Consider the following 130,219-nt stretch of genomic DNA (forward strand, 5'->3'; position numbering starts at 1 on the left):
CAGGGCACAGAGCACAGCCCGGCAGCAGCCTGCGGTTCCTCTCCACTCCTGCCCCTCAAAACAAGAACGCTCAGGCCTTTTGCTCTGCACTACGATTGGTTTCTGTCTTTGCTTTTCTCCCCAGCATCACCCTTCACTCCAGGCTGAGTCACCCACCCCGGCAGGGGCTGCGGCAGTTCTTCTCCTGGGCACCTTTAAGCACAAACCCCATTTTGGTGCTGAGGTCCCCAAGCAGCAGCGTTGCGACTTGGGGCCAGAGCTGGGGATGCCGTGCTCGGCATGCAGGCAAGTGTGCGATCACCACTGGTGGCGAGGTGCAAGTCTCATGTGGCGTGTGACATTTGGCAAGCCTGCGATGCAAGGCCACCATGTCCTGCAGAGATTAGCAGCTAAAAATCTATTGGAGCTCATCTCCAAATTGAGCTACCCTGGCTAAGGGTGCCTCGGAGGCTGGACAACAGCTGTTGAGTAGCCATTAACATGGATGAAGGATGTGCTGTGTGACCTGATGCTTTGTGTTCAAGAAAGCTCACATCATCAGCAACGTATTTCTTTTAATACTATGCTTCCCTCCCCCCCCTCCTTTTTCTGTTAATAGAGGTAATGGATGCATTTGCACATGCGTCAGACAGATGTTCCTGTGTGTATAACCTTAACATCCAGGAGTGGCTACCTGCCATTTTCTAATCGGGTCTCACAGCTTCGAGCCTCAACAACTTTTGGTAAGCTTACTAGAGTCAGTGGAACTGATGTTCAGTGGATATGGAGGTTATGTACTGTTTGATGTTTAATTCAACTTTGAATTCAAACAGTACGTTATAGGTAGGTGGTTGTATTAACTCCAGAGAATCGGCACGAAGCAAATACAGGTAGAAGCAAATATGACATTAATCGAGTCAGAGAGTCCCCCTGCTCAGCAAGACCTGAGCTCTTGATGAAAAAGCTTTGTACACTTGCTCACTGGTCTGAGATCAATCAGGTTTACATCTACAAGCAGGATATAGTATTTCTGCATGTTGCCCATAGGGATACAAATAAGAATTTAATAGTCTCACCTGGAATGCAAATTTTGATTTTGGACTGTCAGACCTAGTCATATATATCTATAAATGTAAAAGTATATATATATATACACACACATATACATATATATGTAAAACTACAACAATTAGTAGCAGACCCAAACTGCTTTCTAACACGAAGTAAGGAGACACTCACCCTGTGCTGTATCTTGCTGTCATCCTCTGCTTAAACTTCACTTGTACGTGGAAGAGAATGATACTGCTTGTGGCCCTCACCTCTCTTGACCACTGTGGGAGGAGAAGGGGACAACTTAAATCCTGCACAATGGCCAGGGGTCAGTACATGCTGGCACTTGAGTTTTCTATGCCTTGTGTTACAGAAAAGAGAGTACAGTGTAAGCAAGTAGCTGCTGCTGTTAATCCTTTCTGAAGTGACTACCAGGGGAAGGCAGTTATGAAATGCAGTATTCAATGTGAAAAACAGCAATTAAAACATCCATTTCAGCATTCCATCTGTGCAGGTTTTAAGGCGTGTAGCTTGATTTAACTGCCTTTACAGCTGTGTTGCAACCCACCAGGGTTTTGTGCTTTTAAATAAGAACTGTGTTACTATATTTTCTCATCAGCATGTTGTCAAGATGGCAGCATCCAGTATAAATTCTAGTTAGTTTTCTGCAGTGCTGGGTGCCTTGGACTTCTCTGTTGACTTTTCTCCTTTATAATTGCAGTATTTCACATTGCAGTGCTTCCTTTGCTTTCTAATGTTCCAAAGCTCAAGAAGAGTAGGATGAGACACACCAACTATTTTAAATTAAAAGCAATATTGATCTGATTTTTTTCCTATTTCCTGGTCTGTGGAAGAACTAATAATATTATCTATGTACCATTTAGATTTACCTGAAATAATAATTCGTCATTTTATCTAAGGCCAACAGTATTCAGAAAATAAACCAGTCATTAGAAAGTGAAGGCTTCTTATCTTTAAGGAAATAATAATGGTAATAATTAGTCACTGACTTAAGATTTGCAGGTACTGCATTTCCGGAATACTTTACCAAGAAATTCTGTTTTGCAAACAAGGCAGAACTGTTTTATGTCAGGCAACTTCTAGTAAAAACAATAAAAACCAACCAGTACTTCTTAGTTTTCCTGAAATTTCTTAAGAGAGTTTCTTTAGAAAGAAGAGTAGTTTCTACCTGCTTGTTTTAATACAAAGGCATAGGAACTTTTGTCATTATGTCGTAAGACTGAGTTTTCAGCCTTTTCCCACTCTTGCCACTGCCATCATTAAAAATCAAAAAAGCTCTCCAAAAACTAAAACCGACCAAACAAAAACCCCACAGCCAAATTAGGACAAAAGACCACAGTGGTCCCTCTGCTCAGTGTAAAGCTGGCTATATAGGATTTCAAATTTCTTGTCAAAAACGGCCATATCAATTCTGGCTCTGTTCCTTCTTTGCTCTTCAAGATACAGCCAGGAGGAAGTTTCAGTCGCTCTTTGTTTTGTTTTTGTTTTTTAACCCAGCACAGGTACTATGTAGGGTAAAAAAGGAATAAAAAGAGAAAAGTCCTCTTGACTGTTTCACCTTTGCAGCTACTCTGCACAAAAGGTTAACGGCTTAAAACTCAAAGTACTTGGTCAGATGCAGCAGCTTGGGCAATAGTTGGGTACAGCAGCTCCACTTGGACGTGTCAGGTATCAGCACGGAAAAGCTGCTGCTGCATTTTTGTTTCCTGTTAATAAGCAATAGGTACATTTAGGAATGCACTGAAAATGGGTTGAATAAATCAAAAAGCAAGAGGTTTTATTCACCCTATCTGCATTTTTTTTCTGCTTGCTGGAAAGCCCAACAGCATTACCCAGATAGCACAGAGGAAATCCATGCATGAATTAGTCACAACTGCTGTAATTCTTAGGAGGTTCCCGGTTCCCTTGCTGCCCCGTGGCCCTCACATGGGGTTTTGCTGGCACCACGTAGGCAATGCCCTGTCTCGTCCCTTGCCTGCCTTGTGCCACCCTGCCCTGGTACCCGTACAGAGGTGGCAAGGTTGGGGGACCCAGTCTGTGGCTGGGCCTCTTGCTACGTCCCCTTCCTGGGAACGCGCTGCCCGGCAAGAGTGGCTCCCCTCGCCTGCTGGGCACGGGGAGGTGGCTCGTGTGCCTGCTGGGGGGTGCACGACTGCGTGAGCCATCAGAGCCCTGTTTCCAGCTCCTCCTCTGGCCTGAGGTGCCTTCTCCTCTGCTTGATTCCCCTTCCTGCATGCTGCTTGTGCTTTGGCACAGTGCTTGGTGCGCCTGCTCCGGTCTGGGTTCTGACATTTTGTGTCATGGTGAGGGAAGCGACCGGCGTCAGGCTCTCCCCGCAGATGTCACTGGTGTAATATGTCTTGCTGAGCGAGGTATGGAGTCCCACCAAATAGTTCAGTAATGAGAAACAGAGAAGTTGCTCTCCTGTTAGGGCTCTCTGGGAAGTATTGTCACCTTCCCATTCTCACACTCGCCCTTCCTTGCTTGGGGAGAGATGCCACATCTTTCTTTCACAGGCATAGTTGGGCCTGCATATCTTGTGTGCACCTCGGCTCTTTCTGTAATTGTCACTGAGAATCCGGTTGATCTTACATGCCTGAGAACAATTAACGAGCACAAAGCCTCTTGGTCAGCCTATTTAAATATTGCGATTTTTTTTTTTTTAATAAAATAAACAATTTTTAAAAATAGATCACATCAAAGTTGCTGGAGATGAAGAATGCGTTAGGAAATGGTGCTCCCTGGTAAGCAATGAGCGACAGTGCAAGTGCGGCTGCCGCTTTAGTCCCGAGTGAGAGAATTTGGGGCTGGGAAGGTATTTCACCACTCCACCCGCTGCCCTGTTCGTAACAGCAGCCCTGCGGGAGCGAGCCCGGCGAAGGCGAACACACCGAGACACGCCGGCAAGCTGAGGGAGCTGGCTGTGGCTGGCTGTCAGGAGGACGCAGAAGTGCTGTGGCTGTGTTTCTAGCTTACTTTTGCCATCTTTTCCAGCTCCTGGGCTGCGGGCAGGGGAGGTAGGCGGGCAGGTAGTGTCGCTGAGGCTGGGAGCTGTTCTCACGCTGGCCACCTCTGGGGCGCGGAGGATTTCTGCGGAGGCAGATGCTAGAAAAGCCAAGCTGCACTCAGGCTTTACCAGCAGCCTGATCCCAAGCTGGTCCCCCCAGCTGGCAGTACGGTGCTGTCTAAAGTGGCACAGCCGCTACCCGCACCCAGCTGATACCGGGTGGGCTCCCTGGTGGGACAGAGCAAGCTCCTACCTGCCTGCAATGTATTGCGTAGATTCTGGCTGAATTAGGCCCCTCAGGGCCTCAAACCAAAGGGAGTTTGCTCCTATCGAGCACTGGTCACTTGTTCTTAGCCCTGGCAGGAGGAAACGTCTCGCCTTTTGGAAGAGACAGAGCTGCACCGCCCCTGCAACGGGTGGTACTTAAATGAGCCCTTACTCACCCAGGAGGTGGCAAAGTGTGTGAGCATGACCCTGCGATGACACTTCTGCCCTGCTCTCAGGGCAGTAGTAGTCACTGATTTCCAGCTCACGTGCCAGTGGTTAGTCAAGCACACCCCCATTTACAGGAAAAGTCCTTCCTGGGGAGGGTAAAGGCAGCCTGGTTTTTTTTTGCACCAGTGTGCTTTGCTTTGTCCCTGTGAGTTTAATGGACTCTTTGCACTTAGCTGAGCTGAGCAGAGTGTTCCCAACTCAGCTCATCCACTCTACAATAAAATTATATAATTCAGGAGGAAAGCATATCTAAATTATCCTGATTTAAAATCAACAGATAAGCTGAACATGCAGGAGTAATACGAGGCTCAGCAAGATCTAGGGGAGGAAGGGAAGGTCTTTCTGGATCCGAGCTTTCAGCCAAGCTTCTCTGAGAAGCAAACAGATCACCTCTGCACAGAATTATCTAGCAGGCTTCTGTCCAGGTATAAATGAGCTGGTTCAGCCCCTGCATGTGCTGCCATGGGTTGGATTGGTGCAATCTGCAAGTCTTTCCTGACCTACATCAGAAGAAACATGCTGTGACCGTCACTGCCACAAGCCAAGCAAGAAACTTCAGCTGAAAAAAAGCAAATGGGTTTGTTCTGGCAACTTCATTTTTGAGAAATGTAATTAGTGTTTTTTACTTATCGGGTTCTGCATCCCTATTACTTTTCCGACTTCTCTCTCAGATCTCTGGGTGACCAAAGGTGGCACCAGCACTGTGTTCACACAGAGGTTAATGAGTAGGACCTACATGAGGCATGAGGGTGGGAGAAGTCTGCTGTCCCTGCAGAACATTGAGCATCATCAGAGCGCTGCCATCATCTGCTCACTCACCCTAGGGCGTGTGTTGCACCATTTTGATTTATTTAAGTCCCATTTTGAATTATGCTGTCCTCGAGGTAGAAACCACGCTCCTCTCTACTTTTGCAGACTACCCAGCAGTTCAGGGCTACCACAGTATGAAGTCTTCCAGCAGAAAGTAATGTTGGGATTAGAATTGAAAAGACAACTAATGACATCTAGTCCACCCTCACCTGGGAAGGGGAGACACCCCCTTCCATTTTATCCTTACAGATGTCTGTTTCCTGGTGGGACATGTTTGTCCTTGGAGAAAGACGGATGAATTTTAAACTGAGAGGCTCCTAGTGAAATGTTACTGTTTTACTTGCCCATGTGGATAACCTCTGTAGAATTGTCTTTATTAGAGCTAGAGTGAAGAAACCGTGTTTAGATTTGTTAGATATAGTCTAAGGTTTGAGGTTGGGGTTGCAACTGAGCCAAACCCATTTGAGATGATTTGCATTGGATACCCTCAGTAGGATCTCTGATTGCTGTAAAATTGCCAACTGGTTAATCTCAACTTGATCTAGAGGAAGAAAATACTGGAAAAAAATCATAGTAGTCTCAGTGTTGAGAGATTAAGCATTGGCTCCATCTTTAACTGTTGTGGTTTTAGCGGGCATGCAGCTTGTTTGTCTTTCTGGGGAGCTGCATCTGTGGGACCACTCAGAGCTGGTGCCTACGGGTGGCTGATGCTCATTACTTATGGAATCAAATTCCTGGCAGAGTCTTCTGAAGTGATCAGGGGCTTTTACAGACATATGATGGTTACAAAAGTTATTGTCAGCACCATGTAACCACTGAGAATATTGGCTATTATCCTCCCCACCCTGTTAACTCCTTAAGAATCAGAAAATGTAAAGAGTTTGCCTAATTTTCTTTGCTGATCCTCCCCTGGCAGTTCTCTGACACAGCGGTTGTGCAGTTGGGAGTGAGGAGGCTGATGTGGGTGTCACCCAAGGGATTTCAATGTGTTTTTCAAAAGGATAATGAAACGGCCTGTTTGGTGCAGCACGCTTCCAAAGATGGAGAGTCCTTTAAAATTAGTCCACTTCACCCGTGAAAAGACAGACATCATTAATATTCTTCTAGGACATTTTGAACAGTAAGTACCAGCATGAAAAGAAATGTCAGGCTCCTATATGTTTCGTTGTTATTATGCTGCTTTTACGTACAAGGGAATACATTTAGATGGGCTAAAAAGGGGTTCTTAACATAGTAGAGTAGGTAATAGTATAATTCTCAAAAAATGAGAAACTGGAGAAGATAAAAGGATTCAGATTTAGACAATGTGGGAAATGGATGAAACTGATACAAGCTAATGAATCCATATTTGGTCAGAAGAGGGTATAATCATGTCTGATGTAAACACCACAGTCATCACGTAGCATAAAATGGTACACTTGTTAGGCCTGCGCATCTGCCATTTTTGCATGCACTGAATGCTCAGTTGGAATTTTGTCTAATCAGGCCAGTATGCAAATCTAACTGCCAAACCTTCTTTGTTAAATGCTGTATTGCAACTTGAAAAACACACCAACAGCATGAAGACATTTAACTCTTGTGTCCAGGTGACCAGGGGTTCTTATTTTCTGAGTTGGTTACTTGGTATTAGTGTCCAGCACATTGTTCCTTAGTTAGGGCCAGAACAGTCTTCAGTTTTATTATTTAAATGCAAAGCCCAGGTAAGGGGTGCCAATGTCCTATCCATCCCTGATTTTGTAGTGCCAGCTCTTACCCCCACTGCTATGAGAGGTACATGTTGCATGGACCACATGCAACAGGAGGTCCTCATCATGGACCCCACTGCCCTTCCTAAGCCTGATAGCCCCCAGTCTTAGCAGCGCTGGCAGAGCATATTTGTGCAGCCTCAAATCTGGGACCCCTTCCCCCTCTAGGAAGGCTGGGGGTGAAGCTAGGACCATAAGATGGGGATTTTGGAGGTGCCAGGTTTGCTCTTCTGTTTGCTACAGCTGCTAACCTGCTGCAGGAGCTAACCCTGCCCTGGCACCTGCCAGCTTCCTTACGTGTTAGTGTTGACATCAAGGGCATGGCCACACTGCCATCCCTAGTGGTATCGTGCCTTGGTCATTGCCATGCCTGCCACCCAAAAAAAAGGTGAGCTGTGCAACTGTGTCACTTCGAGGGGGCTGGCTTTGCTGGGAGTGCAGGTTGGAGCATGAGCTCCCCTTCTTGCAGACCAAAATGCTCCTGCTGTGCACTCAGGGAAATGGTAGAAGGGTTTGGCTGCAGATCACCCTCTAATGCCTACTATGATACCTCCTCCTCTGGGCAAAAAAGAACCGGGAGCAGCACAGCACAGAGCATCCATGGCTATGCTGCCAGTCACCTGGCAGTAAAAATACAGCAACAGTTGAGATAGTAAAGGCAACATGTGCATACATACACAGGGCTAATCCAGGCACTTTTATCTGCTATTGTTTATCTGGCTTGTTTACAGAGAAGCTGGTTTTCCAGGCAACTAGTTGGAGGCACCTGCCTGCAGCTTCAGGAAGACTGTGTTGTGTAAATGCACATTTAGAGGGTGAATTCTGATATAACTTATAGTGGTGAAACTAACTTTTTACTGAACTCTAAAGAAGATAGGGGTCAAAAAAGAAATTTAAATAAATCAGGCAAACCCTATCTGGCAAACAGGCTTTGATTTTGACCCCACTCTATGGAGAGCAGATCCTCCTGTGCAGCAAGCACAGTGCAGGATTCACCTCTTTTTTGAAAGAATGTCCCAGGGGTTGTTACTCTCTTCTACAGTCTTTTACAGTCTGCAAACACCATTCTTACTCTGCAAACTTTGAGTTCCCCTTGTAAGTCACGCCACTGAACACCCCTCCATATGCAATGTGTCTTTCAAGATGATTATTGTCTCCCTAGTTAAATTTTAACAACTGGGATGAGAAAAGACCTTTGTCCTAGAGATAAATTCAGAGGTGTTATAAGGTTATTACACTGGAAATAATGGATTTAATCTCAGTTTTTAAAAGAGTAAGCCTCCTGAGTTAGCCTGCATAGTTGACGTTTGAAAGAGCAAGCTCTACCATGCTAATAGCTGCAAAAGTCTTATATTAATCCACTTGCAACCTTTTCACTTTAATTTTATGTATTTTCATGCAAAAGGCACATGTTGAGCCTAAATTCTGTACAACACCCAAAGGAAGCTATATGAATGCCTAGAATTCAATGCAGTTCAAAACTGTGGGTGCCACTATCTGCATGTTCACAGTTTTCTCCTTAGTCAAAACTGTTACATAAATGCATAAATAAAATAAGATGTACACAAAGGAATGCATTTTGGTGCTCTTTAAATGTACTGGCCAGCAGATGAAGCAAGATGACCTGTCATAGCCCAGTCTCTCATGAAAGTGCTTAGCACTGTGCAGAGATCAGGCAGCAGCTGATGCTTTCTGCATGGGTGGAGATGGCAATGTGAAGCACACATCAATGAATAAATCACCATACAGGATGAATAAAGGAAACAGCTGGTAGGATAAAATGAAACACTATAAATAAAGGGGAGATTCCTGTACTTATTGTCCACCAAAGCCCTACAAACCAGGATCTCCCTGGATGTAGGCTGCCTTCCAGATGGAGATGAAACTCGCTGCCCTTCTCTGGCAGAATGTGGCCAGCCTCCGGCGGCTATGGATGCTGCAGCCTTGGCTCACCTTCTCTAAAATGAGTGGTGTGTCCTCTGCAAGCAGAGGAGTCACTGTAGCTGGAGATCTGCCCTTGGCAACACGCATGGTAGCCAGCATGATGAGGAGGATCAAAGTCTTGAGTGAGGGGGAAAAAAAAATGCAGCCTGGAAAAAATGAAATTGTCATTTATGACACGCACATCGCCCTGGTGAACTTTCTGAAGTACACAGTGGTTTAGACTTGTTATCCTATAACCTTTAGGAACATATTTATTCAGCTCTTCCCAAGATAAGCAGCTATCTCCCTGCAGCTGAACCCCGCCAGCCAGCCCCAGCAGCACCGTGCAAGTCCCGGTGCCCTGGACGGTGCTGGGGGGTGGTGGGGGGATGGCTGCCAGTGGGGAAGGAGGCACCAGACTCTCGGTGCAGGTGGGGTTTGGGCCCACCAGTGCCCGTCCTGGACTCTTCCTCAGTTTCTGGGGTGTGCCAGCTTCCTCTTGGGGACCAGGCGCTTACCTGCTGCCCACGCATCTCCCATGGCCTGACCCCCGTCCTCTGCCCCCCACCATCCTCCACAGGGCCCGAGGGCAGCGGAGGAGGGATCCCAGCCACGGCCTTGGCGTCACCTGTGGGCTGAAATGGAATTGGGCGGGTTGTTTCAAAGCAGGACAAGGAAATGTGACGGAGAACACTTCTAATGGAGATGTTATGGGTTTGTTTGTTTCAAGGATGATTTCGCCTAAAATTAATAACTTTTTTTTTGGAAGGGAAATAATAGCTCAAAAGTGAAGCAATACATAAGCATTGCTCTGAATGTTCATTTAATTTAGCTGAGGATTTTTTAGTAAAGAAAATTAGATTTCAAGCTTTCAAGTTAATGCAGAAATGGGGGGGGGGGGGAGGGAGGAATTTGCTCATCAAACTGGAAAATCTGTCATTCCTGTAACTTTTATTCCCGAAGCTGTGAGGCTTTTCCCTGCTGCTCCCCTCCTTCCCTTCATTCACGAACAAGGGGGGGCCGTGGGGACAGACATGGCTGAGGGGGAAGACTGGGGCCAGCAGCTGAGAGGCCCCCCTGCTCCCTCTTTCCCTCCCAGCTTTGTCCCGTGGGGGCTGCTGGGGTGCGCTGATGCCGGTGGCCTGTTGTCCCCCAGGGCTTCGGCGCCCATGGCGAGAGCTGGGCTGCCGCTGTCCCCCCGCCGCCTGGGCTGCTGCTGAGCCGCCCTGCACGGCGTGAGCATCGGCTCTGCTGCCCCACACGCTTTCCAGAGCCACGGGCACGCTTGCTGGCTGCATTTATAATTAAACTACAAGAGGGGATTTCAGCCTCCGGTGCCATTTTGCGTGGGCCCAAATGTGAAGGCCTGACGAGGCGGCTTTTGTGTGACAGAAAGAACTGGCCGATCCCAGGCACTGACTGCAGCGGGACACAAACATGGCCGCTATGTTTCCAGCAGGTTGATTTTAAAAGCAGACCAAGCACTGCAGGGCCAGATAGAAAAGTGCGTGAAAAAAAACCCCATCCAGCCCAAAAAAGAAGCTCCCTTTCAAAAAGCAACCTCAACCAGCTTCCCTGATATGAAGCTGAAAGAGAGCAGAATGGCCTCAGAGGCAGCGTCCCATTTGTGTGTCCTTCATTTTGCCAGTCATTTGCATTTACGCTGAAGCCCTTGCCATGCTGGGTGCTGAGGGCTGCCGTGGCGGGGCACAAGAGCCACGGTGCTCAGAGCCCTACAGTCCTTTGCGGGTGGACAGTTTTATTTCTCAGATGTGGTGAACAGGGGAGGTCAGGCAGCAGATGAACAGCGGGAGGCAGCTGGAGACACCATGCCAGGAGCAAGCTGTGCATACACAAACACTCAACCTGTCTGGGAAAGCCTGAAAAAAGCCCACAATATCTGAGGCTGAAAAATTATAAGGCAATGTGATCTGCCTATACCGTGTGGTGGCCTGGCTGCCTCTCCCTCTCCCCATGACTTGACATGTTCTCCTGTTTTAGGCCAGGCCAGGGACAGGTCTGGATCTGTCTTTCCACCGAGATGCATGAGTATCTAATGGTTTATAGTTTAGTTGGCCCTACACAAGCCCATTACCTGTGGGTGCTTTAGAGCATCCTTGTGTGCTATGGGGTGGCTGCAAATCCTGGCAGCTTTCTGGTAGCATGAACGCTGTGGGACAAGCTGGCTTCCATGAGTTAACCAGGGGAGCTATTAACTGGGCATGCTAAAAGGCATGGCTTGGGCACACAGATCTGAGGAGGGTTTATACGTTTTTGTGTTGATTTCTTTGTTCTGTTTTTCAGCCTGGAGCACATCCCAGCTGTCCTGAGCCCAGAACACCATCAGTGGGCTGAGAGTAAGCTCTTCTCATCCAGAAAGAAATAGAGCTGTTCCAAGTCTCTGTCACCTTGGAGCTTCCTTTAGGGCAGAGGATCTGCCGGCTCTGACAGCCCGGCAGTAAGTATGCTTTCACGCATTTTGGAAAAGAGATATTTTTCCTCAGAGACATTATAGCAAAGTTGGCTGTGACAAGACTAGTTTACACTTTTCCAACTCTCCTGGTTCTAAGTTTGTCTTGCAACAGAGCCAAGAGCAGTATTACAAAAATGTCTACAAATAGGCATTTTGTGTGTGTGCATGTGCTGGAGTACACCTGTAATTCCTGATTACATGCCAAAACAGTCAGAAAGCTTTTTTTGTGTGTGTGTGTCAGATAGTGAGAAGTATGACTTCTCACCAGCAAAGATCCATATCTACAATAACATGATCACGAAGAAAGAGATGTTTGACTTGTTGGCTGCAGCTTCTTCATTTATGAGGACAACTAATAAGATTTTTGGCCAGAAGTTTCTATGAAGTCATATTCTCTGAAAATGGTAACTGTTGATTCTTGCAGTGAGGAGCATTTTACATCTGGATACCACAAAACGCTTTACAGAGGCGGATCTTTCTGTTTGAAAGGAGAAGGAAGCCCTAGCTTGGTTACTTGATCTAGAGGGAATTTGAAGCCAGTAGCAGATACAGGTTTATTATTAAGACTCACTGGTTTCTTGCTCTGTCATAGCACCCACACACAGACCAGGACTCCAATGCACCAGTTTTCCAGAGTACAAACTTTACCTCTGCCTAGGCATGCCCCTGGAGAGCTGAGAGAAAGGAAAGATCGCCCACTGCACTGCCACGTGGTCTAGAAAAGCAGCATCCAAGCTGTTTTAGATACACTTCAGAAAGTCTGCTTCACTTTGCTGGCGCTGAACAACCTTAGTCACAAGGGTGCTGCATGGCAGAGGGTTATGCATACAGAAGGGTCGCTCAGGAGTGCAGGACCTGCCTGGTGTCCTCTGGACACAGCCTGGAGCTGGAATGTGCCTGATTCCAGAGCAACCTTTTGGAAAGTTTTTTTTTTTTTTTTTCACACTGGGAGTCAGAGCAGCAGATGGATGGCCCTACATTTCACATACATCCTTCCTGCAGGCTAGGGCTTGAGTGCTCCTTGTCAATAATAGGCATGTTGTTTGGTTTTATACCCTGCCTTGCCACATGGAAATCAAGGAGATGGTAGTGTGAGACAAGGGTAAATATGTGGAGATTTTTTATTACTGGGGTAGGTGATTTGCCCCACTGTGTCTTCCCTTTCACAGAAACCTTCACAACAAAGCAGAACAATATGACAGAAGAATAACAAGAAGTAAGAATGCTCCTAATGCCACAAGCCAGGCGCAAAGGTAAGACTTGTTATTCAGATGTTTCCAGAGAGAAGGGGCAGTCTGCAGTAAAAGCCCACTGTTTAAACAGGAAAATGGAATACTGCTTGACAGTGCTTGTCCTGATGGGCTCGTACTCCACACCAGCACTCTGCTTCACTCCCATATGGAACAGATGCTGTTGTTATTGCTGCTCAGAGGCAGCACCGAAGATTAACAATTCCCATGTACAGATACTTCTTTGGAATTGCATAACCTCTGTATTTAACACACACTAAATTTTCATTGCAAATTGGCTGCTGTGGGGGTATTCACATTTTTAAAAAGCTGTTTCCTTGACATGCAGTTATGTTATAGCCCTAGTTTGATCTGATTATGAAAGCCAAACTAAAAAATGTAGTCAATATGGGGCTGTGGGTTCTCATAGTTTTTAAAAAAGTAAGAAGTAAAATCCCAGGGCTCATCATTAGTTTCAGCATGGAATAGTTATAAACTTTGATCAAAAGTATAGGAGTAGCAATGTAAGACTGGGATGCATGTGGCACTGTCATGATGCTGAAAAGACGCATGGAACAGATCATATAAAGTTCTTTGCAAGGCACCTACCATAAGCTGAAACAACAACATTGAGGTATAATATTCACTCTTATTTGTTGGATTAGGAAGAGAAAAGATTAAATTTCACTTGAGACATCTGTCTGGCTGTCTCAGAAAACTTCATTTTTCACGTTAAGTGTAGTTTCAAAATGTCATCCTGAAAATGTGTGACATTTTAATGGGTTGATTGCCAAGATTCTCAAATCCATTAATTTGCATATGAATCACAGCATCAAATATTATGGAAAAAGTATAAGAAACTAGAATTATGAGAGAATGCCTTGCATTCTCCTTGGTTAAACATGTTGGGAGGATTGTCTCTTATAATATTACAAAGGCAAATGACATTAAAAAAATGCTGTCGTATTCCCATTTGTACCAATAGTTGGTTGTGATTGTATGTTGTCTTTTTTACAGCTGTCTATGTATAGCAACCTGGATGTTGCCTGCTCTTTCAATAAGCTGCACAGCTCGTTACAGCATCATGATAGTCACTAGTGCAGCCCTGAGGATGGGTTGCATTCCCTCCTCCACGTTTCTGATGCAGCTCCAATAAAGCAGCTCCAATAAAGTCAGTGGGATTTCACTAACATCTTCTCATCATCTCTCTCCAGTAAACAGTTTTCATGTTGATTTAAAAATGATGGAGCCAAACCAAGGGCCAAGAGCCATCAGTTCTCAAACTCCTATGAACTTCAATTAGACAAAGCTAAGGAGCCTGCACTAAGCAATTAGCTACCGAGTGCCAGGGCCCATGACTATGTTTGTGGGAGGTAAGCACATGTATAAATACTCGTTGGATTAGGGGTTATGATTAGAGAAAATCCTTCCAACTGAAACAAAACTTCCTATCAGGATTTACCTCTTACACAGTTTTAGTGGGAGGAGGGTGCAGTCAAGTTCCTACAGCAGGTTTTCTCATCTAATGTAACTAGCTCAATGCAGGACTTGGTGTATCCTAAGCAATTGTTTATAGCTCCTGCGCAGAACATCTGCTTTGGGAGCTGATTTGTGACAGTAATCCGCTTGAATGGAGATGGTAAATTTGATTTACTTGTGAAAAAGGAGTGAAGAATTCCACAGCAGACCAATCTGGGTCACAATGTACTTTGGATTATAAGATTTAGTACAGAAAAGAGGCCCAAACCACATAACTGAAATCCAACTTTCAAGCATCGAAAGTTTGAGGTTAATGAAAACTAGGGTTTTGTTCATCCATTCATGAAAATGCCTGTGTAGCTAGGAGCTGACCCTGTGCTTGGATCTTCCCATCTCCCTTGGGGTCCCCCAGGACTGTTCAAATCCAGGAATCAGACCCTTTTTCAGTTAGCAGTGGAAAGCCCAAAACCACATACACAAAAGGCTGTTTAAAGGAGAAGGCAGCTTAGGCAGAAAGAAGCATCAGCAGAGAACTAGCTGTGGGTCTGCCCTGGGTCTCTGGAAATGTTCAAGCAAGAACAGTGCAGAGGGATGGATGTTTCAAGGTAAAATTGATCTCCCTGAGAGATTGGAGAATGGCTGAAGTATTACAGTTTCATGCAAAAGAAAGAGACTGACTGTGGGAAATGGCACTAGGGGAGAAACAAGAGTTAAACTCAGAATTAATGTGCAGAAACATCGGGAGGATAAATCTGAATTCCCAGAGCAGGAGGCACGGTTTGTTGTTCAGTGGTGAGCTTGGTACTAGACACCTATCAGAGAGGCTGAGATTCCTGAGGTGTTTCCTGGGTCATGGAGGGAAAGATTGGCCCCCACCTGCTCACCTCTTTTTGAAAAACAAGGTAAGGCAATGCATGCGGCTTTGGACTTTTCAGAGGCATAGCATTAGTGTTACTGCTAACACACGTAGCAAAGCTGATGGGGCAGTTGATGAGAACTGACCCAAAGAGGACCCGAGCAACACGCGTGATGCTTCGCTGGCTGCATGCCTGCAGCTGTGGGGGGATGCTGGCAAGCCAGGCTGCATGCCAATCACTGGTCTCAGCAGCCATGTCATGATAGGGACTGATCCTGTTCACTGAAACCCCCAGGGAGGGTGACCTTTCCCCAGTGGGAGAAACCACGAGTACGTGAGCTGCATGGCCATAGCTCACCTTTCATGGGCACAAGGAAAGGGGATTTCTTCTGGCCTCCCCTTTGGCAAGGTGGTGCACAGGAGCTGATCGCAGTATTGTCTGCTGTTCGTTTGCATGACTGCAACTCCAGGCAGAGCTTGGCTCCTAACCTTTACAAAGTTATCAAGGGAACTGAAGCTTCTTCAGTTTTGCAATTATGATGCAAGTATACTATAAAAAATGTTTTTAAAGCTCCTCCTCTTAAGGAGAACCAACCCTCTCCTCTCATCTACAGTCACTTACCTTGTATTCATTATGAAAGCATTTCCCTTCAGGAACAGAAACAGTTCTCATGTGAACGCATATGCAAAAGAAAACAACACCCATTTCTATAGAAGAATATATTATTTAGCAGATCAGTTTAAAAGTAAAAAAAAAAAAAATCTGTACATCTTTGAAGGTTTTTCTTGTTGTTGCTTTTTGCATCCATGAGGATAAAAATAGGCTTGCACAGTGGTTTCAGCTTTGTGCTCCCTTCTTTGCTCGTGCTGAAGGATCCCGTGATGTCTAGCTGTACCAGGCCACAAAGTAAACCTGCAAAGTCACTAAGGTTTCTTCTGATTTCTTCTAGTGTATAAAACAAAAAAATTGCATCCACTATGCTGGGCTTCTGAATGTACTGTGAACACTATAAAATACAAAGAATAATACAGAGAAATGTGTCATTAGGGCCTCCTAGGCAAACAAAAATACATGCCAGGACCCCTCTCAGAATGTAAGCTTCTGTTAAGCTATGCTGTAATTAGCATCCTGCTGTACACATGTATATCGTATCTTGACTAAAACAACTTTTTCTTTTGTTTTTGGGTGCCAGTGGGTCATTCTCCAGGAAAGGTTCCTTAGCTAAATTCCACTTTGTCTCTGCAGACTGTGGTCAGTGTGGTCACCAAAAAGGCAAATCTGCAGAAGATTTGAGCTGTGCTGCAACCCGTGCAATGTCCACAGGGGAAGGGTGGCCGGGGGGGCTGCGATGGCTGTGCCGGGGCGGGGGGAGCCCTTGGTGGCAGCGCCTGTGCAAGCAGGCTGCAGGCTGTAGGGAAGGTGTCCAAGCAGTCAGGGCATCCGTGCCTGCCACCTCTCTGCATACATGGTCCCAGCTGGATTTTGACGTAGCCACCACGTCTGTTTGTCAAATACTGCATTTCTCAAAACCAGAATAAGCTTAGGACTTATGTTTTGCTCAAAGAGTTTTTCGTCTCACTTTTCGGTACTGCCAGTGGTCAAACTTTCACTTTTCTTTTTCTGCAACTGAAATGAAGAGCAAAGCAGGATTAATACCCCTGACTCACACAGTGCTGCTTTCCACCACTGCTGTGAGTTGAATGCTCATCTCTGCACAAGGCTTGCGCAACATTTCTCGGGAAATAACAGGCAGCAGCTTGGTATAGCACAAGCACCTTTTCATCCAAGCAGCTCTGGATGTATGTCCTGAGTAAACAGGACTCAGTCTTTCTCATCATCTGCCATGATTGGCTCTCGGATTATTAACTAACTTCTCTTGTTTCAGGATATTTCTGAATTCATGCATCTCCTATTTTCCTAAGACCTCTTGTGCCAATAGACCATAATTAAACCTCCAGCAGTTTGTTCAAAACTTCTGTTTTGACACTTCATGTAAACCAGAAGTAAAATCTGGGCTCAACTTGGAAGACAAACAGGATTCAGGAAGTCTGGCAGTCATATTTGAGTACTTCTTCCCTTCTTTGAAAAATGTTCCACTCTAAACTGAAGGATGCCTAAAGGACTTTCTTCTCCTTTATAACTTAGCATCCTCAAAGCATGTGCTCTTTGATTAACCAGCCTTAGTGTTTGTGCTGCTGAGGGGTTTTTCCTCCAAAGTGCTTGGGAAGGGGTGGGATTTACACCAGAAAGCTACTATTCCCCTCATCCAGTCAGGGATGATCAAGTGAATGAACCTTAATTCCCCACATATCAAACAATATCAGCACAACTAGTGCTCCAGGGCACTTCCCAATTTATTTTAACGACAGAGTGACCGATCGTATCCTGTCTACATGATCAATTTGTTCATGTCAGAAACCCCCCACACTGTGATGCCATTTGGGCAGGTTTCGCTGCCTGCCTTGGCAGGGAAAAGCAGCACTTGAAGAGACGTGCAAGGCGGGCATGCAGGCCCAGTGTCGCAGGCTGCCGGGCGCTGCGGGAGCCAGGCCGGGACACCGGGCCGCCGCACGGCGGGTGCAGGGTACCTGCTCCCCGGGCCTGGCCTCGGCCTCTGCCCTGTCAGGCAATGCAGACGTGCCCGGAGAGAGCAGACGGGGTTACATGTATATCCTACTTGCCCTGTCAGCCCATCATGTATATCCTACCTTCCTACTCAGCCCGGGCCTTAAAAAGGCTGCATTGATTGTGTGCTTAATCTTACTGAATGCTGTGCGTATGAGAAGAATTCCTCATAAAATTTCAGGCACATGCTTGGCGAATGTAGCTCCTCCCTGGGAGGGGTGTTTGCTAATATACTCCTCTCAGGTGGTTATCTCTGGGTTTTGTCTCCAGGTCCCCCTTTTGCAAGCAACTCCCTTCCCACGGCCATGCTTGTGTGGTGCCTGGTGAACTCTGCAAGGACACTTTCTTGCACACACTTGCTGCTTGTGGTACACGCCTTTCTCCAGTCAGGTGTAATGAATGTGTTTCTCATGATAATGACTATGCCATAAGCATTCCTACTGTTTTGGAATTAAACTGCTATTAAATTACAGTATCTGACTTTTGCTTTATCAATAAGATATTTAAAGCTTACCTCTTTCATAGCATCATCTATCTGTTTTAATTCCTCATAGCGGTCCCTTGACTCCCAAAGGGGCTGGAGCATTACCTCCTCCACTTCTGGAAATAGCTAGGTAAAAACAAGAGAGAGAATATCTATGTTTGCTTTTGTATTCGTTAACCTGTACATGTTAGAAATGGGCTGAAAGGCAGGATGTGAATTGTACATCCCCATTTCCCTGGCTGACTAAACACCTGTTGGAGCAAACACTGAAACTCTGCAGGCCCCCACTTCAGCTTCTGGCTTTGGGTGGCTTACCTTTGTTACTGTTTCAAACATGGGGATGAGAACGAACTTCAGGAAGCCAATCTGTGCTGTTGGCTTGGTCACTTTATCGCGGTCCATGAATGGTGCCACTGGAAGCCCCTCAGATTTTTCTCGGTCGCTCTGGAACAAATTCAGAGTAAACAAATATTAATCTTGGCTAGAAATCTGTGAGCAGAGTAATGTACCAAGTAGATCGCTAGCTAAGGAGCAGTAGCCTTCAGGTACAGCTCTCAGTGGTGTCTGAAGACAGCACAGAATAGCAGTATGCTTCTCTCAGCACAGTGATTCCTGCTTTGCTGAGATCGACCATCTGAATAACAAGAACTCTGTTCAGATATATCTGCACAGTACTGGCATGAAAGTGTTCACCTCCAGGCTCACAGGACAATGAGGCCACCTTGTTTCCTTTGCAAACTCATGGGACTTGTGAGGTAAAACATTTCTGAGCATTCAGAAAGGTGGTAATGTTTTTTGCCGCTCTGGTAGAGAAGGAATGTCTTTGATTTCCTCATCATTCTCCACAGAGTGAGTATTTTTGGGTATTCAACCAGATATTACATGTCCTTCTTTACTAATGATTAAAACTAGTTCTGGCTACCTGGGTCCATTGACTGCAATTAATTTATCAAGCTACCTACTTGACCACATAGCTCATTGTTTCTATGTGGGTGCATGTGCAAGGCGGTCACAGACTGTGCCTGCAAAAAAAATGACCTGTAACAGATGTTATCTCTCAGTTATTGGGTCTTTTGGCACATAGTGCTTTTGCTGAGTGGCCAAAACATTAAGGCACAAAGATACTGTAATTTTGAGTAAAAAGATGCAGATGCAGTGTGCGAGGAGTGTTTCTGACACATCATCGGAGGTGTCTGTCTCTTGTGAGAAGCCCTCCTCAGCATGCACCCTATCAAGGTTTAGACAAAATACACAAGAAAGCTCTGGCACCTCCTCTTCAGAGCATTGCAGCTGTGTGTTTCTTAAGATTCCACTGCTGCAGCATGTACACGCTGCTCGGGAGCTTGTGTGCCAGAGGCAGCTGAGGGCTGCTCTTCCAGGGATTCTTTTTTAAGCAAACAGAAGCTGTGTCCAGCTGGGAATCCAGTGAGGAGCAACGGTCTGGGAAGCATAAAGTCTGACTTTGCACACCTCAGCAAGTCCTCTTCTTTCTCTTTAGGCAAATATTCACACACAGTGAAATTTATCTAAACTGGTTCCTGTGTAATATTTGATATCACTTACTTGACAGCTTTCTCTTGGCATTGCTCTTGCTCTTTTGGCTCAAAAATCATTTATATGTCAAATGAACTTGCAAGGCAGCCACTTTACAGAGAACCGGCTTCAGTCTGCTAGTATTAGGATTTCTAGGTTGCTATTGTCTTTCATCTGCAAATTACAGTCAGTTACATTCACTTGCTTTCTGACCTGCTTTTCTTGCTGACATCTTTCTCCCACTTTCTGTAAAAGAAGCCTTTCCATCCTAGAGCTAGATTGGGCTGTCAGACAGCAGAGCACCTGTAGCTGAGGTGGGATTCAGGAAGAGCAGCAATTTGTGCAATTGCATGTCTCCCTCATTCTTACCTGCATAAAATATTCCTCTAGTAAGCAATCTACCCAGGGCTCCGCTACTTCCATCGGGCGGACTTCATTGGAGATATCGCAGCATTTTATCAGTACCATCTTCAGCTGAAAGAGGATAATACTTTGATACTGCAGTCTTATTGCCAGCCCTTTTTCCCCTATCCAGAAACTGTGCCTTTACAATGCAATGGAAGGCAATGTTTTCAAAAAAAAAAAAAAAAAGCACAGTTTTAAGATTAAGTCAGAGGTCTTAAATGATCTGGATTCTTTTCCACTCTCTCAGTTACTCTGTGTAAATCACTTATCTCCTCCCTGCCTCAGTTTCCCTGACTGTAGCACTGGAATGTGCCACAGCGGGACATGTGCTTATCTGCTGCATGAAGAGATTCAGCCACAAATGACCATGAAGTTGTTTGTAGAGCACTCAGAGGCAGCTGGGGAGAGGCTCCCCTGGATATCAAAGACAACTGGATTAGGAAGTGGAGGAGACTAGAGTTTGTACTTTTGTGGATACTTTTTGCCCCATAGTAATGGACAATAAGAATTTGTATCCTGAAAGAGTAAATATTATTTTACTTGATGGGACTCCAGGATTTCTAAAGCTGGAATAATCTATTTTATATAGAGCACTTCTGAATTTTATTTCTTTTTGGTGGGGCAGAGGATGTAGGAAGGATTAGTTTTTGATAATGTATATTGAATCTTGTTTTTTAAACAAATGAATGTTAACCTACAAGCTTTCACACTGTGCACAGAAAAATAATAATCTACAAAACATCCTTACACAGGTCATGTGTTCTTCATTTGAGTAATCAAAATTTTCCATTTTTTCCTTGAAAGAGTCCAGTATTTCTGCATGTCTCGCCATGTCTGTAGCCAGGATTAATGTAATTATCCCCTAGCAAAGAAAATATGTTCACATATTAACTTGACATTCTTTACAAAGTCTACTATTGAAGAGCAAAGTAGGGTCCCTCTTACACACAAAAATCCTCAGATGCATTACATTGCTAACACTGAAGGGGAAGTTTCTGTCTTGAAACTGCCAGGTAAACTGGAAGAGGGTTATAAAGAGTTCATGGTAGATGAAGATCATGGTTGGATTGATCTGAAGCACTGGTGTGATATTCCAGAGGCACTGAGGTTTTTTCTTTCTGATTAACTAATTGTGGAAAAACAAACTGTACAACAGGATGTTAAAAGCCACACTTTGTTTGCCAAGATCCTGGAAAGCAATATAGGTTTGCCTTGGCTCCTTGGAAAGCAATATAGGTTTTGCTGCTGACTCTTAGTGGCCCTTGGAAGAGACAAAGATCAGTAGATGTGGATGTTCTCTGTGCTCATCCTCCTTGGATTAAAGGCTCTGAAATATCCAGACACAGCCAATATATCAGGATCTCTGTATTCTCCTGCTAGGCAGTTTACACTGGGAAAACATGGTTACTTTAAGGTTGCGGGGTTTCATACAGATCTATCCATTTTTGGCCCATGCCTGCTTCCCATGCACTGCCAGAAGCAGTAACTCCAACCAGATTGGTATCTGAGTTCTTACCTTGATCTGCTTTTTCATTTGGTGTGTAAGGAAGGTGTAACGTGGAAACTCAGACTGAATTTTGGCTCTTAGTGCTCTAAGGGGAACTGTAGCATTGTTCACTGTCTCAGAGATAACTGTGATGACTCCCAGACCACCAGAGCCTCTTCCAACAGTACAATAGTTCTCCTGTTGTAAATCTTTTCCCATTTTAACACCCCTCTTAAAATTAATGCAAGGTTCTCTTAAAGCATAAAATTCTGCCACAAGAACTTAATCCTTTCACAGTCAGAGCTAATTGGCTCCTTCAATAATATAAATATCTACCCCCAAAATGTCACAGGCTTTAACAGTCAGGATGTACTCATTATTTCTCAGCAAGACATTCCAGGGAGTGCGGCTGTGGAAATTTTCCAAGAATTGCTCTTGGTTCCTTCCAGTGTGAGGGGCTTTTTCAGTCCTACCCTCTAGTGAGAATGATTCACTCATGCTGTGCAGCAGGGAAGTCTGTGTGTGCTTATATTTTCAGGAACAGTTTGTACGACACAGATGGGAACAGCATTCATACCTGTCTTATCTGTTTGAATTGGTCCTGGTCGACATTGGAGAAAATGTTGTATTCTGGCTGGGAAATGATCTGGAAAGCCACAGCACAGTGGTGGTTCTCCAGTGGGGAGATGTCATTGTAGCGTACCGCAAGCTCAGTTCGTGCATTTATCTGATAGCTGATGTGAAGAGAAAACAATGAGAACTCCTGCAGAGACACACCAGCTGCTCTAAACCATGCTGCTTACTTTTATTTACATTCTTTTCAATACTTACTCAATTAGCTGCAGTTTGTGTTTTGACTGTTAATGCTAAATCAGATTTTTAGAGAAGATAGATATTACTTTAATATCATCTCAGGCACTATTCCCCTGTAGTTTTTTGTTTTGTTTTGTTTTTTTACCAAGTCTCTGTAGCTTAAAGTGACATAGAACAAACACAGAAGAAACTGTCTGGGCTTCATTCGACCCCCGCTAACGTCAACGGAGAGATTCTCACTGATCCCAGCCGGGACCGGGTTCTGCCCTTATTTAATTAATGACTACAAATAAATTAGATTCTCTTTCTCTCTTTTTCACACACACATACATGCACACAAAAGTGTCCATGGGCCAACAAGTCTAATTTCCTCACGTGATAATAAATCAAATAATATGCACTTCATGATTTATAATTATGAAGTAATGTGTAAGCTAAATCACTCTTTGCATTTTAGTGTAATTATTCCATTTCCATGTCCAGTGGAGCTATAAACCTTTATGCCCTCTCTCTCAGCTGTAAAACATTTTACCTTGTTTTCTCAGGAGTGGGGGAAAGTGTTGGAATAGAAATCTGAAAAAACATTTTCCTTACAGAGCCAAGGACAGCTGGCAACCCCAACCCAGACCTGAGTTTTCTGCATGAAGCTCTGCCTTGGCCCACGTGTGAGTGAACAGCAGGGCCTTGGGGGAAGGTCACAGCCAGCTCAAGCTGTGAGAAGGAAAACCTGATCTATCAAAAGTGCCAGCTGGTATTACCTTCCCAATAAATTTTAAGGGAAGAGAGAGCAAAAGACAGACTTACGTATTGTTATAGCCTGGATGGTCCAAGTCATGGCATACTGCTGCAGTCATTAGAATCAAGATGTCAATTTGGGAAAATTTCTCCTGTGAAATACGAAACATTAATGTAGTATTACGATTTCTACTTCCCATATCCCACTAAATGAAAAGAAGTAAAAAAACCACCCACATTTACTTTTTAGAGAAATGCAAATCTGAGCAAAATGAAGTATTTTTCCATAGGTCAATTTACTTTAGTCAAGAAAGAGAATTCTGCCTTCCCTTCCAGGAAAAATGACTCAGATTTGCCTTTGTTGCATTAAATAACAGCAGCTCAGAGGAGGCAATTTGCTTGAAACTTGCTATTACTGCAGAGATCATATAAAAGAACTGAGATATTAGTACAGTCTCTTGTAAGTCATTTGAGCATCCTGATTAGTTAAGGGAGGGCTGGAAGGTAGCTTAGTTGCCATTGTATTCTGCATTAACTAAAGTTATGAAAAGAGTGAGAAAAATTAAGTGTTGCGTTCCCACAGCTTCTGAATAGGATGAGCTTCCATTAAAGCAAGTTTTTCTTCATACCCTTACTGGCAAAAAAATAGACTTAAGGCAGTAACTGAGATGTTCAAATGTGGTGAAGAAAGGGTTTTTTTAACTGAATAAATTCTGGTTTGGACAGAAATTAAATGAATACATAAACACAGGTTATCCAGTCAATGACAATAAATGATTCTTACGGTTTTGGACAAAGTACGGGTTGAATGTGAATCTTGCACACAGTACATACAAGGCGTTATTTGCAGTGGCTCACCCACATTTGGAGAAAACCTCTCGTGGGAACATTTTGTGTCACAGATGAAGACCATATCCACAGACCATAATTCAGTAGGTTTTTGGATCTGATTCATAGATGTTTCACGCTATGGGAGTGCCAAAAGAGCTTCAGTGTACAAACTGGGGCTATCCCGGAGGTGAAGGTAGCTCCCCAGCAGCTTCACAAAGCTGTGCAGGTGGTTGGTGGTCTGGGATGGGATTGGGATGGGATGGCTGAGCAGCAGCCAGAGGTGGAAACGCGACACCTCTCCTCCTCTCCCCCGGGACAGAACAAGTGCAGCTAATGCAAAGCGCATCACTTGCTAGCAAGCTGATGGCCTGCTTTGCAAGAAAGGTGAGACGGGTGCCATGGTGCACAGTGGATGAACGTGTGCCCCATGATGGAAATGGAATGATACTATTGAGGTGGGGGGCGTACCTGGAGGCTGCAGAGAGAGATCATGCTGTACATCATCTGGGTCACGCAGAAGCAGTGCCGGAAATTATGAAAAGGGTTGTTTCTGTAATTGTCATGAATGCACAGCTGCAGAGGGAGGGAATGAAGCAGTCAGAGATAAGAGAGCTCTTTCTTTCTAAAAACATGATGACATATGCTTCCCAGCCTCCCTGAAAGCACCATATATCCCTACAGGAGTCCTGTGGAGCCCAGTATTACTTTCTGCTAGGACAGAGTGACAGCACAAGGCCCTCTGACACTCTCTGCCTTCCTGGGGGAGGGTGAGAGATTATTGCCTTTCAAGAATTTGTCAGCAGGCAAAGCTCATAGCAACTTCTCTCTCATACCAGCTAGCAATGGGTAAACATCCCAGCACAGCTACAAGTGCATCTCAGTCTTGGGATAGGACTCTGTGCTCTCATCCTGAATTTGTATTTCAAACTGCGGAGTGGTTAAACGGTGACTTTGGGGTGTGTAGAGAACACAAAGTACATCCCTGTTCCCCTCTCTCGCTGAAGGCAAATTGCAGCTTTGAAATTTTCAAGGCTGAATATGTAGTTGTTATTTCATTTGCAAATGCTCAGAGGTGGCACTTTGGGATGTGCTGCTTGGCGAAGTGAAGCTGTGAACACACATGCAGTAACACACCTGTATGGATTTCTTATGTTAGGCAGCATGGGGGAGATTTAGCTGTATAGGCACATGGGATTGATTTTTTGTGTGCTTTAACGTTCTACAGATCCTGCCTATGTGCCCTCATTAGAAATGCAAGCTAAAGCTTGTCTTCCCATGTGTCCTCGTTGCTGTCAGCCTGGCTAGCTGAGTGGAGCTGGCACAGCTGGGTTAACACGTCACAGTCATTCTTCCAATGCACTGGACAGCCTTTGGTACCCTGCCCTGCACAAACAGCCAAGCATCAGCAGCACTGCTGGACCCTTTCTGCTGAATCCTCTGTAGCCTGGACCCTAGAGAGCCCTTATGTACTTGCTTCAATTATGGAGCCTGAATTAATGACATGGATGGAATTCGTGTCCCCTTCTCCAGCTAAATAGTGAATTTACTTCAAGAGTCCTCAAACTCAAAAAAGGGATCAAACCCTTCAATCTGGGACCTGACTTCTAGAAAGCCTCAAACCTCTGGATGAGGTCAAGAGAACTGTCGGTTTTCGATGCTTAGTCAATATTTGGGGGTTTCATTGCAAATGCTGTTCAGATTATTCTGCAGCAAGGGCTTTACAAACAAATTACATTATTTTAAAATGCGTAACTAATGGCACAGTACGGCTGACAGCCAGGCTCACAGGTGGTGGGCAGTAACTCACAGCCTCCACATGGACACCGTGGTCATGCCCAGGCCCCCCGTACAACACTGCATGGACATAATGTACACATCTGACAGTGAAGCCCAGAGCATCCCAGGGGACTCCTGACTCAGAGCACTGAAGGGCTGAAGTGACTGGGTTGTATTAGTCATCCTTTCCTCCCCTTTCTGGAACATTCTGTAGCCAGTGGATGTGGGAGTAAGAAAGCTTTTTTTCACCCACTGAAGTTCAAACTGGTGCTCATGCTGTGCCTAGGGAAGTATCATAGTTTGAAGCAGAGTCCTTGGGACTTTTTTTAATCATCTTTCTGCAAAGCTAGTGTTTAAGAACGGAAATCTCACCCTGTCTTACCTTTGTAGAAAATACAAAATAAACTCCCCTTGCTGTTCAGAACAAGTCTGTCTTAAATGCTAGTGGTAACAAATTACTTGGAGATACAAGCTAACAGGAAGCTTTCTGCAGTAATATGTGTGGGTGGCATGTTGATGTGTGTTGACATATCACCTTGTTTCCCATGTTTTCAGGATGCGAGACAGGAGGAGGAAATTTTCTGTTTTATGTACTCTGTGCTAGCCTTGACGGTATTTGGTTTCATCCCACCCTTTCTGTTCAGCTGCTTTCTAAGGTCAACAATACTGAGCCTTTCATCTGCCTTTGAAGTCTGGGGAGAGACTTCCTAGGTCTTGATCATTTTTTATATCTCTTTTAATGTAGTCATGCCATTTTTCTACAAAGACTTAACCAGTCCTAGGTGTAAATTCCAGGCAAACCTTACGTTTTCTATGAAGACATGGGAACATTGGTCCAGTTGATCCCTTATTCCAGTCTCTGATCAGCCTAATGCCTTGTCAGCTTCAGCTGGCAGCAGCACACCAGGCAGCGACAGTCACTGCCCTGCATACGCTGCTGTCCAGGTGCTTTTTGCTCTTGCTGTACTTCATGATATGATGAATCCAGTGTTTCACTTTGTGTTTTCTAGCCACCTTCTGAATTTGTGGAAATTGTTCAGGCCTCTCTGGGAGTCTACGTCAGTCATGTAAAACAGTTCCTTCTATTCTGACCATACTCTTCAGATAATTAGAAGAGATTAGTGAGATATAATTCTTCACTACAGGAATCATATGAAACATCTGTATAATGAACTTCACATCATGATGTTTTTAATTATTGTTTCAATCAATTTCTCAGGAAGAGATGTAAATTTTACTAACCATAATTCTTCAGGGTATCCATAGTTCCTTTTTAAACAATGAGTAAAGTATTTACTGTTCTACAGTCCTATAGGAACATGATGGGTTTTTCTGAAAAAGCCAATAAATTTTTAAGCTTTTTAGCAATTTCTTTCCTATGCTCTCCCTTGGACCTGATGACTTATTTTTAAATACTCCAGTGTTTCTTCTTTAGACATCTTAGTTTTGGTATGATATCATCTTTATCATGTCTTGCATCTCTGCAACATTCTTAACATTAAAGACCAAGGCAAAGAAAGTTATTTAACTTCTCAGCAATTCCTTTTCCTTCCTGTCTTTCTCTTTTACTCCCTGTGATTTAGGGTATCTAATGTTTAGGGCACCTACGGACTTTTTTTGGCAGTATCTGAAGACAGTCATCTTGTCTCCATTTGCAGTAGGTACCAAGAGCATTCACCAGAAATTAGCTGCTTTATGTAATAGAAAGCTCAGCAAACACATGTAAAACAGTTTAAAAAATGTCATCTGTTACCACAAGAATGCAAACATTTGCTGAAGTACTTAACTTTTAAGAATTTGTATAGATTGACTGCTTTCAATGGGATTACTTATGTGAGTCAAGTTAAGTCCATGACTAAATGTTTTATTTACTGATCTTTTAATTTGAAAAATTGCAAATATCAGGGATTTAAAATACTTACCAACCACCTCTTTAATGTGATAGGATTGATGTTGAAGTCTTTTACCAACCCAAGATCATGGTACATATGTTCCAAACAACTCAGCATCTGCAGCCAGGAGTAGATAAGTTATTGGCTTGGCAAATATCACTTTATGATACACTGAAGAGTGAATTTCCTCCTTGCGAGCATCGAATAATTGCAGAGCCCTCTTGTTAAGATGAAAGAAAGATGTTCAAAGATTGCATTACTAAAGACAGTGCAAGAGGGGAGACAGAGAGGTTCTGAAGGCTTTTTGAAGTAGACAGATTGCTGTTGACATCATAGGTTTTGTGCAGGGCTTTGTATCACACCAATTCTCCTTAGTAATTTTGATTCACGCGTATCATAGCAATTCCTTCTCACAAAAAAATATAGCCATTTTTCTAATTCAGCTGGGATATGTTCTAACACTCAATGAAATCAGTGGAAGTTTTCCCACTGGCTCCAGAGGCCCTAGCTGTACAGAAATGGATCAGGCCCTAGCTATACAGAAAATGACAGCCAAAAATAGGAGACCCTTAAAGAAACATTTATTCTAGATATGTGTCAATATCTTCTTTCTTTAGGACTTTTTGTGAGTTCCTAAATCCCTTATCTTCACTTGGATTTATTGTTTAACAAAAGATCTCCTGTTATAACAGTACAAAACTGCAGCAGGTTTGTGACCATCCACTCTCATAAACTGTAACTATGAATTCCAATAGCTGACATGCAAAGGCAGGCTCCTCTTTTGAGACAACATCTGCTCTGCGGTAGGAAGGGGGATGCAGATAGTTTAGAACTACATGCCTGGTTAATCTTCTGGGTTTGAAAATATTGCAAAAGAAAGGTATTGATAATCGGATGTGTCCGAACACTTCACAACTGCCACCAGTCAGAAATGAACAGAATTCCAGGAGTTCAGGAGTTTATGTATCTGCATTCCCATTTCTGAAGGCAATTACAGTTCTACAGTTAGACTGTAGACTGATCCAGAAGTTTTTAACATGATGAGTGTAATATCACAAATATGGCCTTGGAGACATTTTTAACTAGGTTTCTGTTACTTAGACTCTTAAAAACTCTCCAGAAAAAAAAAATATTTAATCTAATGAAACTTTATATTTATCCGGGGAATATATATAGTTTAGCAGTAACAAGGGGGCTGGTTTTGAGTCATCTGAACAGGAAGAAAGAGACTTTCCTGCAAGACTTGAGGGACAATGTCACGAGCTGAACTGTGCTCAGATCATATAGCCAGCATTTTGCTGTAGACCACCTTGTCTTGTTGCTAGTCCCTGAGGTAGAATATATGTTTTGCAATATTTTCAGAAAATACTTTCTGAGACAATAAACTTCATCTAGAAGGGCTGAATTACCCTCAGAAATGTCTATCTCCCTCCAGCTGTTGCCAAGAGCTTTGAGTGAGTGGCAGGGTGACTCCGAGTCCCAGAGCCCCCTGCCCCTCAACACATGAGAATCTCAGTTTTCATTTTTAGCTTTCTTGGTCAACAGCAAAAACTTGAATATTGGACTCTTCTAAGGCTTGAAAGTGAGTGGGCATTCAAGAAAGAGAACACAAGCTTGCTGCATAGCTCTGTTTACTGAGATGCTGAAGAGCACATTATTAATTTGCTTACAGAAGACTACGGTTTATAACCTGCGTGCCCCACATTGAGCACATGGGCAAATGCTCATTGCTAAACAAGCACTGACAGAATTGAAATCTTCTCTGTAAACATAAACCAGAGCTAAAGGGTGAGTTAAATCCATATGGTTCTTAGCTCACCGGAGTTTGTGTGGTATCTTATTTCTGAGCAACACTCCTCCCTTGCAGGGCATGTCTAATCTCTGCATCCTCTCGTTAGCCTTGTTCGTGCCACTATATAGTGTATTCTAGTGCTATGAATGAGTTACGGTGCTAAAATACTATGCCTCAGCACACAAGAATCCATGGATAATGGGTTTTGTCTTTCTCTATTCTTTCTTAATATTCAGAACAATTATGAGCTAGCAGTGTTATGGTCCACCTGGCAAGTCATAATTCTCTCTTGCTGTAAAGACCTGACAGGCATTCAAAAGCTGGGGGCGAGCCATTTAGCCTGAGCAATTGTATGGCTGTGGTACAGAAGAAAGGGGCTGGAGAAGGAGCAGTAACTGCAGAGCACCAGCCTCAGTTTGGCACAGACTGCATGAGGGAAGCTCTGCCAACCCATGTGAGTGGGAGATGGACCTAAAGCCACCAGAGAGTCCTTCTGTTATTCTACCAGCCAGACAAAATATCCTGAAGGGAATATGCTGTTCCTGTGGGTGCAGTATGGGGTATTTTTCCTTGTCATGTTGATCTACAGGTACTGAGTGAGAATTACTCTTGTATGCACAACATCTGATTGAGAAGGTAATTAAGGTGATTGCTGCTGGGTGTGCTGCTAGAACAACCCAATCCTTCCCTTGGGAAAAACTCAACACTAAAACCCTAGTTTAGTCCTTCCCTCCCTTACATTTTTCCTAGGTGAGTTTTTCTTGTATCTATTGAATCTAGTTTTACATTATATTATAATCTGGACATACAGAAACATCCTTCTCCATGTTTCTGCAGAGGTTTACACATTGGCTTTCCAGAACCTTCTGCAATGCAAGTGATGAACAACAAATAATACGAACAGCAATAAGAAAAATAAGAAAATGAAGCAATAAGAAAATACAAATAGGCCATGCATGCAGCTTTGCTGCCTCTTCATAAAGCATCACAGAAACCCCCTTCTCTAAAAGGGTATGAATGAATGCGTGCACTTCTGCCTGGCTTCACACAGCAGCATGCAGATTCATTGATTTGAGCAGAGAGTTACTGATGACGTGCTTAAACATACACTGCTAGGGATCGATTTGTTCAAATAAAATGTCATGAGAGAACTCATGAGGCAGTAATGATATAGTGCATTGGTTGTTGTAGGACATTACTAGGAAGAGATTAAAGAAGAAATAAAGAGGGATTGGGTTATGATAGCATAATCTAGCTGGCATCTGTAGGGAAAAAATACTGTATTCTGGTGTGATATGAAAGTAAAAAAAAAAATACAGAGATTAAGGGGCAGGGAAAAACCCTGCAGACAATCTCAGATGGCTCTTCTGGCCTTGTTGGCTCTCAGAAAGAGCGCTAACCCAGCTAACATGGCATCCTTACCTCGTTGGGCTCCCACAGCCAGACGTCAAAGGTTGGTTTCCGAAGCGCTTCTATGGTCTCCTGGGACAGCATGTACTGCAGAGAGAAAAGCCGTCGGTGTAAGTGAGGGTCCCCAACCCCAGTGTGGGACCTACCCTTGGCACCTCCCGGGGTCCCATTCAAGTGGGGTTTAGCTGCATTTCCCAAGGATAGAGCAACTGATCTCTCCCTCTGCCTGCCCAGCCCTCCTCTCCCTCCTCACCAGCCACTCGTGGCCATGTCAGGATGCCAATGCCTGCTGGTCGGCTGCTGATCGGTGGAGGGTTTTGGAGAAAAGGGATGAGAGCAGAGGTGTTATGGATGGGGGTTGCAGGTAGATCCAGCAAGGGGATGTAGTGGGTGCAGGGCACAGATCCATACCCAGCTGCGCTGGTTCTGCTGCCTGCAGAGCATCAGCGACATTCGGCGCATCCAGTCATCCAGTGTGAAGTGTCTGTGCTTATAGTGTTAAATTAGCTAGTGGGCATGATATATTTACTTTCAGATGATTTATGCTCTCACTTTGAGTGTTTTTTCAAGAATGCCCACATTTTCAAATTGGTTGTCAGCCTGCAAGATTCAAGTGATTTTTTATCATTACGCTTAGAGGCTTAAAACAAAATCAAGCCCATTGGCCAGTTACGATTTGTATATAAAATAAAAAACCCCAAAGGAATGTGGAGGGTTAAAAGACCAGGGGAGATCTGGACTCTACCAAATCATATTTTTGAGACTGTATTGATCAGAGCTTTTCTGGGACACAAAACCCTTGTAGCTTTAATTGGCTCATTTGCCATGGCTGTCTCTAATTAGTTTCAGCTTACTGTACTGAGCAGCTGAATGAAATTTTCTGAGCCATCAAATTGTTGATACTTAATACAAGGAAGAATAACACTGAAGATTAATTTTCCTTCTTGAGGAGGCAATGATTTTTGCATTTTCCTGTGTAATGTACATTTCATGTCATTGAGGAAGAAATCTGTGAATTAGCAGTACAGATTTCTTATTAAATAACAGTGTTGTAACAACATCTTCTTTCAGTGGACTCATCAATTCCTAACCTCACTGACATTAGACCAATCCATTACTTGACAATTGATAACAAATTGTGCGAATCTGTCAAACAGAACCCAAACTTCTGAAACCAAAACTCCCATGAGCTTTGATCTAGTGACAAGACAGACTACCAGTTTACTCTGCAGCCAGTTAGTACAACTCTTCATTGCACTTGTTGCTAATTCAAGATCCCAATATCACAGCAATGGATCAAAGGTTGATCTGACATATATACTTCTCAAGAGAAAAAAAAAATTTCAGAACTGATATGTTTTACAAAAACATGTGGTAGTGTCAGGAGCACAAGCCTCTTGGGCAAAAGTTAATTAAAAGAAATGTAAGTCTCATGATGTCTGCTTCAGAGACCTAGAGGTCACTTTTGCTAGGCAGAATGGAATAAACATCAGAATTTATAATTTGCTGCTCTGTAAGGCCCTGAAGACAAATGTGCAAGAATGCATGTCCATATCATACACCTGCATCACATGGAACCACATCAACTTGAGAGCGGCTTGGCCAGCTTTGATGTCTGCAGGCAAATGCTCATGTTAACTATGATTTGCACAAGTGTGAGCTGGCGTTTTGTCAACATGTGAGCTTGGCATTGTGCAGACATAACCTCGTAGCTTTGAATAATTCCTGTCGGCAAAGACTTCTGGTGCTAGGACCAAATATCCTGTGTGCTTCATGGTCTCAGCCTCATTCATCACTGTGGATTTGTACTTGTACTTGCCCAGTAGACATTTTTCTTCAAGCATTACTGTTTTCTCTAGCAAATACAGTAACTCATTTTCACAGGGACAATGAATCATTCTGGAGAGAATCCAATGTTGCATTTTCTCTTTGTTTCCCTAGGTGAAACATCCCCATAAATTACTTTTTAAATTAAAAAATAATCCATTAGGAGAAAACAGGCAGCAGCTCTATTTTCAATTAGAGTACAACGTTATAAGCTATTTGATTGTTTGCTATGAGCACTGAGAATAAACAAATATAACTAGACAAAAGAGTGTTAAATGTTGACGAATGCAAAATGTTCATTAACATTTCAAACACTGATGAGCTTTCAAATATTAAAGACTACTGAGGATCCAACTTCAAGTCACCGCAGGCAACGACAGCTTTTTCCATTGGCTTCCAGGGATTTTGGATCAGGCCCTGCGCTTAGAATAACTAGAAGGTAGATGGCTAGGGAGTCACGCATTGCAAACCAGCACTTGTCAGGATGGCAAGCACATGGTAGGATTCTGGGAAGAGCAAGCACTGTGTGGTACCTTTGGGTAGGATGGTACATCCCGCCGGGGAGTCGGCCTCTTGTTTTCATCCAAAAAGCTGTATTTGCAGGGACAGTTAGTCCTGAAATGAAAAATTCACCTCTTAACACTGTGGGTTCTTACAGCCTTTGCAGAACATCTATGTCGTTGCACTGCAGTGCAAGAGCTGGTTCTTGCCTTGCAGCCACAGGGAGCACAACAAAGCTAAGCGCTCTGTGGTATCACCCATGCCAATCGTGATACTTTAACTCAACATGTGTTTCCCCGGTAGTTGGTCACATGGACTTCAATAACTCTCATATGAGGTTGATCTGCTTGCATTTTGCATTTATCCCTGCAGTCTTAACGTTTGGATTATCCTATCTCATTTTTCAAGCCTCCTGCCAAATGAAACCCCCGCAAAAAAGCCAGCCAAAGTATTTCATTAACTTTATTTTTTCCTTTTAAAATTATTTCATATATTCTGTATTACAGCTCTTTTTAGTGCTTCTCGTCTCTGTTGGGAATTGGTTTGTGTCTTTTTTTTTTTTTTTTTTTTTTGTTTTCTCCTCTTACTGCTAATGTCTGCTATCATTTCTGATGGTGTTGTCTGAATCCTGAATGGTGGTCAGCTGGCTTCAACCAGCTGCCTTTTCCTGTCCTGTTTAAGGATATTCTCCATTGGTGAAAAGCTGTCTTAATCATTTCTAAAGCTGTTTCCTCAAAACTCCACTGTGAGGGGTATTAGTAGGATAAAAATAGTGAGATTGGGGCATTCCTTGCCCTAATGGGAGCTGGCTGCCAGGGTTAGCCGAGGGTCAGCCAACTATCTCTAATTCCCAGCTGTCATAAGACATCAAAGCCTTCATCCTACCACACTGGGGAACACACCAGAGCCAGGATGCATCAGACCTTTACAAATGTAAAACTGTATCTGCAAATGATCATGATTTTAAATGACACTATAATGTTATTAGCATCTGCCAGTGGTGAGTGCAAAAAGCAGACTACCAAAAAAAAAAAAGCAGTTTGAGGGAATACAGTTGGGGCTGCTTTGCTCTTCTGAAGAGAAGAGATGCACAACTCACTGTGCATGATGACTTTTATAAGCTTAGCTGTTCATCCTTACTCTGTTGTTTGGTAATGTAACAGCAAATGTAAGAATTGCAACTGTAAGGCATTATCTAGCAAATGACATTGCACAAGGGATGACAAATCTAACTAGGAGCAAACCCACTTCCACTTGCCCTGGGACGCCTCTGTTCCCCCTACAGCATGCAGGTATCTCACACCAGTGGGTGAGAGCTTGCTCAGCCACTCTGGGGTGAAGCACCCCTAGGCTGGGGTCACGGCGGGCTAGTGGCATGGCTCCTGCGGAACAGGGAACCACAGCACATTCCTCAGCAGCTCCTGATGGGGTCCCCCTTAACAGCCAGCCACCAAGGAGCGTCCTCTCCTCAGACTTACAGCGAAAAGAGGTGACTCGTAGGTGACTCCTGGCTACACGCTGAACCCAGCCACACCTAGCTGCTGCTTTGACACCCAATCCCTTAGGGTACAGACAACCACAGGCAAAATTTTGTACAAGAAGGAGCTTTTGTGCAGCGTGGAGGAGGAAGACCCAGCTCAAGGCAGCCAAGAAGAGCTGTGATAGATAGCTGTCACACCACTACAGCACAAAGAGCTGCTGGGCAGAGCAAGTTAGGGTCCGGCTTCAGCAAAAGTGTGAGCTCAGAGCAAGCTAGCTTGGGTGTCTGTGCCCAGCACTACCTGCTCTGAGCACTACACCCATTTCTACCACAGCTTTCAAGCATCATGCTCCATGCTGGTCTCTGGCTTTTGACGGCTGTCATATCTCGCTTACAAGCCCTCAGTGAAAACTACGCCTCAGCTGGTGCTGGCTGCACAGGGCAGAGGAGGCACTCACCATCCCTGTTTTTCTTGTTAACAGATTGCTGTTTATACTATGAAATACAGACTGTAAGGTGACAAGACCTGGGACAGGAATGAGTCATTGCTGCTGCTGGGACAGTCTCATACTTCCTGTTGTGTGGTGGGAACTGGATGAACATGAAGTTGCCATAACTTCTTTTTTTGGTTGTAATTCCCTATCTGCCCAATATGCTCATAAATGCAGCCCTCCCAGCTCCCTGCAACAGTTGGGGAAAAGTAAAGACACATATACGGGCACAGATGTTATTCACATTATCCCCTGCACAGATCAGTCTACATGTTTTCGTGTTTGCTTCCAATCTGAGCTCTGATTTTTCTAATGAGATTTCTTCACACACCTGAACAAGAAATGATGCAAGTCACAGGGCAAGCTGCAATCCATCCTAGTGGTATAAATCTGAAGCAGATCTGAGGTTAATAATGTTACTCTGTGTTTATGCTAGGATGACAGCTGAACTTGGCCTTAGACTTAATAGGAATATATTAACACTGTGCCTCCTGACATATCTGCATAGCAAAATTTATAAAAGCTAGTGATTTTAAGGCCTCATTCTTTTAGCAAATCTCCCATTGCCCTCAATAGGAAATAGGTTTGATTAAAGGTCAGAGAATTTGACCCCAAATGAAGAAAAAGAGAGAAGCTGTCAAGATAGCATAATTACATTTGCTGAGAAAACTCCCTTTCGCCTACACTTTGAGCAACGTGATACTATCCCTCTTCAGCAACCTTCCCAGAACTATTCATAATCTCACAGTGATGATTAGTTTGTCCTAGTGGGGTATTTCAGTGGCACAGGGGGCAGACTGTCCAGCCAAGACCGCGTACCATACAAAATGCAATTTTTTCTGCTGTTGTTTTAATTACAGCAAAACCAAGCTTCACAATCACAGTGAGCCCTTGAATTAGAAAGTAAATTCCCAATTTCTTGTTGAATTCGAAATGCATGTTTTAAAATAGCATGACATCATAATTAGAAGAGCTGCTACATATTTATTTGATATTTTCCCAGAATATATTAGAGCTGATTTAAGTGTTAGCTGGTTCCCAACCAAATGTCTCACTATGCAGAAGTTCTTTTCCCATTCCCTCTCTCCCAGTAAATCTGGATGAAGAATTCCCATTCTGTATGGTGAAAAATAACTCTCTGCTGCAAGACCTTTTTCCCTGTTCCCATGGTCCAAGCTATTTTAACTGATGAAGGGCTATAGATCTTCAAATGTTAAATTAAAGCCAATGTCCTTATTGGTTATTGGTTTCCTTGCTCCTTTACTTCTAAGCCCAGAAGGTAACTCAGTTCTGCAAAAACATTGCATTGAGGTTTGAAGCCAGATTCTTATTTCTTTGGTTAGGTCCAAAGCAGAACTTACCTGCTGCTTCTTGCTGCCATTTCCTCCCTCATCTTTTTAATGTCACTCTTGCATTTCTCAATCTCCACTACTTTCAGGCCTTCCACTGTCAACAAAGGAAAACAACAGGGGTGTTACCATGGTGAAAGTCGAAGGATCTTGTTTCACAATTGTGCAAAATTTCAAAGGGCTGTAACAGTGGGGTTATCCAGTGAGCCAGCAAGCTCTTATAGTCTGCCCCAGTTCTCACACATGCAGGTGCTGCCAAAGCGATATATCTTGAAAACCCATAGGAATTCTCTGCTGCCAATTTTAGATAATGGCTACAGTATTTTAATTCACAGAATGGTTCTAATGTCTCAGCTTTTCCACGATTGTTAGCAGCAGTCAGCTGTTCTGGTGCCTTCACTTCTCTGCTGTAGAACACAAATCAAAGGAAATCCTGAGCAAAAAAACCCTCCCGTGATGGGATGATAAGCGCAGCTAGGCAAACATGTCCTGGTAGGATTAGAATTCCCATTAAGATAAAGGGTTTTAATTTGAAAGTTCACGCAGAGCATTACGGGGCTCTGAAAGGCACTGCTAGATACAGAAAAAACAAAGTAAGAATGCAGGAGAGAGAGAGAGAAACATTGAAAAGTTTTGCTCTAACAATTGATTTCTTTTTTTTTTTTAGGTATTGAAGATCTGTCACTTCTTTTTGACAATCAATTTTGTAATCAAAGGTTATTTCTGTGTGTGGCACAAAAATTCCTATATTTCCCTTCTGTATGTAATTATGAGAGCCACAAGGCAAAAAGTTTGATTGCCTGTTTATGCAGCAATGCACTTCATTCCATGTAGTTGTGAGAACCTAATGCAGTGCAAGTGTGAGAATATTCTTCCTTTTCTTTCCCTCTCGATGAACTATCAGTGTGTGCAGGGACATAATACAGCACCATTTATTAAGTACATGTCATTCACATGCAATCATTTCACAGCTCATCTGTTTACTGAACTCATTGTTTGAATGGACAAGCTGTAGTTCAGGGAACTCAAGGGAATGTGCAATCGTACAATCAGTATTCAGTCCCTTTCTTAAAAAATAATAGTCAAAATTACACTTATCTGGAGGGTAACATGTAAGTGATAAAAAGCTGCCTTGGAAGGGCACAACTCTGGATAAGCAGAGACCTCAGGTTTGTTTTCTTTATGCTAGTAACAACAAAGATTGCTGTTGGAACTGGGAAAGGGGAATAACAGAGGGGTATATGAACTGAGTCCAAAATGCCACATATTAGGAGAAGAAAGGAAAAGGGTTTGATTTATGCTTGATTACAGGGACAACTTCCGCTTAAAATCCTATTTCCGGATTAATGGCTTATGTCTAGCATTGTTACAAGCAATTTCTTTGGGTGATCACAACATGATGATACAAGCAAGATGCTGTCCTGCTTATTCAATATCATCGTTATGGGTATCTGTCTGCACTTTTTTAGGGACTCCATTCAACTGCTGATGATCAGCTGCCGCTGACCTGCAGGCCCCATGCTGCTATGTACCACCCCAGTGCGTTCATCGAGAAGTTTCTGGGTAGCCCATTTGCCAAGCTGTCTAAATGGTAGCTGGTGCCTATTTGAAGCAGTGGGAGCAAAGCAGAGTTATCAGACTGACAGGGTAGTGGGACAGGCAACTGCAGAGAGGAGAGGAGTTATGGTGGAAAATGGCAGCCCTGAGCATTTTTTCGTATTGCATCTCTTCAGTTTTCTTCCAAAACCTCTCCAGGGGAGCAGAAAATTTACATAATTATTTTCTTAAGGTAGATGTGAGATGCCTACAAATTGTAAAGGTTTTTTGCCAGATTCCTTATTCATGCGTGGGCTGCTCTGCAAACACTGGAGCAGAGTAAGTCAGTCAGGCCATGGGACAAAGCATTCCCAGTGCTTGTCCTGTGTGGATGTATTTTCCAAGGGGAAGTCACAAGCTTTAGATGGGATTTAAAAATCAGTTAAAAGATTTGGCTCCTTGAGAACACATCTCTATGATGTGGTCTCTAGACAGTAATGGGAAGGAAGCTGAGAACATTTTATGTGAGGTGCAGATGTAGCGCTGTCATGAGCACTTATCCCTACACACGTATCCCCTCTGGGGAAAAAATCCTGGAGATCACATGTCAACATGGTGGAAAAGGGATCTCCGAAGGAGGTAGAATAAAAGGCAAAACAAAAGCACAATTCTTTTCACATTTGGCTCTCAAATGATAAATGGCCTTGTCATGTGCACTGATTAAGGGCCCATTATATTATTCTGCAGCAAGAAATACCTCCTGAAAAGAGCCTGTGCTGTCTAAAGAAATCCTTGGGCTGAATCCAGCACCAAAACACAGCTCTTAAAGCAACCTCTGGGAGCTCAGCTCAAGTAGGGAGGTTGGAAACTCCCTTTCACAGTTTTGCTTTTTAAATATGAAAGCCTGGGATTATTTCAAAAAGTTGCATATTTGGCTCTGTTGCAAATTCTGAAAGTCCAATTTCGAGCAGATGGGTGCACTTGTAGACAGGCAACCCAGTGAGCTCCTTCCCACAGGCTGGGGCTGCTGGAGATGGGATCGTGAGCGCTCAGGCAGAATGGCAGCAGATTGCTACACCTGCTGCTGCTATTTCCATCGGGGGTGAGACCCACTCACAGAAAGAAGCCTCACCTGGGGACCCGTGAATTCAGTTCACCTGCGCGGCACTGCAGCTCTGGGTGGGCTGCCTTCCCTAAACCAGCACTGAAGTCCTGGAGTGTGCAAGCATGCAACTCCTCCCCGCTGGCAGCGGCATGAGAATCTTCATGATCCCCTCCCCTGCCGTGGGCTGCCAGTGCTGAAAGGCAGCGTGTGTGCAGGGTGCAGCCAGGGATCCCAGGGGGTCATCAGGGGAGACAATGGCCAAAAGCAGCCCCTGGCTGGCTGAGATAGTTGCTTGCCTGGGCTGCCAAGGGGATAGAAAGACCCACAGGAACGCTTGCCTCGTTTGCTCTAGTCCATGGCGCTTAGCCCTGAGGGCTGGAATATGGTCAGAAGTTTCACAGAAAATGCAGAGTGACTGAGCTAATTTTTCTTTTTCTTTCTCCGCCCCCGCCCCACCCCCTCTTTTTTTTTTTTTTTCTTTTGGACAAAATACTAAATCAGCAGAGCCTTGGGAAAAAACAGCAGCCAAGTAGACAAGGAGGAATTGCAACCCGGGCTCCTTGCAGAGGTCTGTGCTGGGGCTAGGCGCGCCGCAGGGTGCCCCCTCCATGGACGTCACCAGAGGGCTCCCACCACAATGGGGGCCTGTGGCTGGGGTGGCCTCGGGGAGAGGTTCCCCTGCAGCTGCTCTTTGAATGAGGACATTTTTTCCTCTCCCTGCTGACAAAAGCATCAGTCTCGCTGAGCAGCTGCAGGGTCAAGGTAGCTTCTGGTCAGGGGAAATTTCAAGAAAACAACTTCTTCCATGAACTAGAAACTTTTTTCTTCCAGCCCACTCTAGTGAGAAAGTGCTTTCTGCAGCTGTAGTGCCGGGGAAGACTCTGCCTGCTCCTGGATTAAATGCTGTCTATCAATGAGGATGTGGTCTTTGGTATCAAAACGGTGCGGTGTGACAGTTACCTATCCTTCCCTGCCTTTCTGGGACCTGTGTTCTGCATAATATACTGAAAAACAGCAAGTCAGATGCCCCACGGGGGAAAAAACACCCTCCAAACCCGGAAAATGAGCTCTTTGACCAGATGAGCTTAACTTGGTTGCTGCAGTTACCCAGTACAGCTGTGTCACCGTTAACACACTGAGCAAATGAGGAAACTGGTGCTCTGAGTGGTCTGCCAGGCAACGCGGCCAGCAAGGGGGTGAACCCCCGCGTTTGCAGCCCAGCAGTCACTGCCGGGCGAGGCGACCAGACCTACCCCCCCCCGGCTGCATGGCAGCACGTGCCGCGCCAACAGTTTACGGACACTTTGGTGTCCGCGCTCCGCGTGCAGCGTGCCCACACGCACGCTGAGGGGAAAGGCCTCGCCCCGTTTCGGGCCCTTTCACGAAACGCGGCGGAGCAGAAATACAGTCGGGTCTCAGGCGCTGGGGCCTCGGTCAGCGGTGAGGGCTGATCTGACCGCTTAATACGCAGTCAACGCGCTTCTGAAAGGAGAAGGTGTCTCTGCAAGACGACATGTTTGACCTGAGCCAGTATCCGGCTTCAAGCAGGCGGCTGGCATTACCCTCCCGTAATTCACCCGCAAACTAAGCCCCGGGGTGCGCTCGGGGTGGGGGGCGGTGGGGGGGGTGGCGCAGAGCGTTTTGCAGGGAGTGCCCGCGCAGGGACGTGGGGGGGTCACGGCTGGGCGCAGGGGAGGCGATGGCGGGGCTGGGGCACGGCGGGGTGTGGGAGGGCAGGCCCGAGGGCTTGGAGGCGGGCAGGGGAGACCCTCTGCCGCGGGGACACAGGAGCAGGAGGACATGGCCGTGGGGCCCAAATCTCAGCGGAGGGCTCGACGGCCCCTCGAAGGGGAGGCGGGGAGGCGTTCCAGATGCCTGCAACACCTGAGGTCCCTCCCGGGCCTCACCCTGCCGGTGGGTGCCACCTGCCTTCCCCAAGGCTCCTCCCGTGGCATTTTGGGCTCAAGGCTGGCCAAATGATGAGCGGTTTGGAGAAAGCGGAGGGGGGGGCTGTAAGGAGTGGGACAGAGCGGGGTGCAATGAGGGCAGCGAGGTGGGGGGGTTCTGAAGCACCGGTTCCCACTGTGAGATGAATAAAGGGGCACTCACATTCAACCTTTTTCTCCAGCATTGCCAAGTGATTAGCTACTTCTGTTTTCAGCTCATTGATTTTAAAAACCCTGAAAAGAAAACCCTCATGTATTAATGTTATACATTTAGTGCCTTACCTACCCAAGGTACAAAGGACTTTTGCTAGAAATGTCTGTTTTTTCAGAGGATTGATCTGTCCAACTGTGGTTGTCGTAAGAAAAATAAGATTTTCCATGGAAATGCTAAAATTTGGGCAGAAAATAAACCCGGGTTTAATTTTCAGAAAAATTAACAACAAATGATTTTGTTATGGCCCTGGGAATGTACTGTGGCACTGCAACACTTGATCACCCCCTCTCTCAGCAGTGACTTGTTATTGTACCCCCCAGGGAAGCAAAGTTAAATTGATAATGCTTTGCCTAACAGCAGCATCTTGGTGTCTGCACACTCTGAAGCCCTCCTCCTTCTGAGTTATGCTGGTGATTTGCTAAGCTGTGGTGGGATTGATCTGTCTTATTGAAACCAGCTGGAATAAAATAAGCAGCTATACAGATGTTGAGAAATCCTCTCAGAGGAGAGACATGTTTGGGTGATAAAGGGAAAAATGAAACACATCAGATAATTGACTGTTCAGTGAAGAAGCATTTCTTTTGCTTCCTAAGAGGGCAGGAGCACAATAAGAACGTTTATAATTACTACTTGTTCTCCTTTTTAAATCAAAGGTAATCACCCAAATTTGGTTTAAGCTTTTGGTTTATGCTACTGTATTGCTATCAGCAGAAAATAACATGTGTACTAGACCTAAATTTGGCAGGAAGACTGGGATTTGAAAGACATCTTAAATGCCCCTCTGCCTCCTGGGAAAATTTCACTTCGGGATGATAAAAGAAATAGCATTTCAAATGAATAACGATGTTCAGCTTCTTACCTTGAGAACTGCTCGGCAATCTGTCCCAGTAAATTCTGGAACAATTCTTCTTTCTCTGAAAAAAATAGGGGACATAACAGAAAATGACAGAGGAAAGAAGACACCCTCAACCCCCCTGCAAAGTGGCGTCCCCAGACTTCCAGCTGTGATGGTGAGGCATTTAGCCAAAAAAGTCATTCTGGTCCTTTGAATAGTGGCAGCATTTGGGAATGACTCCTCAGTCTCACCTGCTTTCTTCTGCCTACAGATTACAGTCACATTTTCTCAGAAGTTTTTTTGGGGGATGTGGGGTCTCTGAGGGGCAACTTGTTTTAAGGCAGCACTCTCTGGAAAGGAGACCTCTTTCACGTTTCTTGGGCGGAACACCCAGAATCGCCATCCGCTTTTGAAAGGTCTGGCTCACAAGGACTGCCTCTACACCAGCAGCCCACTGTGCCAGGGTGCCCACAAACAGCGCAACAGCTTGCGAACACAAGAAAACCCAGCTTGCCATTCAGATTTACACTGGGATCGCACTGCTATGCATAAACTTCAGGCAAACGCAAGGTGCCAAAGTGACTGTCCTTGCAGAATGAGGTCCGCCCTTCCCGGTTGGTGGGATGGACGCAGCAGGGCACAAGTTTCCCAACCCCTTTTCCCTTGAGAACCTCACTTGGACAGAGCCGCCGCGGGGATCCCGTTGGGGTCCCGTTGCTGCCTGCGCTGCCGTGGCAGCAGCCGCACCGGCCGCGCTCGCCCCGGTAGCTCCCCGCCTCCTGCTGCCAACTCCAGTGCTCGGGAGCTTCAGCCCGCTCGGGAAAGTCAGCCTGGTGAAGCCCCAGCCCCTTCCCAAGACCATCACAAGACTGCAATCACTAATGAAGGGAAAAGCAAATGAGTCCTTAAAACAAGACCTTAGATTCCGAGGGACAGTACACTTTGATAAGGAAGAAAAAGTACAATAGCAATGTTTTCCCATCTTTCAGTCTGTCCACGCTGTATTCACACAGACAGGGGAAGCATAAATCACCTTTGCTGAGCTGTGAGCCGCTGTTTCGAGATTGCTCCCACTTTCCCCCCTCCAGCTAATTAAACTGCACTGTGCTGAAAGCCTGAAATGTGCAGGTACTCTTGGTTTCTCACGCTCAAGGAGCAGAAACATTGCATGCTCTCATATACGCACCGCAGATTACAGAACACCCATTTGTACCCTGAGTAGAAATAACCTATGGCATTTCTGAAGCTACTTCTTGCACTTGCCTGAGGGAGCACAATGCCTTATGAGTGCAATTACTCAGGCAAAACACAGCAGACAGAAATACAGCCCAGCATTTACACCATATTTCTAAATAGTAACTCTCGTACCTGTTGAAAGGATTTGCAATTCCTCAGGTATCAGACATGTCAGAAATACTTGTCAAGAGCATTTACTCTGTTGGTCAAAACAGTTTGGCTGTTACCTTTGTGTCTCTAAACTGGAGCAGGCTTTCTGCGCTCTGAAAGTCTCAGACCTAATTCCCTTTTTTTTTTTTTTTCTGTGATCCAACTCCCAATGGAGTGGCTAGCAGAGCAAATGAAGAGATTAGTTCCTTTCACAGAGACCTATTTTTCAGTCTTCTCACAAAAACCATTTGAAGCAAAGCAAATGCTGTGTCCTATTTAAGACAAGAGGAAATCTTACCGTATGCAGCACCTGGGATGGTACCTGAGTCCAACAGTGAAAATAAGCAGAGAAACCCGTGTCCTCTCACTTCGATGCTGCTCAGCCCTCTGACAGCGACTGTAGCATGCCAGAAACTGACAAGTTCCCTATAAACACTGTTCCAGTAAAAAAAAAAAAAACCCAACCAATCTTACTTTCACTCCCTCCCCTTGTCAAAACTCACTTGGAGTACTAGGACATTCTCATCCAGGGAACAGTCAGCTGCAATCTGATGTTTATGGATGTAATAAAAGACTTTCAAAACGAAGATGTATGTTTTTATAACCCTAGGGTGCAGTAAAGATATATGACTAAGAGTGGCAGTTCATCTCATCTTAAAGAGACAAAGATCCATTTCTTTGCCTGCTTCCTTTCTGAGGCAGAGACCTCTGCTAACCCCTGATTCTGAAGAAAATGAGGCCTCGTACCAAGACAGGTTAGTCTTGCTTGTCCACTCCTTTACAAGATAGAAAGGCTAGGTGTCCTTTTAGTCCCTTCATTACTCTCTGTCTTCTTTTTTTTTTATACCTCTGGGCAGGGCTGATACCCCAGGTGCAGGCAGCTACCTTTTCCCTCAGTTGCTTCATTTGTTTTGCTGCAATTCTCTCTGAGAAAAGGAAACCCTACTGCATGTAGCATGGGCAGTTGCAATCTGTACACCTTGATGGGGGTTGCCAGCTCCTGCCTACAGCAACCCAAAAGCCAACAGCAACCCTCTTCTCAGCTCACCCCCCGCCAGCACCGTGAATGTGCAATGTTTGCAAATTCAGGTAGGTGTTCAGAAAGTCAGATTTTTACACACTAGGCAGGGTGTTTTAGAGCTGACAAATGCAAATTAACCCCCCCCAACTCCCTCCAGAAGATGCTGCAATAGCGTAACGCCAGGCAGGGGACAGGCCAGCTCAGGCCACCCTGGGTTTCCCACGTCTCATTCCTGGGCTCATTGCGGGCACAGGGACTTTGGCTCCTTGCCCGCTGGCCCCTGCCAAGCTGAGCAGGGAGCTTGGCCTGGGCACCACAGAACAAGGAACCATTTTGCCCTCCCTCCCTCCCGGCAGCCCCATCTCCAGCAGGTCTGGGCAGAAAGCAGGTGCGGGGGAATATGGCAGCAGCACTTTTTCCTGCGACTCCCGCCGCGGCCAGATCGGAGGGCTGGCAGCGAGCGCGCACCTTCCCTGCCAGACGGGGACTAGGTACTCGCTGGGGCAGCTCAGCTTATGCCTGCAGCGACACAGATGGCTTGTAACCCACTGGCATGCACCCTCTGCTTCTCACCGCCCTGCTCCACGGTGACCCTTCCTCGCCCGGCTTACCCGCCAGGATCACAACCAGGGAGCCACCTCCACCCCCCCGCCCTCCCCGGCTCCCCTCGCCATTCTGACAGCCTCAGCGGGGTGCAAGTGGAAATGTGTGGGGTTATGGTGGTGGTTTGTTTTCCCCACATCCTTTCTGCTGTGGCCAAGCGAGGCTGGGAGAACGTGGGCATCTGTCTTTCCCTGCCAGAGTCAGGCTGGTGAATTCCTGACACACATTTTCTTTCTCAAGTGCACTTGTGCCTCTGGCTCGGGGTCCTGTCTGTATCTCACTTTCCGTGGTTTGTTTGGATCCGGGCAACCAAAGTAATTTTTAAAAAACAGTCAGGTGGACAAAAGCCTCAGGAAGGGGTGTGCTTCAAGCTCAAGCCCACGTCTGTGAATCATATCATATTGAGCGCCAAATTTGCTTGACAGATCAGGTTAATTTGGGCTGTCGCATGCAAGTCCCTGCTCAGGTGAGTAATCCTGAAGCAGTTGGCCCTGTCCCAATGCACGCATCCATGTGGGATGCACGTAAGGAGCAGCAGGCAGGAGAGGGATTTTTCTCTCACAGTTGCTGCCTCTCTACTCTTGCCTGAGCTGCAAGTGTGAATATGCCTCCAAAAGGAGAAGAGAGAGATCCCAGAATAAGAAGATTTAGATAGTGACAAGCTTCCGTCACTTTATCAATAGCAATCTGCACAAGATCTTGTGGATTTAATCATTCAGTGGGCAAAAGCAGTCCCTGTGGATCTTTGGTGCAGCTGTGCACAGCTGTGCCCACAAAGATCTGTGGGCTCAGTGGTGGGCAAGGCAGGGTTAGCACCGGTTCAGATGTGGGCCTTCTAGCAGGCAGCTACACAGGTCTTGGTTGAGCTAGCTCTCCTGCTGCAAGCCAATATCCCTGGAGAGAGACCCTGGGCTTTCCCCCTAGATAGTTTGTTAGCTGAAAAGGCAAATAACTGAACGGCAAATGAAGTGGGAGGCAAAGACACTGCCTACAGACTCAGCCTGGTCAAGCGGCTCCGACGCGTGCTGGCGGTGTTCCCTGGCGCTGAGGCTGCTGAGCAAGGAGTGGCAGGGGGTGAGCTCTCTCCACGTGCCGGCCTCCATCCCCATCAGGCTCTGCTCTTTTTGGGGTTCCTCACCCGTTTCACCAAGGGATGAGGGGATGCTTGTGTTGAAGGACCACCCACCCCCCCCGAACAAGCTGGAGACAGAGGTGCAGAGAGAACTGGAGCTAAGCTGGACACATCTTACTCTCTTTCAGATCACATCCCTGGTGAGATCTTTAAGGGCTGGTTCAGCTGCTTGTGTGGTTTGCTGTCCTAACTTTGTCATGGTAGGAAAGCCCCTGTGCATGTTTCCCCCCGACACCCTGGTTAGGACCATGGTGGATCAGGCTCACTTGAGCTCCACAATAGCTCCTTTCTCTGCACTGTCAGAAACATAACAGACTTCAATTTTATTTCTCAAGAGTGTGCTGCTAGTAGGATTTGTTCATTCAACTGGCATCTCCAGCAATATTGCAGAGCGCCTGAACCCTACTAATTACAGCCTCAACACAGCCATCGATGTGTGAGTTTTGAGCCCGTTCCACCACGAGGACGCAGACCAGACCCTTTCTGCTGTCAGGAGGGAGAAGATGCCTGTTCGATAGGCTTGGGAGTTTAAACACCCCAGAGAGAAGGAAGGGTTTGGCACCAGGGGTTCGATGCTCTGCTCGGATGGCTGTGCGCCTTCTGGTCCGGGGCCATGGGAGGAGGGACAGCACGTGAGGCAACAGCCCCACAGGCTCAGGGCTGGCCAGCTGGGCCCCCGCCTTTGCCTTGCAGACAGTTGACCCCGTGATGATACGGCGATTGCCGCTGCGTCCAACGGACGCTCACTGGAATAATTTTTTTTTTTTTTTTTTTTTAATTCCCATGACTATGGCCAGGAAATGAATGGTTTCTTAGCAGGACTCCGGTGGATATCTCCTCTGCTGGATAAAAGCCACTGCTTATATTTTTCTCCCAAAGGATTGTATTTTCCAGTCCCACCTTTTACAGTCTTTGTTGAGCTCAAGCGTGCGTCATTCTTTTCCAGCTGCCTGGGAGACTGCTGAAAAGAGGTGCATTACCTCCCACTGCTGTGAAAATCGGGGTGACCCCTTTTTTGGCACGCATTTGGATGAGTTGCTTTGGGAAGCAGAATCACGCAGGCAGAGTTGTTTAAGAAGTGAAGACTAGAACAGAGCTGTTTTTTTTTTTTTCTTTTAATGAAGAGAAACAATTTCCCACTCTGTTTATTCTTCCTACTCTCAGCAAAATGTCAGGAATGCTTAAGATTAATGACAACCCATGTGAAAGAGAAACAGATACCAAGGAACATTAGTTCCATCTCACTCAGTTCAACTTTCCTCCTCTTTCCATAGCAGTCTCTGTCTTATGCTTTGGCAACCTACCACGAGAATTTTTCTTGCTCTTTTCAGCTTAGATCTTTGGAAATCCTTGTTTCATAAAATGCAGGGAGAGAAGAGAGACCTTGCTGGCACAGTGAGCTGCGCTCCACACAAAGCAGAGCCATGTGCTGTCAGCTGGGGTAAAAAATTAGGGCCCTGGGAGAATGTGAAAAGTCATACATGGTTTTATGAAAATACATGGTTAGCTTCATGTTAGGAAAAAAAGGTAGATTTTCTAGAAAGCCCTTCAATCAGCTTCCCAGCTGGTGTAACAGAGAGGCACTCCCCAGCAGAGCCCTGCTCACCAGTCTTTCTCTGTCTTGGGGCAAATGGCTACTGCCTACCCACGCCAGCTGGTACAGAGACATGCTCCAGTTAAGACCCCATTTTTTCTTATCTGATCATGCAAATAGTGTGCTCCTGGACTGGAAGCGTGATGCTGTTCCAGCAGAGTTTGTTACAATAAAGAATTACTTTAGGAGACAGCTTCTTTTCCCTTAGCAGTCACATGTGTCCCTCGGCTTTGACTACCTCCTTCTGGTGAGAGCGGTAATCACTGGCATGGGACCTGTTTATGGCTAGTAACAAACCTTACTATGATAAAATTCTTCCCTGTTTCCTACCATCTTTGTTCTTTTGCTCTCCATATGCCTTTGCTCTCTGCATGCACAAGCTCCCCATTGTTGCCTTGCTGTCCCCCCCCTCGCCATCCTCCTACACTGCCTTGCTGTGCCCTTTTCCTACAGATGTTTCTGCTGCAGCGGATGGCAGCTACCTCAGAGCATGGTTTTGGTTCCCTGCTCCTCCCCATCTAAAAAAAGACACTGCTGTAAGACACTATGTTTTCTTGCGTAATACCGGAGCCTAGGAAGGAGAGGTGGGACCTGCAATTAGCATTAGCAAGAAGAGGTGGGACTAGCAAAACTGCCTTGCCCCTATCCGAGGAGCCTCACCCATTCCTGCAAACTACTTTTTCCGGCCCCAGACTTTCTGGCTCCCTCCTGTTCTTTCTGTGCGCCCTACGTTTCCAAGATAATCTTAACCTCTTGCCCCTTGTCTCTCCTATCTTTGCATTACTCGGCTCCAAACTGTGTCCCCAGCTGACATCTCCTGTCCTCCTGCAGCCCCTCCCTATAGCTCCACAGTGTACAGGCTAGGGCTCTTGCTCAGGCTGCCTCGGAGCAAGTGGCAGGAGACACTGCAGTTGCACAGATGAGAGAGACCGTGAACCAGATGCTCTGCAGGAATTGCCCCAAGCAAATGCTCTGCTCCAGTGTCTGAGAGTTACTGGCCTGAGCACGACACTGGTAGGCAGAGAGAAATGATAGAAGCACCCCTTCAGTCCTGCCTGTGGAGTACCACAGCATTGCACGCTGGGGAATGTGTTCCAGATGTGCTCTTTCTTCTGGGTCTTCTTTAATCTTGTCAGGTGTATTTAAATATTTATTACACTTAGAGCTACCATGCCCGCAACAGAGATTATGCTCTCTCCTCAGTCATTTGGAAATAACGTGGGGTTCAAATGCTGTGCTCAGCTTTCTAGCAGAGCCTTGCTGGGAGACAGACAACTTTAAAAAAATCACTGCAGGACAAGCTTTCAAACACCATCTGCATTGCCTGAAAAAAACCCCCTCTCCTCCATGTGACGCTTTCCCTATGAGACCAGTAGTGCTGAGCCAGACCAGAGCTAAGCACTGTGAAAGTCCCCCAGACCCCAGCCATTCCACCTCACCTTCAAATACTTTGAAACTTGGGGGACTTTCTTTTTTAGCTTTCCTCCACAACACTGTGATCAGACACTTCTTATTCTGCTGTAGCTACAACCACAACAGCTCCATCTTTCTTGCATCACAGCCACGTAAGTTCCACATACAAATGTTCACAAATTCAGCTTTAGTAAATTCAATTCAAAAGGGTCGTTCTACCTGAGAGCTGCCCGGTGGCAACAGGTATCACTTTGTATGGAGACCTGGAAGAGTCAGAGAAGGTTGATGTTAGCCACACTCAGAAAGCAGTTTGTATTTCACATCTGTATTCCCTGAGAAGTTGGAAGAAGTATCTGAATATATTCTAAACTCTCTTAAAACCTGTTAAATATGCAGTGGGCACTTTTTATGAACACACAACCCTCTGATTTACTACTGAACTAGAGACAAAGAGATCTTTCTTGTGCTGTACACAACAAACATGGTAAAAACGCCTCTTCTTTGGCAAGCCTTGGTAGCTTGTGGACTGAGACGGTGAGGAAATTTTGTAGGTCAGAAGGGAGTTCCAGTGGTGGGGATCATCTTTTTGCTCTGTGCTTGCACATCGTCCTGTGCAGTAGATCCCTCCCAACTGTGGGGGCTCCATCACATGGTGTCAGCGAGAGTAATGCCAGCGATAAGTAATAATGAAATATGCAGTGAAGTAAACAACAGCAGAAGAAGTAATTGCAAGTAATCAGAGCGAAATTAAAAGTGCCAGGCTGAACAAGCAACAGGAAGCCAAGGAGAAAAATGAGAAAAGGATTTGCAGGTGGGAAGAGACCTAACCTCATCAAAGGCTTCAGCTTCGCTTTGCAAGTAATGTCATGGTTGTGTCCTAGCAGAGCAACAAAGGAGTGGGGGAACAAAGGAGCTGAGAGCCTTGACAGCAAACAGGGTGGGATGGGAACAGATGTTCTACATTAAATACTTAAAAGTGATATTTTTTCCTCAGACAATTACTCCTACTTTAATAACAAGTAAAAAGCTTCAAAACCAGCAGGCATTAGTGTTATAAGCCAGCATGCAATTCATACTGTCATCTCCCTCCCTCCAGGAAGCTGCTCACCTCCCGCTGCACACAAAAGGCATCTGCAGGCAACCACTACCCCCTTCCCTTGGGCTTGACCCTCTTTTTGAAGAGCAGGTTGCAGCAAGTCTTACCTCTCTGAGTTTGCAGGCATTGTCGGATCAATGGATACCATACAGTTGTCTGCTGTCAATAGGGAGATTGTTGTGTTCCTGGAAAGCATGTTTCAAAGAGGTTTATTTGACCTAGAAATTCTGGCTGAAATACTGTGCTGCTATATGGTGCAGAGCCAGCATCTCTCCTGCAGCACTCCTGGCCTGGCCTGGCACTGTCTCGGACCCATTTCACCTTGTTGCAGAAAGGGTCAAAGCGCAGGACAGGGTAGGCTTGATGCTTCACTCATTTCAATTACCAGACATGTTTCTGGCAAAATGTTAAGTGTGATCATCTTTGATCTCAGAGCAGACTTTGCTCTCTGATAGCTCATGTATTCTGTTGACTCATCAACTAATAATTTCTATTAAAAGCTATGTTTTGTGATACATTGACTCAGCAGCTATGTATTGATTCACACTATACAAATGACTACCGGTGCTATGAATGTCTTGAAATTATTTAGTTACTCTTTTACCAAAACAAACAAAACAAATGTCTTCCTGAATATGGGGCCTTTTTTTTTTTTTTTTTATACTGTGCTAGGTGTGATCTCATAGGCTCACATGTAAACCTTGGAGGCTTACTTTGGCTCCAGGAGCATGGTTGAAATGTGCAGTTCTTTGGAAGTTGTCTGATGAAAATAAAATGCCAAATATGCAGTGAACACCCTGATCATGATTCACTAAAACTGCTCAAGAAAGTTTCCTGGGTGATGGAGTGGAAGTGTTTGACATCATAGGCAAATGAGAGTTATTAACCTCTCTAATGTCAAATGGGAGGAAATAGCCAGGATAAACAACAAAGGACATTAATTCTGTCCAGCAGTTTATGCAAATTCTGCGTCAATATAGACAATTTTGTTTTTCAATCTCCAGAGCTGGAGTCATGCAATAAACCCATGATTAAAGGATTGGCTTATTTTTTCCGGTGCTTTTTCTGTATTATAAACCTGTATGCACAAAGGTAAAGACTATGGCTTATTGCATACTGCTGTACATCTGTCCTGTGCTGCTCAAGGTCCGTATGCAGGAAGCAGATGCCCCCTTCCAGATGTGACTACGGGGCTTCCCTCCCCCCACACCACCACCCCGGACGGGCAGTGCAGAAGTGGCTGGAGGCTGTAACATGCCACCCTCCACCAGGCACCGACCTGTCCCACCCTGACACACACCTACACCAACACAGACATTTAAGTTGGATGCTGCTCTCTATGTTGAAGGTAAGAGAAACAAACCCTACAGGAAATTGCAGCAGGAGAGATGCATGGTCTTTGCAGAACAACATAAAATTAGGAAATACTTGGCCTGGGCAATGGATTTGGGGATATTTATGTTCTATAAAATGGTTCTTCAGGGGTACTTTGTGTTTGACTATCCCACACCTGGGATTAGATTGTACTGTATCTAAATAGAAAGTTTATCACCTAGTGGCAACGTTTCTCATTGGCCCAAATTTTTTCCCTAAAACCCAGGTTCTAAACATATGATTGCATTTCACTCAATATGGGAAAAAATGGAGTGCTGAAGTAGGTGCATACAACCTGTGTACACTCAAGGCTGACTGCTTTCTTTTTTTTTAGACTGTGTCTCTTCTGTTCTACTCTATTCCACTCTGTTCCTCAGGCACAGCTGGCACTGAGGTTGCTCAACGCTTGCTAGAGCTTTGTGCACTTTTCCAGCTGGTGCTTTATGGATTGCCCCAATTTCTTCTTCCAGTAGACTGGAACAAGAGAGAAGCCTGAATAGCAGGTAAATGAATCATTTGGGGCCTGCCTTTAATTTGTCCCCAGAAGTAAAGGAACAAAAATGAAATGAATGTCACAAATGAAGAGAGAGACCTACCTTGGTAACCCTGTTGCAATGCAGAAGAGATCCATAATATCTTTAGAGTTGCAGTATTTACTAAAGATCACCTTGCAAATTGAAGAGCAGCAGGAGAAAAAAAAAAAAATAAGACAAAGAAGGGAAAGGACAGTTAGTTCCCAGTGAGATATGAACTCTATTCAGGCGTGAATTGGGCTAATTTTAAGGCTCATCCTACCATTTCAATTATCTGATTTGACTTGTGAGCTGGAATATTTCTCTATTCTTGTTTAATACCTGTGTCGTCTTTGATAAAGCAAGCAAGCTCTGGAGACCTAATTGTGCTGTTCAGAAGTAGAGCGTTAACTTATGTGAACTGAGAGCAAAAGGTTTCTCATAATGCAGTATTACTGCAGGATGATAACAACTGAAAATTTAAGGATGTAAGAACCCAGATTTAGGAAGAAAACAGTCCAGATTTGGGGAGGTTCTTGGATGGTATAAAAATGCACTGCGTTTTGGACTACACCAGCTTAAGCTAACTTTAAACTGAACAGATGGGTTTTTGTCCCTAGTTGTGGCAAATTTCCTGCCGACTATCAGGCTGTAACATTCCTGCTGTTAGGTCAGAGCTCAGACACTGAATTGCAAAATGTGCCACTGTTACCTTCCCATGCCCCCAGACACCTCTCCATCCCCTGCCCTTTCACACACGCCGGGCAGCCCCTATGTGGAGAAGGCTGTTTGAGCAGCACATCTGGGAGTGCAACATCCCCTTGATCCCGGTGTGATACGGCCTTCAATGATGCGATCCCATGCCACGATTTTCCCCAAGACTCCTGCATCCATCAGGACATGAGGGTGATGGTCCTCCCTAGTTGAGAAGCTATTCTGCAGCCGGGGTGGGGGGTCAGAAAGCCCCTCTGAGTGCCTTTGACTGACCAGGGTGGAGGCTTTGAACCTGCCATGGAAATAAAATGCCTTACTGCTGTCAGGTCTGGCTCATCTTCTCAAATCCAGGAACAACAGTGAGCTTTGGGACTGATTTGTCTGGGGGCTGCTGGTGTTAACGGGGCGGCTGCAGGCCGTGGGGGCCAGCTTGCTGTGGGGAGCAGAGGGTGGTGGTGGTGTGAAGAGGGGCAGCTTCACTGGCCAGCACTGGAGCTCACCCCACCTCCCTCACACCCCCCTCCCGAGAAGAAATAGCCACAGAGCCTCTGGCTTCAGAATGCAGCAACTCAAAGATGGTTGTGGAGACCTAACGGCAAAACTCAGAAGGAGCAAGAAAGTGATATTTCACAGATGAGGTCTGAGGCACAGGGAGATCAAGGTCAAAAGTCCCCTCTCCTTGCGAGTGCCTTGCTGGAAACTCTGTTTTCCACCCCTCACAACCACCCATAGCATCCCATTTTCTCAGGCACAGTTTCTATTGCTGTCCATCATGGCCATGGGGGAGTGCGCATGCCCACAGATCAGCCTCAAGGCTAGTGACCCAGAAAATAAGGAACGTGTCACCCGGGATGGCCCTCCAACTGTTTGCTTTCACTGCCTTGCCTCATGCTGCCAGGAGGAGGCAGGGGCTGCAGGGCAGCGGGGGGGCTGCAGGGCAGCGGGGGGCTACTGCCACCCTCCCCTATCAAGCAGGCCCCGTGTGTTCAGCGAGATCAGGACCACACTGGAAAAATAACATGTCATCATCTAATTAAAGATGCTTCTGAAAGGCATAGGTGCCAGGAGCTAATTAAGCCTGCAACATCACTCCGTCAGCCTTGGCCTTTGAGTGCTTTAATTCCTAAGTTATAATAGCGTTCCAGCAGCACAGATCCCATGCGCCTTTTCTACGGTGCCTTTCAGACACCAGGGGAAATCCTTCCCCCGGGGGTGTCCCGAGGTGCTGACCCAGACCTCTGCGGCTGGCAGAGGGAAGCCCTGGGAGGGCTGGCAGGACGCTGTGCCAGCGAGGAGCTGCTAATGCCCGCTCACAGCCCGGGACGTCGCCAGCCTGAAGAATCCGGAGAGCTGGGACAACATGACGAGGTCTGGCCAGGCTGGTTGAGCCCTGTTGCGCCTGGGGTGCGATGCACTGACACACGAGGTGATGCTGAAGCACGGCTTCAGACTGCGGTTTGCACAGGTGGTGAGGAGCCCACTTATCCTTGAGGATAACCCCCCACTTATCAGGGGGTTTATGGTGGAGAAAAGAATCACACTGGTCACCTCAAGAGGTGGCTGTGACCGATATGTGCACGTGCACCCACCTTCCCTGTTTTCCAACCCAGATGAGATTACATCAGGCAATATTTTTACTTTATGAAACGTCCAGAGACTTGATTCCTGAGGTAGTTAGTAACAGATACTGGGGAAATGGGTGGGATAAATGCCCAGGTATGCTTTAAAAACCTATTTTGCCCAGTGATTGACCCTTGGTTATTCAAATACACCAGCAATCAAAGCAATAAAACATAGCCAATTGAGTTCAGCTAGGACAGAAGCCCCACTCCTAGCAGAACACAGCATCCTACTAGAGTGATAGCTGCTAAAATTGGCTGCCAGAGTATTGGAGGGTACAAAGACTGGTACATGCAGTAACTGAGTAGATGGTGTTAATTGCAGCTGAACAGAGGGTAAAGGCTTGTGATGTGCCAGAAGTGCTGAAGTGCTATTCCAGGCACTGAGGTTTCTTATTCTGGAAATCAATTATTATTGACCAGGATAGATAAGAGGAAAAGATACAAAAAAAAAAAAAAAAAAAAAAGAAAGAAAAGAAATTTAAAAACATCAAAGGTAAGAAAGTTGACCTGACTCAGAAAGAAGCAGGAGCTTTCAATGCATTGAGGATGAATTTTAATGCTTCTTTTATCCCACATAATAGTGAAAAAGTGGGAAGCAAAACAAAGACGGTAGATACTAGATGGTGAGCTGTCTCCATACATGCTTTTTAGCTTTCCATACTTGGCATTGTTACTTAAGTTTGCTAAAAGTGGATTTGTGAATCACCCACTGCACTTTGATACTCATCTCAAGATGGTTGTCCTCAGCTGTTTGGGTTTTTTTAATCAAAGAGCATATGCTACTGAAGTTTTCTTCTGTTGCAGCCTGCTGAGCTTTTCTGACCAACTTCCTTCTGTTCTAAAACAAAGCAGCCAGCCTCAGACGTTTCCCAGCAATATGCAAGTGTTCCTGTTACTGTCTGCAACTTTATGTTCCCAATAAAGTCAATGTCAGTTGTGCTGATGGAATATGACCGGAATGTATTTTGGAGACATGGAAGGACAGTACTGTGTACTATTGATGGCTCCAGCACAGTATAGGAATCCTATTTGCCTAAAGTCCATTATCATTATCACTGCAGGGACATTAGCAATGTGAAGGCAATATAGTGATGCTTGGCTTGCAGCTGTACTTCAGCCATCTGGGACACATGGCTTCTCCCGTGACCAGGGAAGATTGTTGACCTGCAGCTTTGAGGCTAGGCAACCCTGTTGGCACTAGCTGCAGAGGTGACCCTCTCACCTGGTCCTGTGCATATGCCCTTGCTTGGGCGGATATCCTGAATCTGTTGCTCTTCAGCTGAGGTCTCCATGACGATACTTTGGGCTAAGATCATGCGTATATAGGACACAGACAGGTTCCCCATAATATGTGTCAAAAAAGTGCATAGTCACACGGGTCAGCACAGCCCCAAAAAAGCCAGGGATGACACTCCTGACACACCATCTACAGGAAAGCATGGACACTGGGACTCCGATGTTGCTTGGTGGTATGAGAGTCTCTTGCAAGACCGGTCAGCACAAGATGCTCAGCTGCATTTCATTTCTGAAAGCAAAGGCAGAGTCCAAATCATGTGTAAGCAGGGCCACAGTAGTGATACACCGCATGGGAAAGGGAAACAGAGGCCCCTGCTTCAGCTTGCAGATTGATGACCAAATGCCATGAAGAAAATCAGCCACATATAAGCCCTGTTAATTGCATTTCCCTTGGATTTGTGCCAGGAGGAAAAGAATGTTTTCCTCAAAAGTGATGCAGCATCTGCAAACAATTCATTTCCCATCTGAGAGTTAACATTATTTCATATTTCTGCCCTTGTTACTGTTAGCAAAACTTCTACCATGTGCAGAAAAAAATTACAGGAAAACTAGTCTTCTCTGAATGTTTCAGTGAGTCTCCATCAAGACCAAGAAGCAGCCATTTAATTTAAGTGGGGAATGTTGTCTGCCTGCCTTGGAAGGTAACGTGAAGCAAAAGGGGGAAAACCAGAATGAATAATCACCGAGGCTTTTTGGAGTGGAAATAATACTTTGATGAAGCATGCAGTGAGTGCGAAGTAGGACAGCGTGACTTGATGGGGATGCCTTGTTCCTGGCCCAGAGCTCACTTCTGTGGGACTGGTTTCTTTCCTGGAGACAGTTCTGCATTTTTTGAAACATCTTCCTCTGAAATAAGAGGCCACTGTCTCTTAATCCATAGTATCCGCCTCTGGTCTAGGACAAGGATTTTAAAACCCCTCTCAGAAAGAGTAGGGATTAAGAGCCCTGGTACTCTGGCTGGCTTTCCCACTCAAAGGAGCAGCTCAATATTAAGGGCTGTGATGGAGATATTCCTAGGGGACTGTTGTGCACATACTCTGCAACCTACCAGTTTACTACTAATCACATTATATTTTGCTCTCAGATAGAATGGGTAAAAACACAGCTTACAAATCCAATTTCTGTTCTATATTTGATCCTCAGAACAGCTAATCCTCTTTGTAAACTGAAAACCATGTCCAAAATGCTATCCTGTTCTGATCTGATGTTGGTAATTGGGTTTTCTTCCAAGAATTTAACTCATGTTTGTTTGTTCTTTTTGTTTTGTTTTGTTTTGTTTTTTTTCTTTTTACCCTAGTAAAATTCCTAAATAAATAATGCAGAAATATTTTCAAAGCCAGTGTATTCTCAGTTTCCAGTCCTACTTCCTTTTGCTGGTCTCAACCTGCTGAGTTCAAGACTTTTAGCACTTGGTAATGTTTTTCATTCAGCTCAGTGAGCAATGTTCAGGGTCAGGTCTGAAATTGTGGAGCTGAAACAATCTAAAATGATAATCTTTCACTAATGAGATTTGAGGAGAGTGTGTCAGAAAAGAGTCTGGTAAAACTCAGTTATGTATTTTGCATGGACTGTGAAAATTGTTGCAGCTTCTGTAAGAGCAGCTTTCATGGAGGATTTCTGAATTGCTAAGGCAGAAGGCAGATGTGAAATTTTTCGTTCTGATTTTCCTGCCTCTCCAGTGGTCTTTGTTGTCCATATCAAAATGAATCAGGATCTAGAACTTTCAGATACCACTCTATAGAAATCACTGGAAGGAATCCACATTGCTAAACATGTAAGCAAAGAGGTCTTCCTCAAAAAATAGCAGTAAATGACCTATCAGTCATAGTTCCCAATAGCTAAGAGAAGCCTTACCTAAAATCCCATATCCAAACATTTTCCGGGTTTCTCATTCTTTGAATTCAGATACAAGTATAACACGAGCCCAGCTATATACAAACTACCTGTCTATTTTTTTATTTCTCACACTAATTAACAGTTGATATTTGGAAAACCTCTCAATTTATCTGAGCTTCAAATGTTAGGCGGTATTAAGAATGGTATGCCGGATTTGCCATCTGTTTGATGCAGTAGGAGCTTCTCTAAGAGAACAACAAATAAGCGCATGTGTGCATGTGCATGTGTGGGGAAGAAAACACAAGAGCCCTCAGCTGAGAGCCTGAGCAAAAATTAAAGCTCCCCGGAGCACTTCTAACACTGCTTCTGTCAGAGGATGAGGAGCGTGGTAGATGTTTTACTTCCAACAGCCAGAGCTGTGCAGTGCTGCTGATTCACACTTAGCTTCGGGCAGCGACGCAGCTAGACAACGCTCATTTCAACGCAACACCTCAGCGAAATGTACGGGTGGGATTCGCCTGATGTAAATTTAACCAACTACAAGTTCAGCATCTCATGCGTGTTGCTCTGCTAGACTCCCTCTCTTGCCAGCAGAGAGAGAGGACAACTTCCAAAGGGTAAATCAGCCCACACATCTCCAAAACCCAGTTTAAGATGGGATGAATCATCCTCTGGAGGTACCACCCGCCTCCCCAGTGACTATGAGGGAACCTGCGTGACTAGCTTGGAGACATCATCGCTAACTTTTACATGGCTACAGTTAGTGGTTAAGTGGGGTGAATCCCGTTAGTTTCCTAATTTGATATGTTACCCTAAAATAAGAAACAGGAGCTGTGAGACAGAGCTGATGTAGCAGGATCCCAAGGCATGTGGCTATACTGTAAGTTGCAATTCCCATCCCTGTAACATCCCTGAACAGAGTGCTATGGGAAAAGAGATTTTTCTCTTTCCAGGAAAGAGAAAACGTCTAAGATACACTCATACATGTGACCCCCAGGGCAATCTTGGACGTCCATTGAGAGGGACAGCATGGCAGAGGTTGGCTTTTTCACTATGAGCAAGGAAGGACCTCATTACTTTTTAGAGTCATTTAGGCTCATAGAAGAAGTGAAGTTATGTTAAAGAGAGCCTTGTGCAACCTAATGACTATACTAAGGGGCATATTACTAATATTCAGTCTTTCAATACTAATGATTAATGGCAGAATATAACCAGACACCAGCAAGGCTGATTGTGAGAGGCTGAGCTGAAAGTTTATTTTCTGCAACAGACATAAAAGTATTTCAACCTTTGACAAATAACACAAATGTCTATACTCTGGCTTTTCTTAGCATAAAAAGGGCACACATTCTCTGCTAATGGAGTACTAAGTGCAATTAACCCCATAGCACATTAATGCATTAGCCTTGAAATGTTTTGTAAACTGTAAAGAAGGATGCTTTAGTGCCAAATGTCCTCACTAAAGGTGAATGAAACTAGGCTGCTTGTTTCAAAGCTACTCACAAAATTAATGTCTGACATTACAACATGGTCGATAATACAGGACTGTTAGAAGGGTAATGTTAGTTAATGGAGTAAGCAAAAGCAGGTCTGGTGAGAGGCCAGTGAAAGGTCAGTTTGTAGCTGTAGAGGTTCACTAGAATGGTGACAGAAACAAAGCGGTTTTGTCTTGTTTGTACTCAGCCTTAAGAGTTGCATATGAGTAGCATAAATTGCTACAGTTGACTTGTCCAAATCCATAGGTAACACTAGCAGGAGAGTGTTAAACTTACATCTTGTCTTGGCTAACATGAGCATAAACTGTAATAACTATAATGGCCTGCATGTGACTTCAGACTGATAAGCAGCAGTGAATAAGCCTTTCTGGGTGATGGGTAGAGAAGAATTATGGTGCAGCTATGGTGGAATTACAGAGCTGTGCCGGGATTATGGTTTGGCCCCCTAAATGCTCTGAGGAGCCCTCCCTGGGGAGGAAAAAGAAGGTGGAGTAGCGGGGAGAGAGGCCTCAAGTATGACATTTTCTTTCACTCTTTTAAAAGCATGGGTTTAAGCAATTTTTACTCTTTAAAATGTTTATGTGCTGTAATGTGATGGAGTTTTTAGGAACCTGATCTTCATTTCTCGCTGCTTTACAACAAGAACAACTAGCAGCTGCCTTGAATTCACTGGGGCGAGATAAAATCAGAGAGCCAAAGTTAGCCAAGACCACTGGCCAGACTCAGCCTGTGCTACCTTGCACCTTCCCCCGCCCAAAGAGATCTGCCAGCACTAAGAAAATGGCCTTGATCCCACAAAAACATTCTTAAGCCTCACTGTGCTAAAGCGGATTTTGGCATTGCCTTGTCCATGCATGGGAAGAACCTAAGAACACTGGCCAGGCAGAGCAACCCCCAAAGGTGTCCATGTCCCGACTGCCCATGAACATCCACCCCTCTGCACACCCCTCTGACGGTCAGCAGCTGAAAGGGTGCTGCCTTAAATCCTCCGTCCAAAACAGACAGGGAACTGGGCCCATGGGCACCGCAGAACACGCCTGCCCTGCTGTGCTGAAAGAGCCACCAGGATGCAAAAATATTCAATCGCCTTGAACTGATCATCACACCATTATTTTTCTGCTGTGTTTTGTTTTGGATCTGAACCCAGTTCGGCATGTTAAAAATAGCACGGTGAGCTTCGGAAAAATCTGTTGGGTTTTCTAGAGTCTAGGCATTTATACCACAGTTGCTGTTGCTTTAATTAAAAAGAAGAGCTCACATGACAGAAATGAGTCCTAGGTGCTGACATTTCAGTGCAGTAGCCACAGCACCAAAACACAGTTTTAGCTTTTTTCTGTTCATTGTGGACTTCGGGCCAAGAGGAAAAATGACTGTGGATGGCTCAGTGTCCTGCTCCACAGGTCAGTACAGCAGAGACCCAGAAAGGTTGAACTCAGTACATTTCTTTGAGAAAAAAAAAGGTCATTTCTCTGTTTAGCATCGGGAATGACTCAGTAAACCAGCAAAATGACTCCAAAATTCTTTACTTGCTTTTTGAATAGGAAGAAAATACCACCCTGAATGATTTTATAGAATCCTTGACAAACGCAGTGGTCTTCTTTTTTCCAGTTAGTTCAGGCTCTATATCCCTCTGACTTTCCATCCTTCTTACAAATATGATGTTGATTAAGACACTGGAAACAGAAATCCTCTTGAATTAAGCATTTTTCTCAGAGGAACTCCTTGCAACTCTGTAAGCAAAGCCACTACCCTGTGACATTTGAAAACAAGAGCCATGAAGCCACCCACCTGGGAATAAAGCCACTGTCTGGTTCGGCTCTGCTACCATTTAAATCTCAAAGGTCAAAAGAAAATGTTCCTCAATTGTTTCTTCATGGAAAAGAAATTGGGCATGAGCTGGGGAACATTTTCTTGCTGGTGGATTTTTAATTCAAAACAGACTCAATAGGAAATTTTCTTAAAAATGCAGCCGAAGGGTTAAGAACGTTATGAAGGAAAATAAGACTCCGGATCCAGCTCAAGTTTGGTTCAGCAAACCTCACTTCCCTGCTGGCAGGTTACGGGTTTGGGTGCTTGATCCCATCTGGTGGCACTCCAGAAAACACGAGAAATCCCTGTCCACGGTGGTACTGCAAGTTCACCTTATCCTATACGAAACACAGCCGCGGCTACCCCCGTCCTGCTGCCTCCTCCTCTGCCTGGCAGCAGACCAGGCTGTGGCAGGGGTGGGACAGGGACGTGTTTCACGGGTGTGCCGAGTCCTGGGCACGCGTGCGAGGCGCAGAGGGAGGCGTGTGTCCAAGCAAGTGGGTAATGAACTGCTGCGTGTCGCTGGGTGAGATGATCCTTTAAAAATAATCAAACTAAGCAGCGCTTGTTTCCCCCCAGGTGTGCATCCCCTTTATGCAGGCACTGGATAGGAAACACATTACGCTGTAATTTAATTTTTCAGTCAGCTCCGAGAACAAGTGACCTCTTTGAAGCGGGTTTGCACAGAGCCCCGGTTTGGCGCGCGGCTGTAAGGCCGCGAAACCTTTGATCTTCCCTCTCTCACAGCCCCAGCACTGCTGTCCCCTCCACCTCCTGCGTCGCCTTCGGTCCTACCTCCACCAGCTTGGCAGGTGGGCGCCCCATGGGAGGCCCTCGTCCCCTGACCCTTGGCTGGGACACCAGCAGCCCGAAGCCTTCTCCTGGTGTACACACAAGCCACCCTTTTGGGGAGCTTGAGCTCAGGTGCCTGTGAGGGCATCATGGTTGGTGTCTGCTGGGCTGGGGTGGGTCATCTCACGTCCCCCCCAAAGCAGAGCCCTTGCTGCCCCGGCATGGGGAGCTACTCAGCTGGCTCAGCCCACTGGAAGAGAGCCCATCCCTGCAGTCAGCTTTGGTGAAGCCCACTTTGTGCCTGCCCGTGCTTCTGAGAGGTCAGTTTATCAAACTGTGACAAACAACTGGGAGCCTTTGTGGGCACAGGCAGGGTGGGGACAGGGGAAAGGGCAGGGGCTGAGGAGGTTACAGAGGTGAGGGCTAGGCTTCCCCGGTGTGACGTAGGAGTGATGCTGAGCAGCACTGGGCTGGGCTCCCCTCCGGCACCGGCCTCCCACCGCCCCCCCCACGGGAGGCTACTGGGTGTTCATGGCACTGGCCTTGTGGGGACGGCCCTCAGCCCTTCCTCTGGGACATGCTGGCCTCGGGCACGGTCCTGCATTCAACCCCTGCTGATGGTGCCTCTTTTATTTCATCGACTACTGAGAAGGGTTTCAAACCCAGAAAGCTCTCCTTCGGCGGTCGCCCTCGCCGCTGTGCCCCGCGGACCTGCCGACACACAAACCCACTTAGCTCAATTCAACACTCCTGCCGCGGAGCACTTCCCAGTGCTCACCTGCACCGTGCAGGATCCCGGGGGAGGCGGCACACGGCGCTCTGAGCCTCGTTTGGTCTTTCATTTACCCCAGCACCGAGGCAAAACAACTTCTCCCAAAGTCAGTAGCACGCCCTGCGGCTGCACAGGTAAAAATTCAGGACGAGGCCACGGAAACACAAAATTACCTGTGAACAATTGCCATCACAGCTAGTGCTATCATCACAGCTAGTGCTATCACAGTATGCCCAGTCCTACGGCATGACTCTGCAATGTCCAGCAAGACGGTTGCAAGCTGGAGCTGAGCCCCTTCAAACTCAACAAGTGCTCTTATAATGAAGCTCATTACTTCTTTAATCAGTAGCTTAGCATTGATTTAATGAGTTCCCTTTAGAAGTCTCCAATGCTGCATTCCTTGGAAGATTAAGGGCTGGTTTTTGGTTTTGGTTTTTTTTTTTTTTTTTTTTTTTTTTGATTCTAATGATGTTGTTACTGAGAAGGCATGAGAATCTGAGATATGCCCTGCTTACCCCTGGGTGAACCCCATTTACATGGCATTTTTACTGCAGGAATCCTTCCAAACATCGCACAGATGGAATTTCACATCTGACAAAAGAAACAGATAATGTTTTTTGAGCAAAAAAACCCCTTAATACCGCCTGAGTTTGCATTGGCTTGCTCATGTAATCGTGCCTCTTTTGTGTTAGTGTCAAAAGCACTCTCCAGAGACTGGTTCTGAGAAACATGTTGTTTTTTGTTTTTTTTTTTTTTTTTTCCCCTCATAAACCAGCATAGATGACAGACAACATGCCTTACCAACAGCTATGCAAACACTCGCCACCCTTTCAAAATATCAAAACGTTTTCATACTGAACTGTAAAGGTGCCAGGGAGCTCCGTACCAGCCTTGCTTCTGGGGGGGCTGTCAGGCAACAAACTCATTAAGCCCCGTCAAGAGAGAAGCGGCACTTTCAGCTCGGCAGAGCCGGCACGGAGGCGCCCACGGCGGCAGCGGGACCACCGCCACGTCTAAGCATCCATCCGAGATGGATGAGGAGAAGCGGCCCGCTCTGGGGAACCTGGCGCAGGTTTGGATTCTCTGAGGTCTTGTTCCTGAGGACACGACTTTGGCGGTCACGGTGGGTCTCTAGGGCAGTGGCAGAGGGCACCGTGGGCAACGGAGACGTGCGCGGTGGGATGGGACTGTGAGTATCAGCTCTCCCTTTACCTCGTTTCTGCAGCCACTCATACAGCAAAGGGGAAGGAAGGGAAAGGGTATCTTCGCTGTTTCGTTTTAAAGGAGAAACAAAAGGCGAGGCGGGGTGAAATGAAAATTTAGAGCAGGAAGGCAAGAGAGAGAGTTATTTGAATTTTGCTAGTCAGAGTTTATTTGCTCTTAAGACTCGCAGAGGCTGTCTATTACAAAAAAGGCACTTGGTTTGCGGCCAAAGAATTGCTGACGAAAAGAAGGAAAAAAAGACTCGCAAAAATGCAGCGGCATTGTTTCTGTTTAAAAACAGTGAGCTGTCAGCTCGACAGCATATGAGCTCCCCCTCTTATCCAGGATACATTCATCCCCCAGTTTTCCCTGCGCTGTGAACGATGGCTGCACAAACAAGGCAGGCTTATGGAAGTGAAAGTTTTAATTAATGTTTATCGTCATTTAGGAACCACTTGGCAGAGGCAACGGGGACCCCGGGGACCCCCGGCGATGCAGCGGCACTCCCCATCGCCCCACAGCCGCGCGCCTGCCGGCCGTTCCGCGTGGCGGTGGGAAAATGCCCATCGCTAAACGGGCAATCTCCAAACAGCTCGGCACACCGTGCTGCCTGGGTGAAAAACCTCCTCGCAGGCAAAACTTTGTAAACACGTTGCGACGCTGCTCTGGGAGAGGAAGCCTGCACGGCTGCTAAACCGAGGAGCCCCACGGCGGCAGTGAGAGCTGCCAGCCTCCCCTTCCCCTTTAAATAAACATCCGTGTACAAAGCAGAAGCCGCTCGAGATCCCCCCCGCCCCGAGCCCCGCTTCCCTTTAAAAAGAGATTTGAAGCCCGCAACAGCACTGAATGCAAACACGCGTCTAACATTACAGAAATAGGTCGTGCAGCAAACCCAGCCTGCAGCCGCTGCTGCGTCCGGAGACACTACTTTGTGAAAAACAGCAAAAGTACCTTTTGAATTCTTCCATCAATATCCAAATAAATACACTTGGGCCGGTAGGTTGAGGAGGCAGATCCCATCTTGCTACAGCTGGGCTTTCACTGGACTTTTTTCTAGTATCAAGCAGAACAGAAAATAAGGTTTATCCTACCAAGCCGAGTCACCGCTGCCTGACAGTTTGGTGTCCCTGCTCCTCTGTATCCCACTGTACTCTTATTCAGGGAAGGTCCCTCCTCTAACATGCATGCATTTTGCTGTGCCTCTGTCTCTCTCTGCCACCTCCTTTTAGTTTTGCTTCCCTCCAAACCCAGCTGCCTCGGACAGGGAAAGACACAGGCTCCAGCTCCTGCCTGCAAGTGCCCTCTCAATTCCCATAGCAACAACCCCTCTTGGCTTTAGGGCTGAGAGCTGCTGGGCATCCCCCACGGAGCTCTGACCCCGGGGCTGACCAGCTCCCATTACTCACAAGACCAAGTGACGCTTATCCCCCGGGGGGGCTGGGGAGGGGAGAAAAAAAATCTCCTTTGTCAGGGTGGTGAGAGATGCATTCATTATGCTGAAATAGGACGGTAATTATTAATTAGTGCTGACCCTCCCGGTGAGCTGCCTGCACCCTGCAAGCGGTGTGACAGGGTCCCAGCTCTGCCCTGTGCTGGAAGTGCCCTTTCAGGCCCCTGACGCAGATGGGGCTCGGACTGTCCCAGCCCAAACTCAGCAGCTTCATTTCCACATCCCTCCTGTTACTATTACAAGGATGGAAAGAAAAAGCAGCAGCTTTTTCTTTTTTTTTTTTTTTTTTTTCCTCTGTAAGCTCCAGAAGCACAAAGAAAGCTTAAAGCCCATGCTCTTGCCCAGCACCATCCGTGCCACCCCCGGAGCGCAGGAATTTCTTATTTAAGTGAACGTGAAGTATCCTGGCAAAACCATCTCCCATGGGAAGACACAGATGAAAACCAGGGGGGTGCAAAGCACCCGACAGCCGATTCTCTGAGTGGGTGCCAAATTCTATCTGCTGCGTGTCTGTGCTGCGCTGTGCTGCAGTGCCGGCGCCCGTGGGGAGCTGAAGCAGCGGCGGGGTGATGCTCGGTCACGGAGGGGAAAGAGCTTTGGAGACAGCTGCTCCTCTGCCCTAGCAGAGGAGAGAGGCTGTCTGATGGGCTGCAAGCACGCACGGCGGCTGGAAACAGCTTGTCCTGCGAGCGTTAGTTCTCAGCGTTCTCTGAGGCTTCTCATGGAGGAGCTGCGAAAACATTTCCCAGCCTCTTTTGAGCTGCAGTCTGGGAGAGCTGGGCTTGCAGCGGTGGGGTCGGTGCTGCCTTCCCTGCCCACCCCCGGCCCTTGCTGCACCTTGCGCGACACACAACTGACCCGCAGAGGAGGCCAACGTGGCCCCGCGGGCTACGGCGTGATGTGCAGCCTCGGCTGCCCCCTGCAACACGCAGGCAGGGCTCGCTCGCTCTGTGAAGGGGATTCATAAGAGCTGGCAGGGCTGAGCTGGTCCCGAAGCCAGAGCCAGGCTGGCCTTTCGGGCCAGAGCCAGCGCTACTCCTAATGCCCTCAGAGCCAGCACCGAGGGGACACTTTGGGGAGGTACAAGCCTTTGCTTCACATTCTTCCTCTGCCAGCTTGGAGCAGACACTTGAAGTCTTCCTGCAGAAAGCCCTCCCCACTGTAGGGCTATCCCGTGGGCTATCCTGTGAGCTATCCCCTAGGCTATCCCCCAGGCTATGCTACAGTCTATACTGTAGGCTGGCCTGGAGGCTACCCTCTAGGCTATCTTCTAGGCTATTTTGCAGTCTACCCAAAAAGCTATCCTGCAAGCTATCCTGGAAGCTAATCCCATAGGCTACCCTGTGGGCTGTCCCCATGGCTATTCTGAGGTTGGCACAGCCTCTCCCACTGCAGCAGCCCTTCTACATCATCCCCACGGCTTCTATGCATCAGTCAGGACCCCTGCGACCGGTCATTTCATTCCTGGTCTGCTAAGCATTGCCTTAACCATGGTTCACTCCTGGGTGACTTGACTGAGCTCGACAAGCAGCAGGTACCTGAGGAAGACAGCCATGAGGACAAAAATGCAGCCATTTAGAAAGAGGCAGCAAGGGCACTCATGCTGGCAGATGCACGTGGGGTGTTTGGTCTTGCAGAGGGGGAGGCTGAGATCTCCCCCCATGATGACCGGCCGCAAGAGTGGTCCAGCGAGATCACAGGTGCACTGCAGGATTTGATCACACATCACTGAGACATCTAATGATCAGAATCTCATACCGGTGAGCATCCACCTTTTGATTTCTAGTTTAAAAAGCAACCAGCTTCTCCAGCCAGTAAAATGACAGGCTCCAAAATCCAGGTGATGATCCTGTTCCTGCCACTCCATCCTCCTTGTCAAATCTATTGTCCCTGGGTATTTAGATTTTCTTTCTTAAGCTCCAGCACACATTCCAACCCCCCTTAATGACATTAGTACTTTTTGGAAAAACTGTTTTGCTGTAAAATTGCGGATTACTGCACTTTTCAAGAATTTTTCATGTAGAAGTGAATCTACAAAAGCTGAGCTCTCAGAAATTATGGTAAAAGCCTGATGCAATCTACAGCACAGCTCAGGCCCATGCCTGAAAGGTGACAAAAGGTGGTTTTCATCAAAGAGGATGTGCAGCTCTGTGAGATTGCTGCCTTCCTTTAGCAGGTTTAACCCTCCCAAATCTCCTTATTTCATTATGTGCTGTGCAACTTGGGGTAAAAATGACTTGGAGTAATTACCCGCTCTTACTGAACCCTTCGACAGTTCATCAGCTGGGCTAAATCCTGGCAATACAGTGCCAGATGATGTTTCACCATCGTTTGTCTTAAGGGAACATTTTGGCCAGCTACGGGCAGCACTAAGCTATTATGCCCCAGACCGCAGGCGGCAGTCAAGTGTTGCACAGCTCTGCTTTGCCTTCTCTGCTAAGCTGTTTACCAAGGCCAACACCCACCACTTTGTACACACAACCTGTAAAAGTAGATGTGCAGGCTGCAAGGCTTGAGCCCCTGGCCCGGCGATCTGGTGCTGCCCCAGCCAGATGTCACTTACCCTGGCAGGTGCCCCCAAGGAGACAAAAAGGTGCCTCTGTCTCCCAGTCCCAGCGTCTGCTCCACCTATGCGGTTCAGAAGCAGCTTTATTAGGGTTTCCAGTGTGTAGCTGTAGGATATTCAGATCACACACGATTTGCACTTGGACTCACCGCTATCAAGGCACAAAATATCCACGCTGTCTTTACCTGGGTCAAGATCCATCCTCTGCTGCAAACCTTGCTTAAAGGGTGCGTGTAAAGCTTTAGGGATGCAGAGGGCTGCCCCAGCCACTCTCCATGCAGGGCTGGCATGGGGTGGCATGGCACCATCTCCATCCACTCCATCCCCTCTGCCCACGGCTGCAACTACGCAGAAGGGACAAGGCAGGGACAGCACCGCCTCTGCTCGCCTTTCCCCTGTACTGCCAGCCTGTGCAGCCTCTCTGAGGAGCTGCCCCGGCCAGACACATCTGGAGGTGGCAACATCTTTTTGCAATAGTCTCCCAAAATCTGTCCTTTCCCCAAAGCATGCCCATTGATCAGAGTCACCTATTTGCAGCCACGGGACTGAGTTCCCAGGGCTCACTTCACTGGTCCTGAATTCCCCGTGCTCACATGGTGCCACCCACTGCAGACCATGACCCCCAGGCTCTCTAAAATCTAGTTTTCCTGCAGCACTCAAGAAATTAAGTGCCCCTTGCAACACGTTGTGGGCAGCTGCACATCCAAACTGGGGGAGTACAGGGTGGTAATCTTCAAATGGATTTAGATGGGGAAAAAAAAAGCCAGGTAAATTAAATTTTGCAGTGAAAGATCTCCCATTCTCTTATCCTCAGAGAAATGCATGTCCATGAGTCATCGCTGAACGCTGTTTCCTCATGCTCTGCCGCACTTTGGCTCTCCTTTTCCTCCATGGTGGAGTGAGATCCATCGGGGCCCTGCCCGCAGTGCCTGCCCCTGCCCTGCACCCTCCTCAGTGGACTCAACACCAAATAGCTCACCCCACCTGAAGGGTCAGGAGAGGTACCAATGGTTGAGGCTAGGGAGGGAAAACCTTGGGTTTTGTGCAAATCTCAGAAAGTACCTTGGTGCCTATGGAAGGGGCTGATTAGAGTCTAAGGTTGTATTTGGAAATGCTTCCTGGGCCATTGGGACTGGGAAGGTGCAGCCTGGCTGGAGAAGGTGATGGGCAGCTGGAGCATGATTCAAGCCAAGTATTTTAAGGATGGTGATGCATTTTGAACAAAGTCTGACTAGAAGAAAAAGCAGAGAATAATACGTTTTTTAAAAATCAGCTTTTTTCCTTACCTAATCCATATCTAAGACTCTCAGCTACTCCCTCTGCCCACTATCCCTTCTCTTGTAGGTCTCCTCCTTCAGCTGTAGTCTCTTGCATATGCCTGTCTGTCTCCACATTTCCGCAGGGCCTTGTCTTATTGCTTCACCTCTCTTGCTTCACCTCTCCATACTGCTTCCCTCAAATCTACTGAAACATCTAATTGCCCTTAGAGCTGGGAAGGTTTCTCCTTTGCTCCCCCAGCTCCTTTTCCCCTACCTACTTCACTTAGTCTTCTCTCCCTACTTCCACCATCTTTGGTGTTTCACCACTCTTCCTTCTAGATTTTTCTCCTCCACAAACGTATAAGTCAGGGTCAAGTCTATGCAGGAATTAACTTTTCATGGCAGTTACGCTGTTAATAGCTAAACTGATGGTTATGCCAGTGTAAGCTCCTCCATCACTCCTGTTGCAGAGCACGACAGACCTTTTTGGTCCAGCTCTCACTCCTTTCCAAGAGCCTATTGGAAGCTTATGGCTTGCTGTATATGGAAATTTTAGCATGCGTCTTTGCATGTTTATTTTATGCACTGCCAGGTTTCCACAGGCCCAGTCCTGGAAATTATCATATTTAATGCTAATTGTGGAATGAGTGATTATTAATACTGGGACCTTTGTACAATTTATCTATGCAGGCCCTGAAAGCTTGTGTTTGGCCCTTCACCACGCAGCAGCACAGCTCCCCCCCTTGCTCTTGGCTCCAGCCCCATTTCTGTGTCCATTGCTCACCCCAGCCCCAGCCCCAATCCCCGTGGTGCAGCCGTAATCACTCGCATCCTGGTTTCCATGGCAAACCCCCAGAAACGTGGGCTGGAAAGGAGTGGCGGCATCTCCTGACATGGCTGCTCCAGGGCACCAGGGTGCAGATATAGAGGCCCGTGGGCTGAAGACATAGTATTACTCACTCAGGAACCAGCCTTGCTCTTTAATCCAACAATGCTGGCCACCTTGGTGATAATACTGCCTTTATTTTGTTTACAGTTGTTGCTAAAATTCTGGTAGCAGTTATTTTTGCTTGTGTCTCAACACTCACACATAGCAGTTAACAGGCTCAAATCTTGGGAAAGTAAAAATAGCAGACCCTGTTAACTCACACATACTTGTCCACGTGTGCAGTACTGGCTTAGAGAAGGAGAAGAGCAGTCTCAAGCCACAGGCGGTCCTTCCACTTTATGAAAACATGTGCTCATTACAGCATCTGGCATTTCTTGACTTTCCTCTTCTGTCTACTGAGGAAAAAGCCTTCTTTCTCCAGCTCTATGTTAGCAATTTCTTTTAGTAATCTGCTTTCTAAAGCACTTGCAATACCTGGCAGCTCCCCAAGTTGATTTCCTGAAGGTCTCCCAGCGGTGCAAACTCCTTGCCTTTCCCTGCTCCCTGTCGGGTGTGGAGGAAGCTCAGCCTCCACACAGCATTGCTCTTCATTGCAGCGTGAGCATCACGTCCTTGGCGCAGGCCCTGCGACGCAGCACCACAGATGACCCTGCGTCCTGATTTGGCTAAGAACACTTTGCATCACCTCCCCAGGCGACCCGTTCTCCTTGCCAGGAGCGAGCAGGACCTCAGGCATGGCCATGCCCTGTGCCAGGGTGCCGCGTGTTGCCAGCTGCCTGCGGAGAGACTTGGCCTCACCCTCTTCCCTGAAACCTCTCTGCTTGATTTTCAGGCTCCATTCCATCTCTGCTTTCCATTTTCCACCTCTTCCCTTCATTTCTCGCTCCCCTCCCATCCCTGTAATCCCACTATCTGTTCCTAGGCTTTCATTTAAGGCATTGACACGGAGCCAAGAGTAACCAAGTGCCTTGTGATTTTGCCCAAGGCACTGTTGTATACAATATGAAGCATGCAACACAGACATACATGTATGGACCCTAACTAGCTGCTAACAACACACGCAGTTAGTGCACCGGATCCCTGATATAGAGCTTCTGGGAAAGCCCAGCTATAAAATTTGTGTTTTCATAAGGTTATGGAAGAAATTAGCAGACCCAAATGGAACTTTCAAGGGCTGATGAGAAAAAAATAAATGAAATTAACTGTGTCTGGAGTCACCCGCTAGATCATTCATAGGGACGATAGCCAAGAAGTAGAAAAGTCAGTTCCCTCTACTGGACAAGGTTGGCTTATGCTCTTGGCAGGAAAGCCCGAGCGGGGGCCGAAGCCCATGCTCCCAAACGGGAGGGAAGCGATATATGGCTCGACTTGAAGAAAACTGCCTGGCATCTCATGTGGTGCAGGAAAGTGAAATTACTTCAGATGCCTTTTTTGGGACACTGCCATCTGAGCAGCTCAGAGCTGTTCAGTGACTCACTGTAAATCAGCTACTTCCATCTTCCTGACAAGCAGACCTCAGACACCCTAACGTCTTGGAAACCTGAAGATTAATGAAGGGTTGAGAATAGCGGTGCCAGCCTGGCGTAACATATTCCATGTGTTCCCGAGATGCGGGGCCTGGGGGACAGGGACATTCATGCACTTTTGTGTCTGGGCTGAAGACCTGACACGGGCAGAGCAGGAGGCGATCATTGCTGCATCTGTGACTTATCCTTGGGTGCCTCCTCGCCTGCACTCTGCTGCTCACCCCCTCCTTACAACACTGACCCACCCGCACGCAGGGATGGCTACAAAATGTTTCACTACTTGAGGCTGCTTTTCAGCAAGTCAGGTGCATGGGCAAAGTTTGGATCCTGGGTGGGAGACTGTACCTCAGCTGCATCACACCTGCGTCTCAAAAATCAGAGCTAGCCACAGGAATTCCTGGGGGGTCAGAATAAAGGGACTTGGTGTAGTTCTTTGCAGTAGACAAAAAATTAGACCTTCTAATTTAACAGGATTTTAAAAAATACAGACCTTCATAGATAGCTAGATAATATCTCAAATATGTAACATTTTTCTATAACATACATATTTTCTCATATTTGTTCTGTTTGCATAGATCATTCAGTCCTGTTTCTATTAACGGGCAGAATCACATTTCCTCAATAAAGAGATTAAAGAGCCTCATCTTTTAGGGTTGGAGGCCAGAACAGAGCCACAGATATTGTGTGAAAAGGATGAAAAAAGCCTCAGGAAGAACTGAAAGTGCCTGATCCACTCCACCAGAATACTGAAGGCTGCATGAAATGGGGAAACTTTTAACTATTCTTTCAGTCTCCAAAATTACACTGAGTTCAGTAACGCTTGCCCCTGGGAGCGTTACCTAGACAATCACCCATCACACGCCTCTATTAACATTGTCACCGTTTCTAAAAATCACAGGTCATGACCAAGGACTCTCAAAAGATTGGGTGAGAAATCATTAGCGTCTGCTCTCAAATAACAGATTTGTGCTTTTTCTTTTTACTTGTCTCCTATCTTCTGAATCTGACTGTTCATCCAGGTCACGTACATGAGCTTAGCTCTACAACTTTGAAAGCCAGAAACTTTCACCAAGGAACAAAATTGAACTGAGATTTTCATGCAATAAGACAACTCTATTTCCCAAGGAAAACAGTAAACATCATAAATGAATAGTCTGATCAGGAGAAAGGGCAGCACTGAAGTATTACAGAAGATGAAATGGAAGTAACTTATGGGGGGTGGGAGTGCCTCACATGAAAACTAAATTATTTTTATTTTTGGTAAATATTTTTCACTACCCTTTCTCCATCCTCCATTGGATTTTGCCCTCCAGAGCCCAAGTTTTCACCACGGTGCTGGGTCTCAGCCCATACCTCCCCTTCCCTCCTTCACTCTCCCGTTCTTAGAGATGGCCCCAGGCAAACCCTGAGACCAGTAACGTTGGTTTTCAGATGTGAACATTCAAGTCCAAGATATTGCAAGAGGTAAAAAACCCAAACTCAAGCCCGTGCTTCCCTTCCTAGCTCCTGCACAGGTAAGGACCCAATGTGACCGTGACGAGGCTAGCTCTACAGCGTGTATTTAGCCTCAAAATGGAGGAGAGCCGCTCAGGGACCATCAACAGGGAAAACATTTGTGGCCATCCCTGAAGGCTCCTGGTGTGACAGCTGCTGGCTTTTAGTGGGAAGCTTTTTCCAGAGGAGCTTTTCTCTCTTGTCACAATCCAACACAGCTGAGGCCATGTCTCCTTCCTAGTCTTTCATCTTCCTTTTCCTCCTTCCTTCCTTCTCGTTCCTCCTTTGAATGGATTTCACTGGATTCACTTGCATTTTTTTAAAAAATCCTTATCCTCCCACTTTCAGTTGCTTCCACACAATCTGGACACTGAGTGTGAAGGTTTCCTCCTCCTTGGCTCTCTCCCTCTGCCAAGAGTCTCCCCTCTGCTAAGAGTCAATGGTGAAAATGCACCATTGACTCTTAGCCACTGTCTAAAAACTTCCCATAGGCAGCAAGCAAGTTTTTGGTAATAAACAGAATAAAGTAAAAACCTAGCAGCCCTCCACTGAAAAGGGCACAACATGGTGCCCAGCTCTTCTCTTCAATCCCACAACTTTCCCCTGCATTTTTGCTCTTTATTGTTGTTTCTTTTGCTGCTCTTCTTTCATCACCTCCTCTGACCAGTGCTCTGCTCTCCACTATCTGCCCCAGTGTCTTCACCTGCCATGGATAGGGGGGCTCCACACTCTTTCTGCTGTCCCATTTCACCCAAGGGGCACAGTCTCCCCGCCGTTTGCCATCTGGTTGTCCTGCCAGCAGTACATCCAGATCCATACCATCCCTCTGATCAAGAAAACTGTGCCCACAAGCAGCAGCAAAGCCACAGAGCCCAAATCACTTACCAACAAATCAAGGTTCCTGCAGAGACACCAAGCCCTGCTTGCTTTGGAGCGTATGAGTGCTTGACCCTCGCACTTGCTAGGGAGAAGGCCAAAAGGCAACACATCACTTTGTTTCTCTTAATGAAATGGTGCTTTTGGTCTCTTTGCTTTCTACACATCCCTCTCCCTTCCTCACTCCCTGTTCCCAGGGTGAGCAACTGAGCCTGAAGTTTTATTTGAAGAACTTGAGCCTGTTGCTGAAGAGCTGCTGCCCAGAGGCATGCCTGGTTCGTGTGCACACGTCTGCATGCACACACGTCTCTGTGAGTCTGTCAGTATGGTGTGCATTATGAACATGCACCTCCCAAAACACACACACACCCCTGAGACATGTGGTGACTACCATGAATTAAATATTGCTAGCATGCCATAGCATCATATTGCAATATGCAGAACATCACCATTACTAGCTGCTTCTTCGTTGCTGAACTTTACTTGTAGGAATTTCCAGAGAGTCCTCTACAAGGATATCCAGATGTCCCACAAGATTAAGACATCCAACCACTACCTAAGGGCAGCCACATACTCTTCTTGTGCCTTTGAAGTCCCATTTCTCCCCAGTGTTGCCGCTGCTGCTCTCTGGGTGCATTCGCTCCATGTTTGTTTTGATGTGATCGTTGGAGAGCCTGCCAGCTTCAACACCCGGCTCTGCTTCATATTCTAGAAGTGAGGAAGTTTAGGCTTGGCTGAGTCCTCCCTAGGCACCAACTCCATCACCACGGATCACTTTGTGAAAGCATCCTGCCCTCGGCATCCCAGCCCAGCCTCTGCTGGCCCATGCATCTCCCCAGGGAACATGAGCTGTCACAGACAGCCTGCATACCTGTGCTGGCAGAGCCAGGCAAAGACTGCATGCTCAGAAAGGATCCAGGATTTGATTCTGGATGAATCAAACTGTAATTCACAAAGTAATTGCTTGGACAAACTTGCTTGAAAATAGATTCATGCCACAGAATACTAAACTTGCTGGAAAGTCACACAGCACCCAAGTCCTTACTAGATCCATTTTTTGGTCCAAAAAATAAGACTAGCAAGACAGTTTATCACAGGGTGGTTTGTTGTTGTTGTTGTTCTCAGAAGAACCCATTTACATGGACAATTTCAACCGGGCTTGAAAAACAGAGACAGCAAAAACAATGTAGAAGGCAGTTCCTGATATTTACAGGGATGCATAAGGTGAACATATGGGAGCTGCTAATCATTCATTTTGACTGCTTTTATGGGTCTGGGAAGGCTGAAAAAACTGTGTATAGGAACGAGTCTGTGCTTAGGAATAACATTTTCTTTCTGATGACACAGAAATGACATTTAGATGCTGCTTTGACAGATGTATTATTTTATTAGAGGATTTCAAGCAGGCAAATAGAGAAGCTTTGTTTTCCCTGGTACTGTATGACTTACATCATCTGTAACCTTTCTACCAAGAGGCCTCATTTCAAATGACTGTGAAGATTGTTCTGAGAACTAGATGTGTTTGTTCTACTTCAGATGCTTAGTGGATTTCATCTATTCACCATCTCAAGGTGCTTTGCTGGAAAGGGATATCATCCTTCTCAAAAAAATTATTTGCCAAAACCTGGAGTAAATTTAGAGTCTTGTGATTTGCCTGACAAAAGTATATGGCAAGCTAGCCTGTCTAATGTAGCTTTAATACTGATATCGGTCCTAAAACACACATTCTTAGGCTTCTCTGCCTGCATCCCAGATTTGTCAGTTAGCCCAGTTCTACCTTTCTGGGCTGGTGACCCCTATTTTAAGAACTGCCACTGTAAAAATCAGGGCAAGGAAACCAGAAGATTTCTATTTCTCTTTGCTTTCAGCAACCGCACCGTTTTGCAAGCAGACACACAGACCAGCTGTGGTAGTGGATTCCCCTCAGTGTCAAGCAAGCAAGAAAAGTTTCTTACTTCCAAACCCCTGACATGGCCAAGAGGAAAGTGAAAAGCTGGCACTGAGCTAAACACATGCAGGCTTGGCTGGGTCACCCCTGCATGCCATTTCAGCTCCTTCTTCTATTTGGGAGAGATAATATGCTTTTGATACATTTTTGTGACCTCTTCTGTTCTTCGTTAACATGCTTTCTTCCTTTCATGTAACTGGAAAGCTGTAGCCAGAGGAAGAGGGGAAGGAAGCTTTACACAGATTTCTAACAGGGATGGCTAAATTGAATCCTGTTGTTACACCTATCCGTATAAAACTAAGACTGCAGATTCTGCCACAGAACAATGCAACATTCAGCTGTTTCCTACCAGATGATCAGAGCAATTTAAGAATAGATTCATAACCTGCTGTACTCATTAAGCTGAAGTCTCATGTGGCCTGTGGTGAAATTGGGTGACTAAGACTCAAATATAATACTCCATCCTCTGCAGCAGAAACATCACTGTGTTTGACAGAAGATTCAGAAAAAAACCACTCATTCCAAAAGTTTTGCCTGGACATCACTCAGCTATGATGGGTTGCTTTGTATCACACAAAAAAAAGAGAAGATAAGAACTCAGAAATTATCAATCATTTTGTTGCTTTTGTGCTATACTCCCTGTACCTATTGGGCAGTGAAATCCAGCCCTTTCAGCTTGATCCCAATTCATGCTGCAACTTATGTGCGTGTGTGTATATATATAAATATATATATATATATACATGTCTGTATTCCTCTTGATTTAGCATATGTACTCAGGCTGCTGCTTTGAGTTCTGTTCTCAACACAAGAAGCTGCTGCTGGTTTCTGAATAACCTCTGAAATTCAGGCCACCTGTTAAGGATTTAGGTACCAGATAAACTAAAAAGAACTTCAGTGCCCAAGATGGCCAGGACTTAAATTTTTTGGATTCTCCAAACACTTGCTCCTGAGCTACAGAAGCGAAAGGAGAATCTGTTCCTAGGCATAAAGGCTGGAAGGGATCACACCTTCGCTGCAGCCTGAGCACAACTGCAGAAGTACTCACAGCTGGGAAAGGTTACACAACCTACCTCACCCTGTCTGCCGCAGTTCATCTATCCAACAACACCTTGCCAAGGTTTTGTCTTCTGTCAATCTCTATATGTAACAAACAGAAAAAAAAATTTACTCAGTCATAGATGACAGGCCACAAAAAGCCAATTTTCTAACAAATACAAAATCTGTATCCTGCAATATTGGGAGAAACCTTACAAGCTCAGGGCCAGGTTTCTGCAAGAAAGTGACCTGTAGGAGTGAGGAAAAAGGAGAAGTAAGTTTTAGTTCATATTTTTCTGTTGTATGTTTAAAAACACACTCTAAAACGTGATTGGAGCGGAGAATCAGTTAGTATGATGGTAGATAAATGCAATTATCAGAGTAATTCAGGTTCTAAGATGTTAATTTCTGAAGCACTGCCTCTAGCCCCAGGCCCAGATTCAAGTAACTGCAGTAATGTGAAGATGATGGAAGTAATTCAAAGCAGCCTCCACACGAACAGGTCTCCACCTTGCCTGGAAAGGACATCCAGAATTTCAGCCCCACTCGGGTTTTTGACTAGCTGCTCATCCAACCCTGGGTCCAACCTGCCATCACACGAGCAAAGGAGCACGCTGACGCCAAAAACTGAAAAATCAGCTGAACGCTACTAGAGGCAAGTCCTGCGACAGCTCCACAGGGACCCGCAGAAGCCCTCAGTTGCTGGAATGCTGAAACCGGACAGGACACCCACCCAACCCTCACCAGCTTTTCTTACAAGCACAGCAACCAACTGGTTCCTGGAGAGAAAAAAAAAAAGTCATAAAAATAAAAATTACAGATGTGAGGACAAAAACGACAAACTTGAAACGAGCTCACTGGCAGTTGAAAAATCAGAAGGTTGCTCAGGCTAAAGCACCCAGGTATCTCACAGGTTACGTAGGCCCAGGTGCTATGTTGGGAGAGACCCAGCAGCTGATCAGCTCCAGCCCAGCCACGGCAGCCCACTCCCCTGGGGACACGTCCCTTGGGGCTCCCAGGCTCTCCCAAGGCCAAGCCCGGTGCCCGGCAGAGGCAGAGGGGCAGAGCAGCCTCCTCGTTCCCACCCGCAAGCGCTGCTCAGCACACAGTACCTCTGGGGTGAGGTGGCTCTTCCCCTTTTTTTTTTTAATCCCAACACCAGATTTGCACCTCTCTGCAGTTTTCCAGTCTTGTTGTTCTTTGCTTCTTCTGCATTTTTACCATTACCCCATCTCACACTCACATTTCTATAGCACCCCATTTACACCCTGCATTTTAATTATGCGTCATCACTCGATGTCCTCTTTCATTTCCAAAACTGAACCAGCTTTCTGTCTTTGCATTTCCCTTTTTTGATCTGTCGCCAAATTTTCATACACAAAGGCCCTTGTTCTTTTTTAGATGAAATCTGTTCAAGCTCTTGAATGCAGCCTTCTTCTGACTTATGCTAATGCGCACTTCCCTTTACCTTTTTTTAATTTATAACCTCACTGCCATATAGATATACTTCTCTAGGGAAAAAAAAAAAAAAAAACAAAAAAAAACACTCATTTTGTACTTATTTACATCTGGATAGTTATTTAACAGCCACAAGAAAGGATATTCCATGGATTTGTGTACATACCCTTATTGTATGGCACTGAATACATATATTGATTCTCAACTAGAAAGACAGTCCCTTAAGATGTGAAGTTGCAGTGTAAAACATTCATGAAAAGAGTTCTTAATTGTCTTCCATTTCGGAATGACTGGAAAAGCCTGGAGTGAAGACTGTAATCAACCACTAGGAAGGAAATGTTTTTGCAGTCCCATCTAAGTGAGACACATTACCAGGTGCGTCAGCCTTTTAACAGCATTCCAACGTTTATACTTCCATGAAGTCAGTTAGTGTCCTCTTCTGCCTGAAACAAACAACTGGACCAAAGGGACTACTGAGGAAATGTGGCCAAGTATTTGTCAGCTGCTTTTATAAGAGAAGGAGGGAGCGTAGCCCTACCCCCAGTATCATTACGAGGTGAAAAAAACAACAAAGCATCCTTATAATCCTCTAGGTAAGTACACCATCAAAAGAGACTTTCAACACATTTTTGACAGATAATCTTCTGATGCAGGAGATGAGCAGGTTCCCTGAAATATGCCTAAAGAAAGTTTGGCTCTTGTATTCACAGTTTACAGAGCTGCGAAGGTTTCACTGCAGCAGAAGGGTAAGTGGTTTACTTCATCAAGAGAGAAATACAGAGAAAAGATTAAAAATAAACCCCCACCATCAGCTGCTGCTGTTAACTAATTCTCTCCTTACTCCAAACTGGAAACTAACCAAAAGGAGGGAGACAAAGCAGGGAACAACCAACATTTTATAGCAATCGAGTTTAATAAACTCTGAGACAGCAAGACACATAACACAACGTTAAGGTCACTGGATGCGAGGCTGAAGCACACCAGCAGTTAAATCCTCTCCTTCCCTCCCCCCAGCTTTAAGGATGACAGATTTTTAACTCAGCATGGCAGAAAACGTAGCTCAAGGTTACCAAGGCCCCAGATCACGCAGACACAAACCTCCCAGCCAGCTCTCTACAGTCCCTCCGCCAGCACGGCCGGCTGCGAGGGGAGGGCAGGAGGAAGAGCCCGTACCATCGTGCGGCTAGTTTAGCAGAGAGCAAAACAAAACCAAACCAGGCTTGCTGTAAGGTGAAGGTGACGCAGGTCAGCAATTGGAACGTTGTACCAGATAAACTCTGATGTTAGGACAAATCATGAAATAATATAATCTAACCTCCTATATAATTTGCAGGCCATAAAATTTCATTCAGACCAGAGAACACCACCGTTACCAATTCTGGGCCTCATCACTTGATGGGATTGTAAACAATCTTCCTCAAACTGATTCTACATGAAGACCAGTAGCCTCCAACAGCCCCAAACCTCCTCTGATTTCATTTATAACACCTCACACCTACCTAATTTTGAGCAGCACTTCTCATATAAACAAACTCACACATCAGTCACTTGGAGAAACCTACCAGCAGCAACTGAACAGATTCCCAAGCACAAACATTGAGGCCAGTGTGACATGGGCACAAACACATGCAATAACCACCCAAAGCAGATGGCAGAATCCCTTCTGGAATTTCCTAACTGGCAAGACATGCAGGAGTAGTTTTATCTTAGTGCATGGAGCAGGCCAGCAGCTTAATTTACAGGCAAAAGAAGTCTCAAAAAGACCTGTGAACATGACATCACCTTCTCTGCTACCTATTCATCTTTTTCCCCACCCTATAGACTCTTCCTTTGTGCAATGGAGACAAACCTCCACTGCAGCGTGCCCAGCAACAGCCGGAGGCTTGTGAGGTGCTGCTGGAGGCTCCTGCTCCCAACTGGGCAGAACAGCAACTTGGATCCGAGTCTCCCTTCTTTTATAAGATGCCCAACCTATTATTTGCCCATTCCTGGGAGGAAATTTGGGCACATTTTGATTAGAAATTCTGTCCAAGACCCTCAGACACCTTCTTCTAATCAGAAATTGTTTTCCTTCCCCAGCAGCTCTTCCCCAGCGCATCTGTTGTTTGGGCATTGTATCTCTGGTAGAGGCACACAAACCCTATCAAACATCATAACAGAATCAAGACAATAAATGTCTAAGATGATTAGGGGTAGAGAGAAAAGATGAAGCTTTTCAATTTCAATTCCATATAAATTGAAGAGAAAGAAAAGCAGACAGCAAAAAAAAAGTCACCTTAAAACTATGCTGTAGGAGATGGACTCAGTCCCCGACTCTCATAAATCTCCTCCTTCCCCACTTGACTAAAATACGTAAGCAGAATATACCCGTCTGATGCAGCTAAATGGAAATACTGATGTTGTACAACCCACAATATGAAAAAAAAATTACATGTTCAAGTAGAGAAGGGCATTGCTTTCAAAACAAAAGGTTCTAATTTGTTCTCCTAATGAACTATGTTTTTGTTACCCTCACAGGAAACAGGAGCGCTGTCCCAGCAGGGATGTCTATCCTTACAACCAATAAATGGAAGAATTCTTCATGGAGATGTAAAAGATGAAGTAATCAACATTTCTCATCTTAAAGAAGAATTTATTTTTATTCAACACAGGACAGTAAATGGATAAAATTCACAATAACCAGCATTAAAAAACAAACAAACCCTGCAGTCATATTTAAATTTGGCTCTACCTACTGGTGACTCACATTCCTACATACAAAAATTTGTCAGTCTTGCTCATTTTCAGATTAATGGATATGGACACCGGATACGAAAAAAAACACAGTTTATTCACAACTTGGGGGACCTTTAGGGTTGTTAAGAAAGAAAACCAAGTATTTTATCTTTCTGTCCAACAAATTTGTAGCTGGGAAGAACTGAAATGCTGCACATTAGCAAGGAAGGGGACATCAGCACACAGAGTCCTAATTCCTGCCTACAGTCAATGGAAGGAAGGATTCAGCCCAGCACCTTCAACGTTGTTGTCATCCTACACCCGAGTCACTGCAGTGCAAATGCTATTCAAATAAATAAATAAATAACAGCAGCAGCCCCAACAAGTAAAACATGTAAAACCCAAAACCTGTAACTGTTAAATGCAACTGAAAGCATTTTAACCTAACACTTCAGCCCACAGGGAACAGCCTCTCAAAATCCGGGTGCAGCAGAGTATAAATCGTTTCGATAAACTAGTATATGGCTCAACATACCTTTATTAGTGGAAAGGACTGGCATCTTCAACTAAAGAAGTCCTCCATCCCTCCCTCCTCACACAGCCACTGAAGTTGTGCCAGGACAGCTGCTTTGGGGTCGAAGTGTGATTTTTCCCCCGAGGGGCTAGGTGAGTCCCCTGGTCTGGCTAACAGCCCCCCAGGGCAGCCTGGCTGAGCGAGGGGCAGCGTGCCACGCCACCAGGAGGGAAGTCTTTTCAAGTAACATTGCTGCAGAATTCTGCCACAATTAACTACAGCCTTTAAAGCCCATACGCAGCACAGATTTATGAATTCACATGTTGGGTATCCCCACCGGTCTCAACAGGTTTACTCAAAACGTGTGAAGTTAACCCTTCAACTTGGTAACTGCAGGGTGAGGGCCTACGTAGAGCATACACATTTGCAAGGATGTGGTACCTTCCTTAAGTCTTTGTGGGACTGAGGTCTTCCCTATATCTCTGTTTAGCAAAAGTTAAAAATGAACACATTCTTATACTGCTCAAGTCAAGCATAAAGCACATGTTGACTCAAACCAGTGAAATAATTCATCAAAGACTGAACAACTGCAAAACAGCCCTGGAAATTCAGTGTTGTGCCAGCACATGGAACACAACACCAGCAGCTGATGAGACATTTCTCCACGTTCTGCAGGACTATTTTAGATTTTGTTAATCAAGTGTAAAGACTACTGCAATGTTTCACAAAACTTAGAGTACAGTTCAGAACAAGACATATGCCTAGAGCTTTAATAAATACCGTTAAAAATAATACGCAGTTTAAATTATCTGTCCTTTGTGATCTAAATATAAACACCTCATACAAAAAAAAGTCCTTTTTACTTTGTACATCTTTCAAAAAAAGAATTACGGAAACATCTGTTTTGCAAAGGAGATAGCTGTACAAAGAAATTATATGAAGACATTAAACCATCTACTTGCTGGGTAACACTAGTTACTGAAATGTACCAACAACATACCACCTACGACATTTTTGCTTTCTGATATTTTTGTTCCAAATCTGAAATTCAGATCCACTTAAAATTAGCCACTTGAAAGAGCTCTCTGGTTATTAAGGCCCTGATTTGACCATGACTTCCACTTGCACACACCAGCACTGACATCAGGGAATACCCAACAGAGATTGCTGTGGCAGCAGGCGCTAGAGCAGCTCGTCTGTTCAATCCCGTTGCGCTAAAGTGTGTCAGCTCACAGTTCTCTGCCACCCCAAAGGGACCACCTCTCACTTCAACCCAGCCTAGCAGAGCAGCACAATTATGCGGCGTTTGCACAACCAGTTTTATAATGCCCTGAAAATCACCAGAACCCACCCCCCCCCCCCCGGTCTGACGCAATCTACTTTTCATTGTTTAGGGACTCCTTTTTGCACTATCCTAATTGAGGACTAACATCCATCCAGAGAGTCTGTGAAAACTGCTAACTGCAGTACACTGCAACAGTAAATTCCACTTCATTACCTACCAACAGGCTGGATGTTGTCGCTGGGATTAGAAGTAGTACTGTAGTTAAAACCTAATAATATGGTGAGGTTGTTATTGTCTGAGCAGTTTCAAAATACTAATAGCAGTGCATCTTAATAAACAGCTGGTATTGTCCTCTATGCAGTGACGCCCTTGATGTGCACAAGATGACCTAAGGGACACATACACTTTGCTCACTGACACTGGGATATTTCACTGCTATGTTGTTTTGACTTCCTTCTGCTCTGGTTTTGACTTGGTTTTGGAAAGCACACAGTTCGGCATTTTAATTAGAAACATCCTATCAAAAGAAATAAAAAGGCACTTGGTATTTCTCTTTGGCTCAGTTGAGGCATGCTGCTAAAACCTTCCCACAGTTCTTTTCTCTTCATCTGATGAATAGTTGCAATCCTGAGGTACTTATTCATGTGCAAAAATAAGAGCTTCAGGGATTTACCAGTTGCACTTCTCACGTTGCTTCCAGTAAATGTGCAAAGTTCTTCACCAAACTGAATCTCTATATTTAAGAGTAATATATTCCATGAAGTTTGTTTTTCAGGGAAAAGCTTTGATCACTGATGCAGCCCTTATTCCAAATCTGGTCTTGTTGCTTAGTGTTCTTTAAACCTGGGAAAGAACAGCAACCAGGCAGGAAAAGTTGAGGTGTGAGGCGTAACAGTCACTAACTTCAAAATGCAGGATCCCCCCCCTTGCCATGCATTTTTCAATTCTCTGTCCATTTTACTTCTCCAAAACTACAACCAAGGGGCTCGATTTAGATTTTGCATATGCCAGTGTAACCCCATTGATCCAGTGAGTTATTTTTTTTTCTCAATTCTAAGCATTGTAAATTCAGAGACAACCTTTCCTCTAAAGAGACCTTTTAGAAAAAGTTACATTTGAAACTATTAATAAACACAGAGCAAGCAACCAAGTAGCTTCTTATTCCCCACCTGCATGCTCCATGATGAAACCCAGGAGGATTACAGATTTGGGAAAAACCAAACCATATCCAAGAGACTGTCCACATCTAGGTATTATGGGGCAAAGGCTTAGTAAGGTGTTTTTAAAATGTTATTAAAGAGCAACAGCCATGCATAACACTTACAGGCTATGATCTGCATTACACCGAAGTTCCTTCTGAATAAGACGGAGTAAAAACTGTAAAAACAGTCACAGTATCCATGTTAGTATCTATACAGATATACAAATAAGATAAGTTTCAGGATAAGATATTCACTGTTATTCGAAGAGTTCCTCCTTCTAAACATTACCCTGTAATGTTGAACTCAGATTAAAAAAAATAAAAATTAAAAGATTTAAAGATGCTCAGTCAACATTTGGAAGAGGAGTTTTCACAATGAATATGCAAGAGGAAGATAATTTCCTTTTCACAACTGAGAGATCAATTGATTTGTAAAAAACAGAATAGCTTTCTGAAGTTACTTTACCAGCAGATATGTAAAAAAACCAGCAGAGGGAACCCAAGACCTCAAGGAACACGGCAGATAGGCAATTTGAAGCATAGAAGTATTTTAGCTGCTATTCTGAAAAACAGCTGTGTGTGCGAAAAGCTTTAATCACACAATTAGTCAAGAATAGTAAAGTCAGTCATGTTTACTTGCCTGTGCAGGGGCAGGACTTTCAAGTGCACTGTAAAAGATGTACTGAGAGGAACCATGAAAGTGATTTTACAAATAAAATTTGATGATTCCCATGTACATTAAAGACAGAATTAGAACTTTCAGGGTTCCTCACTTTTACACGTTTCCTTATCTTCAGAGTCTCACTGCTATAAATGGAAGTTTCTTTACTATTATAAGTATTGGTGTTTTAAGAATTAAACCTAACATTTCAGAGGTATGGGAGTGGTCACCCTGCCCTTTCATGAGCACTTCCACCCAGGACAAGAGAGGAGACAAGAAAGGAGAAGACAAGCAGGTGACACCAGGACATCTCTGAGGTAGTCATAGCAGCATTCTGCTCTGCTGGAGAACAAAGCTGGTGCAGGTGCCTATCAGGGAAATCTGTGGCAAAGGCAAAACCACAACCTACAGGCTCACCTACAGGTGGGTGCAGCAAGACTGACTTCAAAAGTACAGCAAGACTCACCTTGCCTCATCTTGTGTCTTCTTTGGTCTTTAAAGGCAAAAAGCAGAGCAAGACAGAAGTGGAAAAAAAACACCTTTTCATATCTTCCTACCGATCATGCAGGATCTCAGACAGGAGGAAAAAGGAAAATGGATGTGCTTTGTATCAAGCCATCACATGTGTGCTGCACTCATTTTCCCTAAACATCTGCTCCTGGTTGCTGTCAAAAGTTAGGATGCCAGTTTTTTGCCTAACCTAGTACAGCAGTTTTAGGGCCCATCTGGAGAATGCGATGTATTAACTTTCAAGAGCCTCATTATCACAGTGATTTTGGTGATACAGCAACGCAGCAAATCATTTGTTACCGCTTCGCTAAACTGGCTTTAAAGAAAACAGAAGTAATTCTTCCATGAGTGGAATCTGAGGCATCTTCTAGGTCTATATGTGAAGGCTTATGTACAATTATGCCTGCTGTAATCTGCTCAGCCAGCAATTAACAGATGCGCATTTGCTCAGGAATTGAAGTGCATCGGAACTAATCTGCACTTCTGAATAAAATTATATGAGAATTTCAAAATGAGCAAATTTGCTCTTTAATTGAAAATTTCCTACACAATTGGAAGTTTCTTATAAGATGGAGTATTGAAATTGCAAAAGGAAAATTTGCATTTTAAGATAGTTTAGCATAAAGGAAATACTCAGAAACTCAATAGTATTTTTAGACTTACTAGCAAGGCACATGCATCTGCCACCATGAGCATGTAAAACACGTTGTTCCAACCAGATGGGGAAATAAGACCAGCTAAGAGAGGCCCCAAAGCTGCACCTAAAATATAATATTGATATTGTCAGAATGATACAATGTAAGATTTACTATGCTGAAAGAGTTATTCTGAGTCAGAATAACAATTTCTCCACCTAGTTAAATCAGTATTACCTTATGTATTAAAAGGTCCCAGGAAGTGCAAAATATTACTAGTACAGTGCAAGCCAATGGGAAATCTAACACAGAGGAAGCTGGAAGACTAGAAATTTGAGAAATGCCTGCCTTTGGCTCAACAAAATGCCCATCCAGTATTAAACTGAATCCTACTCAATTTTCCCTTCCACATAATGGTGTAGAGGGCATGAACAAAATAACCCTGATCTCAGAAACAGATCAACAGCACCTACTTTTGCCATCTGTGCCCACTATCAGTGTACCACCCTCTTCCTTCCTCCTTCCCTCAGGTATGGGAACACTAGAGAGGTTTAAGGTTAAGTTTGCTCTACTCCCCATTTCCAAAGTTGTACTGAGTCCCGGCAAAATGTGAACTGGAGAGAGCCTGGTTTCTCAAAGATCCTTTGTTTCAGCCTACCACAGCTAAGGCAGGCTACCTTACAGCTCTGGCTTACCTACAGATCCTGTTCCGTCGATGATCGCTGTCACCGTGGACAAGGCTCTTGCATTCCCTTTCAGGCTTTTATGGGTACCCTAAGGTGACAAAGACTGCTTAGAACTGCTTAGACATCCTGAACTGAGCTCCAAAAAAATCCTTACAACATCACCTAGCTCACACCCCTCCACACGAGACGTACATTGTGAAGATGCTTTAAATATCCTAGCTCAGACTGTTTTATCACTACTTAAAGAAGCGTTCTGCCCCATCAACTTATTGCTTACAGTGTTCTTCTTTATTAAATCATGTTATTTAAACCACAGAAGCCAACAGGCTTTCTGTTCTGCATACTGTGGATTCAAGCAACAAGGACGGAACTACAGCTTTGCATTATGCTGCAAAGCTGTTTTCACAGCCATCTTTTCCCTTGCTAATAAAGCAAAGCTCTGCAGAACAAAAGAAAAAAAAAAAAAGAAAAAAAAAATCACTGCTATGACAGGAATACTGAAGTACCAGAATAATTACGGATATATACTGAAATACTAATTCAAAGAATTCTTGAGTCAAAAGAAGCTGTTCAGTCCCAATTCTAGAAGCCACAGAACAAAACAACTGATAAAGGGAATGACTTAGTAGAGAGAGAGAAACAGAATAGTTCCGAGAACTGCTAATAAGAGACACTCCTTTATCTCCAGTACACTGGGGAGAATCCAGTCAGGTAATCAGCAATTTACATTTGCTTGTGTCAGATGTTTGATTGTTGACATCTGAGGAATTGGTTGGCAGTTTCAACACTCCTTCCAAGGGCCAGGTGAGGATCTTGAGATGTCAGGCCCCACTTTCTAGCCAAGCCACCCCTTCAAAAAAGCTAAGGTTAAAATGGGAAATGCATGGTGGCCACCTTTGTCTTGCCAAGACCTCCATGCCAAGGATAGGGCTCCAGAGGATGTTTGGAGATTTGTTCTGCTCCTTTTCCTATATTTAGAGCAGTTGTTGTTAGAGGACTTCTGCTTCTTGCTTGGTGCCTTAAGGAACCAACATCTTTGAAAGCAAACTTCCAAAGCCTACCTAATGAAAGGTACCAGGGTCATTGTTTTCACATGGCATTTGTAACTTGACTGACCTGATCCAGCTGGAAGTGCTGGCAACTTCTACAGAATAACTGTAGAAGAAAGGGCAGAGGGTAGCATGGACAAAAGTAAAGGTATGTGCCAGGTATAGCTTTCTGTACTGATGGGAATTAAAGTCTCCAGTTCACCTCACACAGATATAGCTCCTCCCCTCATTTAAAGATGCAGAGTATAAGAGGTGAGAAGGCAACTGTACAGAGACCTGGCTTTGTATGACACCTTCGGATTCACTTTGGACTGTCATCTACATGATTTGATCTATCTTACTAGTAGGCAAGAATAATTTTGAAGCTTCTCACAAGCACGGCACTCATTCATACCAATACACGAACTCTAAAACAACCTCAGTGGCTGAGTTCAGCACTGCCTATCCACCATCTTACCCCTTTGCTTTGGGACAGTGCAGCCCCTTCACTGACAACCCTGCAGAAGTCAAAGGGCTCTCTCTGGAGGCCAAAGCTGCTACACTGGAAGCAGAGGGGAAGCCAAACTCACCAAGTCAGCAGAGACAGCAGTGGTGATCAGCGCATAAGGGCCATTCACCAGGGCACCACTGATAAGCAGCATCACTGTTGCAAGTTGACAAAAATGGAAAATGTGAGTTGCCTGAAAGACTGTTAACCATAACAACAGGAGACATCATAGCCTATGCTTCTTAAAGGGTTCAATTCCTCCCTGGCCCCACTTCAGAACTGGGAAAGGACACGACACCACGACAAAGAGCAACATACATTCCTATTGCCCTTCAATGCTCACTCCATGATGGGAATTTGCAAATATAACAGGAGATGGGGCTGAGTCAGAAGGCACTTCCCAGGGCCCTTCTTGATCCTGGCAGGTCAGAAAAGGGGAAAATTTGACAAAACTGTCCCTAAAAGCAGGGGATGCTCATGGGATCCACCCCTAAGTTCATTCTTTGCTCGTATAGCACCAAGAACCAGAGGGCCCTAGAATTTAACAAGGTCTTTAGGTAGGTGAGACACTACTGTCAGCACTTGCATTTCACCTTCTCTTTTGAGGTAACAAATAGAAAGCCGCAAGTGAATTCAGCCTATACAAGTAAAGTTAACATTGCTGTCAATAGTAATACAAGTAGTGTTTAACCACCTCTGACATTTGGCATAGGGAATATAATAAAGCCTGTGCTGACACAACAAGCTCCAGAAAGAAGACTAATGATATTAACTAGATCACTTTTCACATGCCACCCTTTACTTACTACCTAGCCTCTCGCTTCCTTACCCTATAAAAAGCCTGCAAGACAAAGTCTAGGGAATCTGATTCCATATTTCCTCCTCTCAGAAAAAATATAAAATAAAAATTAAAAAAATAAAATAAAAAAAAGGAAAGAGCACCAAAGGATCATAAATTAAAAGTTCACAGAAATCCAGGCAAAAAGTAATTTAAAAATACTCACCTACAGTAGCCTCAAGGCCCATTTTACTGACTGCAGAGAACATGTACAACTGCAAAGACAAAAAAACAAGCATGTTGAATACCAACACACGGATTAATCCTAGGGTCCCCATTTTCACCATAAAATATCTTAGTTGGTATTATGTGAAAGCTAGTTCTAGGCTTTACTATATCCTTTTAGATCACAGCAGAATGACTGATTGGACACAGGAGGGAGATAAGGGGTATGCTCCTATTCCCCAGTATGTTCTTTCAGAAGAAAGGACTGTGTTGTGAGACCACTCGATTTTAAACTCTCAAATTGCCAGCTTCAACACAGGACAGAATACTGTTCACAAAGGAATCAAAGAAAAATGCATCTCTTACGTGCAACTGACAGTTTTCCAACACTTATAGCACAGAAATTTTAGCCTTTGAGCAGCTAAAATTCTGGCTAAGAATCAAATGTCAAATTTTACAAGAGTGATAAACATTCCATATAATCCTCTAACAAGCAATACATTAGATTTGTTTGCTTGTTCAGTAAAGGCAGCCCCAATGTCTATACTTGCTACATGCCCAACTTCTCACACCAGCTTTTAACCTGGCCTGAACTCTTTATATCCAAGTTAGAAGATGCTTTCTGCAGAACTTCCCAAGGAATGCTGTCAGTTTCAGCCACAGCTGTAAGAGAGGGGCAAACTCTTACTGTGGGTGCTGCAAGCAATAACATCATTCCGCAGGTTGATGCCCTCTTCTCCAGCCTGTCTGAAATCAGGCCTGCCAAAATTCCACCTGAAAGAAGAGAGATGTGTGAGCAAGAAACTCTGCGCATGTTTTACACAAAACACATTAGTTATACTTAATAAAACCCAACCCAGATTAAAACAATAGGATATGACTTTTAATGTATTTATACACAGCAGCACAGAGCATGAGACCAACAACATAATTCACACTTCACAATGTAGTTATTAACCCAAGTGGCTTTCATTTGGAAGGTAACAGAAGCAGACAGCTGTTCTTCCTCATTGTCTGTTCCAACCGAATATCCAACATGACAGGGGTAGGGTAGAATAGAGATGGAAGAAATATTTAGAAATCATTATTCTGCTGCTTTTGAATGCAAAGCCTTTTTGCCAGGTGTCACATGGCCCCACTGCTGGCATTCTGGAATCCAGCTGTGTCCAGCTACATACTGGTCTCTTAACTCCTCACATGTGACAGTAAAAGGCTCTTGAGTGCTCTGTCCACGTCAGACTGCAACCAGAAGAAATGAGCTATTCTAGATCTTGGGGCAAATGATATATTTGGTTTTCTCTCTAGGTTCTTTAATTTTCCTTACTTCTTGTGTTTGCCAATGATTGCACACGGATGTATTAATAGGAGCATGTGGCAAGAGGGTCTGCAAGGCCTGTCGGAAGGAGCTGCCAAAATGATACAAAGGGAACTTGGTAAAGGGGGAAGGTCAGGAAGTGCTCTGGATTCTCCAGATTCCTAAATATTGCTGGGTCTGCCTCTCCCTTTCCAGCTGCCCATCTCCGAAGTGCTCACATTCCACCTGAATTTAAATGTAAATGCCAAAGGTCCAAGCAGCACTGACACATTGTTAAGCTTGTGTTCATAGTGGAATAGGGTGGTGCTGAAAGAAGTCATCCACATCTCTAAAGTACTACTGACTCTGGCTTCTAGCTATCTGGGATGAAATAAGCAGTGAGAAATGGCAGGAGTCACATCCAGCACAAGGCTAGAACAGTAACTGCAACACACCTTGACAAACTACCAGGGTCTAATACAGCTCTTGATCCAGTGAAACTTCTCCATCATGAGCAGCATTTCCCAAGAGACTGATACAGGGCTGATTTCCATAAAGGAATTGGGGAGACGGAGAGGAGATGGGGGTGTGTGTAGGTGTGTGTCAAATCAGCTGGGCATCAAGATGATGATGCTTGTTTTTTTGTGAGCTGTACTGTCTGCACTGGCTTAAGAATTTAAGTATTCAGTGGTCACCTCTCATTGTTACTGCTATTACAATCTCTACAGTTTTGTCATATATGGTTATATGAAAAGAAAGTATCAAAGAAAAAAACCCGACACATCTGTGGCCATTCGCCTCTTTGCCCACAAAAAATACACAACTGTACAAGCTGGGATAGTTCTGTTACATTAGAGCAACAAAAGGAAGACATTTTGACAGGTGGCGTGACCAAGACTCACAGGCTAGAGCTGATGGATCTAAAAGATTCCATAATATTTGGCTCTTACAATCTGTACTGGACAAGATCACCGGCCCTGTGAGTTGCTCAATTTAAAGATATTTTGCTAGGTTTTCAACAGCCAACCCAGCTTTCAACTTAGTAACTTTACTGTCACTCTTCTTCTGTGGACATAAAGCGCAAGGATTAATAATATATGTAAGCTGTGCATACCACAGCTTCTCCTAAACTGCTCTGATTAAAGATGAAATATTAATATATAAAGCTTACCAATGATTCCACCCACATCAAATAGTGTAGAAAGGTCCCCAGCTCTTTTGGCATCAAGATGCTCTAGTGAGAGAAGAACAGCATTTGTCTCATTTCCGGATTAGAAAACAAAGAAATCTCAACACAGTCTTGTAATACTAGGATAAAGGCATCTCATGGCAGTATTGTTTGTTCACAGGAACAGGCTACCATAAACTGTCATTGTATATGACAAAGAAGAATGTATTATAATTGAGCATTCAGAGATACAGTCTTTCAAATGCAAATAGATTAATGGCAGGACATTTTACCACTTTAACTATATAGTCCAACCAATAGAGCTGTTTATTATTAAAGTCTGGACTAACAATATCCCCACTGTGAATGGCCACAGATTCATAAACAGTTAACAAATGCCTGTGAGGCTCTTTCCTCTAAAGCATGATCAGTGTACATTTGAATCACTGATAGAGCTTCATCCTCTAGGCCTTCATCACACGATCAAGAGTATTCATCATTAAATTATATCTGGCAACCTTGGTTGGCACAACACGCACTGTGCAGTTCATGGGGACTATGAAGAGACAGTGATTTCCTTAACTCTACTGTTTGCACATACTTACATTTAGTCTAATGTAGTTACTGATACGCTACAGGGTCAGATTTCCAAAAGTACATCAGGAAGTTGGGCAACCCAGTCCTATTGTGGTAAGTGTGACGTTTCAAAAGGAGCTGAATTTCTAAACCCCTTTGGTATTTTTTTTAAAGTCTCTGACATACATTTCAAAGAGCAGTATGTGGTGGTAAAACAGTGGGGTCAGTGGCACTACCATAACCTCTCCAACATCTGCCACAGCACAGATGGCAGTACTGTGGTAAATTTCACTAACCTTTCTATTAAAAGCCCTCTGCTTTCAAGGTACCCAGTCCTGCAATAGCACTTGTTACTTGGAGTCCACACACAGCGGCCTTTAGCTATAGGATTTGCAGCTCTATGTGTTTACACAGGGTATTCAACCTGTCTCTCTCTGCTGGTTGTTACTGCCATACTTGTCCAGCACAGGTTTTCTGTTAGCTGGGGGTTTAAAAGTCACATCATGGCTCACAAGAACATGAATTTCTCTGGCTAGGTAGAACTCCTTTCTCTGGCTAGGGAGAACTTCTTTCTCTGAACTCTACAGCACAGAACAAAAAAGCAGTACTGAACAGATAAAGAAGATCATTTAGATTTTTTTGTATACGTTTTAATAGGGCAATTCAATCATGTAAAAACATTATTAGGAAGTAAGCCTCTCTGATTGGTTTGCAAGAGCCAGACACAGCACTGACGCCTGGAATTGCTGAAGATAAGCCAGATTCTTTTTTTGTTTGCTTGTTTTGAAAATGCTCTCTTATAACACTGAATTCATAAAACTGAGAAATACATTGATGACTTAATACTCTCCTGCTACTGTAGCAAAGATGGCTTATTTCAGCAGCAGTAATGTTTATTTTCTCATTTACTTCAAGCTCTTATTTCCAGATACTTTGTAGTCGTAATTCCGTATCCCCTTACTGTGATACTTACCTACATTTGTGATATAGAGGGGAAGCCAGAAGAGGAAAGTATAGCTCACCAGTTTTGCAAACAGAAGGCAAAGGGAGAACTCTATGACTCCCTGAGAGAATAAAGAAAATAAGACATTAGTATCTTGATAGAGTCTGCTATTTGCTTCGAAAGATCATTATGAAAATGGTTTCTAAGAAGCACTTAGGCTTTTCTTTTTTCTCTGAAGAATTCCCAAGAAGCATTCTTCCCCTGAGAGCACAAAGCTTACAACCAGAGCAGACTGTGGTTTTTTACTTACATGTTTTCTCTTAATTGTACTGAATTAATGGGAGAGAGAACACTAAAATGAACAGGAAGGATTTGAGACTGTTTGGGACACCCACATCATTTATTTTCCTCATGTAAAGAGTTTTTCTATCGCATTACAGCAGATTTGGAGGGTATTCCACAGAAAGTGGCATTTTTTTGTTTTCTTTAGATCCTTCCTTCAGATGGGTCTAAGATTTCTACCTTGTTGTTTAACTCTGTACAAAAAGCCACTTAACCAGTATGACACTGTTCAAACCAGTATATGGTAAGAGCACACTAGAGACAAGGCATATGCCTATTTAAAATAGTAATTTGTTCCACCCTCTTTCCTGCTGGGTATATGAAAAGTAAACTTGTTGCACAGAGCTGCAACCACACTGCCAAATTAGCCTATCTTCATTTCCGTCGCCATCTAATATATTTTTGTTTGAAATGCAATTTCTTAAATTCCTGGTATGGAGTAGTACAGTTATCAGCATGGACAACTGTCCTGGGTATGAGTGAGTGGGGGGTTTTTTGGTAACAGGGGAGGGGGCTATAGGGGTGGCCCCCTGAGAGAAGCTTCTCAAAGCTCCCCCAGATCCAAATTAGCTCCACCTCTGCACCAAAAGTGAGCCAATCAGCTGCACCTCTGTGATAGCGTATTTAAGAAGGGACGTGGTGACGAGCAATCGAACTTGTGGCAGCTGCGTGAACACCAAGGTCAGTGGAGGAACGGAGGAAGAAAGGAGGGGGGAGGTGTGCCGGAGCAGAGACCCCCCTGTATCCTGTGGTGAGATGGCAGGGCGGCCCCCCCCTGCCACCCATGGAGATCTACGGTGGAGCAGACACTGATTTATGGCCTGTGTTTTGCCTGGATGATCAAGGTGTCTGTGCCCTAAGAAGGCCGGAGCCTTGTAGGAAAAGGTAGCCCCACTGCTGGGAGGATTGCAGTGTGCGGGGGTGTCCCACGCCGGAGCAGCTCAGGAAGGGCTGCAGCCCATGGGAGGGACTCCAGTTGGAGAAAGCTGGTGTCCCACACCAGAGCAGTGTAAGGAAATGCTGCAGCCTGTGGGAGGGACTCACGTCAGAGAAAGTTTGTGGAGGACTGTCTCCTGTGAGAGGGGGACCACGAGGGACCAGGGGGAACAAGTTCCAGAAGCTCCCCCCACCAAAGATTGAAGAAGCAACAGCACTGACTGCACCCCCCATTCCCTGCCCCTGAGCTGCTGGGGGGAGGAGGTAGAGATATCAGGAGCAGAGCTGAACCCTGGAAGAAGGGAGGGGTGGGGGGAAGGTGTTCTCAAGATGTGGCAGTGCTTCTCACTGTCCTACTCTGGTAAGTGTTGTTGGTAGTGTCTGTAATAAATGTATGTTCTTTTTTTCTTCCCCTAACAATGCTGCCTTTTGCCTGTGACCATAATGGGTTATTTGCCCCTCCCAGTCCTATCCCGAATCCCTAGCCTGGCTCATTTTTCCCTTCTCATCACTGGAGGAGAAAGAGGAGTGAGCAGCTGCATGGTGTTTGGCTGCCGACTGGGCTCAAACCACAATAACACACATACACAGCTTGCTGTACTTCACATACAGCTGCAACCCTTCCCAACAACAGCCAGGAAAAATACCAGAGTTAGAGATTACAGGCGGCAGCAGTAGCAATTTTGCTACCCATTACTTCCACTTTGCCACAGGAAAAACAGTTAAGACAAAGGACCAGACTGGACAGGATGAGAAGATGCAGGAATACAGCCGTTTGGTGCTGGAGATTGCCTCCCCTACTTTTACACCCGGTCCAACTCAATGTGCATATAATTCTACTTGTGCAACCTACTGAAGCTGCTAGGCTTTAAGCTGAGAGAACAATCAAGGATCATAGTCCCTGACTTACAGAAAACTTCCTTTTCTTCTTTTCTTTAACGAGCAGTCTGAATGCTTAGGCTGTCTGAAACTTCTCCATATAAACCATATAAGATATTTTAAAATTAAAGCTTTTAAAAACAATGTTGAGGACTGTAAAAGGGAAGCCATGGAAGAAGTTCTGATGCAAAGAAGTGCTTATAGACTCAGCCTGCTATTCCATCCCTAATACCCACGTGTCATTAACTTAAGACCAGCAAACCCTTACATTGTAGGCTGCTCTAATATTAGTTAAAAAAAAAAAAAAAAAAAAGGCAGTTTATATATGAGTACTGTAGCCTAGATACTTGTAGTTTCTAAGGTGCAACCAATGAGCCTATTCCATCTGTTTATTGGAGAAGGAAATACTCTTGTACCGGTTTTGACTCCTTCTCTGAGAGGGGCACACCTTGTCTTCTGTACCATAATCTGCTTTAGCCTACATACACCAGAGCTGCCGATCAAAACTTGTGATGCACAGCTAATGTAATCTACTATTCCATCTAGAACTTTATGGAAATATGAATTCTGAGGCAAAACTTAATTCTTGGAGAAACAGGCAAGAATAGCACATGTACTCACAGGTATCCGCAAGGCCCCAAGGAAGCTGATAGCTGATGTCCCATGTCTGCCTTCCCCAGTGCCCCCAGTGCTGGAGTTCAGTGACACACCGCAATTTTCACTGTCAGTAAGCAAATGCTGCATCTCTGGATCCTGCAATTTTCCCCAGCAACATCATATGAAAAATGAAGGAACAGTGCATCAAAAACATATCAATGAATCGAATAATTCCAAAATATTTTTTAAAAATATTTATCTGTTTTATCACAGAAAGTTACAGTTTTTAAAAGTCTCTTGATTTAGATATACAGAGTATACAGACAGAGCATACAGTATATAACACAGAATATCAGGTGAAACAAGCCTGGTTGCTTACGTCTGAGTGCACACACTTCATTACAGAATCAAGTTTCTGTTCCACTGTGGGACAACTTCAAGTTGCAAAAACCACGTTAGAGTACCGTTTAATGGAACAAAACAATTTCCAGTCTTCCCTTACCCCATTACGTAAACGTGGTCTAATTAAAACTGGCAATCTGAGTACTAAAACACATTTCTATATAAAAGCATGTATTATCTTCCTCCTGTACAAATATTAAGCCCACTTTTCAGACTCTGTAACATCACCTTATTCATCAATTTAAATATAGGCCATCTTTCCAATTTAATTATGGATACCGAGTGCTTTATGTTAAACAATCAATTATTTTTTCAAGCCTGTTTCATTTGAGCATTGCAATCCACAAACTGCAACCACAAATTGTAAAACCCACAAAAAGCCTGGAGTTTACCAATATCACCTAAGTTGTGAATTCTGAGTTATTTTCTACCACTAGGAAGGATTTTACTCTAATAATTCCACTGGCTGCTAAGAATACTTGTGGAGCAAGTTACCATTCAACAAGAACAAGCCTATCCCAGTCTAGACATAAGGATATCTTGTTATTTTTATCCATCCACCACGCTGAAGTGAACTGTCAGAACAGAACTGGAAATTTACATCTTACAGCTGTAAACAAAAAAAGAAATTTCTGGCATAAATAGTCCTAAGTACTTATTTTCCAACTCAGAAAAAGAATGGGATGTAGCTATCATCAGTTTACCTAGCTGCGTACTTTTACTAGCTGGATGTATTCTACATATTGTCTTCTTTCTCCTAATTCTTGTGCATTTGAATGAAACCTTAGTGAAGAATTAAGCCTCAAAAATATATTTGGCTGTAGGTTAGTAAGGATAACTACTGGAAATGAAATAGCCTGCTGTTTTATTACAAGGATTAAGCTTTCTGATTAATATTTGCTAAACTGATGGAGGAAGAAAGAAAAAAGAAAATAATCAAGTGCTGGACAAATTCTGCTATTTTACACTCAGTGATTCTAAATAAATTCTGGTTTTAAAGAACTTATTTTAGGAGAAGAGACTAGGGAGCCATCTGGGCCTCTGAGCCCGGGCACTTAGCATAATTTCAGAAGCTACTATGCAGCATCCAAAACGTTTGTACAGGACTGGTAGATAGGATGCAGGATTTACAGGAGACCCTGTACCCTGATGAAGCATTAACTAGAAGACAGGAAAAACATCTAGGGACCTATGATATGGCACTGTTAACCTGTGTTATGGCACATGAGTTACTCCATCACCATCATTCTCTTCTGAATTACTGGAGCAACTTCAAAACTTGAACTATTGTAACAGCAGCAATTCAAACCATTAGTCCTTAACAGAGAAAAAAGAGGAAGGGAAGAGAGAGGGGAAAGAGAGAGAGAGAAAAAAAGCTCCCCACTGGATTCAATGGAAGACACCTCTAGGTAGTGTCTTAAGTGAGTACCTCTTGCACAGATTGCACAGCAAACTTCACCGGGATTGTCTGAGGTAAAGCTGCTCATTTCTCAGACAGGTAGCTCTAGGCCTGTCTAAGAAGAGTGGGTTAAATATTGAAGTGTAAGTTACCAAAGTCCAAATAACTTACTTTAGCAACTCATGCTGGAGACTTTTATCAACAATATGGGATTTTTATGCTGGACATAGCTAAATGATAAATAAAACCAGCAGTTTGTGTGTGGCAGAGATAACATTGTTTAGCCTTGCCAGCTTGTCATAGAGTATGATTAGGCATATGGCACACTCTTGATCTCTGGGGAAGGATTCATTATCCCTCAATTTTGTGTAATTTTAACAGGCCAACCTGACATAAGCAGTAGTGAACACACAGAGGTATTCAGGCCACGCAGCCAAAAACACATTCTGCTTTCAATCACTGCATATCCTGAATATTTGCTTTCTTTTTACAGTAATTGAAGAGGTCAGTGAAAATTTGGTAAAAGCTGCCATTCCAGTGTGCTTGGAGGAGACCAGCTCATAAATGCAAAAGATCTGTTGTTTGTACAGGCACAAAAGCTGACTAGAATAATCAGCTCAGCATAACTGTAAAAAGGAGAGGCAGGATGTTCAACTCCACTTTGACAAGAAAAAGATTATCTTCTGTCACTGGCAGAAAACCATGGGGTCACAGTGACAAAAAAGGATTTTCAATTTTTTACTAATTTCTTTTTAAACCCTGTTAGGACTCCATATAAAGAATATATAACCCAGCTGTCAGGGTGGAGGAGGGGGGAAGAGAGAAAAAACCCCAAAACTATTACAGTATTGCCAGCAAGTGCATTCATGCTTTGTTGTCCATGTTGTGTCTCTGTCCTGCTCACAAGGAAGCACCAGTCAGTGAGAGGGGGGGGTACATCTTCCTTGCCCACTTGCTGTGCAGGCTCTTTGCACAGGCTGACAGCAGAAGTACTAGCAGAATTAGAAAAGAAAACTTTGTCTACTAATTTGCTGACTATATTTTAGATCTGTCTTCATGACTTGTCTAAAGATACCTGCTGATATTCTTGTATCTTCTCTCCTTACATTCCAGCTCATGAAATAATATTGCCAAATGGTTTCTATGCTGGAGACTGTCCTTGGGCAGCTCAAAATGAACATGAATAAACTCTGTACAGAGAGGGATTTAAGCTGGAGCCATCAAAATTACGAATAAAGTGTTTCCTTAGCAAAAATTTCAAAACCTTTTCATCAACTCTGATTATTATACCCTGCGTATGCTGATTATTATTGTATGGACAAAGGATGAAAGGAACAGGAGGTTTCTATTTTCCTGTGTAAGTCTTAAAGAAGTTACAAAAAAGTTAACCTCTCAGGATATAATGGGCCAAGTGTACTGAATACAAATACAAAATTTCAGATGGAAACTTTCAGCTAGTATCCATCACAAGATAAAATGTCTTGCTGCTCACAAATGGGAAAATCTAGAATTCAGTTTCTAGTGAGAATTACCAGAACTTACAGTTACAAGTTTCAAGCAAGATTTCTGTGAATAATTGCTCATATTTAGAACTCTCAGTGTCCATGTATAATCTTGTAAGTACATACACCTATTACATTAAAAAGGGAGAAAAGTGAGACTGCAAGGATGGGACAAATGAGAAGTAGTTTAAAGATTTCAAATAGGCTATCTTTAAAATATTTCGCAGTGCAATATTTTTGCTAGAATTGTATGAAGATCACAAGATAATACCAACTGAGTAAGCATGCTATCTTATTCAGCTTGGTTTGCAGTACTTATGTTAGATAATGCTTAAGTTCCCTCATCTAGAGTTACATCTGTGTATGAAGGTGGAAGTACATTTCATCATCATAAAAGGAAGAGCAATATTTACCAATAGTAATTCTACTGTAAATATTCTATATGAGCTTTAAGAAGTCTTCTATACTATTTTACAACAAAATGTTATGTTTTACCTGAGGTTTGCTGGTTTCCTTAGCATTTAAGGTTGGCATCTGGACTCTGAAGCGAGATGCACCATTCACAAATGTTTTAGAACTCTGAAAAAAAACAAAACAAAACACCCCCATACTTTTGTTGCTTGTTTTTTAAAGGATTACATTAGTTTTAATCATTTCTCTGCAACAAAAGTCTTGGTGCACTGTAACATAAACATAACCCCAAATGGAGCATCTTTAATGACTGTGTATTTTGGGATTTTAAAGTTCTTATGCAGACTTATGGCAATGTACATAAAATGAAATAACAAATTTATTTGAAGGCTAACTTCACACTGGTTTTATACAGAAGCAACATACTGAACTCAAAGCACAGTCATGCCATCCTTAACATCTTTAGCTGCTTTTTCCTCTACAGAGCTTGCATTTACACGGAAAACTGTTTTTTCTCTTAAGCAGATGATCACAGTAGCAGCTACAGAAGCTGATTTGTTTCAGAAAAACCCTGATTCTTCATTTTCCTATCCCTTTAAGATAAAAGTTCATCCCTTTAACTTATGCTCACTGTATTCTTCTAACCCAGAAATGGACTGTGGTCTTGTCAGCAGAAGGGTTAATGAAGAGCCTGAGCACCTCCAGCATGCTCCATACAGAAACCAACTTATACTTTAGGCCCCAGATGGACCTGCTTTTTATACTTATTAACAAGTGCATTAGTGTATCAGTTCACACGAAAACTGCATTCATTGGAAAACATCATTCTGAGATCCTAGGTCTAAGAAGATTTACTAGGGACACTAAGGTTTTTCCATTGAATGAAATATACAGCTTCAAAGTAGATTTGCAGTCAGGTATAGACAACATATTGCTAAGACCACGGGAGGCACTGTGCATTCCTCAGGGATGAGATGTTTGCATAAGTGTCTAACCAGACTCTGGATGTCACATTAAAAAAACAAAACAAACCAAAACAAAACACCAAACCACAAATAACACCCCCCCAAACCAACACCACCAATAAAAAAAGAATGCCCATCTTCACTGAACATTTTAATTCAAAATGAATCACTAGGTAATTCCTCCCCAACAAAAATACAAGGACATGTATTGCAGTATTTAGACAAACTTCCATTCATCAACCAAATCCTTCTAAGGTGGCACAAAACTTCTGAGGATAAACCAATGTATTTCTGCGGCTCAATGCTGAGCTGAGGTGCAAGCAGTCTTAGGTATGCATTCCCCAAAATAAACAAATAACACTCAACCCTCCAATGTCTGATAAAACAGATTTTTATTTTTTTTCTTACAGAAAATTAGGCTTTTATCAAAAAAAAAAAAGTGATTTAAAATAATCTGTGGGGAAGAAAATCCATTATCTAGAGACAAGTCACCTATATCTTTATTCAGCAGCTCAGCAGAGAAAAAGTGAAAGACTTTTTCATTTGACTGTCAAAAATAAGATTTACTGTGGTAAGGAGGAAATGTCTGGGGGAAAGGACTAGACCGAGAGGCTGCACATTTAATACTTAGACTTCTTTCTCCTTTTCAGAAGATAAAAATTGCAGCCTGGTATCTTTTAAATGCACAAACACTTTGCCACAGGAGTTTAAGAGATCTAAGTTTCCTGGAGATGCAAAGTCAGGTTAAAGAAAGCTCCTGGAACATAAAGACAGGTCTGTATGAACATGCTGCAACTAGCATTTTTACCGACAACAAAAAAAAAAAAAGCTACAGGGAGAAATGATAAGAAGTAATAAAACCAGGTCTAAATCATCACATTTCACAAATGCCATTAAATCTACTCTTCCATTATGAAAGTGCACCAATGCTTAATAAAGTACACTGACTTCTTGCTTGCATTTGTCATAGGTATAGACTTTCAGAAAGTCATAGATTAAGCCACCAATGCTAGCATTTAAAAGTGCTTTATTATACTCAAATATTTGTCTTGAAACAAATTTCAGATTCATAAATAAGAGCAAAGATGGATACAGCAAATGAAGCACATCTTGAAGTACAAGAAATCGGTGAATAAAGAATAAGAACCGCAAATTCAAGGCTCTGTGTCTGCCTCTGTGCTTCTGGGCAACTCAGTGAAATCAGATTACTCACCCCTACAAACTCTGTAGAAATACTGGGCTCACGATCACACTGCAAATAAACAGTAGACTAAATTCATCCTAGATAGTAATATCACAGAGATGAATCTGATCTGTAAATCTTAATATAAATCTACCTTAAGTCCTTCCTTTGATGTAGGCATTTATTTTAGTTGTGCTTAAATTTAACTGGCCTTATTCTGCCACAATGACGTTTGGCTTTTGGCACCAGTTGGCAGAGCTGCCTGCACCTAACCAAAGCCTCTGTCTAAAGTGACCTACTATAGCCCTATGAGCAAAGCAAGTGTGTATGTTTCTTTAATGTCTTAGCAAAACCATTTCTAACTATGTGCAAAAACACACAGGTTGTTCAGGTTGTCACTGCCATGACAGTAAAAAGGACAGATAGCATTTTATCCCTGTCAAACTCTACCTGTTGTACAACATGGCTGAAATTTTTTGTTCCCAGTAATAACACACTACTTTACCACATGAACCTTCCTTCAATTATCAGTTTTCTTCACAGTCAGACATTTGTCATTACCTTATCTGCATTTGTAGGAGATCTTTTTGAACTTCTATTCTTACCTTAATAATTTCCTTAACTTCTAAACATACCCTCCCTGCTGTGAACAGAAGCTGTGAGCCCTGTTCACTAAGGATTTAGAATCTACTGTACTTTGCAGACCACACAGGTCTGAAGAGAGGTATTTGAGCAATATGAATTGCATACAGCTACCCAAAACAATGGTGAATCTTCATCTGAGAAAGGTCCGAGGCAGGTGGGGAAGCACTTTTATAAACCTCCTACAGGATCTGCAGAAGTGAATATATGGAATAGGGAAGGAAGAAGTGATGCCTTTTGCTCTGGGGAGCAACGTTTCCAGGGAAACAGAAGGTCAAATGCATCCCTACACAATGAGACCATGCCTGGAGTAGTGATCTTGCTGGTGACCTAGAGAAGATTTAGTCAAATGCTAGTCCTTTTCTGGGACTGGGAGAAAGGGTGGCGAATGCAAGGGGAAAAAAAGCTCCTAAAATACTAAATTTTTGTTTAAAATATCACAGCAAGTAGATATTGAATGTCAAATTTTTCCATACCAGCTCCTTGAGACATATGAGCAACATACTGTGCAGAATGCTATACCTATGCTTTCCAGTAAAAGTGTATGTGAAACAAATAACAAACATTTATTTCCATAAAGCTTAACAGAAAATTCAGTAAACACGCTCTAGGTATTATAAACAGCAGCTGAAATGTTTATGGGAGCATTTCTGTACTACATAAAAGCGAAGGAAAAAAATGTCTTTTGTTAGGAGTCTCTAAGAGTAACTTAAAATATTCTCATATTTGACAGAAGCTACCTTTAAGAAATTAAAGAGAATTAAGTTAAAAATATGGAGTGCATCGTGAGCACACCTTACCTCACAGCAACAAACTAAGAATAGAGTTCCACAGACCATTAGTAGAAGTATTCAAAAGCTTTATCAGGAATACTTCATATGAGGAGAAAAAACGCATTAACTGATAAAGAAGATATATGACACAGACTGGAAAAGTTGTCTTCAGTTACTATTCTAGAAGAGGGGACTTAAAATGTAAAAAGCCATCTATCTGAAACTATTGGGGGTGGTAAAAAAACCCAGCAATCACCCCTGTACAATTTACCTGTGAGGTTTGCAACTAAAAAGTATAATTCACTTATATGTACATGTGCAGACAATCCCCATGTATAAACCCCTAGCATTGGAAAACATGTGGGATTCCCTTGGGACCTTCCCTCCAACACCTTCCCCAACAGCCCTGATTTGCCCTCACACATGGGAAAACTTAAGACCTTCTTTGCCAATTTCCCCCTACTATTCTTCCAAAGAGCTATTTGAAAACATGTCAGACCCAATTGCCCACAGGTCCCTGGGAGTCAAAGGAGAAAGAGCCTGGAGGAACAAGTCGTTCTGGGTTTTGGTTACAGTAGAGACAGACATGCACCACAGTCTTATGGAACACAAAACAGAAATGATCATGCAAACACACTCTTAAATGCAACCAGGCTACAAATGACGTTCTGTTATGAGAAGTTATACACAGCTGGTCATCCTAATGCTCTCTTTTTTGTTGCATTTCCTTGCTTTTTTATTTTTCTCTGGTTCTATTTGGATTGCCTACCTTCTCTTCAGTCACAGCTACACCCAGGCAAGAAAGGAATCATGTACTCATGTAGCAGCTAAAGCTTTCGAAGGCACATCTTTTCACCACTGACATGGCTTTCTACATTAATTCTGAGTGTTTAAAATGTCTTACAAACTTTTGTTTCAAAAGCATTGGGCAAACATCTTGGTACCAGAGCTTAACCACATCCAATCCACTTTCAAAATAGTGTTTGAACCACCTTATACTAATACTTAAAGAGAAATCTTCCCTTTTAGAAACAATTTAAAAAACAGTTTTGTTTGTTTTGCTGCCACAATGGCACAAAGCAGCATGCACACAGTGTTCAGAACCTCAAGAAAGCTTACACATTTGCACATACACACTTCAATCCTGCTTCAACAATGCCTTAAGCGGTCAACCTCTGATGATGGATTTTCAAGCCCTTGTGTCAAGAGTAGCATTTTCACTTGTGATCCAGGCAGTATGCGTTCCACAGTTTGTGTGCGTGACAGTGTATTTACACCTTAGTAAAGTTCACTACCTTGCCAAAACTTAAGCCCTTGAAGTATAAGCTCTCATACTATAGCAAGATCCACTGCCTTGATGCAATTAAAACATGTGATCAATGCATTCTAAAAACTGTGTATATAAAAAAAAACAAACATCTATGTATAAATAGCAACTGTATCCCTGAAGATTTCAAGATTTGACAGGCAAGCCCTAAGCAATTTGATCCTACATCAAATTTAGACCTACTACGAGCAGAGGGTAGGACCATACAGTCTACTGGTCCCAGCCCTTCCAACTTAAATTATTCTGTGATGCCAAAAAAACTAAAGCATTGATTTGTGATGTGACCCATACCACTAAGCACAGATTATTTCTCTCTCCTTTTCACAACTCTCTATTAATGTCAATTTTGGATCAATAATGGCCGCATTATGTCTAAACTCACTGTCACAGACTGATTGTTTGCTCCAATCTCTTCACTTCAACTTCATATCCATCCTTTGCTTCCTCTTTTCCCTAGACATGTGCTCCTACTGTCCTTCCCTCTGGCCAAGGGAACACCCCACCTTCCATCCCCCAGCCCACAGATGTGTGGTTCATTGATGCTATGTCAGGAAAAGGGCTGTTTTTCTTTCTGCACTGCGTAAAACAGGGTTCTCAAACAGTGAGACCCTTCACAGGATATGGTAGGGAGCTATCTCATTAGGCCATACTTAAGGCAAGGGAGGCAACAGCAGGAGATTGGTCAAAATGCTCTGAAGATGCCCTGGAAGACCAGAGGAAAGTAAGAAAACTCAAGAAAAAAAAAAAAAAAGATTAACAGTTTTTACTTGGTTTACTGTAGTAAAATCATCTATTCAAAAACTTCAGTTAAAACAAACTAATTCACCTCTTGATTCATATTGCTTTGATAGAAAATAAGCTGCTGGTTTACAAGGAAGAACAGAAGACCGGCAAATCCCTCAAATACAGGGTCAGTTATAATCTCTGTGGCCCTTTTGTGCCAGGCTGTTATCCAATTTCCAGAACTATCATAATAAACACGTGTATTAGGAAGCAAAAATCAAAATATAAAAAGTATTCACTTACACTGGATGGTGTGCAGGAGCAACTTATATCTTTAGGATCTGAAATACAATACCACACAGTTAATAGTGAAAACATGTATAATGAGTATCTCTTCAAACACTAGTAGTGCCATTTACTGACAATAAAACAACAGTACAGAAAAAAAACACAGAAATATTCCTGGTAGAAATATGTAACTGTAGTTTAGAGAAAAAGAAGAGGGTGCTCCATGGTACCCTTTGCATCCTGCAACCATATTAAGTGCTATTCTGGCAGTCCAGCTCATTACAGCGTTCTAGTTATAGCTGCAGAACTTTTTACTTCCTGAGACAGGACAGTTACAGTAAAATAAGCATTCATAGTAATATATCTGAGTCTATGCAGGGACAAAACAGAGCATTTCTTTTTCATTTTTAATTTAAAGTGACAAAAGTTGCTCTTATCAGCTGACTTCTGGATTTCATAGAACAGGATATGGGTTGCATGGGTTGAATGGTAGCATAGAACATACATTGCAGCCATTCTGCTAAGATACACTTGAACAATTTTTAAACGTAGCGAACTAATGACAGCACAGTGGACTGAATTCTGAAGTGTTACCCTCTCAGGTATGCCAGAGTCTGAGCATATAAACTCTTTAGGTTCTCCACCTAGTGTTCCAGGAAGAAGTTCTTAAGTATTGGCATAGGTTGAAGAATGCACTTTGCACTGAGTCTTTTAGCTTAAACAGCTGGTGTTCTTCATCCATAATCAGCCCTCCATGGTTCTATCCCATTAAAGCACTTACGTTCAATAAGAAAGAGGAAACAAACAATCCCCATCACAGCAATGATAACACCAGGCATCACGAAGGAGAGACCCCAGCATGTAGACACCCAATAAGCAGCAATTAAGGATCCTAAAATATTTCCAACTGAAGTGTGAGAATTCCAGATTCCCATGATCAAGCCTCTCCTGCATTTAAAAAAAACAAAACAAAACAAAAAACAAAACAACAAACCCACAAATATTTATTATTCCAACAATACTCATTACTATCTTGAGAAAACTGTATAAAAAATGACTGTTCATCTATGGTGTTAGTGAAATATTTTCAATCTTACTATTCTTTAACTGACCACTTTTTTATGCTGTGGTCTTTCATCTGGCAATTTCAAGGCACCTAAATATTAATAGAAGTGTTCTAAATACTTCTCTGTGCATGACAGATCTCATCTTGCTTCTAATGGCATTTGAAGGCACCACTAGGGCGTGTATATTTCTGGATGGAGTTTCTTTGATAAAAACAAGTATGCAGATTCTGTGTAGCGTGTGCATGCTAATTCTGATGTTTCTCAGAATGAAAGTCCTCCTGCAAACACCTTGCACCAGTGATCTGATGCTTTCAGGATATGTTAGCCCTCTCATGCAGAAGAAAACAACCTGTACAGGATATGCAGAATAAGTCCTGTATTTTTCTGATCACGTTCTGGACTTGCTAGGCACTAGTAGAAGTAACACATGCGCAAGCTTGGCTAACAGACATAAACTGCTGTCTTCCTTGAAATCCCAGATCAGAACCGCTGTAGAATAGCTCCAACTGAGCTAATGCAAACCACTAAAATCTGATTGAAGTCATGACAGCAGTTTTGGGTTTTTTTTTGTAAGTCATGGGAAAACTGCCTTGCCCTCAGCAGTTTACCTGGAGTAACCTAATTTGAACTAAACCAAATCTTTTCCTTCAGCTGAAGACAAGATCTAAGAGGTCTGCGTATGTTTCACAGAATTCATAGCAAAATGAAATCAAGAACCAGATCACTGACATTCAAACCAGAGCCCTATCCATTAGTCCACTATGTGGCCTCCCTAAAAGTAAAGGCTGTTGCTTTTGAACAAAGCAAGACCTGAATAAACATGCTTGTTTTGCACAAACTTGCCAGTTTTGTTCAGTATTTCATGGTGGTTATCATTCTTTGCATTTTGTAACATTCACCAAGAAGGCTGCAGGGACTATGGAAAACTAGTTCAAGCCTACATCTTAATTATCCCATGATTTTACATAGAAAGCATATACTTAATTTTCATATGTCCTTCTCTTGAACCAATTGACAATAGTGTTCATTCAATGGTATGTATCTACAATGGATGGCACTACCGAAGCATTACCATATGCTAGATTCATCAACCATTATCAGAGACAATGGATTTAGCATGCAGCTCTTGCAAAACTTATGGAAAACTCCTGTATGGTATGACAAAATAAACATTATGAGTGATCTCTATGCAGGATTAAGGAAAAAAAAAAAATTAAAGAAAGTGACAAAAAAGAAATGTTAAATCTGTTGCCATATGTACATTTTTTTTAATTAAATTTTCAAGTTTCTGTAAGTGTGTTAGAAAAAAAGACATTAGACAAAAAGATACTTTTAGAGTTATACCCTGACAACTGCTTTGAAACACAAATGAAAACATAGGAAAATCCACATTAAAATGGCATAATAACAACCTTTATTGAAAGTGGTTTTAGACTGTTAATACTTGCAGGAATTACTCTTAATTCAATTCTGAAATATATAATCTGAAAAATTAAACATCAGACTAAAGAGCTACCACAGAACACTGTCTTGACATGAGACAGAATTTATAAATTCATCAGTGTAACAAAGAAAACTCCTCTCAGAGATCTACCTAACTGCTTGTTTCATCCCCAAAAAACACTGAAGAAAGATATTTAAATTTACTATAATATTACAGCCCAGAATGTATTGATTTGTACTTCCAAAACTGTGGATTACATATTATTTACCTTCCTTTTCCAAACCAGTTGCCAATACATGTAACGACACTCGGCCAGCCAGTAGTTTGCACCAACCCATTAGCTATCTGAAAGTATATAAAAATAGTAATAAATAAACATACCCCATAATAAGTCAGGTTCCTACACAATTCCTGCCGAGTGCGGCATTGGGAAAAGGAAGCCTACACAAATGCTCTGAATTTAGAAATTTAGTGGGGTGTTTTGAAAGCATTCTTTTCCAAGAATAAACAAGTTACAATGTTTTGCGGAAATTCTTCCCTCTACCTACTTCTCTACAATTATTTTATGATTTAAAGCACAAAAGATTATAATCCAATCACGTGCTTACCAAAAGTCACATTTCACTGAACAGAGAAACGCATTCCCCACACTCAAACAGCAACATAATACTTATCTCAGTTTGAACACATGGCAAAACATGTTTGCAATCAAACAAAGTGGAAAAAAATAAAAGTTTAGGGGAGACTGAATAACTCTGAACATTAACTTTAACATTTTTAACTGATACCTGTAAATAAATTGAGAGGAGAAACTTAACTTACTATATATTCAGGCTGAAGTAAGAACTATTTCAGCCTCCGTGTTGCACAGATCATAACCCTAACTCATCTCAACTACTGAAAATCTCCCTATCTAGAATTACACATTAACACAGAGATCACAATACAGTAATTCACACATACAATGAGCATTTGAACATGCAAGGAAACAACCTCACTCCACCCAAATTAGGCTGGTGGTGGGAGACCACCCTTGCTATTACAGGATTCACTGACCACATCACAGCTGAGCTGGCTGAGATAGTCAGTTTAACCCTAAAGGAGCCAGCTCCTGTCTCGGAAACCACGTAAGCCAAGAGCGCTGACGCAGTGACATGGTTTAAATGGATGATTTGGTGAAATGGTTATAAAAGCTTGCAGAATCCAAGTTAGTATTGCTGCATGCCATGTTGCACAATGCCATGCAAAGGTGCCAGCAGTGAAAGTGCTACTGCAATAACACAAAGAAAGCAGCAGTGCAAGGTGCAGTTGTGACCAAAACGAGTCCGGAGTGCTAACCATATCCTGGTCCTGACCTAAATTCCCTTTTAGGTCAATGGGAAATATTCTTGTGACACTGATTAGATCTACAAGTGCTCCAAAAGATCCCACACAACACAATGAATCTCGTTACAGAAACTGCCTGTTCTCAGGCACACCAGTGTGGGAGACTGTTCATCATTAGCAGTATAAATGTAACTTTCCTGCAGAGAAAGCCAGGATGTGTCACTCAGGTCTTGGCAGACTGAAAAAAGTAAGTACATTTGTTTTAAAACTTGCCCATATTTAAGCCTGCAAGGATCTGATCACTGATTTAACACAGACTGAAACACTTCAATTTGTTTTCAAAGATTTCTTCCACTAAAAAAACATTTTTCAAAAATAAAACCTGGGGCTATCCACTCTGTCATTTCTGCCTGTCATCAACAACCTATGCCAGCATTTACATCCTCCCATCCAACCACTAATCACTGTTCGCAACAGAAAAAAATAATACAACGTTAAATGGCACCATAACATTGTGCCTACCTGGGCCATTATGTAAAACCACAGATTATGTATATTATAGAAATAACCCAATCCAAACATTGCAGTGAAGAATCCGCTAGCAAGCATCCCAACTGTCAAATAGTACCGGATAGGTAGCCGTTCTCCTATTATTCCACTTGGAATGTGGAAAGAAATAAAAAGAAAGGCAATAGTTAAAAATGAGATCATACCACAAGCCTTCACAAATAAAGAATATCTTGTGTCATTTAATTCTGGTTGAGGAGAAACTTTACTTGTAACAGCTGTTTTCCTTCATAGCAGCAAATAAGCCATTTTTAGCACTTGACAGAAAAAAACAACAAAGAGTTCATGCTGAGTAATTGCCAAGTGCTGACATCTGCACATCCATCTTTCAGGGAGATACTCACCTGGAGCACATCGGAAGAAATTTACTGACAGAGTCATTTTCCAAATGACACCCATAAAAGGTGGGACACATCTCCAGCCTCTTAAAGTGAGACTTGTCTCCCTTACTAATGATTCTAGTCATGAAGGTTCTGGTTTTAGTCAATACAAAGAAGCATCTCCAAACAACAGCTAATACTGCACATTTTAAGATGGGTTCAGTGTTATTTTTTTGGAGGTGTCTGCTTCTGTGCTTTGACCATAGAGAAATCCAGGACAATCAGTTTACTCTACACATGCAAATTGAAGACTGATAAAGTCTGAGGACATATATTCCAGCATGTATTCCTTCATATGCCATATGAAGGAAAGACAGGCTAGACTGCGAGTTGGAAAGCATTTCTGCAGAAGGCAGTCAGGATGGGTGCAGGTAAGAAGCTTTCTATATACCAATAGGTATGATACCCCTGGGGACTCGGGGTGGTGTGGTTTTTAGCTCAGCAACCAAGTTCTCACTCTCTCCACCAGAAACTTTATGGTAGTAAAGGACAATATCTCAGTAACAGTACAGCCCCATAAATTAACAGTAAATGATAAAGCAGGTTTCCAAGAGAGTGAGGTTTACCTTAAATACATTCCAATCGCATATGCACACAGAAATGAGTAATCCAGTGCTCCCAGTAACTGCTTGTAGTTGTTCTTATCTAAGAATAATTTTCAAAACAAATTATCAGTTTAAACATACCAGTAGCTTCCCAACCATTTTTACATATTACAAGAAAAATGTTAGTGAATTTACACTGACATTTAATTTTCAATAGGCATTTTTAGACTTAAACATGCATTTTGCAAAATGTTTTAGTTAACCAAAAACAACACCTCTACAACTGACTCTTTTGCCCGTAACATATTAGGAAAATTCTGGTAGGCCCGTTCTTATTTCCACTTTATAAAAAAACAGTATTCAGGAAGAGAAAAAAAATAGTTATTTACAAAGTATCCTTTTGTTATAGTCCTCAGACAAAAGAAAACACAAACTTTGACGGACTTTATTAAAAGTGGAAAGATGTGTTGCAAGTGTGTGAGCTCCTAACAGTCAAAATGACTAAAAAACACCCATCACCATATAGGCTTTAAGGAATCAGCTTTATATATATATATATATAGTGGGTTTTTTTAATGATTAAATCCTTTTGCATTTCATTTTCCAACTACTAATAAGGCATAGAATTATAAGTCTTGTTTAAAAAAAAAACAGGGTTCTGCTCTGTACAGCAAATGACCATAATCACAACTAAATGGGGCTTGCAGGCAAGGATGGAGGGAGCAGGAGGGACTCCACCCAGACAGAAACACCAAGTCTGGTCTCAAGAGACCTGACCTCACACCAAGAAAGACAGTTTGTGTATTTGCAAAGAGCCACAATTCCCATTGACTTTGAAAATAAAGTGACAGTTATTAAAACATTCCTTCTTCTTTCAGTGTCAATCCCAGCTTGCCAGCTATGTTGCCTGAAAAACAGAGCTGAAAGAACAAGTCTGGAGTGCCATCCCAAAGCAGTAGCTTTGCAACAGCCTGTGTGTTCATGGAAAAAGGAGGACAGTGGAGCTCATAAGTCTCCATTGAGAAGCTAACTAGTGCTTTAGACAAGCAAACTCAGCCTCTCCTTGGTCCAGGGACAAGAAACATCAACCAAGTTTAACTGCATCCCAATACATTTGGTAACCTGTGGTACTAAGTAACTTCAGTAGACTGATTACCTTGCAGCTGGCAGTTAATACACAGAATTTTGTCCAGAGAAAACCCACAGCTCAGATCTTTAATTATCTTTGAAGAAAGTAACACTCTTTTTAAATTGTTAATTAAAGAATAACTAGACTGGATGGCTAGATAGACTGGACTGGCACATTGACAGGATGGACTATTTGACTTTGTTGATGCCTTTGGTGGTGATAAAAGTGTCAAGGAATGATTCAAAATCTCTATTAAATTCAAATCAATAAAATTCAAATTTAATTGTAAGTAGGCAAATATTTTTTTCTATTTCAGTGAAAGGCCAGGTTCATAAGCTATTCAGTAAGCTGTCAGCTCTATTCTGCAATAGTCTCCCATTTTTCTCCATTGAAATGGGGAGAAAACTATTCCTTTTGGCAGATAAGGACTCTGGAAAGTTATAGTTTAGATAAACACCAAGTAATTTAATTTAAATTATTGCTAGACCATGAATTAAAACAGCAGGAAATTATGATTTATTTTATTCTTCACCCTTTTTTTCCCCCTCAATAGACATTCTGAAGACAAATCCCTTTTTTTGACTGAGAACTGCTCTACTCAAGACATCCCATAGCTGTAACAAGTAAAATAATGCCAGTTGTTTAAGTGACTTTAAATAGGCAAGACAACTAAGCCTTCTTTGGAAAAATCAATGAGGACATGGAAAAGGAAGCACCTCTCACATACTCATCTCCTGAATCCCTGCACACATGAAGAAGAAACAGCAAGAGGCAAATAATCTAATTATGAGCATCACCCCATTACTAAGAAAGAAAAAATCAAAACCAAAAAAGCCAACCCTTACCAAATGGCTCCCAACCACATTGAGATACATTAGATGGCTTTCTGACAGGCTGAATCTGGACAGCATATTCTTTGTAGGAGCTGAGTTCAACTTCATGTGAAGCAGCGCAATGCTTATGCAGCTCTCCCTGATACAGAAAGGGAATTTGAAAATGCAAAATTCACTTGTGACTGTTAATCCCCACACAGCAAAAAAATAACAATTCCAGCTCTATAAGAACCTGTGTCAAGCCCACTAAAATCAGTAAAATTGTTAGCCATTATTAATTACTTGGTATTTTTCTGGCTGAAGTAATTACATGGTTAGAAACAACATGCTATAAGTGAACTGGTGTTTCTGATACTGCAGACTTTCAAAAACCTTCACTAACATCAAGCTACTTTGCCCACTGTTAATCAGTTATATACAATACAGCCCTGGGGGATTTGATTTTTGTGTTTGGCAAGTTATACAGGCCAAAGATTAAACTAGCAAACCTAGAATTAGATAACATTTTGCCACCAGCTTCACTGGGAACAGAGTCCCAAGTGTACAGACAACTATGACTGTACTCAACAGTACTTGGAACAGTCTTGTAAATGCCAGTAGAATTTTATCACGTTTGACCTATCAGTTATGAGCAACTTTTCTCAAACACATGAATGTAAACCTGTAAACTCTTAAATATCTATAATTAGATTAATTCACATGAATTAAGTGTAGGCATAGCTGTTTCAAGTCTTAAACCCAAAGATTAGACATCTATGCAATATTCTAGGAATGATCTCACTGAAGGTTATCAAGTAATTGTTACTGTGTACTAGCTTTATCAGCTTTACATCATTTAAACCATTCCAAGTTAAAGTTTAACACCGCCTTTCACAAAAGGAAGTACTGAAAAAGACGACTACTTCCGTGTTTGACAGGAGTAGAAGGATGTTTAAACAAGGACACAACCCTGCTTACCTTAACTATACTAATAGGTTTCCTTGACAAATGGAAGCTGGCATACAACAAGAAAGTGAGAGAGAAAATGAAGGCTCTATACCTACAATATAAAAAAAATGCGTATTTGAAATCATTTTATTCAGATTTACTTTTAGCACTGAATTACATAAAAATATTACACAAATCATTGGTAACCTTGGAATACCAGAAGACAACTTTTTTCATGTTCTCCAACAGCCTGAAGAACCACCCTAGCAGTTATGCTGCTTTACAACGTCTGCTCTGATCTGGCTTTGGGAGGGAGCTAGGTAGCACACAGGTAGGGGCAGAACAGCAGGGCAATGCTCTGTAGTCCACAGGGCTGATCTGCCTTGTTTACAGCCTTCCCTCGGGGTCTGTTAAAAGGCAGTTCAACATTAAACATACTGATAATCAGATTTCACATTTCACTGTCTCATCCAGTTTTCTGGTATGATTACGACAAATGATGGCTCTGTGGATGTCAGTTTGGCTACCGTAGGTTATCACTTCTTTCTTTCCTTACACTTTTGGGATTTTGAATTACTTTTGCCTTCCACTGTAACAACAGAAATCAGCCACTTCTAGAGATGGACGGGAGACCGACTCTGACTGTGTATACTGTCAGCTGAAGCTTATGAACATAATTAACCAGCTTTGGGATTGGGAGGAAATTTTCCCTTGTACCTCACTGGCATCCTTGGGTCTTTTTCTGTAGTTCATATGAATTAAAAGGTCATCTCAAACTCCCTGTCACTGCAAGCATGAAACAAAGGTAACAATCTGATCTATTCTATTCTCTATCTACAGCATATATCAGTTTAAGGAGACCGCTTTATGGATTTGTGCTTTTAACAATACAGAGACCAGAGGGTATCTACTGGCTCCTTCTAGCCTTGATCTTAAAATTAACATCTGTAAATAAAAGTACATCTGTACAAAGATCTGATATCACAGAGCCTACTGTGATCCCTAATTTTTAATTAACCTTTTTCAAGTATCGTCTGCCTTATAAACTTTTAGATAACAAGGGTCTTGTTTTATAGTTCTGGCTTAGTCACAGAGACATTAAACAAAAAAAAAAAAAGTGAGTTATCCCACAAGTTGAGTTATTCACCCCCATAACTGAAAATGTCCTCACAAGTGATAAAACTGCAATGACTTTGTACTTGCTGCTCTACTAGAGAAAGCATGAGATAAAACTGCTCACATGGGAAGTGCTTGGTCTTTCGTTTGTTATCTTTTTGTTATTCACACACAATTGACTCAGTATTCTATCTCAGAAAGCACAAAAACTGATGCCATCCAACTTCCAGGATTAGTTTTCCTAAAGCAAAGAGGTTTTGGTTTTGTTTTGATTTATGTTTTGTTTGTTTTGGTTTGTTTTCATTTTTCTAATATTACAGTAGCAGGAACTAAAACTGTAATTCTACAAGCCCATATTACACATTAAATTATGGGGGAGAAAATACACTTCTGGTTAAAAAAAGAAATCTAACCTCAAGCACCCTCCCCACCTAAGAATTTGAAAATAAAATTCTGAAATTTATCCCTTCAAAGGACAAAAGGCTTTATTCTCTAGCACACTTGACTAGTAAGAATCTGTCTGGATTCCCCCCAACAAAATATCTCATTTCTTAAATGTCAGTAATATTTATTATACAACTGACTATATTTTCTTGCTGTACATATTAAGCAATGAAAAAGCAAAAATAGAGCAAGGTAACAATATCATCTTCCTCAGATACATATTCATATTGTCCAAGACAAAAATCAACACCATACTTCAAGACTTACCACTGATCTCGTGAAAATGAAGTGATGAAGCGAATCCCAGGAGGAAGCTGAGCCATCTACTCTACAGCTGGTATCAAATTTTAGGCAACACAGTTACGTACTCGTGATGGTATCTGTTCTTCAGAATGCGTAACCAAGGTTCTCCCAAAGCCATGCAATGGTAGGCTGTTAACAAACGTGGAAGATATGCTGCCGATTTGATCTCCCTGTAGGGTTTTTTTTCTTATACCTTCAGTCACAACGTGGCAAATTCTTCACTCTGCCGTTGTTAATTGCTGTTCTTCAAATAAGAGAAGCTAAGTAAATATTCTTATCAAATTACTACGATATTTTCCAATCACAACATCTGAATCAGCAATTACCTATTTCTGAGACAAGTAGTTACTGTAATCAACCTTCTAGACATCAAAAATCTGATGGAGAATTCTAAGCCAATATAAATCACTGCCTTTTCTGAATTCTATCATGTATAATATATTTTGAGAAGTCAGCATAGGATAAAGCAGTGAGGACACAAGGAAAAATTAAGTTAGAACGTGATCCAAAGCCAGCTGACAACAAAACACTCTTCTTTAATCCCAGAAGGACTACGAACAGGCATCAGCCCACCTTACAAAGATCTATTTTAACACATCAGAAACGTAAACGAGGTTGAAATTTGTTCAAAAACAACTGTACTGTTTTCAGCCCAGAACAGAGACTCCTCCAACTTCAGAGTGGGTGCTGCTGAACAATGCTGCCAGCAAGACTTTGACCAGCACTGTCTCTTCCAGTCCAATTTCCCTGTCCCAGTAACAGTGCTGCACAAAGCACCACATCATCAGAAAACTTGAAAAAGAAAAAAAAAAAAACAAAGTTTTCACCACTTGAGCTTCCTACACCAGCTCATTCAGCACAAGGGAGAAGGGAGACTCACATGCATACATAACACGCTGGGAAGAGCGACATTGCGGCAGCATCAATTAATTCAGTTTGGTTTAAAATCTTGTAGAATTCCTCTTGTTCAAATTTGGGCTAGAGCCCCTCAACAGAAAAAGATGCTTGGTACCCTTCACCACAGGTACCACAAGAGGAACTAGCTGCACTGTTATTTTGCAGCAAGTCTGAGCCAGCTGTTGAGTGAAGTGACAAAAGGCACTGTAGGCAAAAGGTGTGACTGCAAGTCATGCATGCAAACTGAGCCTCCCTGTGTGCTTGCAGCAGAGCCACCCCAGCTGGGTGCCAAGTAACATACCAGGGTCTGCAACACAACCCCTGTCCCCCCAGCAACCCAGCTAGTGGGTTTAACACCAGCACCAGCCACTGCCATGCTCCTGATGGGAAGCTGGTAGGACAGAGGACAAGCTCTTCAGGTAAACAGGAGCTGAGCTAAAGCAAAAATCTCCTTTGAAGAAAACACACCTGCCGAGACCAAGGGTTTGACTTAACCTGGGAATTTTAGAGGTTCCCACAGGGCAGACAAAGGTTTGAGCCCCTCTCCTCTCATCTTCATTGCCCCATCTTACAACAGAAATTAAAACTACTCCTCCTCAGCCAGCTGAATGGCAACACTAAACAGTATCTACTGTGTCAAAGCTGGCAACTTGAAAGCTTCACTACTGACAGAGGCTTTTTCCCCAGGAATGGAGGAAAACTACCACCTCTTCATGTAACAGAGTATCCCATCAAAAGATCAAGGGTCTGCTCCTTTATGCTAACACATTTTTGTCATACCTTTATTTTTTTCGGTGTCCTGGTTCAGCTTGACACCTCCCCACCCCTAAACCTGAATTGACTTGCTAATCTTGCTTGGCATGTTCCACCTCCTCCTCCCCCCTCCTCGAATCGGATAACTAGTTGTGCAATTCATCAGCAAACCCCACCATCATTCCCACCCAACATGAGTTTCCTGCCTCCTCTCTGAGGTTGCAGAGGTTAGGGAAAGTGCAATCCTACACCCTCCTCCTCTCTCCCACCCCCAGCTGCAGGTCCCTGCCTCCTGATGCATCAGACCTTACAGTCAGGCCTTGTAGTCCTACAGCGATGATTCAGGTGGCTGATGATCCATCAGAAAACCTGCCCTGAAAAAAAAGCTGATCCAATAGAGAATATTAACTCACTCTGTGGTCACAAAACTGCTACATAGGATGAATCCGAAGCAGCAGGAGCATAAAAGCAGGGACTGAAGGTGGGACTGCCCCTTATAGCCACAGCTAGCTAGTTAGGTCAGCTGAACTCGAAGTTCAAACCAACAACTGCTTGTCAGTGATTTTGTGTTTGGTTGAAATGAGCTGCTGATAGCTCCATTGGGAGAGGAAAGATAAGAAGAAAAAGAGGTGGGCACAAGCAGCCCAGAGTATGAGTTAATTTTTCTTCCAACAGTAACAGATCTATTTTGGGGTGATCCCAAACTCCACTTCCCCTCTCTCAGAGTTATCCCAAACACCGAAACTCTATTTAACTGACCACACTAAGTGAGGTAACAGAAATGTCCATGGGGAAAAAAACTGAAGTCAAAAACCTCTTTCAACAGTTCCCTTAAAATATAATGAGACAAGGCAACTGTCACCATAGAAAAGTAATTCTTTAACAGGTTACTATTTAACAGCTTTAGCGTAAGCAGAAGATGACTTCAGGCATCTTACAAAAGGTTTCAATGCTAAGTGGTCACACAAGGTTGCTTATGTGTGCACCTGCTGCACAGATCATACATACACACACCACCTCCTAACAGCGTATCCTTGCCACAAATCCAGAGTCACAAGACCCTAGCAATGACGACTGGTCTATCAGCAGCGTTTACAGAACTGCACCCTAACTCTATTTCACAGGGGCTGATTTCATTTTATTTACTGCAGGCAGAGAGACCCGAGTTCTCATTTACTTGTCAACAACTTATCTCTGTCCCCATATATCCATAAGTTCCTTTGACATTCATGTGCTTGTAATAAACTCTGTCCCCGTATATCCATGTGCTTTTAATAAGCTCTGTCCCCATATATCCGTAAGTTCCTCTGACATTCATGTGCTTTGCTGGCCACAAAAGCAAAGAAATATGTGGTAACAGGTTATAAAGATTGCATCCTGCTGTAGATTAAACCAGATTTAAAAACCAAGCTATTCTTCAGAAATTACATTGACAGGCTACAACACATAACTGGTAGTTTACCAGTATATCCTTTATATTTCTATTTTACTAATAAAGCCTAAGGACAAACTCCAATTCAATCACTCAAACCAGTTTCTTTCATTTTCAGCAACCATTTTACCTGACAGCGAAATCAAATACTTTCGCTTCCTCCTTGTGGTACTGCAACGTATAAAGCAATATTCTAGTACTTACTTTGAATCTGTATTTACCTTCCAAACTTTGTATTGCTTCTTCAGACTTGCCGCTGTACTGGCTGAAACATAGCTCCCTCCTTGTTTCAGGAAAATACCGTCATTCATGACCGGCCTTTACCACTGCAAATACTGCAAACCTTGGCTCAGCTGTGCTGCGCGCTGGGGAGACAGAGCGAAGCTCCTGCCCGGCCCCTGCCCCGGTGTGCCCCGCTCCCCTGGAGGGCTGACATTAATTCTGTGTATGCAGAGACGGTGGGTAAGGCAAGTCCTCACCAGGGTGTCCTTAAGGACTCAAAAGGCCTTTAGTCACATGCAGACCCAATACATATTGTGCTTAATGGCCCACAGCTCTGCCTCTGCGCCATAAACTGCCAAATCCATCAGCTTTGGACCCTTAAATGACCATATTCTTCCATTTAAGACAGAAGGTGGAAAACAGTTAATCCTGGCTTAACAACAGGAGACGATAGTCCTTGTGAATACACAGTGAATCCACGCATGCATCCCAGGACCCACACCGCACTGGGAGCTACCACAACAGGAGGGTGACCCAGCAGAAGCCAGGGCAGCCCCCTGCCCCCCATAAATGCCGAGCCCAGGCCAGAGCCAGCACACCCTCACCCCGCGGCCCCAGGCCAGGAGCCGGACGAGGGGACGGTGGCAGCCACACAGCTCTGCCTCAGCGGCACGGGGTGCTGTGGCCCCCAGGAGCCCCCCACGGGCAGGTTTCAGGCAGCTCGATGCCAGCCGAGGGCTGGTCTCTGCCTCTGGGTTACAACTGCTCAGGGCCAGAAACCTACGGCTACTCCCGCCGCTACCAACGGAACCGAGGGGCACCCCCAAAACAATCCTCCCCGCGTGCGGGTGGAGCTCCTCCGCCGGCTGGGGCAGAGAAAGGGGGGTCTCAGAGCAACCCACGCCCGTGAAGAAATAAAAGGGGGAAAGCAAGACAAAAGGTGAAGGAAAGAAAACGAAGAGCCGGGGCGGGTGGGGCGGTGGCCGGGAAGGTGAGCGCCGAAGCGCCGGCAGCACCACAGCCGCCTTTCCCAACGCCGGCCGCAGGCGAGCCGGGGCCGGGGCCGGGGCCGCCGCTGCCGAGCGGCCCCGCGAGGGAAGGGGCCGCGGCCGCCCGGGCGGGAAGCGCTGGCGACGCCCCCGCTCCGCCCCCGCCGCCGGCCCGGCAGGTGCACGGCCGCCCCCCGCCCGCCAAACCTACCCGCCGCCGCGTCTCTCGCCCTCCGGCCGCCGGTAGCTTCCTCCTTCCTGCCTGGCCTGCCCCGAGCCGGGCCGGGCGCGGCTAGCGGATTGCCGCCCGGCCGCGGAGAGCTGCGCGGCGGGGCCCGTCTGCCTGGGCCCCTCCTCCCCGCCGCGCCGGGGAGGAGGAGGAGGAGGAGGAAGAGGGTGCCCCGCGGCGGCGGGGCGGGCCGCGCCGCGGCTCGGCTCGGCGGGCAGCCGGGCACCCCCGCCGGGGGCGGGCAGGAGCCGCGGCGCGCCCCGCGGAGGCTCCGGGCCGCCGCCGTTAGGGTCTGTGAAGCCTGCGAGGGGAAGCGTTGCCCCGGCCCGGCCTCCCGCGCCGGCCGCGGCTCCCCGGGCCTCGCCGCCGCGGGGCTGAGCGGGCGGCGGCGGCTCCTCGGCGGGGCCCCGCCTCACCCCCAGCCCGCCGGGGAGGGACAAGCCGCTCGTCGAGCCGGTGGTGCTTGCCGTCCCCGCCGACCCACCTGCTGCCCCAGAGAGGCGGCCCGGAGCCGGCCCCGCGGCCTCAGCGCTCCCCAGGGTGCGTGTGCAGAGACGCTTCGCTGCAGCGCGGTCGGTTGCCAGCCTTAAATAGGCGAAGGTATTTCTGCTGCCAGACCGCAAACGTTAAGAAATCACGCAGCAGGTCATCTGAAAACTGATGGGAAAATTCGGTGGTGCTTCTTTAAAATATAAATATTTATTTTATTTGCTTTCTGGCTTCCTGATCTTGCAGTGCATTTTCATTTTTATTGAGTGTATGTATTTCAAAACTAAGGTACTTATAAATGTGTACTTCCAGCTGCAGATGTATTTCTTTATTGTGACCACTTCACCAGTCCGGATAACCCTACGCTGCTTACTTCATCCAAAACTGAATTGCTGCTAACAGTTACCTTGTGCAGGTTTTAATTTATCTGTATAACTGTTTGTCCCTTGCAGAGTATCAGCTGCCTGGCACAAGAAACTCACTTAAGGTGCTTGCTAAAATGTTCAGTTTTATTTTGTATCTTCCCTCTCATCTTGCACTGCCTATGCTGTCAATACCAATAAAGTAAACTCTTTGACTTCTGGTGTGCTATTACTTAGGCCCCATGTTTCAAATGCTTAAACACAGGCTCAGCTCTGCTCCACAATCCCAGTGGTGTTTTTTCTTCACTAAACAAGCCCTTCTCCCTTACAACAACGTCTGTAGAACCAGGGTCTCAAGAGTTGCACCCAGACCATTGCATGTTGCACAATCTGCTGCTTTTGAGCTTGTCACTGACAGACGTTCATTCCTCCTCAGACTCACACCCTTTTAGCTGAGATTTGTAACTAGTGACTCAGAGGTTAAAAAAAGTCTTCATCTCATCTCCCTAAATGCTACAAAGTTCCTATTTGGAAAGCTAATGCAGTGCTCTTGATTACCATCAATCTTATGTTCTAAGGAGATGATTTTGGTTCACAGATAAAAGCAAAAGCCGCTACTCAGCATCAGAAGGTCTTGCATTAGCACAGCTTTTATGGAACTATCCTGCAGTATAAGACATACCACAGATTCATCCAGTCTCCCGGGGAAGGGACAGTGTGCAGTTGCTTTTTGACAATATGGTCCCATGCGCCTTGTGAACTCAAAAGAAAAATGATCTGCCCCAAACCCTCACCAGCTCAGCTGAAATGGCGGATGCCCTGCGCAATAGGGCTAAGTTTAGCAGACTCCTAACACTTGGAGGTGGAGCATAAACAGGCTCTGAGCTGCTCTAGCTCTCCACGTTTACTGTCCCCTGTATGATGGTGCATGAACTGGAGGAGGAAATACTTCAAGCCCCTTCATTCTTCTGAGAAGGTACATCATGGAAGTGCCATTGTCTTACAGAGAGGGCATTTATTCTCTGGGGTGGAAAAGCACACACTAACATCAGATACAGGTGGGGTACAGCCAGAGCAGAGCATCTATGTATGTTGATGTTTGTAATTTCTGCTGTAACAACCATTTTGCAGAGACGAAGTCAGGGAATGCTCCTCCAAGAACAGAGATTTGCATGAATCGTGTGGCTGCACTTTTGCACCAGCAGGGGAAGACACCCAGGCACCGCCTGTTCTGACTGGCACACACACAGAGAAATGAAGATTTGTCTCTTTACAGCAGGAAAGGTCAGACCCATCACAGTATATTTGTCTGTATACATGATTAGCCATCCCAAATTATCACAACTGTCATCATCATGTGGGATCCTCATATTTTTTAAACTGATGCTGGCTTGGCCCTTTTGAAGTTCCTTAAAGAATTGAACCTTGCTTGAGTATCTTTCTATCTTCAGTTACAAGCACTTGCAAAAAGCACGAGCCAAACAGCCACAGAAACCCCTGATATTTTTCCTACTGAAGTAGAAACTGCATCTCCCATTAAAATAAAGGTCCCTCATAATCGATTCCTCTAACATCACTGAAACCTGCTGGTGGCCACACTTGGCACTGCTGCTTTCTCTGCTATGCCAGTGCTGGCCACCAGCAGCTACGGTTGCCAGAAGCCATCAAATAAGTAAGAAGGCAGAGTGAAGGAGCAGAATGAGCTTGTGCTGCTGGTTGCACAACAGCCTGCTGGTGTAGAGTATCGAAGGAGGGCCAGAGGTCCCTCAGAGATAAAAGGAGGTCTACAGCCAGGAGTAAATGGTTACGAAACAGAACACAAAACATTTCTCTGGAAATTACATGTAATCTAGAGCCTCACAGAAAAAAAATAGAACTGACATTTTGCCAGTTCTTTTCTAGAAGGAGGTACAAATGAAGGATAAGGTCCAATAAATGGTTGTATTGTGTAGCAAGCGTGGAAGCAGCTTGGCTGTCTAAGCCTCTGGCAATGTTCATGCTAGAGGAAATAGAAAAGGGAGTGTTCTTGTCTGCAAAACCAAACAGAGGTAAAGATGTATGAGTTAACAGATGCTTACGTATGCTTCTGCTGACGCTTCTCTCAGAAAGATAATTTAAATTCCCGGTTGACAGTTAAATTTTACTTCCACTAAACTAGAGTGGTGCTCTTAACTCCTCAATTCCTGACATAGCAAAATACTTTGAAGACAGCAGGTCTCAGCATAGTCTTTCCTTTGCCTAATAGGTGGTGCTGGCTGAATAGAGGTCTGAATGCAGACCATTCCATCCTTTAGCTGATTAATGTACTTATTTTATTTCCAGTAAATTGCACAAATATATTTTATGATTCCTAATTATACAGATGGAAAAGGCTAATCTGTTTAGCCACTGAGCGATCTCTTTGTCTTAGGGGATCAAAAAAGTTCATAACTTCCTTCCATAATAATGGGTTGTTAAATATTATTTTACTAGGTAAAAGTTGATATTTGTTTAGACTTTATTCTACCCAAGTAGCAGGATTCTCAGGACTGATATAATCATGGCTTTTAGTTGCCTTTATTAGTTTCACATGCTTTGTTTTCCAACAGAGCAGCTGGGATATTGTATAAGCAATTCACATCGACACTGGGTGCAATCCAAATATAACCTGTCATCGAGCTTTGCCAGACGGGAAAAAAAGATAAATATCCAAAAGAGCCAGAAAAGAAAGAGGCTGTGAAAACTATGCCTGTATGTATGGGAGTAGACAGGTACAGCCCCGCTGCGTCCATACACGGAAAGGGCTGGAGGTAAGCCAGCTGTGGTCTGGAAGCTATCTAGCTGAGTTAGCACAGCATGTCCTGCCTGCTGATGAGAAATTGTAGTGCTGGCACAGTGCCACGCTCATATGACTACATAGTTTCCAGACTGGTACTTTCATCACATCTAGCTTGCCAGAAAGCTAGCGAGAATCACCAGACAGCAGCTTTAGAAGAGACCAGCGGACAAGACCACTGTGCCAGCACAGCCTTTTCCCCAGCCAGAGCAGGACAGTACCCGAGTACTGAAGGTTACTTATGAAGAAAAAACTCTATAGCAAGTGGAACATGGAGAGGGAGGGGCAGTAAAACTGCCTCCAGGCCTCCTACAGATACTGCTACAACTGCAGGAGACGTTTAGGAATAATGACATTTCTTTGAACCCTGTGAGTTGCCTGTCAGTCTCCTGTTCCATTCAGAAAAATGAGATCAGAGGTGCTGACAGCATGCTACCCTGACTCTCCCCATGGCTTTCCAGACGGGAGGAGAGTGGGACTGTTAAATCACCTCCTGCTGTCTGAGGAAAGACCTGTTTAAAAAGTGGTTGTAGCAACAGCGGTGTCTGTTGGGATAGGATCTACTGGAGGGAGGGAGTCCTGGGCAGAGCTGCTGCAGGTGACCTGTTGCTACAGGGGTCAGTGGCCCCTGTCGCTGGGCTGGAGGTTGCCTGGTTAGAGACCCAGATTGTCTCTCACACCTTCTGCAAGCCACCTGCTTTCAGAAAAATGAACAAGAATATACTGAGATTGCAGAATTTAAAAAAACAAACAAACAAGCAAACAAACAAAAAAACAACCAACCAACCAATCAAACAAAAAAAATCCGCAAAACAACAAAAAAAACCAACCAAACAAAAATACCCCCAACAAAATCACAACCAAGCTGTATTATTATGAATGGTATCTGTAAAACAATACATAGACCATCTTTCATTATAAGAGAAGAACATCTATTTTGAGGTACCTGAAATTAATTCCACTTCCAGCAGGAAATGGGAGAATTTCTTTTGTTACTTTGCTCGTATCTCTACTCTTCTTAAACTTCCTGGAGATCTGAGTGAAAGTGCAAGAAATGGCTACAGAAACAACTCCAGAAATCACTGGAGGGTAGTTATATGAGAAGGGAAGACTGAGGCATATTTTAATAGAAAGCAAATAGCACAACAGTTACAAGTACCATGGTAAAATAGAAAGCAGACCAGAACAGAGAGCTTACACTAGAGCAATTGCCTTTCAAGTCATGTATAAGATGACAAAGTATGAAGGTATTCAAGCTGACAGGCATGAGTAGGCAGGAAATTAGTCCCATGTACCTCAATCATTTAATTCTTCTGTATTGAATTAATTCTGAGTTACCAGGTTAGGACTTCAGATGATATGGACAGAACGATTGGGCTGCTTTAACTTTATGTCATTACAAGCTATGCCTAAATAAAGAAGCTTAGGTTTGAGGGTTTGTTCATTAAACAAAACTCACTTCCAGAGAAAAGTAGAGAAAAATGTAATATTAACACTGCTTTATTCTTATACTGACTGTAAGATATTTTTTTTATCCCATGAATGCTAGCTGCTTTCTTGGGAGCAGTGGTAACACTGACTGTCATAAAAGTCTTGAGAAAAGCCATTAGCAACAATTTCCTAAATGGAATAGAAGTGACCTGTATATGTCCCTATTGCACTTTAGTGGAAAGGGACACCCCTTAGGTAAAAGAAAAACTTAACAATTTTCCCTTGTGTCTGAAGAATGGAATGCACTCTGTACTTCAAAATGTGTAGTAAGGTCAGAGAAATGGGAGGTAGGGTATGAATAGAGCAGAATGCCTTCCCTTGGATATTTTGCAGGAGGGAACTGAAAGGTTATATTTAGCCAAGATGCAAAAAAGTATTCCTGATATTTCAAGAATGGCTTTCATACAAACTTTTCTAATCATCCTTCCTTCAGGACATCCCAATGTTAATTGTAGTTGGGGAAGGCAGTGGTAAACTGAGTGGATGGAAATCTCATTTACTTGTTTTTCTGGCTTGATTATGAGCACAAAAAGAGGCCATCTTTACTTGGCATACGAACATACTAAGCAGCTTTCATTTTGCCTGTAAAGGGCTTAAAAAGAGCTGTGCAGAGAGAAGTTCCCATTTTGAAAAGGATTTTGACATTTCAGAATCTGGCTTCATTCTGAATTTGAGGAAAAAAAATGATATATGGGAATTAATGACAGTAAATTCCACTTTTTCTACTGTATGCTCTCATAATCTAAGAAAATATTTCAAATTCTTTGTTTCTGATAGTATATATTGCAGAATAATAAAAAGACTTGAAATGTATATTCCCAAATAAGAACTCCCTTTTAGATATAATTTTAATTCCCTAATCCCACAGTTTTCTTCCAAAAGGCTGATGAAATCAACTTGGTTTATATTTAAGCTTCAGGAGGAATAGAGCTGATTTCATTAAGATTTTCCTGACAACTGTACTTTACACTTTGCTAGTATCTCATACTGACTGTGCAGTAGGTTAGACTGTGTTTTTAGCTTTCATAAAGAGAAAGGTGTAAATTACTATCTTCTAAGAGATAGTGAAATATTTCCCTAAAGATTTTTGTTCTTTAAATTCCTGTCAAAACACATAATCTTGCCCAGGTCTGCCCTACCAAAAGCAATAAATGGTCCTTTGCATCTCTAATTTAGTCCAGAGCAAAACTCGAACTGACTCGAGTGCCCAAGCACTGGCCCTCACAAAGTAACCTGCTCTGTCAGTAATGATTGAACAGTATGTGAAGTGAGGAAACTAGCCTGTGAATCAGGCAAATTACTTCCACTTTTCCTATTAATTTTGACAGCAGAATTTGAAAAGACAGCTCCCTAGATCCACATCACTGGCTGGGTGGAGAAAAGTTAGTTCACACAGGCATTGCCCCTGGAAGAAGGATACATGATAGGGCAGGGGCATAGAGCTGAGAGCTCCTAGAAGGCAGGAACGCTGATGTGAATGTGGCATGGATTAAGAAGCATGCCACCTTTACCACGTCAGAGGTAATGTGTGCACCCTGGTGTATATCTATCACCCCTTTGAAGTGAGATACTGATTGCAATGTAGAGGTGAAAAAAACAGTACTGTAATTTCTAATGTTCATTGTGCAACGTGTGTTCTCAAAGCTTGGTCAGTGCTGGAAGGAGCCCCCAAGGCCAGGCTTGGCACAGCAGCATTTTCCCTGTAAAACCTCTGCACTGCCAAAAGTCTCCCCCCTCCTACCACAGGGTAAAGTCCAAAGAAAGCCATTTTCTGAAGTATAGTCTTAAAAAGTGCGGGCCTTAAAAAGTGCCGTTTGGCCATTCCTCCCTACAGAAGAGCTCTCTGGCTAAATTAAAAATGAGGACCTACAAAGCAGGGTAAAAGGACATCTGGGGCTGTCCTCTCCCACAGGAGGCACCTTACAGGGTCCTGTGCCTAGTAGTGTTTTACTTTGCCATGTCACTGTCCTTCCCTGTTTGTAAGCACCCCTGGCAGCAACAACTGGCAGTTTCTCTGGAGCTTTCTCTCCCTATTGCAAACTGCAAACCAGGAGCTTCCCCAGGGCAGCTCGCAGCTACGGCAGCTGCTGCCCTCTCCGGCCAGGGTGACCGGCGGTCGGTGCCGGCAGCTGCCAGCTGAGCCAGCAGTACGAGCAGAGCAGATAATCAGCACATCCACTAACCCTCTTGGACCTTTTCCCAAATGAAATTTATATACAAGATCAGCAGGACCTTAAGAAGATTTATGGTATAATGTTGGTCCTTTGATGGAAAAGGAAAAAGAACAAGAAAATAATGATGATAACAGCCCTTCTTTCAATAGTAACATACTTAAAACTTAACTTTAATCTGGCATTGAAACACACCCAAATGCAACTGGAAGACCAGAAACTACAAAATATATCCTAATTGTCATTAATTATATGCATCCATATAAGATGTAGTTGCCCTCACAAGACAGCTTCTAGGTATGGAAAACTTTAAATGGTGCCTTTAGATCAAACTGTGTGATCCCAACATACAGACGACTGTGCTATCTGCCCCTTCTAGGTTCAGAGCAGTTTACATTTTAGAAAGAAATAGTTCTTGTCTGCTTCCTGAGAAAAGTGATCTGTTCCTCCTCCAGATCTTTTCCTCCTTCAGAACTCTGCAACAACACATAGAGCAAGAGCAGTTAGCAATCACCAGGAGGAGTCTCTCTGACAGCTTGTCACTGCTTCCTGTTTGTGTCACAGCTGTTCCCTGGGCCACGTCAGCCTTGAAGCCAAAAGACCCATCTGGTTATTTTTGTCATCGAGTTTAACAGTGAGCACCTCTCTATGCATCCCGAACATATTTTCCCTTACAACTCTGAGCCGCAGTGTCTGTTTAGAATTAATATGCCACTCACAGACTAAGTAGCCAGCTTTATAATTGGAGACATTACCTTATCGCAGATAAAAGAATTTAACCACCCTTAGGTGAAAGAAGAAACTTTGGTGTCATCAAGAGTGAGAAAGGAGGAAATGAGCAGACTATACTTCAGAAAATGCGTACTCATATCCAGTTCTGCAGGAGGTAAGCAATCAGAGCAGTAGTCTGCATACCCTGCAGTTACTTATTAACAGTATGGCCATTATGCAAATTAGGCATCCATAGTCAAATGCTAGGGATATGCAGGAAAGAGAAATAACCATACGATTTTGAGTTAATAAATGTATAGCATCTTAAAGCTCTGCCAGGTAACAAAATTTAATTTCAATGTTCTTAAACGTTTCAAACACAAAGCACTCTCAAAATTAGCAAATGAGTGTTAACTCAGAAGCCCAAACACCTCCTATGAACTAAGAACATGATGGTATTTAGCAGTAGTTCTCTTCGTTTTTCATCTTTGCCCAACTGAAAACAAAAAACCACATATACCAAATAAGTGACACATCTTAATAAATAAATATTATTTATATAAATAAATGCTATTTATTTATTACCTAAATACTGGCTATTTAGTTTCCTACCTGTGAAAACTAAGAAAATTACCTGAATATATGGCGTATCTTTGTATGGACCCTGTTTTTCTTCTGGTTTGGGTGGTAAAGCTTTGACTTAGGGTATAAGGTGACCTCCACCACACTTTCCAACCACTTGCCACTCCTTTTGCAGCCTACCTCAGAAGCGTCACCTGCTCTGCCCAGTGCTTAGTTAGCGAACAGCTCTTCACCACACGCATCCTCACGTGTATCCTCCTGCGAGACCTCAGCCATTAAATTACTGTGCAAAGTGATAATGAGGTGATTTGCCTGACTTCTGTATGGCGGCAGGCCCCAAGTCCTGCCCAGCTCCTGCAAGCATTGGGAAGCTGCTGCTTTGCAGAGGAGCAAAGTACCACTTGCATTCAGCGGGACAACCCGTCCTCAACATCCGCAGGAGGCAGGCATGACCTGTAATGCAGTTGTCATCAACTCTCCTAGCCAAGGTAGATTTTTAGGGCATTTTCCTCTGTAAAGAATAAGATAGCACTACCTTGCATTGAGGCAAATAAGATTTTTGTAAGGAGTGATTGGTTTTGAATACTGCAGCTCACGTATGAAACATACAAAAATATAACATAGAATACAAAGCAGATCTTTCCCGTTTAGGGTATTATTACAGATTAATATGGACCGAGGGTGGCTATGATGTACTATCCTCTCTCTGTTTCCTTGTGTACTACTCCCTTCTACCCTTCTTGCCTTTTGAGAAAGGAGAGCTCTTCTCTTGCCTCTCTGCATTGATTTAGCTGTAATCATGTAAGTATGGGAGGCTCTTGACTGGATGAAGTGACTGAATTTGTCATCAGAGCTATGTAGATCACTGCTGAGGCTGACTAAGTAGCAGGGTTTGGAGAAAAGTCAGAATGCAGAGAATTTCCTACATGTTCAGGTCATTGAGAATTATAGTTACTAAAAGGAGGAGAAAAAAATTTAGTGGAAGTAAAAGTAATATGTGTGAAAGCAGAATATACTTAAGTGGTGACTGACTCATCATTCTGCTCTCTCTCTAGTAACTTTTCTAGAATTGGCCAATGCCCCTGTCATCACAGCAGTTCAGTGCAATTTAGAAAAAATAACGGGAGAGGTTAACTTGCACTCCATTCATTTATGCAGAAACACAGGATTTTCCAGGCCAGATCTCAGAGTGATGTGATGACTTCCAGTGCCTAATCTCCAGAAGTAATTAGCCCCAGAGCATTTCCCTGCCTCTGTCCTGAGCCCCAAATTACCCATACAGACTGTTCCGCTGCACTTTGTGTAGAAAAGAGAGGAATCTCTTCAGAGTGCTCTGAAATGCAGAGCCTGGCTGCTAAGAGTACACCCAGGTGTGCCGGTGATGGCCCAAGCACATTTCTGTGACGCCTCTTGAGCACACGTGGGACCTCTGTCTCCAACTGCGCCACTGGACATGCACCGTCAAGCCAGCTGTGGAAGTCCTGTGGGATTTCACAGACGGGAGCTGAATGCTGTTGGCTGCCTGGTTCCAATGTAAGGAGTGTCCTGAATTTCCAGTGGGATTCACCAGGCTGCGCGGGGAGAATGTGT

The 130,219-nt window shown here is 44.0% G+C and overlaps 2 protein-coding genes and 2 long non-coding RNA genes across 10 annotated transcripts; 2 read left to right on the top strand and 2 right to left on the bottom strand.

The window, feature by feature from the left end:
- Window positions 1–6,271: 6,271 nt before the first annotated feature.
- Window positions 6,272–12,096, top strand: LOC122152949. Its single transcript, XR_006164953.1, has 3 exons — window positions 6,272–6,482; window positions 11,335–11,488; window positions 11,928–12,096. It is a non-coding gene; the product is annotated as an uncharacterized LOC122152949 (long non-coding RNA).
- Window positions 12,097–15,772: 3,676 nt separating this feature from the next.
- On the bottom strand, window positions 15,773–65,058 carry PDE9A (phosphodiesterase 9A). 4 transcript variants are annotated; one of them, XM_032994432.2, is made up of 18 exons: window positions 64,757–65,058; window positions 52,350–52,420; window positions 50,487–50,564; window positions 49,503–49,546; window positions 42,159–42,213; window positions 41,249–41,319; window positions 36,511–36,595; window positions 33,211–33,292; window positions 30,863–30,937; window positions 27,679–27,765; window positions 24,449–24,553; window positions 23,219–23,301; window positions 22,179–22,335; window positions 20,864–20,977; window positions 20,080–20,184; window positions 18,493–18,621; window positions 18,208–18,303; window positions 15,773–16,694 (listed from the first exon to the last, which is right to left on the bottom strand). In XM_032994432.2, exons 1-18 carry the CDS (start codon window positions 64,823–64,825, stop codon window positions 16,644–16,646), a joined length of 1,557 nt encoding a protein of 518 aa, XP_032850323.1. In that variant the 5' UTR covers window positions 64,826–65,058; the 3' UTR covers window positions 15,773–16,643. The 4 variants fall into 4 exon arrangements, with proteins under 4 accessions (XP_032850323.1, XP_032850324.1, XP_032850326.1 ...); XM_032994433.2 differs by lacking the exon at window positions 64,757–65,058 and adding an exon at window positions 63,458–63,537; XM_032994435.2 differs by lacking the exons at window positions 49,503–49,546; window positions 50,487–50,564; window positions 52,350–52,420; window positions 64,757–65,058 and adding an exon at window positions 43,819–43,963.
- On the top strand, window positions 63,679–64,832 carry LOC116961950. The gene is made up of 2 exons (XR_004407266.2): window positions 63,679–63,791; window positions 64,254–64,832. It is a non-coding gene; the product is annotated as an uncharacterized LOC116961950 (long non-coding RNA).
- Window positions 65,059–80,924: 15,866 nt separating the features above from the next.
- SLC37A1 (solute carrier family 37 member 1) lies at window positions 80,925–120,930 on the bottom strand. 4 transcript variants are annotated; one of them, XM_032994430.2, is made up of 20 exons: window positions 120,493–120,930; window positions 115,451–115,725; window positions 113,654–113,735; window positions 112,709–112,835; window positions 110,756–110,834; window positions 109,765–109,900; window positions 108,185–108,261; window positions 106,187–106,353; window positions 105,421–105,458; window positions 99,589–99,672; window positions 95,815–95,946; window positions 93,067–93,157; window positions 91,521–91,583; window positions 89,744–89,829; window positions 89,057–89,105; window positions 88,135–88,208; window positions 86,526–86,604; window positions 85,859–85,956; window positions 84,148–84,200; window positions 80,925–83,666 (listed from the first exon to the last, which is right to left on the bottom strand). In XM_032994430.2, exons 2-20 carry the CDS (start codon window positions 115,504–115,506, stop codon window positions 83,651–83,653), a joined length of 1,587 nt encoding a protein of 528 aa, XP_032850321.1. In that variant the 5' UTR covers window positions 115,507–115,725; window positions 120,493–120,930; the 3' UTR covers window positions 80,925–83,650. The 4 variants fall into 4 exon arrangements, with proteins under 4 accessions (XP_032850321.1, XP_042644220.1, XP_042644218.1 ...); XM_042788286.1 differs by lacking the exon at window positions 120,493–120,930 and adding an exon at window positions 119,991–120,157 and having other exon boundaries at window positions 115,451–115,615; XM_042788284.1 differs by lacking the exon at window positions 120,493–120,930 and adding an exon at window positions 119,991–120,157.
- Between the last annotated feature and the right edge of the window lie 9,289 nt (window positions 120,931–130,219).

This window comes from Tyto alba, unplaced genomic scaffold (genome assembly GCF_018691265.1).
Source record: "Tyto alba isolate M040663 unplaced genomic scaffold, T.alba_DEE_v4.0 Super-Scaffold_14, whole genome shotgun sequence".
Taxonomy (NCBI): domain Eukaryota; kingdom Metazoa; phylum Chordata; class Aves; order Strigiformes; family Tytonidae; genus Tyto; species Tyto alba.

What these genes read in the sequence shown, in the direction of transcription:
- PDE9A (XM_032994432.2), bottom strand. Translation starts at nt 64,825, where the DNA reads ATGGGATCTGCCTCCTCAACCTACCGGCCCAAGTGTATTTATTTGGAT. An exon ending in ATGCCTGCAAACTCAGAGAG is followed by an intron (nt 49,547 to 50,486) that starts GTAAGACTTGCT and finishes TGACTCTTCCAG; the next exon opens with GTCTCCATACAAAGTGATAC. An exon ending in GCTGGAGAAAAAGGTTGAAT is followed by an intron (nt 36,596 to 41,248) that starts GTGAGTGCCCCT and finishes CTTTGTTGACAG; the next exon opens with TGGAAGGCCTGAAAGTAGTG.
- SLC37A1 (XM_032994430.2), bottom strand. Translation starts at nt 115,506, where the DNA reads ATGGCTCAGCTTCCTCCTGGGATTCGCTTCATCACTTCATTTTCACGA. An exon ending in CTGCTGTCTCTGCTGACTTG is followed by an intron (nt 86,605 to 88,134) that starts GTGAGTTTGGCT and finishes TTGTCACCTTAG; the next exon opens with GGTACCCATAAAAGCCTGAA. An exon ending in CAGATGCATGTGCCTTGCTA is followed by an intron (nt 84,201 to 85,858) that starts GTAAGTCTAAAA and finishes CTGTTTTTACAG; the next exon opens with TTTTTACTCCGTCTTATTCA.